The sequence below is a fragment of the Lycium barbarum genome, chromosome 2, assembly GCF_019175385.1.
Source record: "Lycium barbarum isolate Lr01 chromosome 2, ASM1917538v2, whole genome shotgun sequence".
NCBI lineage: Eukaryota > Viridiplantae > Streptophyta > Magnoliopsida > Solanales > Solanaceae > Lycium > Lycium barbarum.
In genome coordinates, this window is record NC_083338.1 from 121,996,420 (window position 1) to 122,140,598 (window position 144,179).

General features: G+C 37.1%; 6 protein-coding genes across 13 annotated transcripts; 1 reads left to right on the forward strand and 5 right to left on the reverse strand.

Moving 5' to 3' along the window:
- The first annotated feature begins 5,263 nt into the window (after positions 1-5,263).
- On the forward strand, positions 5,264-14,775 carry LOC132626985 (protein disulfide-isomerase 5-2-like). The gene is made up of 5 exons (XM_060342018.1): positions 5,264-5,517; positions 8,468-8,571; positions 11,433-11,803; positions 12,113-12,420; positions 14,182-14,775. Exons 1-5 carry the CDS (start codon positions 5,314-5,316, stop codon positions 14,488-14,490), a joined length of 1,296 nt encoding a protein of 431 aa, XP_060198001.1. The 5' UTR covers positions 5,264-5,313; the 3' UTR covers positions 14,491-14,775.
- A 629-nt stretch (positions 14,776-15,404) lies between these two features.
- On the reverse strand, positions 15,405-27,748 carry LOC132626983 (receptor homology region, transmembrane domain- and RING domain-containing protein 2-like). 2 transcript variants are annotated; one of them, XM_060342016.1, is made up of 4 exons: positions 27,258-27,747; positions 26,500-26,730; positions 19,603-20,007; positions 15,405-16,513 (listed from the first exon to the last, which is right to left on the reverse strand). In XM_060342016.1, exons 1-4 carry the CDS (start codon positions 27,382-27,384, stop codon positions 15,942-15,944), a joined length of 1,335 nt encoding a protein of 444 aa, XP_060197999.1. In that variant the 5' UTR covers positions 27,385-27,747; the 3' UTR covers positions 15,405-15,941. The 2 variants fall into 2 exon arrangements, with proteins under 2 accessions (XP_060197999.1, XP_060198000.1); XM_060342017.1 differs by lacking the exon at positions 26,500-26,730 and having other exon boundaries at positions 27,258-27,748.
- Positions 27,749-37,917: 10,169 nt separating this feature from the next.
- LOC132626986 (long chain base biosynthesis protein 1-like) lies at positions 37,918-45,628 on the reverse strand. 2 transcript variants are annotated; one of them, XM_060342019.1, is made up of 13 exons: positions 45,369-45,628; positions 43,523-43,640; positions 43,342-43,436; positions 42,227-42,318; positions 41,304-41,397; positions 41,138-41,210; positions 40,892-41,024; positions 39,801-39,978; positions 39,098-39,238; positions 38,923-39,018; positions 38,659-38,800; positions 38,426-38,553; positions 37,918-38,321 (listed from the first exon to the last, which is right to left on the reverse strand). In XM_060342019.1, the coding sequence occupies exons 2-13, from the start codon at positions 43,635-43,637 to the stop codon at positions 38,145-38,147; spliced, it is 1,464 nt and encodes a 487-aa protein (XP_060198002.1). In that variant the 5' UTR covers positions 43,638-43,640; positions 45,369-45,628; the 3' UTR covers positions 37,918-38,144. The 2 variants fall into 2 exon arrangements, with proteins under 2 accessions (XP_060198002.1, XP_060198003.1); XM_060342020.1 differs by lacking the exons at positions 43,523-43,640; positions 45,369-45,628 and having other exon boundaries at positions 42,227-42,370; positions 43,342-43,425.
- A 7,699-nt stretch (positions 45,629-53,327) lies between these two features.
- Positions 53,328-67,674, reverse strand: LOC132626987 (uncharacterized). 3 transcript variants are annotated; one of them, XM_060342024.1, is made up of 13 exons: positions 67,150-67,674; positions 63,879-63,956; positions 60,913-61,070; positions 60,126-60,201; positions 59,434-59,501; positions 58,003-58,258; positions 57,648-57,749; positions 57,423-57,529; positions 57,233-57,286; positions 57,044-57,127; positions 56,720-56,883; positions 55,434-55,583; positions 53,328-53,750 (listed from the first exon to the last, which is right to left on the reverse strand). In XM_060342024.1, exons 1-12 carry the CDS (start codon positions 67,451-67,453, stop codon positions 55,436-55,438), a joined length of 1,599 nt encoding a protein of 532 aa, XP_060198007.1. In that variant the 5' UTR covers positions 67,454-67,674; the 3' UTR covers positions 53,328-53,750; positions 55,434-55,435. The 3 variants fall into 3 exon arrangements, with proteins under 3 accessions (XP_060198007.1, XP_060198005.1, XP_060198006.1); XM_060342022.1 differs by having other exon boundaries at positions 57,648-57,752; XM_060342023.1 differs by lacking the exon at positions 53,328-53,750 and adding an exon at positions 53,792-54,954 and having other exon boundaries at positions 57,648-57,752.
- A 14,700-nt stretch (positions 67,675-82,374) lies between these two features.
- On the reverse strand, positions 82,375-87,626 carry LOC132626988 (protein WHAT'S THIS FACTOR 9, mitochondrial). Of its 4 annotated transcripts, none has more exons than XM_060342028.1 (4): positions 87,483-87,626; positions 84,187-86,065; positions 84,056-84,110; positions 82,375-82,670 (listed from the first exon to the last, which is right to left on the reverse strand). In XM_060342028.1, exon 2 carries the CDS (start codon positions 85,688-85,690, stop codon positions 84,521-84,523), a length of 1,170 nt encoding a protein of 389 aa, XP_060198011.1. In that variant the 5' UTR covers positions 85,691-86,065; positions 87,483-87,626; the 3' UTR covers positions 82,375-82,670; positions 84,056-84,110; positions 84,187-84,520. The 4 variants fall into 4 exon arrangements, with proteins under 4 accessions (XP_060198011.1, XP_060198010.1, XP_060198009.1 ...); XM_060342027.1 differs by adding an exon at positions 86,313-86,524 and having other exon boundaries at positions 84,056-86,065; positions 87,483-87,591; XM_060342026.1 differs by adding an exon at positions 86,309-86,524 and having other exon boundaries at positions 84,056-86,065; positions 87,483-87,591.
- Positions 87,627-89,892: 2,266 nt separating this feature from the next.
- LOC132626989 (ALBINO3-like protein 2, chloroplastic) lies at positions 89,893-114,783 on the reverse strand. The gene is made up of 14 exons (XM_060342029.1): positions 114,201-114,783; positions 109,906-110,012; positions 108,263-108,390; positions 105,603-105,674; positions 101,269-101,370; positions 97,600-97,659; positions 96,898-96,963; positions 93,539-93,586; positions 92,538-92,714; positions 92,391-92,446; positions 92,183-92,300; positions 91,799-91,888; positions 90,428-90,537; positions 89,893-90,295 (listed from the first exon to the last, which is right to left on the reverse strand). The coding sequence occupies exons 1-14, from the start codon at positions 114,581-114,583 to the stop codon at positions 90,139-90,141; spliced, it is 1,674 nt and encodes a 557-aa protein (XP_060198012.1). The 5' UTR covers positions 114,584-114,783; the 3' UTR covers positions 89,893-90,138.
- Positions 114,784-144,179: the final 29,396 nt, after the last annotated feature.

A 144,179-nucleotide genomic window follows, 5' to 3' on the forward strand; every position in this document is an offset into this window, starting at 1 on the left:
TTGCAAAGCTCTTTGACACTCCGGTGTCCAAACGAAGTCATTCTTCTTCCTTAGTAAGGAGAAAAAGCGGTGACTCTTATCCGATGACCTCGATATGAAACTACTCAGCACCGCTGTTCTTCCGGTGAGCCTCTGCACTCCTTTGACGTTATTTACCACCTCAATATCCTCAATGTCTTTGATCGTATCCGGGTTGATTTCAATCCCCCGGTTTGACACCATGAAACCTAAAAATTTACCAGAACGGACACCGAAGGCACATTTTTCTGGGTTAAGCTTCATGTTGTACTTACGTAGTACATTGAAGGTTTCCTGCAAATGCTTTAAATGGTCCTCTGTTTCTAGGGACTTGACCACCATGTCGTCAATATAAACTTCTATTGTTTTCCCTATTTGTTCTTCGAACATTCCATTAACTAGGCGTTGGTAAGTTACACCGGTATTTTTTAATCCGAAAGGCATGACATTGTAACAGTAAGTCCCATACCGGGTAATAAAGGATGTTTTCTCTAGATCCTCCGGGTGCATCCGGATTTGGTTATACCCGGAGTAAGCATCGAGAAAACTTAACATCTCATGCCCGGCCGTCGCATCGATCATTCTATCGATGTGAGGCAACGAAAATTAATCCTTCGGGCATGCTTTGTTTAGATCCTTATAATCAACGCACATTCAAAATTTATTACCTTTTTTCGGCACCACTACTACGTTAGCTAGCCAGTCCGGGTACTTTACCTCCCGGATAGAGCCTATTTTCAAAAGCTTTGTTACCTCATCCTTTACAAAGGCGTGTTTTGCCTCTGCTACGGGCCTTCGCTTCTGCTTCACCGAGGGCAACCTCCCATCTAGGCTGAGCTTGTGAGTTGTTACTTCCGGTGGCACACTTGTCATATCTATATGGGACCATGCGAAGCAATCGACATTAGCTTAAAGAAATTTAATTAACTTGTTCCTGAGCTCCGAGGTTAACCCCGTGCCCAGGTATACCTTTTTATCCGGTAGGTATTCGAACAAGATGATTTGCTCCAACTCCTCTACTGTTGACTTGGTTACATCCGAGTCATCCGGCAAGACGAATGATCTGGGTACACCGAAATCATCCTCTTCATACCCGGGTCCAACCCCTTCTGCTCCGTTGTCGAACCCGTGTACTTTAGTTGCTTTTTGGAGTTCTAGCCCCTGGTTGACTCATCTTCCTTTTGATCCGGTTTTTTGGGAAGAGGTGACGCTTCCTCGACCGCGAACATCTCACTTGCAGCGGGCTGTTCACCTCGGATGGTTTTTATCCCCTTCGAGGTCGGGAATTTCAGCAGCTGATGTAATGTCGATGGCACGACCCTTATGCTATGTATCCAAGGTCTACCCAGCAATGCATTATACTTCATATCTCATTCGATTACATAGAACACCGTTTGTTAGATAGTGCCATCAATGTTGACCGGCAAAAAGATCTCCCCCTTCGTAGTTTCGCTCGCTATGTTGAACCTGTTGAGCACTCGGGCTACCGGTACGATCTGATCGAGTAGCCTTAGCTGTTCAACCACTCTCCACCGGATGATATTGGCCGAGCTTCCTGGGTCAATCAAAATACGTTTAACTTGTGATTTAAAAATAAGAATAGAGATTACCAATGCATCATTGTGCGGTTGAATGATGCCTTCTGTATCCTCGTTGTTGAAAGAGATGGAACCCTCGGGTAAGTAATCCCGGCTGCGCTTCTCACGCACAATGGAAACCTTCGTCCGTTTCATCACGGGCCCTCGAGGGGTATCGGTACCCCCGATTATCATATTGATTATATGCTGAGGTTCTACTGGTTTGGCCCGTTTATGAGATTCCCTTTCCTTGTAGTGGCCTTTAGCTGGTTCACTGAGAAATTCTCGGAGATGACCATTCTTCAGTAACCGAGCCACCTCCTCTTTTAGCTGGAGACAGTCCTCAGTTCTGTGTCCATGGGTTCTATGATATTCACACATCACGCTCAGGTCCCGTTGGCCGGGGTCTGACCTTAGTGGTCTCGGCCATCTTGCTTCTGCGATACGGCCAATAGCCGAGACGAGGTCCGAAGTGTTGACGTTGACGTTGTACTCGATATCCTTGGCAAGTCTTTGTTGCTGGCCGAGCTTCCGGCATCGCTCCTAAATGAGAGACCTCGACTGTTCGACGGGCGCTCGACCCGTTTATCACCCCGATCGGAGAATTGACTCAAGCCAACCCTTAATTTTTCCAACCTGAAGCTTGGATTTTCCGAATGAGAGTATGGCCGATACCTTTCCCTCGATGGTCTGAACTCCGACTCGCAATTTTTTCGCGATCTCTTCGAGCTTTTGTTGATATTCACGGGCCCCAGGGGAAGCTCGAATTGGTCATCCTCTACCCGAATCTTTGATGCGTATCTGTTATGGACATCCGCCGAGGTCACAGCCTCGTATTCCAGCAAGTTTTCCTTTAGTTTGAATGAGGCCGTCGAGCTCCGAGGATTAAGCCCTTTGGTGAAAGCTTGTGCAGCCCATTCCTCCGGAATCGGAGGGAGCTCCATTCGTTCCCTTTGGAATCGGTTGACAAATTCACGCAATAACTCATCATCCCTTTAGGCTATACGAAAAATATCCGCCTTACGGGCCTGCACCTTTTTGGCACCGGCATGAGCTTTTATGAACGCATCAGGGAGCATTTCGAAAGAAGTGATTGAATGATCGGGCAGATGGTCGTACCAAGTCAAAACTCCCTTCGACAGAGTTTCCCCAAACTTTTTCAACAACACGGATTCAATTTCATCCTCTTCAACATCATTGCCTTTTATGGCACAGATGTATGAAGTCACATGTTCCTGAGGATCCGTTTTGCCGTCATATCTCTGGATATCCGGCATTTTGAACCTTTTCGGGATCAATTTCGGAGCCGCACTCGGAGGAAAAGGCCTTTGAATGTACCTCTTCGAATCTGGTCCTTTCAGAATAGGCGGAGCCCCCGGGATCTGGTCCACCCGAGAGTTATATGTTTCCACCCTCTTCTCAGTTGAGTCTACCCGCTTCGCTAATGTTTCGAGCATTCTCAGAACTTCGGTGGATGAACCAGCTCCAGACCCATTACTCTCGACCATCCGTGTCTCGTCCCTTCTGGGTTCGGCAGCACCTTTCGTCCTCTCCGGGGTCGTTTTATCATTTTTGCTTTGGAACTGGGCTATTGCGACTCCTTGTTTGGCAATAGCTGCCCTCTGTTCCTGCAATATTTCAAAAATTAAACGTAAGTCAATATTATCATCTGGGGTATCCGGCACTTTCCGGCCTTGTGTCCGGGACAAAGTAATTGAATTGTGAGTATTTCAAGGATCGCTGGCCGGCGGGGCGGTATTCTCCTGATTCACGGTGTTTTGTCGGTTGAGGCCCTCCCTCGAATTAACAGGGTTTAGGTCGATGGGATTTGCTGGTAATCCTCGCGGCCCACTGTCTTCATTTTCGGCCACAATCTCGTTGTTGTTGACGTGACCAGATTGTCCACTGTTTTCCATTTGATCCGTTTTCACAGAGACGAACAAAAGATTTTTTCGATCATAACGGGTAAGAGATAGAAACTAAGATCAAAGACCACTATTATCCTAGCCTCACAGTGGGCGCGAAACTATTTACCCCGAATTTAGGAAATCAATTGAATTTGTAAGTGAAGTATAGGATATGTGGATGAGCTTTAATCTATTTGGTTGGAAGAAAATGTATATGGATTTGTTGTGAGCAAGTGAATCGAAATAGGTGATTTACACAAAATATATGTATTAAATAATATTTGAGTATTGGATGAATAAATAAAGCTAAAGAAGAACACACAAATCCGGACTAATATGAGAGAGAGAAAGGGAGAGATTTTATATATTTTGCTATTACAATGTTCTAGATCTGAAAAAGCTAACCCTTGAAAGTAGGGAAATGCCTCCTATTTATAGTTTTGTCTTATGGGCCCTTTATAGAACATAAAACCCTTTTGAATAAAGAAAACCCTAAAAGGATAAGGTTGAGTCGTACGGTCTGACACCCGTACGATTGGCAGTACAATGTGGCAGAACGGTCTTGACGTGTGGCAATTATGTAACTGATCACCCGGACTAACGGCCACGATCACCCGGACCAACGGCCACGATCACCCGGACCAATGGCCACGATCAACCCGGCTATGGAGAAACCGGACCAAACGATTTCCTTCGCTTTCTTCTGATCAACCACTTCTAGTGCGATACCTCCGGTCCGAAAGAAAGTCTTCGTGCTCGTGCTTGTTTCTTTCTTCCCTCGATCCCTGATTTCACCGGTCCAACATAAATCCGATTTTTACCGTATACAATTCCTATGTAAAAAAAAAAAAAATGACTTCGAGAGATTATTACTCATAGTTGGCTAAGTATCTGTACTAGTACCTCTCTACCTTTCCTATACTCCATTGGTGGGATTACACTCAGGCACGATGTTGTCCTAATAAGTAAAAGGACATTTTTGACCTTCCAACTAGCACTGCGTAAAGTAGGGGTGGGCGTTCGGTTTTATCAAACTTCGATTTGGCTATTTTGGGGTTCGATTTTTTGAAGGTGGACACCGAACATCGAACCAAACTAGTTCAGTTCGGTTCTTTCGGTTTCGATTTTTTAAAGTTCGGTTCGGTTCGGTTTCAATTTTTTCAATTCGGTTTTTTTGATATAATATTAGAAGCGATTCCATTAACACTAATTCATATTCTAAAAAGCAATAAAACATAAAACTGATAAATTGAAATCAAAATCAAACAAACAGGATACAGAAGAACAGAAAACTATAATCATGATATAGGATTACTAGGTGTTATATACATACCGTAAGAATAATTAAGAAAACACATAAAGGACATACATTAATCCTAAAGACAGATCCTAGTTACCTTTCTTTGTTAAGGATATTTGATTTTCTCAATTGAAGTGGAAAACTAGGGATACAAATGCAAAAGAGGACTTATTACAATTGAGTTTTTTTGCTTTAAACTTAATGGGCCTGAACTATTTTAATTTTTTTTGGGTAATGTATTAAATTTCAGTGCGCGTTTGATTTTTCGGTTCGGTTTTATCAAACTTCGATTCGGCTATTTCGATTTTGGTTTTTTTACGGTGGACACCAAAGACCGAACCAAACTAGTTCGGTTCAGTTCGGTTCGGTTTGTTGAAATTTCGGTTCGGTTCGGTTCGATTTTTCAATTTTTTATATTTATGCCCAGCCCTAGTGTAAAGTATAAAAAGGAAAAAGAAAAAGCAGATCTTGGTTGTACAACTCCATACAAACTGCAGCCACTGAACACAAGATGCGCTCCATTTGGATCATCACCTTCCTCCTCTTCCTATCTCCGTTGTCATTGGCGGCGGAACAGAAGCCACAGTTCGACGTGGATGGGAAAGTATTGGAACTAGATGAGTCCAATATTGAAGCTGCTATTTCCACCTTCGATTATATATTGATCGATTTCTATGCTCCTTGGTGTGGTCACTGCAAACGTCTTTCTCCTCAGGTCTTCTCTTACCCCACTTCCTCTCTCTTTTTTTAATGCTTCGGATTTGCTTTTTACTTGATTATAGTATTTTTTTTTTGAGTAAACTAAAGGATCATATGCATCAAATTGAGGAAAAAATAAGAGATATACTACCCTCTGTTTGGATGGTTGTTTCCCGTGGTTCATTAATCTACAGTATGGTAGGGTACAGTATGGTGTTGTATTGTATTGTACTGTATTAATGAATACAATGTTTGGATAGACTGTATCGTTTGTTGTGGTTTAATAACATTTATATTGTTTGGTTTGACTGTATGTTACTGTATAATAACTTGTAAGTTTACTAAAATGCCCTTAACTCTTAATTAGAAATTAGTTTATATATATTAATAAAATAAAATTTGAAACTTTAAAAAATAAGTAGGTAGTGGGTGGGGATGGTGGAGGGGTGAGTGGTTGTAGGATGAGGGTGGGGGTGAGTGGTTTTGGGGTTGGGTGGTGGTGAGGGGTAGTGGGGGGAGGGGGGGTGAAGGGGTGGGTTGTGTGAGGTCGGTGGTAGGGTGGGGTTGGGCGGTGGTGAGGGATAATGGGTGGTGGTTGGGGTGGTGGGTGGCAGAGGAGTGGGGTAGTTAGGGGTGGGGGTGGGTGGGGAGGGGTGGGGTGAGTAGGTGGGGTGGGGTTGGGGTGGATGGTGGAGGGTGGGGTATAATGGGGAAATGAAATACGTAACCACGGAAAAATCATCAAATCTGTGGTTACAAAAATTGAGACTTTTCATGGTTATATAACCATGGGATGAACCACGGTTTTACAGCACCATACCACATAATTTTAAGAACAATGAAAACAAACATGGTTTCATGGAAAACCATATATTAATAACCACGGGAAACCACCATCCAAACGGGGGTAAGGGGTCCTTTGGTAGGATGTATTAGAGAAAATAAAATATATGTATTAGCTTTGATATTAGTATTCCTTGTTTCGTAGTGTTTTATATCCTATTCAATATCTTTTTTTTTTTTAACAACCGTGGTGTCCGGGCCAGCTTGCGCGCACCTCAGTTAATTCCACGGTATACATGCCACCTCCCACCAGCAACAGGCGTCAAGTAACTCTGTCCACCAAGACTAGAATAGGTGGGAAGAAATCACTTAGTGTTTTGTCTCTGCTGGGAATTGAACCTAAGACCTCATGGTGCTCAACCCACTTCACTGGCCACTAGGCCATACCCGTGGGTGCCTATTCAGTACTATAGCAAACCTATGTATCATTAATTCCAATATTATTCCTATTCTAATACACCCTATTCAGCACTGTTTCTATTTTAATCCACCCTATTGAGTACTATTCCTATTATAGTACACCCCATTCATTTAATACAATAAATCAAACAGTATAACTAATCCTAGCATATCTATCTCAGCATTACTAAGCCCGGTATTACTAATACACCCTATTCAGTACTATTCTTATACACCCTACCAAATGGCCTGTTACCGTGATAATATTGTAGTATTCACGAACTAATCTTCAACCAAAATTTTAAGATGTAATAATCTTGTCTTTTAGAATGGGAAAATATTCAACTTGCAGCAGTTTTTAAATTTATCATTTTTATTTAAAAAAGTAGATAGAGCAGTATGTAAAAGACTGAAAGTAGGTCACATTGACCTTCAGACAGTGGCTTTGGTAAAAAAAACTATAGGGCATAAAGTAATATCATCTTAAGGTTTATTTCCAAATTTTAATTATTAATTAATTGTATATGGCAATTTAATACCTACTAATGTAAAATGAAATTATGGCACATGAATCAAGTATGTAGCTGCTAGTGTGTATATATGTGCACTCTCTTATGGTAGCTAATAAGTTGTTGATAGTGTTAATTTGACTCTTGACAAATTCTTATTAAAAAAAAAAAAAATTGACACTTGAGACATAGATGCTTATGATCTAATCTAATTTGAAACCATAGAGGGAGGGAGGGCTTATCATGATCACGTAATTAAACTTATAGGAAAAATGAAGCTCTCCTTCATGCTACTAAAGAGCAAAGAGTTATTTCAGTTATAGTGAAAGAATATTTTGCATGCCGTCTTTTAACTTAATATGTTCGCATCCATGATACATGAACTGCTAGAAAAAATCTGTTTTCCATGAACAACATAGTTCAATAGGCTGACGAAAGCACACATGGGGGCTGATCTTAGTAACTGGATTAGCTTGTGTTATTTCACCAGTGAGAAATTACTCAGTTTATAACTTCTTGTAACTTTCTTTTCTCTTTTGGTACTGGTTAAATGCTTCCTCGGAAGAGTTTGTAAGGTTCATATGCAAAGTCAATTGCCCAATCAGGAGAGTAAAAAAGGTTCTAAGATACCTCGGAAAGAAAGTCATTCCCCCAGTTTAAAAAGAGTAGAAGAAGATGGGACAACAGAGGATAGTGGGATCAAAAAGGATATTTGATTAAATGTAAAGGCCTAAAGTAATCTTGCAAAGGAAGTTCATTAGTGTCAGACAAGATCATGATATGTCATGTAAGAAGTGATTGTTACCACCTGACAACTGTTCATAGACTGATAGGTATAGTTGTGCGTATTTCTATTCTATTCAGCGTTCCCTGTCCTCTAAGAGAAAATTTCTCCCTTTATAGAGTGACTCTATGTTGGGTGCTTAAGTGTGTTGTTGGTGATCACCGAAACTGCTAGGTTGAATGGTTTCTGTATAAAGATTGATGATAATGTTCGTGAATAGAAGAAGGTGTTGTCAAGCTCTTTACTTGAGTTCATTAAGCTTCGTACTCTGCGTTCTATGTTAGTATTCTTTTGCTATCAAAGGGACATTTATTTTGTTTCTTCCCTATACAAGTGTAGACATGTGAACAGCATTTCATTTGCTTGTCTTATTGGATAATTGATATTTTGAATGTGACATCATGAAGCATTCTGACAAAAGTTCCTTGCAGTTGGACAAAGCTGCTGCCGATCTTGCTGTTCTGAAGCAGCCCGTTGTAATTGCAAAAGTAAATGCTGACAAATACAGTAATCTTGTTTCTAAATATGAAATTGAGTATGTCTGCTTTATCCGTCTTAGTTCTTACTACAATTATTGTGTTAATACATTTTCACAATGTGCAAACTGCTTTCTGGTTAAATCAAGTTGCTCGAACCAAAAGAGAATAAGTTATTCTTTAGTTTGGTAAAACATTTCTATTAGCAATATTAGATTCACAGTTTGTGATCTTAAATCAATTTTTAGTCTTCTATAGATTGCCCAAGACTGTGGAATGTAGATGCAGATCCTACAAAAGAACTTCATATCCTGATCCAGCCTGCCTTCTGGGGATGGGTCTTCCCTTTCTCAATTATGACGTACTCGGTTATGTTGCCATCTAGGTCTTGGTTGGGGGCGACTTCCAAATAATAGTCTCATTCTTCCTTCCCTTGATTCAAGATCCTTGCAGCTGAATTAATCCCCCATGTGTCGGGACCTGAACTCTGGTGGTGCTCTTCTACTGTTCTTTTTAGAAATGTAAGTGTATTATAAAAGAAACTAGCACCAAGAAGGTACTGTTCAAAAGTATTTACAGAGAATCCTAAGATGAATTCCTTCTTATTCTTAAAGGATTCTGTAAGATTTATCATTGCTTCAGCTTCATTTACAAAGTTCTGTTTACACCAAAAGCAAAACAAAAGTAAGCAATTCTTCTTTATCCTCTGAATAGAGTTTCCTGTTGCTTCAAAGCATTTGTCGTTTCTTTCTCTCCAAATATTCCACCATATACATGCAGGAATAGTAGAACACCATTTCTTGTGGTTTGTACATCTTCCTTTAATGTTCTAGCACTTTAAAGTTCACATGTATCTCTACGCATAGTCCATTTAAGCCCAACCATGTTAAGGAACAACTGCCACAATTGATCAGTAGCATGACAATGCAGAAATTTGATGAATGACATTCTCAGATTCTTTTCCACATATGTAACACTTTGACCACAACATAATTCCTCCCTCTGTAGATTTTCGTGTGTCAAGCAAGCCTTTCTAGCCATCAACCAGGTGAAACATGCCACTTTATAAGGGACATTTCTTTCCCAGATTCTTCCTCAAGGCCAACATCCTCCTTACCATCCAACAGAGTTCAGAAGTCTATAACTAGAGTCTACTGTAAAGGCACCCTTGCTATGAGCTTTCCAGATTAGTTTATATTGTCCTTGAGTCAACCCTTTGAAAGATTCAAGTACTTTCAAGAAACCAGCCGTTCTGCCCAATTCCCAATCATTGAAATGTCTCCTGAAGTTGATATTTCATCCTTGTTGCCCCCTCATAATAGCCAAAGTAGCATCAGGTAAAACAGTTAGTCTGAATAGATCAGGGAACACATCTTTTAAGGGAGCATTCCCTATCCAGTTATCATCCCAAGAAGCAATCCTTCTTCCATCACGCACTACAAACCCAATATTACAAACATTCTTTTTGCCAGAGAGCTCTAATACTCTTCCACAAATTGACTCCATATGGTGTAGTCACTACTTTCTTAGTCCAAAAACCTTGAGACCCATATTACTTCCTTCAATTGTGCTCTTTTGAAGTGAATCTTCACAACTATTTCATCAGTAAGCTGCAGTTGTGTTGCCTCAAAATTCTGATTCCTAAATCCCTTTCCTTCTTGTTAAGTGTGAGTAAATTCCATCTAACTAAATGGAAAGTTCTCTCATCTCTATTGCCCTGCCAAAGAAAATCCCTTCTTCGTTTGTCTAACCTCTTCTCCACTTTGACTGGTAAAGGGAAATAAGGACATCAAATATGTGGGAAGGGTATCAAGGACACTATTTATCATCATCAATCTTCCCCGGTGATAAGTATTGACTTTGCGCCTTGCCAAGCTCTTTTCACATCTTTTTAGAACTCCCTGTCAATTGTCTAAAGCTTTGTTCCTAGATCCCAGTGGCAATCCCATTCCTGATCCAGTATTCATCCCTATATGAACCCATTTGGATTGCAACAGACAAAAAAATGAACAAGGACACTTGCTTAAATCACATGGGTTATCATACATACTCACACACGCACGCGCACACAAAAAAATGGAACCTAGCTTAAGGATCCTGCCCTAGCCTCTTTGCTGTCTCACTACACCTGACAGCTGCCACCACCATCCACTGCCCTGCACCTCTCCCTGAACCTCTCTGGCTCCTTAATATACCTTCCTATATCCCAATTCAGAACATGATCTTAATGTTCCTTCTCTATTCCAGACTCTCCCATATCTAAACAGTTCCAACATTTCTAGAATTTCCGTGCACGTCTAGTGCCGAGTTCTGATGTAGGATCCTCATTTTATTTGGCGAGTCCTGGTCAGAGTCAGATTAGCTTGGTCAGATAAGCATCAAGGGGCATCATTAGGAAAGTGCTGATGGGTAGAAGATAATGCAAGTGGGAATGGGAACGTAATGCTGAGTTGTGGACTCTGGTCCTGAGGAATTGGAATTGGGGTTTTATTTAATCTGTAGAGGATGTTCTCTATAGAGTTCCCATGAGGCTGAATCACCTAAAAGCTACCTTTCTCAGTCTCCTTTTCCGCTACAATATAACCATTGGCTGAAGTCCAAACATACTTCCCTTTTGGGAGAGGATGAAAACGAAGAGACTTTGGACTCAAGGTTTCCTAGATGCTCTTTTCTTTTGATACGACAAATAAAATCAAAATAGACAGACTATACCAATGTACATGTTTTATAAATTTTGGTAATTTATCACTAGTAAATGAATGCAATTGTTGCTTGAGATGAATTTAAATGGAGAAACATGATCAATGAGGATTCATATACTGGACCCCATTATGTTTTGAATTGAGGCGTAGTTATTGATGTGAATGTTTGCAGTTGTTGGGTAAAAAGGCAGTGAAATGTTTCTTTTGTTGGAATGCAGTGGCTATCCAACTTTAAAGATATTCATGCATGGAGTTCCAACAGATTATTATGGACCAAGAAAGGCAGATTTACTTGTGCGATCTTTGAAAAAGTTTGTCGCTTCTGACGTGGCCATACTCAATTCTGACTCAGCTATTAGTGAATTTATTGAAGAAGCAGGCAAAAGTTTTCCTATATTCATAGGCTTTGGCTTGAATGAGTCTACCATATCACATTTGGCAGTGAAATACAAGAAAAAAGCATGGTTTTCTGTGGCAAAAGATTTCTCGGATAAAACGATGGAATTCTATGATTTTGACAAAGTACCTGCATTGGTATCCCTTCATCTGAGTTACAACGAACAGAGCATATTCTATGGCCCGTTTGAAGGTCAGTAAGTTCTTCAAATTTTCGTGTAACTTGAACTTGCTATATTCCCTTTTCATATGGAAAACACAAATGACTAATACTCGGATATGTTTGTTCTTGAAAGGTTTCAGTTTATATACTTAGTAGCTGCCCTAGTTCCATATGCCTATGAGCTTTATATGGTGTTCCTATTTCATTTTAATTGCTCAGTTCTGCATTTGATCTATCTTCACCCTATTAAAGAACAACCAACTATTTTAGCTGAAACTGTGCCTTGCATATTATGTTACAAACAGTGACTGAATCTAAGTTTTTTTGCTATGGTTGCAGAAAAGTTCCTTGAGGATTATATCAAACAGAGCTTGCTCCCTCTGGCTTTGCCCATTAATCAAGATACTCTGACGTCGTTGAAAGACGACAAGAGGAAAATTGTTCTATCAATTGTGGAAGATGAGCATGATGAGAGGTCGAAAGGATTAGTAAAACTCTTGAAAGCTGCTGCATCTGCGAACCGTGACTTGGTGTTTGCTTTTGTTGGGTTCAAGCAGTGGCAAGACTTTGCTGGGTCATTTGAAGTATCTAAGAAAACTAAACTACCAATGATGATTGTGTGGGACGGAGACGAGGAGTACTTTTCAGTAAGCTTGAAACCTCTTATCCTCTCTCTCGTCAAGTATAGTTTTGCCTAGTAAAGTTTTACAGCTCTAAATAAAATTTGCTTGCGTGTTCCTTCACCATGTTAAGTGAGCGACAAGCATGAACTTACACATTCTATAATTTCTTAGAGAGGCATGAATCTATAGTTAGCGGACATTTCTGTTCAGACTTTCTCCTTTTTTGCCGATATCTTATCTATTAATTAACCAGCTGGTAAAGGAAGTACAACATTAATTATTCATGTTTTTATATCCATGTTTCAGTGGTTGAGATTTCCAGCAAGTGATCTTGAATGGCTGACCTGATGGCTTTAGTAGACATCACCTAGGTCATGTAAGTACTCAAAAAAAAAAAAAAAAGATAAACGAGGAACATAAAGCCCATGGAAATGGGGATGATGACATCACACACCTTATTGGTGCAGGGTGGATGAAATGGAGGCTTGCCTCCGGAGTGTTGTGTGACAAGAAGGTGCCACCAAAACTTAAAGGCAAGTTCTACAAAGTGGTGGTTAGACTAAATATGTTGTATGGGGCGGAGTGTTGGCTAGTCATGTTCAGAAGGTGAAAGTGGCGGAAATGAGAATGCTGCGATGGATGTGTGGGCACACTAGGAGCGATAGGATTAGGAATAAAGTCATCCGAGACAAGGTTGGAGTAGCCTCAGTGGAAGACAAGATGCGGGAAGTAAGGCTGAGATGGTTTGGGCATGTGATGCGGAGAGATGCAAATGCCCCAATGCGGAGGTGCGAGAGGCTGGCTAGCGACGGTTTCAGAAGAAGTAGAGGTAGGCCGAAGAAGTATTGGGGAGAGGTGATTAGACAGGACATGGCGCATTTCCTGCTTATCGAGGACATGACCTTAGATAGGAGGGTATGGAGGACTCATATTAGGGTAGAAGGCTAGTAGGTAATCGCTTTTAACCTTTCTTACGAGTAGTTTTATTGCTCTATAGTTTCTTGTCTCTTGATTTCTGCGAGTATCTGTTGGTGTATAATTGCTTTGATTTATTTGCCCGTATCTGACCTTTCATATGCCTTTTCTTGAGCCGAGGGTCTTCCGGAAACAGCCTCCCTACCTAAGGTAGGGATAAGATCTGCGTACACTCTACCCTCCCCAGACCCCACGTTGTGGGATTCACTGGGTATGTTGTTGTTGTTGAGGAACATAAAGCCCAAACACATGAAATAACGTCATAAATGCGCAGTTGGATTGTTATCTGCTCTCCAGGTAGTGGATACCACCAGAAGTTTCAGGGTGACAAATATTGCAGGATTATGGCAATTGGTTAAAACCATTGGACATGATCTTATTCTTGACTTTAATTCTACGTGAATTTGGAAATTTTAGTCTTTGTTTTTCTATGAGCATGATTTTGCTTTATGAGGAGTACGAGTCACTTTAACTTTTAGATTTTATGCCTGCTTAGGTTTAAATAAACTAAAGCATTGCATGAAAAGCTTAAGTTGAATTTATCTTGAATTCTTATTAGTTATTTTTGAGTGTTTTTATCTATTTGACTGGCATTTGAGATGACCTTGTAATGTATTGCATTGTGTTGGTAGACTGAGGAAACATACATTTGGTTGAAACACCTCTTTCATTTTTTAAGTTTCTGACTAACTCCATACTGTAAAGCACATTTTTACCTTCTCCAACTTTAGGACTAAGGTGAAACATTTAGCTGATAATTATTAGCAATTGACTTTATATACTGATGTTGAAAATTTACACAAACAATAGGTCATCGGCTCAGACAGTGTTGAAGGTGAAGATCAGGGGTCCCAAATTACGCGGTTTCTTCAAGGATATAGGGAAGGAAGCGTTGTACAGAAACGCATCACTTCGGATGCTTACAAGGCTTTCAGAAACTCAATGTATATGATCGGAGCACTTATCCTTGTTCTTGTTGTGATATTAGTGGTGACGATCATGCAGTCTCTTAAAGAGGAGCCCCCAAGAGACCAGTTAGATCATCCAGGGAGCTCCACATCTCCATTAGAAGCCAGAGAACCACTTCGTTCTGGCAATAAAGAAGACAAGATAGATTAAGTTCACTTTTTGGATATTAATTTCAATATAACCGAAATAAGTAGTTTGTAAAATCTTTGACAAGATGAGCAATTGACATGGCAGCCTCAGAGAGATGTTTTAAGTTTCAGATCCATAGTTATCATAAGCGAGTACATGAACAGCTATAAAAAAAACAAAAAAAAGTGAGTACACGAACAGCTATACTTGTAGGATTGTTTTTAGGATACTCTTCATCCACTGATGGGAAAGGAATGCTTAGTGCAAGGTTTGCTGATTTATTTATTGGTACGGTTCTAGTGAAAATGGGGACAATATTTTTTTGTGCTGTGTATAATATGAGTTCGAAACCGAAACCGAAACTGCAGCTTGTTGAAAGCTGTTATTCAGAAGTTTTTGGAAGTCCGGCTGGGATTGAAGATCTTAATGTAGCAGTAAGGTTGATACATCAAAATTTCGAAAAAATTACAATTTTTCCAAGATAATGATGGCATTATAGAGTGCAGTTTGACCAACACATGTTTTCAGCTCTAGAATTAAAAAATGTATTTACTAATGTGATGCTGGAAATGTGTTAGAGACATGATGAAATCGACACTACAAGCCAGACCAATTTGACACTACTAATTTTACATTTTCCTTGTAAATCAGTAATGGGTTTGGGTTGAAAATTGGCAGTCTTGGTGACGAACTTGTATCCAAATTGAGAAGAAAGATGAAAACCTTCAACCCGAGATTGATATGGGCCAAATAAACAGAAATCACTGGCCAAACGTCATGACAAATGAAAACATTTTGAACTTGGAATACCAAAAACCTACATCACATAATTATTTCTCTTCGTAAGACCATGTTCCTCCCTTTTACACAACACGCTTTATTGTTCTTGCTACGCTTTTATTTATGGGCACATCAATTTAAATAAGAAAACATGATCAAATGAAGATTGTATAACCAATTCTAATTGATTCGGGACTGAGCCATCGTCCTTATTGTGAAACATTAAATGTTCATGCTGTGGTTACAAATGACCCAATAGCCTGAATTAATGACCTAACAAAAGTATCCTGCTCAAACATTCAAAATACCAGCTCTAGTCATCTCTCTGTCATTTATCTATATGTACATACAAGCTCAACTATCTAAGCGAAAGGTTTCAACTAAAAGACCTAAACCATCAAGCAATGGAGACCTGCTAAGAACATCAATAGCACCCAAACAAAGCAAAACAAAAAACAAGAAGGATATGTAAAAGGGGGCTACTGCATACAGCATGAACACCCATCGCTTTGCGTGTGTACACTCTTAAAAAACCTCAAAAAAAGAAAAAAAGAAGGAAGTAAAAACCTCAAAAAACAGAAATCAAATCTATAACAGAATTGTCACACAGTAATGTACAAATCCAGGGCTTCCTGTCATATTCCTCCGTCTGCCCATGTGCCAGAGCTGTTGCACTGATCCTTGTTAACAGATCATGACTCACATCCCGGAAGAGACTGAGCTGAAGCAAATGGCGAAAAGCTAGTGGTCGACTCACTATGACGCAGTGGGTTGGGATGCCGACTTGAGGAGCCAATGTAACTCGATGAGGCATTTCCTGGACTAGGAATATATGGGGACATGTATCTTGAATTAAGAGGAGATAAACAAGGGTAGCCCAATGAGTGAGGGGATATCAAATAAGATGCATGAGATCTCTGGGAAGACGCATTTTGAAGGTCAAGTGAACTGCGGCTAATAGAAAGATCAGGGGACTGATGGTATGACTGAAGCGACTGGCGGTTATAAGGAGTACTAGAGATTGATTGAGGACGAGAAACTGAAGGGGATCGGGATGCTCTTGGACCTATTTGTATTGCTGATGATGGAGCTAATGACGATCTTAGGGATGACAACGACGATATAGAAGCTAGACTAGAAGAAAGCAATGGTGTAGATTCTGATGCTGGTGGATCACCATTGCTAGTTCTTGCATCACGTTTACAGACAGGGCAAAACGTTCTCCATGATGTAAGCCAAGCGTCAACGCACATAGCATGAAATTCTGCAAAAAAATTCCGAGGAGATACCTTAGAGAAGAAATCTGATGAGAACACACAGGATATGGCATTATCAACAAATTACTGCCCAGGTCGGGAAAAGTTTTCATATTGACTAAAAACTAAATCCCCTAGATATACCAAATTTTGCAAATTCACAGTGAGATATAGCAGCAGTGACAAGGGTAATATTCCGATCACACTTTAACTATAGCTTGAGAATTTACCACAGTTCGCTGTCTAGAACCTTGGAAATATAAATGATACCAAAGGGTTGGTAGCAACAGCATTGATATCAGGTTCTTCTAGCATCTTCACAATGATTATTGCAAAACTAATGTTCATAGATATGGATCCAGAATATAATTATTGAAACTTGCTCGATATTTTTAAAAGTGCAAAGTGCAATAGAGCAACAAGACTCCTAGAAGTTTTAGAGCGAAAAACATCATGCGTGTTTCTTCGATGCAAAATGCATTATTCACAAAACATACTCCTACATAATTATAAAATTTCAATCAACATTACCAACCTCAATATCAAATTTATAAAAATAATCTACATGTTCTGTTTTATATGACACAATTTCCTTATTAGTTCGTTCAAAAAAGAACTACACCTTTCTATATTTTAAACAATTTAACTTTAACTTTTCCATTTTACCCTTAATAACATGCTTTTACAGCCACATGCCAATGCAAGTATAAGACCGTAAGTTCCAAAAGTCTGTTTTCTTTAAGCTCAATATCGAATCAAACTATGTCACATAAATCAGAGTGGAGGGAGTAACAGTTAATTTCATCAAATGTAATTGAACTAAACGTAATTTTAACAAGCTAACTTAATACAATTTCAATTGCAACATTGATTTTCAATTTTCAACTAATCAGTCATAAAAATGATTTGAAAACCAATTTCACCATTGTTCCCGTAGCTGTTCTAATAATCAGCTTTAGTTGCAACTTGCAAATCTCATTCCTTTTATAATTTCCTAAAAAGCAGTAATCAACAACTGGAGAATAAAAAATGAAATAAAACAACAGAAAAGGGAGAAAAAGATTCATGGACAGCCTGAGAGACTAGCAGAGAGAGGCAGAACAGGAACCAAAAAGCAAGAGCATTGAAGAACAAAACTGAAAAGAAAAAAACCGAATCAAGAGAAGTAGAGAAATACAGGCAATAGCAGAAGAGTTACAGTAAACCAGACAATGAAGTGGACACCGAAGCGCAACTAAGAGAGTCAGATGTAAGAAGGGAAGGCTTGCTCGGATTGCTTTGCAACTCATATTTCTCAGGAATTGCATTACTTCACCCATCGGAAGTAATTACCCTCACTTCGAATCACTTCGGCATTTTAAGTGATGGAGCAATCACATCGCAATCAAACGATGCTTCAGAAAATGTAAAACAGCTGATAGGAAAATGCATGTTGTGATGGATGAAACTGCTTATATTGGAGTGCTACACCTAGTGATGTTTGGGTGACTAAATTTCAACACCATTTTTCCATCAAGTAATAAAAATTTATTAACAAAGCGCAGAAAACAAACTCGTATACAAGTATACCAAAAAAGTAGAAGACCTCACACTAAATTTCAACACCATAGCTAAGACAGAGCAACTCCAAAATAAATAATTGCACATCTGCAAATAAGTGTATATCCTTTGTTTTATTTTTTGGGTGCAACATGACTAGGGAAAAATTGTTAAAGCCGGATGCCATGTTGGACTTCCTCAGTTCACTTCATTCTCGGTAATGTCCCTACTCTAACGGATGTACCCTTAAACAACATTCTCTTTTATGTTGTTCATTTTTACATCAATACAACACCTACTTTACCACTCAAAAAACAATTATACATCTGCAATAAAACATGAAAGCCAAAACGCTTAGGGTTGACCAGAGACAGCTGACAGTAATCAACCGCAGCAAGTGTACCAAAACTCAGCAGCAATAGCCAAGATATGCCCTTGAAGTAAATTTCTCTTGGCTGTCTTAGCTACGGACTCTGAAATGGCCAGCTTAGGAACTTCTGGTCCCTCCTGAAGAAATTAACTCAGGTGACGACTTCTACAATATTTTCACTAAGGTATCAGAGCAGGATTTATGCAAGGGTTTTAGACTAAGGTTTCTATCTCTTTGACAACATTAATTCCAATTCACTCCTCAACAATGCTACAGATCTGAATATCTACTCCAAAAACAACATTCATCCAGATCCACATAGATTTCAAAAAGTCCAAAGTCAGAGTGGATATGCTGAAACATATACGATACCTTCAATACAAAAGTTATGGCAGGGCAGCCCGGTGCACAAAGCATCCCGCATTAGCAGGATCAGGGGAAGGGCCGCACCCCAAGGGGTGTGATGTACATAGACTACCCTGATGCAAGCATTAGTGACTGCTTCCACGGCTTGCACCCGTGACCTATAGGTCACACGGAAACAACTTTACCGTTGCTCAAGGCTCCCCTTCAAAAGTTCTGGTAGAATAATATTTACTTATTCTTTTAAGCAAATGTTATGATGTAAAGTTGTATATTTGCAAAGATGCATGCATGTTATAGGAATTACATCAGTGTTTTTCCCTGATAGAGGGGCATGGCAATTGGCAAGTAACAATAATGGTTATTGGCTAATAGAGCGTTTTTCGTCCAGAAAGTGTAAACATTCTTTAAGCAAATTTAGCCGTTGCCAAGACCTAGGAACACAACATCCATCATGCTGCCTGAGATGAGGTTGCCCTTGGCCATAAGTTGTAGATGAAGGGGAAATCAGAAGAACCACTTTTAAATTCCCTGAGAAAGTCCCAAAAAATGTAATAAACCTGAAAACTACTAATAGTGCACATCACCAACCCTGATATCAGCTATTTTAAGCAATTCTAGAAACCAATCAGAAGATAGAACTCAATCACCAGGATGTAACTCGAAAAACAAAGACAGGGAACCTTCCCAAGCGAAAATTAAAAAAGAATGAGCTTCTCCCAGAAGGAAACATGCATTCATTGCTTTTATCTAAGTGCCAAACAGAACCTGTATATATGAACACACTGGAAATCATAATAAGCTCAGGAAGAGAGAAAAACTTACTGTGCCGGCAAGGAAGAATTCTAAGCTTGTCTCCCACACTATAGTCTTCAAGACAGATAGCACATGTTACTGATGTACAATTATCCTCCAAAACTGATGTAAATATCAAGCTTGGCATAGCTTTCACCAAACGACTACTCATTCCATGAAATTCACGAACACGTGAGGCCCGAGGCCGTTCTCTTCGTATCCGATGTCTACGGACAAAGAAGCAGGTAGCAAGCACTGCTGACATAGCAAGTAACGAAATGAATGATATAGCCATGATGGACCAGGCAGAGTTTTCAAAACTTGGGATTATCCATACTTCAACATCAATAGCACCAGCATACTTTGTCAGTCTTTCTCCTGAAGCTCTAGACACAAACACTGCGGGTATCTTCACACCAGCAGAGTTTCCTGCCACTGTACCATGTGACTGGTTAAACACTTGGATGTTCAAAATTCACAGTTCTAAAAACTTACGCAAAATGAAGCAAGAGATGAAAGTTGTTTTTGCTTCTTTCAGACAGTCTGTTGGTTCTCTCTCTCTTTTTTTTTTTCCTCTCTCTCACAGGGCAAAGGAGCCGGGGGTCTATCGGAAACAACCTCTCTGCCCTCACAAGTCTGCATACACTCTACCCTCTCCAGACCCCACCTGGTGGGATTATACTGGGTATGTTGTTGTTGTTGTCTCCTAGTTCCTCAGTTCTCGAGCATGAAAATTTCTGATGCATTACATTGAGAAACTGGAGGATAAAACCAGGCCAAGAAGATGTATATGTAATGCTAACAAATCAAACACTTGCCAGCAAAATAAGACTAGTTTGTTTGAGATTGCTATAAAATGAGCAAGCTGACTTGAAAATTTTTTAAGCTACTTTTTTAACGAGAAGATGGTTTCCACTTATAACAAGAATAGGTGAAAAACCCTGCGAATAACACTTGAGTTTGAATCTCATTTTCAAGTCAGTTATATTCTAAGACAGGTTCGAGTCGTTTTCGTGTTTGGTGGATTTTCTTTATTGGCTACTGACAGCTGTCTCCACTCTCTCACCTTCCCCTCACAACGGTAAGATCAGCTACCCCACCCCCCCACTCCACCCCACCCCCACCAGGCCACCCCCACCAGCGACGACGACAACCACCACCGGTAGTACGTTTTTCCGGCCGGCCAGATCTCTCTCCTCTCTTCTCTTTTCTTTCTTTCTTCCCTCCCTTTTTTTTTTCCCTTTTCCTTCCTCCTCTACCCTGCGACCGGAAACCCTTCACCAGTAGGTTTCCGGCCAGTTTCTGCACAGGTACTCAAGTTTTCAGGCAGTTCCTGGCGGTGAACAGTGATTCCGGCAAGGGAACAGTACTTTCCGGCGGGGAACAGGTTCTACTTACTTGGAGTCGGTACCTCCAGTAGCCCATTCCCTGTCTTTTAGCCTTATAAATTTTGCCTGCTCCGCCTAATTGAATATCTATTTCACTGCCTATAGACTCTTGCTAACTTGTACTTTAGTATTGATCCTTTGCTTGTCTTAGATTAACCTTTGACTAGCGTATATTTGCTTTAGTGGCTTTGGTGAGGGATGGTAGACTGGGGTCATGTTCTCGGTTGGGGACGGGGGCTAGGGATGGGGGGCTAAGGGGTGGAGGGAGCTTCTAGGTTGAGAGTAGGGTCTTGGAATATTGGGACTTTATCGGGGAAGTCCATAGAGTTAGTTAAGATTCTTAAGAAGAGGAGGATTAATATTGCTTGTGTTCAAGAGACTAAATGGGTAAAACCTAAAGCTAAGGATGTGGACAGGTACAAGCTTTGGTTCTCGAGTAGGTCGAGGTATAGGAATGGGGTAGGGATCTTAGTAGATAGTGAGCTTAGAGATCAGGTGGTAGAGGTTAGGAGGATCAATGACAGGATGATGGCGATTAAGTTGGTCGTTGGAGGGTTCAACTTGAACATTATTAGTGCTTATGCGCCACAAGCGGGTTTGGACGAGGAAGAAAAAAGGCGCTTTTGGGAGGACTTAGACGAATTGGTGGTAAGTATACCGCCTACTGAGAAGTTATTCATAGGAGGAGATTTCAATGGGCACATTGGGTCTGTTTCGAGGGGTTATGACGATGTGCATGAAGGATTTGACTTCGAGGACAAGAACGGTGGAGGAGTCTCACTCCTGGATTTCGCAAAGGCTTTTGGATTGGTGGTAGCCAACTCGAGTTTTCCGAAGAAGGAGGAGCACTTGGTAACCTTCCGTAGCTCGGTAGCTGCAACGCAGATAGACTTTTTGCTCCTTAGAAAAGATGATAAAGGCCTCTGTAAGGACTGCAAGGTCATTCCGAGTGAGAATCTTACGACCAACATAAGCTATTGGTGATGGATTTGGAGATAAAGAGGAAGAAGAAGAAGAGGGTCATGGATGACCGACCGAGGATTAGGTGGAGGAGTTTGACTTTATCTAGTGCCCTAGAGATGGGGGAGAAGTTGGCTATGGGAGCGTGGGATAGTAGGGGGGATGCAAGCAGTATGTGGGATAGGACGGCTAGTTGTATTAAGGAAGCAGCTAGAGAGGTATTGCGGGTCTCAAGAGGCCGTCGTGGTGGGCACCGAGGGGATTGGTGGTGGAATGGAGAAGTCCAAAGGAAGGTGGAAGCAAAGAAGCAGGAGTATGTGAAGTTGGTAGGCAGCAAGGATGATGAAGAGAAGCGGATGAACCGGGAAAAGTATAAGATGGCGGGAAAAGGAGGCAAAGTTGGCAGTTTCGACGGCAAAAACGGCAGCCTTTGAACGCCTGTATGCAGAACTAGAGGGCAGAGGTGGGGATAAGAAGTTGTTCAGGCTTGCCAAGGCAAGAGAGAGGAAGGCACGCGATCTGGATCAAGTGAAGTACATCAAGGACGAGGATGGCAAAGTGTTGGTAGAGGAAACTCACATTAGACAGAGATGACAGTCATACTTTCACAAACTCTTGAACGAAAACGGGGACAGAGACATTGTGTTGGGAGATTTGGAGTCCTCTGATAGGCGTCGCGACTTTGGATATTGTAGGAGTATAAAGGTTAAGGAGGTTAAGAGAGTTGTTTGTAGGATGCGCAGGGGAAGAGTGACCGGACCTGACGAGATTCCTGGGGAATTTTGGAAAAGTGCAGGCAGGGTACGCTTGGAGTGGCTGACTGGGTTATTTAATGTCATTTTCAAGACAGCGAAGATGCCGAAGAATGGAGGTGGAGTACAATGATTCCCCTGTACAAGAACAAGGGCGACATTCAAAGTTGCAACAACTATAGAGGTATCAAGCTGCTAAATCACACTATGAAAGTGTGGGAAAGGGTGGTGGAGATGAGGGTGAGGAGAGGTGTGTCTATTTCAGAGAACCAATTTGGATTCATGCCAGGGCGCTCGACTACAGAAGTCATTCATATTGTAAGGAGATTAGTAGAGCAGTATAAGGAGCGAAAGAGGGACTTGCACATGGTATTCATTGACCTAGAAAAGCTTACGACAAAGTGCCAAGAGAGGTCCTATGGAGATGCTTAGAGGCTAAAGGTGTACCTGTGGTGTACATTAGAGCGATAAAGGACATGTATGATGGAGCCAAGACCAGGGTAAGGACGGTAGGAGAAGACTCGGAGCACTTCCCTGTTCTAATGGGGTTGCATCAGGGATCAGCTTTTAGCCCGTTTCTATTCACCCTGGTGATGGATGAATTGACGCGACAAATACAAGGTGAGGTGCCTTGGTGTATGTTGTTCGCGGATGACACAGTCTTGATTGACGAGACTCGTAGCGGAGTTAACGCTAAGCTGGAGGGCTGGAGAGAGATGTTGGAGTCTAAAGGATTTACATTGAGTAGGACCAAGACAGAATACTTGGAGTGCAAGTTCAGTGGCGTACCGCATGAGGTTGACGAGGAAGTGAGGCTTGGTACCCAGACCATCCAAAAGAAAGGAAGTTTCAAGTATCTTGGGTCTATTATACAGGGAGATGGGGATATCGACGATGATGTCTCACATCGTATTGGTGCAGGGTGGATGAAATAGAGGCTCGCTTCCGGAGTGCTGTGTGACAAGAAAGTGCCACCAAAACTTAAAGGCAAGTTCTACAAAGTGGTGGTTAGACCGACTTTATTGTACGGGGCGGAGTGTTGGCCAGTCAAGAACTCTCACGTTCAGAAGATGAAAGTCGCGGAAATGCGAATGCTGCGATGGATGTGTGGGCACACTAGGAGGGATAGAATTAGGAATGAAGATATCCGGGACAAGGTGGGAGTGTCATCGATGGAGAACAAGATGCGGGAAGCGAGGCTGAGATGGTTTGGACATGTGAAGAGGAGAGACACATATGCTCCAGTGCGGAAGTGTGAGAGGTTGACCTTGGACGGTTTCAGGAGAGGTAGAGGGAGGCCGAAGAAGTACTGGGGAGAGGTGATTAGACAGAACATGGCGCAATTTCAGCTTACCGAGGATATGACCTTAGATAGGAGGTTGTGGAGGACTCAGATTAGGATAAAAGGTTAGGTTGCTTATCCTTTCATCCTAGTAGTTGTAGTTTTGCTCATTCGTTTATTGCCATTTGATTTCTGCTTATATTTGTTGGGCCTTGTACTTCAATTATCTTATATATCTATGGTAGCTAATGCTCCTTTCTTTCCAGACTGTTCTATCATGACTTTCTCACTTTTGAGCCTATTTGGATTGCCTTATAAGTTGCTTATAAGTTGTTTTCAGCTTTTTTGAGTGTTTGGCTGGCCAGCTTAAAGTCATTTTGTGCTTAAAATAAGCTCAAAAAAATAATTTGGCCCATTTGACTTAGCTTATCTAAAGCAGCTTATAAGCTGAAAACAGCTTATAAGCCAAAAAAAATAAGTTACACTATCCCAACTTATTTTTTTTAGCTTATAAGCTGTTTGCAGCTTATAGGAATAAGCCCATCCAAACAGGCTCTTTGTTATTCCTCGTTTTCATATTGTTTTTGATAAGCTTGTCCCTATCTGACTTTTTGTCTTGTTTTCTTGTTTTCTCTCTTGAGCCGAGGGTCTTTCGGAAATAGCCTCCCTACCTTTCAAGGTGGGGGTAAGGTCTGCGTACACTCTACCCTCTCCAGACCCCACATTGTGGGATTCCACTGGGCATGTTGTTGTTGTTGTCATATTCTAAGACACCGTCTTCCCCATGAGAAAAAACTTCTAGAAAAGCTCTTTATATATCAACAAAGGATGCTACTTCGATGAATAGTCAGAAGTCCAAAACATATAGAACATTGTTGCGTTATGATGTCTTTTTGTCTTTCTGACTGAGTAGTGATTGTAGAGAACCACATTTTCATGTAGGTTATCTACTTCTGCACCATTAAATACCGGGACTTAAAATGTCAGTAGATCATTACATTATCTAAAAGATCAGGATAGCAAAAAGCACTAGACGGTGTTAGTGAAAGTGTGCTATTTCTTAACAATTCCCTCAAGCATCTTTCACCCAGTTATCAGTACCTAAACAGTTTTCAGCTGAAAACAGTCATGACGTATAAACATACTTTTACAACCGTCACTTATCAAGAGAAAATAAAAAGGAATTTATACAACTGTTATCCAGATAACATACAAAAACGACGATTCCACTCGTGCTTCAGGTGCTTTTTGTGAGGATCAAGTTCAGAGAGCATAGATCATTTGTTTTTACACTGCTACACAACTGATAAATTAAGGCAACTGTTCCTTAACATGGTGGGACTTAAATGGTGCATACCCAGAGACACAACTGCGTTGTTGAAGTGCTGAAACATCAAGGGCACGAACAAGTAGCAAAGGGAATGGTGATACACTATACCTTCTTGTATTTGGTGGTCCATTTGGAGGGACAGGAATATGAGGTGCTTTGAAGACAAAGAAATCTCAATCCTAAAGATCAAAGTGATCTGTCTACTTTTGTTTTATTTTGGTGTGAACAGAATTTTACTAGTGAAACGGAGGAACTGTTAAATCTAATAGGATCCCTCTAAGAAGAGAAGTGGCATATTTTTGCATTTGATCTGTAATTTGCTTGCACTTTATTCCTGCTCTTTATCAACAAAATTACTAATTTTCAAATACAAAAAAAAAAAAAAAAAAAAAAAAAAAATCCTGTCATCTTTTCTTGTTTCCAAACTTCGATACGATTGTTAGAAAGAGTTTCCAATCGACTTCAGCTAAAACTTCAATACTTCGATACCATTGTTAAAAACTTCAATACTTCAATTAATTGAACATATTCATGCCTTTGTTATGCAAGAAGAAAGTGCAGCAAATGAAAACGTTTATGCTCCATTTGCTTCAAACCGAAATCGACTTCAGCTAAACAATCATTAAGGCCTAGAAGTTCGGAATGATTTTTACTCATAAAACTCCATATCCATCTATATTCATAATAATGTTCTTAGACAACACTAGTTTCTACGGAGACAGTATGGATGCCATAGACCGACATAAAAGCCATACAAGAAACTTGATAAGGGTGTTCAAACTTCAAAATTTCTTCTTCATATATCAAATTCCTCCTTTGTGTTTAAACATTTTATAACAAAGCCAAGCAGTTTTGGTAATGAGATTGCCTAATTTGACATAGCTGGTTCTACCATGTTTGCGGAGTCAGCAGTGAGTCCTATGTAAATCTCAGTAGTAAAATCTTTGTGCCTTTTCAAAACACCACCTTACTTCTACCCCCAATAAATCAAGATTAGTGGAGTATTAGCTGACGGATACGTGACATCAACCAGTTTCAGTGATATTCCGCTAACAAAAATCCATCAGCCATTTTATGACCTCTTGCCACTTACATAACTAAGTATCAAGTAAGACCACTTCAACCTTCATTCTGAAACCCGGAACTAAAGAGTTTTAAAAAGTTGTAATCTCAGAATGCACTAAATCAATAATTTAAAGTGGAAGAGGTCATTACTTGCAACTAGTTCACCGTATTCATCGTTGTAGATAATGGCTGCCTTGAAACCTGCGGCCTGGGCTCGTCTGACTTTATCTTCGAAACTACATCCACCCCTTACTATCAGCAAGAATAGATCATGGGTGCTATTTTTAACTGGTTCAACCTTTTTAGTCAAGGTCGAGCAGGCATCTAAAGGCTCCGCCACATACAGTGTCCCGCATTTGCCTGATCCCCTTACTGAAGGAGCTAATATTACAAAGAGATTCATTTAGTACAATATACAACAACATCAAAGAAAGTAAACAACATTCCAAAAAGAAGTTTTTCAAAAAAAGACTTAAGTTTTCAATGGAAAAAGCAACAGTACCAGCATTAAATTATCAAGAACCAAATTATTCTCCACTCACAGTTTCTTACTTACCTACATATAACTTCCATAAAATAAAAATCAAACTGGAAGTAACTATTTATCATTACCCAAATTGTGAAACCAAACTACAATAAGGTATTGACAACTCCAAATTCCCAAATAGTAGACTGAAAATAAGATCCTACTTTACCATGAAACAGAAGGCAGGTGAACTTAAATTAAAAGAACAAAATTCATATGCTACTAAAAACACTAAAAATTTAAACAAACTTACCTTCCAATTTCCATTCAATATCACTCCCAAACCATTCCATTATACAACATAATACCAACAAGAACAACAATCAATATTAAACACAAAACAATAAGAGCAGAGTAAAGCAAAAGTAAGATTTAAACTCACCAAAATTAGCTTCAATGTCTTCAAACGATAAAGTTACATTCTTTCCTACCAAAACCACATTACCAAGTGCTCTACAACTCAAAACACAAACAACACTCAAGTAACAAAACACCCACAAATTCATCATCTCTAATAAACACCCTTTTTGTCAATTATCAAGATAAAAAGGAACCCAAAGCCCACCAAAAAAGAAAGTATCAATTCACCATCTCAAATCTCAAAAACCCCACACAACCCTGTTAGTTAATTTTCAAGAAAACCCCACACCACACTTTGAGCTAATCTTCAAGAAAACTCCACAAATGGAAACTGTTACTTTGTTGAAAGAATAGAAACATCAGCTTCCATTCTCTACCAAGTATAAACGAAACATTAAATTGTGAATAATTTTGGTTCCTTTTTTTTTTCTTTTTCCCTGTTTGGTGAGGAGAAAAAAAGAGAACTTTTTAGAAGGATTTGTGAATTTTTCGTGTCTAAATACATTTCAAGAAGGGAAGAACGCTAAAAAGTTGCTATTTATATAGATGTCTACATGGTGGGCTCACTGTTCTGTGATGATTATCTCATATCAAGCTAAAAAAAAACAAGAACAGAAATAAGTGAGGATATGACCAAAATGGTCCTTTAATTTGAGGGTGGTTTCAAAATAATCCCTCATTAAGTATGCATTGAACAATTTTGGTCCTTTAAATGTGAACATCCTCATCTCTGCTACTTTCATCTTCTGAACATGTGTGTTCTTGACTGGCGAGCACTCTGCTACATGCAACAATAGAGGTCTAATCACCGCTCGATAGAACTTACCTTTACGCTTTGGTGACACATTATTATCACAAACCTCCATTTCAACCACCCCACTTCAATACGATGTGCGACATCATCATCAATTTCCTTATTACTTTGAATTATAGACCCCAGATACTTGAAACTTTCTCTTCTTGGGTATGACTTGTGTAACGATCTTCACCTCCACCGCCGTTTCATGCGTACGTCACTGAACTTCCACTCATGAGTACTATTTTAGTCCTGCTTAACCTGAAACCTTTAGATTCTAGGATCTGTCTCCCAACTTTCAGACTATTATTAAATCCACCGTGCATCTCGTCGATCAGTACTATGTCTTATGTGAATAACATACACTACAATATCTTTCCTTGAACATGCTGTGTCAATGTATCCATCACTAAACAAATAGAAATGGGCTAAAGCTTGATCCATGGTGCAACCTCATCATGACCGAAAAGTGTTCTGAGTCACCTCCACTTTCCTTACACTCTACCCCTTCTTCGTTCTTAGACCTCGTTTCTTAACATTATTACTTTTCCATGTTGTGTCTCAGTAACCATTTCAATACGGTCAGGATTGCACCGGTCTTTAGAAGCTTCTAGAATGTTTAATTTGTATGGCCTCAATGATGAGAATATTTTTTGTGCCACTTCTGATGATTCATGCATTGCGGATAATGGGTTTTGGCTCGATATACTTGTCCTTAATTGCCTTGACGTAAGTCATAGGTACAACTGTAGACTCCAAACATCTCCGTAGAACCTCCCTAAGAACTTTATCGTATGTTTTTTCTAGGTCATTGAACACCATGTATAAGTCTCTCTTCCTATCCCTATACTATTCCAAACAATATACTTACAAGATGAATGACTTCTGTAGTTGAGCACCCCGACATGAATCTGAATTGGTTCTCGAAAATAGACACACCCCTAATGATCCTCATTTTTACCACCCTTTCCCAAACTTCCATAGTGTAGCTTAATAGTTCGATATCCCTATAGCTGTTACAATTTTGAGTGTCACCCTTATTCTAAAATTATTGTACTCAATCACCGCTCCTCATGCATTCTAGCCGTCCTAAACGTTAAATAACCTAGTTAGCCACTCCATACCTACTTCACATGCGTTCTTCCAAATTTCACCAGGATCTTGTCTGGCCCGAACGCTCTTTCTCTCCCCATCCTACGAATTACCCCCTTAACCTCCAGAGACGTTATGCAACTACAATATCTGAAATCCCTACGACCCTTGGAATGCTCTATCCCCCTAGCACAATATCCTTGTCCTCCTCTTCATTGAAGAGCTTATGAAAATACGTCTACCATCTCTGTTTAATGTGTGCCTTTTCTATCAATACTTATCTATTCTCGTCCTTGATGCACTTCGCTTGACCCAGGTCATGGGGCCCTCCTCTCTCTCGCCTTAACGAACCTATCCAACTCCTTATCTCCGTCTTTGCCCTCGAGCTCTTCATACAAGTTCTTGAAAATGCCATTTTAGTCGACATAGCTGCAAGCTTCACTTCCTACTTCGCCATCTTATATGTCTTCCTATTCTTCGGCTTGTCCTCCTCGTCTTAAAATAAAATACAGTCGAGATAGGTAAAATACATACAGGAAATCTCCAAAATGATTCAAATTCTTTTTTACTCATAAAAATTATAGGTATAGTTTTTTAATTAATATTAACGACTAGATTTGTTATTGCTTTTTGTGTGTCCTCAAAAATTACACAAAAAATTAGTATGGGTATATCAAAACTTTGGGGCATTCATTTTTTTTTTTATCAATAGAATGAACAATTTTGAATTATCTCAAATAAAAAATGCATAAACTAGTCATCAGGCAAGGTAAAAATTATTTAATTTGGACTTTTCAAGTAAAAAGGAAGATTAACTAAGTTATATCTTCAAGCCAAATTGAGCATGAATGAGGTTTCTCTATAAATGTCTAGAAGTATTTTGTTAAACGTATCGTTGGGATATTATGGATTAATATAAATGCGACAAGATTTGAATAAATAACTTATGTTTTACCATGATATTATAGTAATTTATCATCTCAATTGAAGCATTGAGCCTTCTCAAATGTAGTTTTACCAATCACCCGTGATGTACATTACAAATAATTTACCAACAAGGATGATTTAAGTAATCAATGTTGTTGCTTAGAAACGTCAAAACTTAAATATTTCTGTTGTTATAGAATTAACCTAGGATCTTTCACAACAAAATAATATGAAATTGATAATTTTTCAAATTGTACATAATATTTCCAGTTTAAACGGTAAATCAAACTTGGACACTTAAAAGTAGCTCAAGCGAAGCATCCCTTGTCAAAGTGAATATATTCTTCAACATTTAGTAAGGCTATTTTGGTCATTTTAAGATAGTATCCAATAAACATAGAGAACAAGTAGTATCTATAATGGATGAAACTGTGATTTAAAAAAAAACTTTTGGCTTAAAATAATGTTGAAATATCCATAATTATCTTTCACCTCCTAGAGGCTACTGGATTAATCTAATCAGAACTGTCCTTCTAGTTAATAAAATAACTTATTTGTACAACGCAGTTGTCATTCATTGTTTAACAAGTTGTTGTGAAGGGTGCGTGGGGGGTGGTAGGGAGAAGGGGTAACTTGGGGGTGGGTCACACTTCACACGGTTTGCTTTGATCATTCTGAGTTTATGATTAAGACGTAATGAGTCTTCAAGTAAAAGAACGACAAAATAAAGGATTTTTGGTGCAAGTTGATATATTGGGCCCATTTAAATGTACAAGTTAGAATTACATTTGATTTGACATTTGATTTGGATTGTATTAGTTTATTTAGGTTGTCCATCAATTTTTTTTTTATAACGGCAGTGTGTGGTGTCTCGAAACCGGCTTGCGCGTACAAAGAGAAAGAAATTATTTAGTATTTTTATCTTTATTAAGATATGAATCCGAGACTTAATGATTATCAACTCACTTCATTAATTATTAAGCCGTTCTCTTGAATGCTTTTATTTTCTTTTTCATTTGGGATTATGATTACAATGGGAAAGGAATGTCAAGCTGGGTTTTATGTAAGACCTGCATGTGGAAACAAGTAAGGCAAAACTAATCGATCATTTAGCAGATTATACTAGGACAGTGCTGCGCACGGGCCAACACTTTAGATTATAGTGCATTTATATATATGTAGTTATTTTTTAATATATATATATATATATATATATATATATATATATATATATATATATATATATATATATATTCAAAACGCGATTAATATAACATTGTAGTTTGTGATCCATATCTAAAATTTTATTATATTAATGTTTACTATGAACACAAAATCGGCAAATTTATTAATATTTTTTAAAAGAGAAGACTTGTTTAAAAGGAAACTATTTTCTTCTCTTTGAGATAAAACAATAGCAATAATTAAGCATCAGTTGATACTTTCAATTTTAATTCGATTAATTTAAAGGTGTAAAATACTTATTATTTTTTATCAAATTTTGATTTGAAAAATTCTAATTCAAATTATTAAATTAATTTTACATGTTTAAAACGAAAAAAAGAAGAAATTGATTTTTTATTTAAACGAAGAAATACTATTTTTTAATTCTTGATAAATATTCTCGGTTTAGCTCATTTTACTTGTCATGTTGTATTTTGCATGATTTTTTAAGAAAACGTCGATTAGAATTATAATTTGACTAATTTACCTTATTCATTATTTGATCTGCATTTGGTATATTTTTTTACGACATTAATTTCTTTTTACATTTATTAGAGTAAGAATAAAAAAGTAATTAAATTCTATCTTATTTTAAAATATAAATATTTTAAGTATATTTATTTTAGTAAACATAAAAAATAAATGACATGGCGGAATAGCAAATACAACAGTTTAATATCTAGAGTAGATCTCAGGCTAATATAAAAAAAAAAAAAAAAAAACTATATGGTTTGACTACTTAACCTTTTGAAGAAAAGCAATTTCATAGATTGACACGTACGTGGTAATGAATTCATCATTATTGACTTAATGAGATATATTGGAAATTACATGAATATTGTTTGATTTTTTAATAGGGGGTGCACTTTTTTTTTTAACATTATTAATTTGCACTATTTTTATGCATATATATATATATATACATATACTATGTTCAAACCACGATTAATATAATATTATAATTTGTACTTCGTATCTAAAACTTTATTATATTAGTGTTTACTATGAATACAAAGTCTGCACTTTTTTTTTACATTATTTTTTTTTTAATATGGGGTTCACTTTTTTTTTTTAATATTACTTGATTTTGTTAATATGGGGTCCACTTTTTTTTACCGTGAGTTTGGAGATGGTGGGATCCACTTTTTTTTTATATTGCTTGATGTCGTTTAGTATGGGGTCCATGCTTTATGGGGTGCACTTTTTTTTGGACATTATTAGTTTGTACTATTTTTATGCATATAATATATATACATATACTATGTTCAAAACACGATTAATATAACATTGTAGTTTGTGCTCCGTATCTAAAACTTTATTATATTAGTGTTTGCTACGAATATAAAGTTTGCACTTTTTTTTTAACATTATATTTTTTTTAATATGGGTTTCACTTTTTTTTTATATTGCTTGATTTTGATAATATGGGGTTCACTTTTTTTTTCTCATGAGTTTGGAGATGGTGAGTTCAATTTTTTTTTATTGCTCGGTGTTATTTAGTATGGGGCCCACCCCCTTTTTTTTAAAGGGACAACGGACGACGAAGCATGGGTCTAAACCCATGTTTTATATAGTTTTTTTTTTAATTTTTTTTATATTGCTTGGTGTTGTTTAGTATAGGGCCCATCCTTTTGGACATTATTAGTTTGCACTATTTTTATGCATATAATATATATATATATATATATATATATATATATATATATATATATACACACACTATGTTTAAAACACGATTAATATAACATTATAGTTCGTGTTCCGTATCTAAAACTTTATTATATTAGTGTTTGTTATGAATACAAAGTGTGCACTTTTTTTTTTACGCTGTTTTTGTTTTTTTAATATGGTATTCACTTTTTTTTTTATATTGCTTGATTTTGTCAATATGGATACTATGTTCAAAACACAATTAATATAACATTGTAGTTTGTGCTCCGAATCTAAAACTTTATTATATTAGTGTTTGCTACGAATACAAAGTCTGCACTTTTTTTTTTTTTTGACATTGTTTGTTTTTTTAATATGTGATTCACTTTTATATATATATATATATATATATATATATATATATATATATATATATATATATATATATATATTGCTTGATTTTGTTAATATGGAGTCCACCTTTTTTTTTCCCCGTGAGTTTGGAGATGGTGGGTTCCACTTTGTTTACTTTTTTTTTTTTTAAATATTGGTTGGTGTTTTTTTTTATTTTTTAATATTGGTTGGTGTTTAATATGGGGACCACACTTTTTTTCAAATGCTTAATTGGTTGGTGTTTTTTTTTAATTTTTTAGTATTGGTTGGTGTTTAATATGGGGACCACACTTTTTTTTAAAAGTATTTTAATTATGTTGTACAATAATTTCATTTGCTCCAACTAATGGGTTGATACACGTGTGGCAATAAATCCATCATTATCGAATTAATTGTTTGATTTTCTAAGCACTTTTATATTTTAAGTATGTTGCTGTACAATAATTCCATTTGCTCCCTCTAATGGGTTAATAAGCATGTGACAATGAATCCATCCGGCTATATGGGCCCACAATTTTTTTTTTCAAAAATTGGAAAAGGGATTTAATATATAAGTATTTTAAGTATGTTGCTGTACAATAATTTCATTTTCTCCCACTAATGGGTTGATACACATGTGACAATAAATCCATCATTATTGATTTAATTGTTTGATTTTCTAAGCATTTTTGTATTTTAAGTATGTTGTTGTACAATAATTTCATTTGCTCCCTCTAATGGGTTGATACGCATGTGGCAATGAATCCATCATTATTGATTTAATTGTTTGATTTTCTAAGCACTTTTTTTTTTAATATTGTTTGTTTTTTTTAATATGGGATTCACTTTTTTTTTTTAATATTGCTTGATTTTGTTAATATGGGATCCATTTTTTTTTTCCGTCAGTTTGGATGTGGTGGGTTCCACTTTTTTTTCTTCTTTTTTTTTTTTTTTTATTACGGTTGGTGTTTAATAGGGGCCCACAATTTTTTAAAAAAATATTTGTAGTTGTTTAAAATATGTGAGCCCACAATTTTGTTTTTGGCCCACAAACGGATGACGAAAAAGTGCCCCAAACCTACCTTTCTATATAGTAGTAAAGTAAATAGGGATAACTACATGATATAACAAACATATAATGGGTATTGATATTTCGTAGCTATAGTTTAACTTAATTACTTCTTATAGCAAACATTTGTGTATTAATATCATTTAGTAACTATATATATATATATATATATATATATATATATATATATATATATATATATACACACACACACAAAATAGAATACTCATCCCACTATTCACTTCCAACCCATCCCTCCCATTTCTCTCCCCCATCTTCTCCCCATTGCTCCGCCGTTGGCCACCACCGCCGCTAGAGCTCTGGCCAAAATGTCGTGCCCTTTTTTCCACTGCTCCGGCGAAAATGCCATGCATCTTTTCCGGCGAAAATGCCAAAATGTCGTGCCCTTTTTTCCATTGCTCTGGCGAAAATGCCGTGCATCTTCTCCGGCGAAAATGCCATCCTCTTCTCCCCACTGCTCAGGCGAAAAATGCTGTTGCTATTCTCCGGCGAAAACGCCGGCTGCTTCCACTGAATCCACCAGATCTGAAGCAAAGAGCCTCAAATTCAAGATGGAAGCCAAAAAAGAGATCTGCTCACCGGATTTGAAATGATTATTAGATCTCGTCAAATCTGCTCACCGGATCTGAATCCACCCTAAGATTTTTTTGTTAATATTTTAGATTGTATTCATTTTTTAGGGTGTATTTGTTAAATTTTGGAGTATCTATGTTGTCATGTATTTCAGTTTTACTCCCCATATTCATGAATACAATGAGCCCGCTTATGAATACAGATAATCATTTCATGAATACAGTGAAAAAAGAAAAAAAATTAGCTGTATTCATGAATACAGCGGAAAAAAAAATGAATACAGCGAAAAAAAAACGAATACAGCAATTATTGGTGTATATGTATTCAATTTTTACTCGTTGTATTCATGAATTCAGTCAATTTATGAATACAGTTGGAAAAAAATTATTGTATTCATGAATAAAGCAAAAATAAAAATAAAAATTGAATACACATGTGAGAGCTGGGCTGATTTGCTACAGAACGTAAATATTGAAACATTAGCTATGCAGCTTGATTACCCCCAAATGTTTTCTATTTATGTAAAATGCCCTAAAATATAAGTGTGTGCGAGCCCACACACATGTGTATGCTACGGAACCTCTACCATGTTGGATGAGGGGACCAAGTGTTTAATTTAGTCTAACGTTTAGTTATTACATCAACCAATTCAATTTGTTTCAACAAGGTCAAAGGATCTCAACTATATTATCCTTTGATAATGAGAATAAAGAGAAATAATTGAATTAAAGAAATGAATAATCAATTAGTTAATAATAAGAAAAATAACAAAAGAGAGATTCTTATTGATTTTCCTGGATCAAATGATGAACGTCGCTGAAGAGCATTGACGAATAATCGTATTAACAGATAATTAATGTAAAGTTTTTGGTAATCAAGTGGAAAATCATACACAAACATGGGGAAAGGGATTTTTATAGGGTGGCTATAGCAGTAACCATTTTCCAATTGACTTTTCAATTAAAACAAATGTTGTTGATGTACAGAGGCATGGACATATAGCAAGAGTAAAAAAAAGATTCCAGACAAGAATAACATATCATGTTGTATTTGCCAACATGCATAATATCCACTATCAAATTCATAAACCACTTTGAAAATTTAAAAAAAATATAAATGTACTTAATAAAATTCATTATTTCAAAGCATTCTCAGCACTATCTACTCCCTCTGTCCCATATTAGTTGTCCTGTTTCTCTTTTCGAGAGTCGAGTTGACTAAACTTCAAAGCTAAATTTGATTAGATTAATTCAATATCTTAAAATTATAAATTTAAATATTCAAAAACTACACGAAAAGTACTACAAGTTTCAATTCTTCTCATATTAATATGGTGAAAAAAAAATATCTCAAAATGTTGAACAAAATTTATATAGTTTGACTTTTAAAAAAAGAAAGTGGATAAGTAATATGAGACGGAGGGAGTAACATATTATACCTGTCAAGTTCTTTATAAAGTTCCCTGAAAGAACATGGAACATTGCAGTAACTCTTTATCAATCGTCTATCTTCACAAAATTAAGCTGTTGAATTTAAAATTGTGTATACATTCAAATCAATGCAAGAACGGCTTTTGAGAACAGTTTAGTTGATAAGTTTTATACCTCATTACAAAAGTGTAATATCACCAATAATCATGTTTTAAGTATTTTTTTTTTCTTAATATATGAAAATATATAACACTTGTCAAGTTCTTCAAACCGCCACACCAGTTCTTCTTTCTCAAAACTTTGACTACTATGATGGAGACCGATAGCACTATCCTCAACCCCTAGAAGTAATCCTTCGACTTCCAGTTGACTCCATTTTACGTTGGATGTGTGCATGTGAGATTTCAAGAATCGTATTGGCACATTCGAGTTTGCGAACATTCAACTCAAGCATTTTCTAACTGGTTTTTTCAACTTAAAAGACTTCGTTAACAACTGGTCTAATGATATGCGCTTTGCATTATTCTAGCCTGCCTTGGCTGGGGGTTGATTTTTAGCCTGCCTTGTTATTCGTTCTCTCGGGTTCTTAAGATAAGATTCATACTTTTTACAAGATTCAAAAGTGTGACAGGAAGTCCAATGCAGTTTTTCATTAAGATATACACCTCTTCCCGTGGGTTTAAAAACAAGACTTTCAATTGCTCTCTAGCTGTTATTCAAAGAATTTCTTAGCTATTCACAGAAAATTTTGATCTAATAAAGACAAGTAGATTTATGTCTTTTGGTCAAACTCTACTCTTTAGTCTTTTATCAGGGAAAATTAACAATGCTGCAACATTCTTGTTACATTTCTATAAGGCTAAATGGAAGTCATAACTCATAATGCCTGGTTTAGATTATGAAGCTGATTAAATTCAAATCATTTAATTAGGATGCATCTAATTTCTTAATCTAATTTCTATAAGGCTAAATGGAAGTCATAACTCATAATGCCTGGCGTAGATATTATTTGAAAATCTGAAGTACTCCACTGGATTTCAATATACGGAATTATCGTGGCGTTTCCATGTGTTTGGAATGGTAGAAAATACTTTTCCAAATATAATAAGCTCTAGTATTTGGTTGCTAACAATTCTTTTTGAGGAAAACATATTCCAGCCAAAAGGAAAGTGCACTCTAATAAAGGAACGCGCACTCTTATAGGGTCTGTATGGTCCGGAAAATGTTTTCCTATAATATTTTTTTTTTTTGGAAAATAAGTAATTTTGTTACTGATTTTCAGTGTTTGGTAAGTAAGCAAAAAATATTATCCCAAAAACATTTATATGTGATCTAGGAAAAAACACTATGGGGTTGTGCTTTGTCACTTTCACACTAAAAAGGTACTGTAAATCTTAACAACATAATAAGAAATAACATGTCTATACAGTCAAACTACTAGATCCCACCATTCTATCCTCTTCTATTTTCTTTATAATAATCAATAAGAAGAAGGGGGAAAAAAAAAGGGAAAGAAGATTAACACAGCTACATAAAGCGCAACATTAATCAAGAGAACTGATTTATCTGGCCTTGTGGCCTTTGCAGCATGGCAACCTCAAGAAGTAAATCTTGATCTATCTAATATAAGTTGACATGCAAACAATAATGAACAACAAAAGTAAAAAAGAATCTTCGATATTTCACCATGAACCTATTTGAACTCCCAGAATGTTTCTGCCCTATTCTCACTTTAAAGATGATGCCGTCCTTCTGCTAGCTCTGATCTGTCAATAATAAAGCCGCGACTCTCTTCAATGATTCACTAGCTTTCTCCATATCGGATTCTGAGTGCCCTGCCGAGACAAACAATCGAAGCCCAATTGGCAAGTTACATTTATCAAGTGTTGATCTCTTTGAAGTGACAACAAAAACAGAATCTTCCTTCAAAACCTGCAACGACAATAGTTTGTGGAGTCGAAGATTATTAATTAGGATGTGTATGAGAGAACAGAATAATCAGAAGAAACTACAGATACACTCAGATGACTACTTACATGATCCGCGATATCTTCGAGCAGTTTTAGGTCACTCTTTGAAGAACCTGTGGACTTCTTTAGTCTAAGAAAAACTATGGGAGAGAGTGGATCACTCACTATTTCCATCCCTTGAACATCTTGTAGACCTGCAACCATACCAAGTAATAAAGTTGATATCTTTTTACAGCCATTGACATGGCGTGGGGTGGGGGGGTGGGGTGTGGAAGAAAGTGCTGGCATAAGGTAAATACCATTAAACAGTATATTAATGTTTTCCCTCAATTTTGTGATAAGATCAGGATTTTCTTCCAGGATATCAAAAGCTTTGATTGCGGCACTTGCCAGATATGGAGGCAAAGACGCAGAAAACACATAACCAGAGCTACTGAGACGCTGCCAAACAAAAAACACCATCAAGAAGGCTTAACTGGGAAACAGTAAACAGGAGATAGCCACAAGATTATTAAGATTAAACATGGCATTTTTTGGAGAGAAGGAAAGTGACATTTTAATACCTGGTGTTCAATGACTCTTGTACTCCCGGTACAAAATCCTCCTTCTGTGGCCAATGCGTGCCCCATGGCGGCAGTAATGATATCTATCTTGTCGACCTGTAACATGATAACCTCATTAAGGCTATACACCACAAGTACAATCCATAATAATAGAAGATGGCTATCAATGACATACCGGAACATTGTAATATTCTGTTAGACCTTTACCAGAACTGCCAAGCACACCCAAGGAATTGCTTTCATCCAACAATACCCGGAATCTGTATTCTTCCTTCAGTTTAATGATTTCATCCAATGGAGCGATTTGACCAGAATTCTAGAAGTTGTAGAAACAAATGAAGACAGAGAATAATCCTCTCAGAGAAACTGGGTAATTGTGTATTGACAAGTAAAACAACAAATACAAACCTGCACATTTTCTTGTCTTTTTTCTTTCCTTTTCATTTTCTCATTAACAAGATAAATCCAACCTAATCGCAATTTAAAAAACAGCCAAGACAACTCTGCCACTTCCCCCGCTAAGAAGGGGCCTAAATATGGGGGATAGGGAGTTTTACATGAAATGGAAGAATTATATTTTAGCCCATGCTCTTTTAGAATAATCTCTTGAAATGGCAAATAAAACCAAAACCCAGTCACAGGTTTCAGAACTTTCTGAATCATAATAAGTCACCAAGTAAAAAGTTTAAGTGCCATATACAGTGAATCAACCTTGCTTATATCTTTTAATCCCAGTGAAATATTGAGTCTCCTCTGCAAGCCTAAATGGGATGCAACTTATTTTTTGCAGGCCTAGAACTTAGTAACTGCCACTCGGCAGTGCTACGACATACAGCTTTGACAATTAAATAAAATCCTGTTAATAAAACAGAAAGTACCTGATACACAGCTTCAACAACAATATATCGCCTAAGTTTTTTAGCTCGCTTGTTTTTTTGAGTCATAACTTTCTCCAATGTATTTCTCAAGGACTCCATATCATTGTGCTTGAAGTATATGATTGTGCTTCTAGAGAGCTGAAGTCCATTTTGTATTCCCCAATGGACACCTTCATCCCTATGCAGGCAAAAACACATGGTTGAAAATGGGAACTGATTCATGAAACTCTAATATGTATATAGAAGCCTCGTACAAGTAAAAAACCTTGCGGACGCAATACCTATTTGTGGGTGTAATTTTGTTTGTTACAGTTGACATAAAAATTATCAGGATATGTACCGGACTACTGGTGAGTAGCTTATTAAATTTAATCCAACTTTTGATGTTTAAAATAGTACAGCAAAATCTGATTACAAAAGCGGAGGAAGATTCTTCTCCGTATACGAATATCAGCTTAAGTTTTTTTCCCCTTTTACTAAGGATAAAACAGCCGCGTTGAATTTTATTCTATCGCATGGTTTCTTCATAACCCTTTATTCCCACCCCTAGAAATGATACATCGAAACCCTTTATTCCCATCCCTATAAAAGATACATCATCCTGTATAAGGATCCGTTCAGAAAATAACTTTTCTACGGCCTGGTTGTTAGACCTGCTGTTAGGAAACTCTATAATCGCAGGAAGAAGGGTGAAAATAAGGCCTAAATATTATTGTTTTATTTAATTATTATTTTGTGTCTGTATTAATAGCAGTTACCTAGCAGTTACTTAGAAGTTAGGATGGTTATTAAGGGAAGATAGGCAGTTTATTCTGGAGTTTTTCAGAAGGTTTTCTCTGTAGTTAGTCTGGAGGATAATATTCCTCGAAATACCTAGGTTGTTGGGTGAATTATCATTCTCAGATGTTGCTTGTTTATTTGTAATCTTGCTCTGTTTGTTGCTGGAAACAAATAGCAGTGAAGTGTGTTATTATTTTTGTGTTGTTTTGGGAAATTTACAGCTTAACGTTTGGAGAAGTTTTCTGGGTTCCTAACACTGGTTCATTGGAAAAATATAATATCAATGATCGTGCAAGAATAAATTAACTTACGCAACAATGACATCTCCCTTCTTGGCAAATGCTGGAATTGCACTGAACATGGTAGAAAGTCCATAAGAGTAGAGTATAGAATCAGGAGTTCCAAGAAACTTAGCTATCCTGGCCTCACAATCAAGGTGAACATCTGCATGAAATAAACAATGATAAGGTTGGGCCTGTCAAAAGAGAAAGAGGAAGGTAGGCAAGTACAGCAGAAGAAAATTAACTAACTCCCTATTGATGAATATCATATTATACCAATTGTTCCATAGAACCCACGAGGACCGCAAGAACCTACACCATATTTCTCCAATGCCCTGGTACATGTCTCCTGATATACGACATTAGGTAATGATAAACTTACAAAATTAAGCACCAAAATAAAGGTTGACAAGTTAAAATATTCGAGAGAAGGGTTTCTTACAAGCAACTTTTCGTTTCCTAATAATCCAAGGTAATTAGCTGAAGTAAAATTTATTACTTCTTTGCCATTAACAGTTGTATGAGGACCTGCAGCGCTGTATTATTAAAACTTGTAAGAAATTAAACAAATGAGAGAACTCAAATAAATAGGAAACAACAATAGAAATATAAGGGGGTTTCTTTGAAGCAAGCTATACTGTTGGTACAATTTACTTAAGTAGCTCATAGTGGGGAAGTAGAAGGATTGGGGGTCATGAGCTTCACAAACTTGTCTTACAACTTTATACCCTGACTAAGTTCGAGTAGAAGAGGTAACTAAGCTAATCTTGCTGATTGTTGGGGTTAAAAAACCAAACTTGCATATATATATTTTTTTTAATTCTTAAACTCTAAAAAGGCAAAAAAAGGTAGATGGGTAACGCAATTGTTGCTTATCTAGATTTTTCTCCTGTTGTGAGCTGCAGGTTCAGATGCTCTTTCTTATTGTCAACAGCTTTGTAAAATCCCAATCAACTCATTGCATCCCGAGTCACCCCATTGGCCCATTGGCTCTCATCCTCTTTGACCTAAAAAGTTTGAGCCCAAATCCTTAATAGGAGGAACCAAAGCCTTAAATCAAATTCTAATTACCCCCTGGAATTGAACTTGTTAGGCCCAGTTCAGGATCATCAGAACATAAGAAAAAGAGATTCAAGAGGTAGTCCCTAGTGGCTCTAGAGGTGGCTCCCACATTACACAGCGGCATGGCATTTTAATTAGTTCCTATACCTTTTGGCTGGTATCTTCCGCTTAAGCTAGAATAAAATGTTACAGTGTTAAAAGACATTATTAGACAAATGGGGGAAAATGCAGAATAATGACTTGTCTGAATAGAATCTAACAAGTCTAAGCTTTCGCTTTTCAAATGAAGAAAGAGTATTTCACCTTTCAAGTACTGGAGGCTCTGATTTCATCTCATCTGTAATGGTTGGAATAAGAGGTTCAGGGACCCATTCATCACATAGTTCATCTATTTCCTAAAAACCAGAGCACACACATTCATCAGCTTGAATGTATTCAAGCAGCATGCTGCATAGAAGATAGACAACATTGCAACCACTTACAAACAAATGCTGACAAGGTACAAACAACAACATTTTTTCATTTTAACAATCAACGAAGCGAATAAATATCCATCTCCTCCATTTATCAAATACATAAAGTACAAGGATCCAGCATTAATAATAATGTACATGATGCCAAGGAAAGACTTCTATACTTGTAAATAAGAAGCCTACCTCCTAGCTATGAACATCAAAATGTGGAATTATATTAGCACCAGGTGAGACTAATCACTATATAATGGTCAAGATAAAGATTTGTATAAACAAATAGAACATTGGAGCTCTTTAATTTAGACGTTCAGGTGCATTTTTCGAAGCACCTTGCAGTTTAGAGAATAGGATATGGAGGAATCTACAACATCCTAGAAAAAGATGAGTTGGACATATTTTAAGTTTTAGTGCAGCAGCTTTTATAAAGATTATGCTATTCTTCTAAGAGTGTCATTTTTTAAAGTTACTTCTTTTATTATCTTCTGTGGCCTAAAGCATAGGACTTTTGCAACTTTAAAGAGAAGATCCAGTTAAGACGTCGTGTCTTCTGAATATTAGTCAGAAAGTCTCGGTCTTCAAATTTGGATTCTTGCCTTGATCACTTTCCGATAAGATAGCATTTAATTACACAAATCAGAAACCAGAAGATGGGAGTGATTATAATACAATGATTTCTCTCGTACTCATTTTTCCCTTTTAGCACATCATCTTGGAAATGAGGAAGAGCAATTGAGTAGGATGAAACATCTTTTGGACCTTAAACATGGAGGCGACTCTGTTCATATGAATGAGAAAATCAAACAAACAACAACGCCTCATCCCAAGCAAGTACGAGAAAATTAAAGAGAACGAGAAAGAACAATAGATGGACTAACAAAATAAAGCAAGAAACAAAAATACAACCCGTGGATAATACAGATGTGACAAGGGAAGATTCTGACAAACCTTCTTTGTCAATGGTCTTTTAGGCGGTTTATAACTTTTCTGCGATAGTAGGAAAAGGATGACCACCAGGAGAAGACCCTCCACAAACAGATGCCCTGCAGGATCAAGAGGCAAAAGAGTATCTCTTCTCAGAGGTAATCTAGTTTAACAGCAATAGCTGTTTTATGGATAGGGAAGATACCTCCAATGTTAACTCCAAACACCACAGCTCTTGCAAATGGAGCCTCGGATATCCATGTCACCCATTCAGATGCATCTCTCAACTTATTTGCAAGAAGTGATATTGTTGTATCCATTATCTATATGGAAAAGAAGTTTGTTACACTCAGTTCTATCAGATAAGTATTTGTTATTGAACCTGAAATGCTCACAAGCTAGAAAATGATGCACCGAAACAACTTAAACTTCATGATTGATTCAGGAGAAAAAATAAATAAAACCAGAAGTATCTTTCTAGCTGAGACTGGTACTGTATTGTATATACTAATAAAAGAAATTCGGTACTAAGTTGGTACCAGAGAATTACAATGATCGGAACCTTTCTGCAAGAAATAAAACCAGAAATATCTTTGACTATCACCAACAAGTCTCCCTCCCTCTCTCTCTCTCTCTCTCTCAAACACACACACACACACTATCAATAGACACATACTCACAGTTTTTTATTTTTTTATTAGATAACCGTGGTGTCCAGCCAGCTTGCGCGCACCTCGACCACGTATTCAAAATATTAGCTCCCGATTTTAGACTTCCTCCCACGGTTTATTACTTCTGAGGACTAAGCTATATCATCGAAACGAGCAGATTAACCCTTGTTCTCCAAGCTACTTCTCCTGTCTAAAACTCCTTTCATCCCATAATTTTTATACCTTTTTTCTTTTGGATGGTAATATTGACTAATTTTAGACTTAAACTGACACAGATTAACTCACTTTTTTTCAAAATAAAAATTTTAACTCTAGAAACTACACCAAAAATTAATCTAAATCCCAGCATTTGCACTGTCAAAATAAGATAAAATACATTTAAAAATCTTAACTAAAGATCATTAGCTGATTCTTGGAAATTATTAAAAAAAAAAGGACAGAAACTATGGGACATAATGACTAGTTGTTCTCATGTCTGTGGTAGGGAAAATAAAGAGCTCCTAATTTCTGCAATGGGAAAAGGGTCAAAAATACCCCTCTACTTTGGAAAAAGGGCTAAAAATATCCTGGGTAAAAAATACCCCTCCCATCCTTAAAGTTTTCAAATATACCCCTGTCTTGACGGTAATTATCCCCCAAAAATAACCCGAAATCATTTTTTAAACCCGACCCAACTAAATAATAACCCATAAGATCCCCTTATTCCCCTAATATGTAAGTTTGAAGTTTGAGGGAATTGGGGGATCTTATAGGTTACTATTTAGTTGGGTCGGGTTTAAATAATGGAGCGGATTTAAAAAATGATTTCGGGTTATTTTGGGGGATAATTTCCTTCAAGACAGAGGTATATTTGAAAACTTTAAGGATGAGAGGGGTATTTTTGACCAAAATAAGTTCGGAGTATATTTTTAGCCCTTTTTCCAAAGTAGAGGGGGGTATTTTTAACCCTTTTCCCTTCTGCAATAGTTGAACTAAACTCTCTAAAATCCCACTTCATCATTTCAATAAAACTACAAAATGGAAATCTGAACGTAAAATATGAGTTTACACCTATAAATCCAAGCACAATATTCCTACTTAGTCCCTTCTAACAAACCATAATTCAGATCACATCACCAATCTCTCAAACAATTAGAAAAGATCACAAATTTGATCCAAACACACCCAAGATTTGTACATAAAAATCCCCACAGACCAATGAAGACAAAAACTAGAAATTATTTCAACAGTATTGATTAAGAACTACATCAAAGCTGCATTTTTTGCACATAATTAATCTTTCAAACACAAAAGAATCACCAAAAAAAATTGCATAAATATATAAAACTCCGATTTAAAGAATACCCTAATGAAATTTTATATCTTTAAACAGAAACTGACCTGAAAGAGTGATTCTTGAAGCTTCAATTTGTGTCCTCAAAAAAAAGCTTTATTATTTGTAGTGTTTTTTTTGCCGAATTTGTAATGGAGATATGGTGAACAGTGATCTGATTGTTGGTTTTAAAATGAGGATTGAATTGATTTGAATAAAAAAATATAGTAATATTATAATGAGGGATTGATTGCAGAAAGGAAAAATACAGATTGGCTTTTACATGGATGAAGTGAGATTGCTGTCAAAGGCAAATGTATTAACAGGTCAGCAGTTCTACTGGTCAATAAAAAAATTGACTTTTTAGCTTTGGTCCAAATTTTTTTTTTTTTTTTTTTTTGTAATAGGCGCACTCTGCTTGCTGGTTCAATATAATGGGCCGTATTTGTAATAACTCGTCTTGAATTCAATTAGGTGCGGAGAAAAAAAAAACATACTCCTTCTTTCCCGGTTTATACGAGGGTTAATTTTTTTGGGGAGTCAAATAACTCATTGTTTGACTTAATTTTAAATATAGATTCTTCGAGTATTTTATAATAAATTTACATATTTCGAGACTAAATAAAAGTACTTTAACTCTGCATAATTAATAATTTATAATATATGAAAAGAATAGAAGAAAACTGTAGTCAAAGAAAAAACCGTTTGATTTCTCAAATAGATCAACACTCATATAAATTGAGACGGAAGGAGAAATTATATGACCCTATTTCCTCTACATTAACCCAAAAATAGCATATTCAAATGATAAAGAAAGTTTATAAACGCGGAACCAATTTATTTACGTAGACTTACTAAGCTCTCACTAATATAACTATATTTGAAGTTCCTTTTGTTTTTTCTTCTTTTAATCGGATATTTTATGATATTAAGAATATGCATTTTGTTAGTTGTGGCCGGAACTAAGTTATAAACTTCATCGACAAATGAATTCATATAAACATTTATAAAAGTTTGTACTCCCTACGGATAAAAAAGAGTGTCCACTTGGTATTTTACACAAGTCTTAAGAAAATACTAATTCTTATATAAAAATAAGTGATTTGACTAAAATGCCTCTAATTAAATAAATATTGAGATTTGGTCCCTTAACAAGGATAAATCTGAAAAAATAAGGTTAGATCTTTCTTGAATTGATAAGTAAATACTCTTTTTTAACCAAACAATAAAGATTAAGTGGATACCTTTTTTATCCGGCGGATTACTGCTTAATTTTAATTCTCGCTTGAATTGTACATGAGGGTTGTGGCTTGTGAGATGTGAGTTGTGACTTGTTTGATTTGTTTACCAGTAAAGAGCTGGTCCTTTACACATTCAATACACCAAATGTCAACTTTTGATCTTTAATGAAGGCAAAATACATGGTTTCCAGAACTATATCTGAAAAGTTGAGTTCACACTCTAATTAATCGGACGATCTATTACCCCTTATTCTTATTTAAAGTGAAACTTATACCACCCAAAAGCTAAAGTGACAAAAAACTTAAATATATATATAAAAAAAAAAAAGGCGCGTCCAAATCTAAATTAACGCCCCTCCCCCCCCCCCCAAAAAAAGAAAAAAGAATAGGTTTTTTTTAATTTTTCCACGCCCCCTTCAGTTTCTTCATTATCATACCCACCATCCTCTCTTCTTCTCTGCGCAAAACGCAGCTAAAAGAAAACCAGTTCCAGCACCAGTGAACGTCCAGGTTGCTAGGTTATTCGAGGGGTATCATTTGTGGTTCCTATTTTTGGTTTCTGTCGCCTCTGAGTTTCCCCGGTCAATAGCTCTGGTTGTCGACTAAATTTTTGCTGTAGAAACCACTATTTGAAGCTCTTCTCGTTCACCCAAATTCACGAAAAAATTGCAGCTGTTTGATGTCCATGTTCCCCCGTTCTTCCAATTTTTTCCGATTTTTGTTTCATAAAGCTTGCCTCTATCTCTTTGTGTAGATTACTGGTTATTTGGGTGAATATTTAAACATATGAGCAGTTGGATGCAAGAGAGCATTTTGAATCCAATTTGTGTAGCTTGAATTTTCTGGTGATTGAAATGATATTAGTGGTGGGTTTGAAGGTGGGTGATTAAATATATGATCCGTGCTTTGATTTTGTATGGAGTTCCACAGAGAAATTGATAGAAAACTTACTCCCTCAGTTCATGGGCATGAAACAGAGCATTGGAGAGGAGGGGTGAGTGGGGGCGGCGGGACTGTGGGATAAAATAGGTGGGGTGCGTGGGGTTATTTAGTGATGAAGGAGAAGCAATTGGAAGTAATAAAAAATGTAGTAGTGGACGTTGTGAAGCTACTCGGAAAAAATGGAAGCTCACCAGAAAATTATTGAAGCTTATTGGAAATAATGGTGGTAATACAATAAGAAAGGGAGTAGTGATGGAGAAGAAAGGGAGGGTGAAGGAGGAGGGGAATGGAAAAAATATAAAATTAAAAATTAGAGGTTTTTTTGACGGGGCACTGACGTGGCATTGACGTGGGGAGAGAGTGTGCACACTCTCCCCTAATGCAACTGGTCATATTGTATCAGGGAGCAAAAAATATCAATTTTAAATATATTAGGTGTGTAATAGATCGCTCGTATAGTTTAGATGTGATATCAACATTTTGAATATAGTTTACGGGTGTTTTGATGTATTTTGCCCTTTAATGAATGCCACAAACAATAATACGTTCTATTTTCTAAAAGAAAATGAAAAATGTCAGTTCTGATTTATGCTTGAATTGAATGAATGCCACAAACAATAATACGTTCTATTTTCTAAAAGAAAATGAAAAATGTCAGTTCTGATTTATGCTTGAATCAATTCACTAAGGGATGTACATGATTTCAGCGAGGTCTAAGTCAACGACTAAGGCGATTAAAAAAAAAGGACGTGAAAGGAAAAATCTTCTATCCAAGAGGACTCCTCTTTCCTTATGTAATCCAAGAAACGAGAGATATCCTCGACTCCCTGTGTTAGACAGAAAATTAGTGTTAGTGCTTAGTCAGAATGTGAAAAGATAAACAATTGCGTGCCTTAAATCCCATCTTTTTTAACTATGAATAAAGTATTATCATCTAGAAGTTGTTTTGTTTTATTAATTCTACAGTTTTGTTTTATTTTTGTGTTAGGAATACTTTCAAGATATGATAAACCAACAGCGTTTGGACCAAGAAGAAAATAATACATAATTATTCTGTGGGTAACTGGGATAAACCATGAGCGGAAATTGTAGGCAAACCCTGGAATTGAAGTGATTTTGACCTTTGATAGTTATGGTTTGACAAGGTTGAGTGTCATTTGAAGTGATGAGCAAATTTTGTTCTTGTATTCCCTTTGCTTGTATGTCATAGAAGACGTGTAGTTTCACCACTTGTAGAGTTGTAGGGTTACAACATTGATGGACATTACTTTCTTTAAAGCAAGTTGTAGCATATACCACAAAAGGTTGTGATACGATGGTAAGTATCCATCATCCTCAATTAGAAGTCTCACGTTTGAATTCAGGAATATAATCAGCTTTACTAAGAAGCGATTTAACTCCAAATGGAAATTCTTAACGGGAATCCAAATTAATCGGATCCAAAGTAGGTATGGAACACTAGGCTAAAAAGAAAAAAAATCGCATCTCAGGAAGTTCTTGTGAAATATTAAAGTTAATTTTTTGGAAGAATAAATATCATAGATATTTAGAAGATAATCTAGAAGGTTATATTGGACTATCTTAGATGTTTAGTTTACTTAAGAAAAATCTAGATGCTATAGAATCTTAGATATTTAGTTTACTTAAGAAAAATCTAGATGCTCTAGAATCTTAGATATTTATAGAAGATGATAGAATTGTTTGGATCTTTTTAAATAGGATCATGTCTAGAATCATTCATACACAACTATAAATAGAGTGACCTTAGTCATTTGTAACCAACCTAATTGTAAGTACTTCAAGTAATTCAAGAAAACCTTTCTTCCATAACCAAGTTCTCCTATCTAAAATTCTCTTTCTCCTTTCCAAAGCTTTCTCTTCTTTAGTTGAATCTTCCGATGTTAGTTAACGATCTTGGGCTAGTAGAAGGTCTCCTCGATTTACTTTTTCTTCTGTTATATTTCTCTACATGGTATTAGAGCCATTGCCGTAGTTGGCTTCTGGATTTTATTTCAAGATCGGGTTAGTGGTAGATTCAACTGGTTTCTCTATATGGATTTAAGCGGTCGTGTTAATGGACTGGGGATGGAGTTGTTGAATCAGTCCAATTACAAGGTATGGAAGACATGTATAGAGTCATACCTTGTGGGAGAGGATTTGTGGGATGTTGTTAATGGTAGTTACACAAGTCCTCCTATTGACGAACCGAAAAATAGTGACGTATGCAAGAAGTGGAAGCAAATTAATGCGAAGGCGGAGTTCATCCTGAAGAGGTCCATTTCTCACAACTTGTTTGATTATATTATTAGGTGCAAATCAGCTCATGAGATATGGAGGATCCTCGATCGGCTGTTCAACAAGACGGATGAAGCGCGGCTACAGATCTTGGAGAATGAATTGGCTAACACCATTCAAGGTAATCTTTCTATTGCCGAATATTTTTTGAAGATTAAGAAATTATGTTTAGAGATCTCATTATTAAATCCGGATGAGACTATCTCTGAAGCACGAATGAGAAGAATTATCATTCGTGGTTTGAAGAAAGAATATATTCCTTTTGTTACATCAATTCAAGGATGGGCTCAACAACCATCCTTGGAGGAGTTTGAGAATTTGTTGTCATCACAGGAGCTACTAGCCAAACAGATGGCTAGTGTGTCTATCAAAAAAGGGGAAGGAAATGCTCTCGCGGTTGACAAGAGGAATTTTAAAGGAAGACAAAAACGAAGTGGCTCAAGAGAAATGACACACTCTCAATTCCATGAGAGGTCAAGCTCGCCAAGACAGAAGGAAGAGTCTTCTAATAATGGTAAGAAGGCTATTAAATGTTATCGACGTGGTGAAGTAGGACATATAAAAAGATTTTGCCGAGCCAAGGAAAGCTACATGGCTCAACCTGAGAGAGCTCCTGAAGAATAAGATTGGGGAAGGTACTTTGTAGCTGAGACTCGAGTAGTAGATGCCTTGGCTTCTCTCAATTTCGAAAGAGGCTGGATCGTGGATTCAGGATGTGGGCACCATCTCATTGAAGATGAATCTAAATTTTTCAACTTCCAAGAAAACAATGGTTGTGATGTCATTGTGACAGCAGATAATACGGTCCATCACGTGGAGAAGGAAGACACTGGTGTCATCAAAAAGCAAGAAGATTCCAAAGACGTTCAGACTAGTGACGTGGTAGCTGCTACTGAGGAAATCAACGAAGCAGATCCTGAAACTGGTAATAAAAGTCTGGACGTGGAGGATGTTGAAGTAGATCCTGAGCATGAAGTTTCTGAAACTATATATAACAATAGTGACCATTCTGGAGAAAGCATTGAGGGAGTTGTAGTGGAAGTTGAAGTCTCTGGTCAATCTTCTGCCATATCAGAGTCAATCACTAGCTCAGATCAAATGCTGGAAGCAGATGGAGAAGCTGACGGTCAAATAAACGAAGAGGTTGACCTTGAAGGCTCAATTTCATATGGAGAGACAGATAATATGGTTCTCGGATGCTCTGAAGCTGACAAACAGTTAATTGAGGAGCTGAAAAGGGAATCTGGTGGTGGATCCTACGGTAGTGCTGAGTCTTCGCAGGAAATTGATGGTCAGATCGTCACCGACTCAGGTGCTTCTCCAAATAACACAATTGTCAAGGAGCTAAGAGAAAGGGGGAGTCTGGAAACTCAAGAATATAAAATTCAGCATGAAGATGATTCACGTGGTTCGCAAAGGCCAAAAAGAAATAGTGGCAAGACTGCCCGCTACAGAAATGAAAATTTTATCAAGACGTATTCATGTTTCTTTGGAGGCTCAATTATCAGCGGAAAACCATCATCATTTGAAGAAGGAAGAAGTGTCGGGAAAACATTGCTGAGATCTTCACCAAGGCACGTCCAAAAGATTCATCTAAGTTCTTCCACGACAAGTTCAGGATAGCTTCCAAAAAATTAATTTAAGGGGGAGTGTGAAATATTAAAGTTAATTTTTTGGAAGAATAAATATCATAGATATTTAGAAGATAATCTACAAGGTTATATTGGACTATCTTAGATATTTAGTTTACTTAAGAAAAATCTAGATGCTCTAGAATCTTAGATATTTAGTTTACTTAAGAAAAATCTAGATGCTCTAGAATCTTAGATATTTAGTAAATGCTCTAGAATCTTAGATATTTATAGAAGAGGATAGAATTGTCTAGATCTTTTTAAATAGGATCATGTCTAGAATCATCTATACACAACTATAAATAGGGGGACCTTAGTCATTTGTAATCAACCCAATTGTAAGTACTTCAAGTAATTCAAGAAAACCTTTCTTCCATAACTAAGTTCTCCTATCTAAAATTTTCTTTCTCCTTTCCAAAGCTTTCTCTTCTTTAGTTGAATCTTCCAATCTTAGTTAACGATCTTGGGCTAGCAGAAGGTCTCCTCGATTTACTTTTTCTTCTGTTATATTTCTCTACAGTTCTTACCTCTCTAGATATGAGAAGGAATTAGAAGGCAATTATAATGTTTTTTGCTGTCCATAAAGAAAATTATGAAGTCTTGGAAAATATAAAATCGTTTTAATAGAAGTTCGTCGAATCATTCGAAATTATTGTGTTGAAGTGGATCTAATCTCATCCAAATTTCATTTCAAATAAATCAAGTTATGAGTGTCATCGCGATTTCAACTGTTATTAGCTGCAATATTATAGTTTCTAAAAGAGTCGCTGCTCTATTAATATTTATATACAGGCTCGACAATAAAGATTTTCTATATATTACTATTATATATAAGAGCAAATGTGTGGACTTTTATAGTCCTCACAATAATTTCCCAGTTTTTTTTAAAACTTTTTAATTAATTACTTTAGGTCCTAATTTTATTTATTTAAGTCAATTTTTTTGTTTTTTATTTTTAAGATCTAATTTTCAAAAGCTATCGAACCTGAAGACTTTTGTAGTCCTCACAATAATTTCCAAATTTTTTTAAAACTTTTTAATTATTTACTTTTAGGTCCTAATCTCATTTATTTAAGTCATTTTTTTTGTTTTTTGTTTTTAAGGTCTACTTTTGAAAAGCTATCGAACCTCCTACCTCATTTTTCATGTTCTTTGGTTTTCTGGTTGGTGCTCGATACCTGCATTTGAGTCCAATTAATCCAGATAATTCGCACTGTATCGCGCCTATTCGGGGGGAGCGCTTCCTCCAAAGATTTTTTTCATATCCATGTTCGAACCCCTAATCCCTAATTAAGAGAGGAGTAGCTCCATCAGCTGTACAAGTTAAATTATGTATTTGTCTTAAAAGTTCATTAACTATGTATAGATTATTATATTTCTTTAATTAAAATATCTACTTTTATATCTTGAGTTTGAGCCCGGACTTAGCACGGGCCTCAGATAACTAGTATATATATATATATATATATATATATATATATATATATATATATATACTTCTATTAAAACGACTCTTCGTGAGATGTTTGTTCTAGCTGTTCGTTCCAATAAAGTTGATTCAATTTAATAAAAATGTTCCTGCAAAATTGTGATATTCACAATCTGATTTGCGCAGTTTGGTATCTTCAATTCAACCAAACCATTTTGCTCCATTTGCATGTAGGAAACAAGAAAGCAAAATGAATTAGTCGTTTCCATGGAAACTCCTTATCAATTAAAAAAACACACACACAGACACACACATAAGAGTTTCTGTGTAACTCGAGTTCTCTCAAGATTTGAGTTTCCTAGAAGGAAAAAGAACTTAGTGATAACTTCTAGCTAGAAGCCAACTAGCCAAGGAAATTTTGAAAGAAGTTATCTTCCTATCCCAAGTATAGAATTCTTGGTTAGAACAATAGAGTGGCTACACAAGAGAGATTTTGAAACATCACATGCTAATCCATGAATGAAAAATTTAATTGTACTGTTTGCCATAACAATTTGTTATCGTAGTTCTAATATTATCATACCTCACTCACTAGACGTTTCTAATCATATACATAATGAAAATTCAACGTAATGATCCCCGAAACAAAATGTTCTCTATAACAAAAGGCAAAATATATTTCTAATCATATAAAAAATGATATAAAGGATAACATGACCAAACGCCAAAGATTGGAACGGCGAAAAATATCGACTGATGGCTAAAATACAATAATATTGAAACACAGTTACTACTCATCCTTTCTGAAATCAGAACCTGGCAGGCCAGCTCCAAGTTGATTTCTAGCTCAGTACAGTGAGATATCTCAACAGTAAGGGAGCCGTGCATTTTAACTTCTCGCAATGTGTATACCTACAAGACTCGAAGGGAAAAGCGTTTTAACATTATTTGTTTTTAGAAGATATGACCCAAAATATGGCTAAAGTTAATCAAGTGAATCCCACATCTCCAGATATAATATAACGTCCCTTTCTCTAATGAGATCAGCCAAAACAATGCATTCTTCATTAGTTCAACTGTAGTCTAACATTAGCCCCCTCTAACCTAGTATGAGATATGTTAAATTGTTAATATTGGAGGAGAGACGGGAGAAAATGGAGAGAACTTATTCATATCGTGTATTTCTCACTTGATTCAAATGCACTGGCCTATATACAACAACAACAAGCCCAGTATAATCCCACCATGTGGGGTCTGGAGAGGGTAGAGTGTACGCAGACCTAACCCCCACCTTGAAAGGTAGGGCGGCTGTTTCCGAAAGACCCTCGGCTCAAGAGAGGAGAACAAGAAAGGAAAAACAAGACAAAAGGTTAGATAGGATCAAGCATATCGAAAACCAATATGAAATCAAGGAATAACAAAAGAGAGAAAGTCATGTTAGAACAGTCCGAAAGAAAGGAGCATTACTACTATAGATAACTAAGGCCACCAAAGTACAACGGCCCAACAAATATAAGCAGCAATCAAATGCAAAAATCAAATGAGCAAAACTACAACTAGTAAGGTGAAAGGATTGGCCACCTAGCCTTCTATCCTAATCTGAGTTCTCCACAACCTCCTATCTAAGGTCATGTCCTCGGTGAGCTGAAACTGTGCCATATCCTGTCTAATCACCTCTCCCTAATACTTCTTTGGCCTCCCTTTGCCTCTCCTGAAACCGTCCATAGCCAACCTCTCACACGTCCGCACTGGGGCATCTGTGTCTCTCCTCTTCACATGCCCAAACCATCTCAGTCTCGCTTCCCGCATCTTGTCTTCCACCGATGCCACTCCCACCTTGTCTCGGATATCTTCATTCCTAATTCTATCCCTCCTAGTGTGCCCACACATCCACCGCAGCATTCGCATTTCCGCGACTTTCATCTTCTGGACGTGAAATTTTTTGACTGGCCAACACTCCGCCCCGTACAATAGGGTCGGTCTAACCACCACTTTGTAGAACTTGCCTTTAAGTTTTGGTGGCACTTTCTTATCACACAACACTCCGCAGGCGAGCCTCCATTTCATCCCCCGCACCAATACGATGTGAAACATCGTCGTCGATATCCCCATCTCCCTGTATAATAGACCCAATGCACTAAGCTCCCTGGCCTATATATAAGTGTAAAATGCACAAAGAAATTTCATCACCCATTGCACTAAGCTCCCGCTATGCATGGGGTCCGGGGAGAGGCCGGACCACTAAGGTCTATTGTACGCAACCTTACCTTGCATTTTTGCAAGAGGCTGTTTCTACGGCTTGAACCCGTGACCTCGAGGTAAAATGCACAAAGAAAGTGTGAACACAATAATAAAAGATAATGGTGCATTCATCGCACCATCGGAACAGTTATAATGTTGGCACCAAAGACCTTGACTATGTCTAGATCATATCTTAAAGTTGTAAAACAACTAGAACTTTTTCTTTACAGGTGAATATGAGTCAATGCATACATCAGAGAATGGAAAAGAGAAACCTAGAACAAACATCTCACAAAGTACATACATCAATCGGAAGTTAAAACAGCTAGATTAAAAGATGAAAGCTCCATTTACCTTTATGTATGGACCCATAGGGGTTCCAAAGAGAATGACCTGTCATTTCTTGTCTGAGCTGCAGCAGCTCCTCCTGGAGGTGCATGCACAGTTATTGGAAGTACCCACTCACATTTCTCTCTACCCTCTACCAAAAGAGGATGCTCATATCTGATACATCATGCATGAAGTACTTTCAGAAACAAAGAGGGAATAAATTTTGTGAATCTAGTCAATTCGAGGAACAAATACCAAAAGGCAAATCTACAAACAGAATCAGATAGGCATTGCACGTATGCATCAGGACATGCCAAACGATTAAGGGGAGAAGAGAGCATCAAGATTACAACTATGGTGAAATTTGATCAGAACATAAAGTTCCTTTCATTACCATATTTTCTTTACAATTGAATCAATTATATCCACGTGAAGCAAACCAAGGGCATGCTTCAACCTTTGACGATTCACTAGAAATAACTGTGTCAAGAGAGTTCCCACACTGAAATACAGATTGGAAGTTTAATCATGACGAATCTCAAGGTGTTTTTTGATTATCCACTTTGATGGAAGTGGTACTAACAGGAAAAATTAGATACTGATAACGAGAGAGTATTTCTAGTTAAAGGTTTCTATCTTAAGACTCATCATAGCAATGCAGAGTATCCTACGACAATTGTGATTAGATGGAGAGCATCATAATTCATCATGATCATCTTTCTATTAGGGTAGTCATTCATGAAGCATTACCCCAAATGATATTAAGAACAGAGGTAAAAGATTGGCCGGTCAGTGCCACTTAAGTTGGAACAAAGAAGTGATAGAATCATCTTCTCCATGTAAGTGTCCTAGTGAATTTGGCATATGTTTATTCCGAAGGGTTATGCCATGTACAGTTGAGCCCTTAGCTTCTTGATGATATGCCTGGACAAAAATGGAGATCACTAGTACGTAATTAATTGTCTGCAGTTCTCTTCAACAGCTTATGTATTGTTTGTGGATTCTTAGGCGTGAGAAATAAAAGGTTGAACCGAAAGCACAAAATCACTGTCAAAATTTCTTAAATCCCTCGTGTTTGGTGGAAATAAAGAAGCCATTGTAGTAGCTGATGTACTTCTAGACCAGTTTGATTGCGGGAGATCTTTCCCAGCTTTTTAGTTAGTCTGCAAGCCTCTTTTGTATGATACTTTCCCTGTAATGTGCTTTACTCTTTTTTTGCACTCTCTTAAAGAAAACTCCTCCAAAGTCTTTGATCAATGAATTAAGCAATCACCCAGAAAAACATTCTTGTGACATGAGCAAAGACATACCTTGACCAGTCAACATTCTTGGGAGTGGTAAAGAATTCAAATCGAAGAGCCCATTGTACGGAGACATAATGGGTGGAAAAAGACATAGGTCCGTCCATCGGAATAGAAAAAAGGAAGCTTGTCTGAATTAAATCAGCAACCACCTCGTGATGATCACTGTGAACCTGAATAATTCAAAACACCTTGGTGACTAATCACCAAATAAAGAGGCTCAAGTGTTTTTCCTCTTATAAGAAAATCCTTCAAAACACTTTTGCTTTGTCAAATTCAAAGAGTTGTGAAGAATCATCAACAGGTATAATACTGGTATCACTTAAAGAATACCTTAGTAATAGAAGGAGCATGTCTCCTTGAAGGATGTACAAAGCGTCGGCTTATAGTCTCGGTCATCTCCAGTGTTATTGAAAGCTAGAAGGCAACAAAAGGACCAGTAAACTCCAGAAAGCATAAATTAATAAATAAACCACATGTCTAAGGCTTATTACAAACATGAATTTTGATATATAGGACTACCTCAAGGCATCTTCTAGAACCCTCTTCATGAAAAAAGGTCAGGGTTCCACCTATCTGTCACCAAAATATAAATTGAAGGTTGTCATCCAAAAAAAAATAAAAAATTGAAGGTATAAGTTCAGTCAGGTGAAAATAGGCATTGGTAATAACACTAATATGGAAGGGTCAATACACTGAATAATACAATTACCATATCACTGAAGTAATACGTCGACTCGGAATTTTTCGGAGAAAATCTTAGAAGCACTTGGTCATCCAGTCTGATATTGTAAGATCTCCCTCGAATAAACCCTTCTGCTGCAGAAAATGTTGGCGACCGATTATCATGAAGGATCTTTTGTTAACAAATCATCAGTTGGAATATATGGAGGGAACAAATACTAATTAGATATATAGAAGTGCAAGCTTGATTTACATGCTCCAGATTCACCCATGCCTGAGACAGAAGGTGCTGTCGAATCATCATATTTGGAAGAGGACTTCGTACTTTTCAGCTGTTGACTTGGGGACAAACCATCTGCTGGAAGGATAAAATAAACCCTCAGCTCTTGTTTGGTTAGTATAAAATAAAAGTGGCTTGATTAAGAGGCACTGTAACATTTTCACTGGAGAAGAGAGAGCAGAGAAGCAACGAAAGCCTGTCTAGTCGAAACGTTAATCCATTGAACCATGAAAACAGATAAGTTTTCTGAGACTAGTATTATTCTCTGAAACTATTTCAATGATAATGCCGCATCATATGTATGTAGACACGTTTGTGTTCGTCTTACCCCCATTAGAATCATACAAGATATCAGCTACAGCTATCTGTGGAAGTGCCATTTGTGAAGATATGCTTGACCGTCCTTCAAGATATGGAAGATCTTTGCTTGAAGACCTTGCCAAGGAAGACCGCAAGGATAATGAACTTCCAAATGTTCGGTGTAAATTATCTTTCATGGGATTATAGGAGGAAACCGATGAAACTTCATCCCTTGAACTCTCATATCCTTCCTCCACACCATCAAAAGTTTCATTTATTTTAGCCTGCATAACACAAAAAATCGTGTCAACAACTAAACATGTTCTCTCCAGGTAAGCTCACTGTTGTCATCATCGTTTTCATTATTCTACAATAACTAATAGTTACTGCATTGGCATAACCAATCCTACCAGGGAAAAAGAAACAGATAACAAGAAGTCGCAGAAGAAAAATAAAGGGAGGGAATAGACAAAGTTGAAGAAATTAAAGAGGGATCTGCTAGTCTAGAATCTTGACATTGTTTCTCTTGGCAAGTACAAAGTTGAAGAAGATAGATTCTCCTATCTGTTCTTCCTAGTATAAATCCATGTCATACAAGGATATCAAGATCCCGAACTCTCCAGGAAATTGAAAGTCCACAAACATGATGGGTACAATCTTTCATCTCTCTTCTTACATTTCTTGCTGTCAGATCAGACCTTGCTCCATTCCTAAATGATGATGGCTAACAAAAGGTAAGTAGTTCTACTTCTAGAGATTTGTTGACTACTATTTTGGGACATTTATGATGAAAAAATCAAGTCTTTGTTTGAATTCTCATGGTCACAAACATTTTGATATCATTTCTAGAGGGCCCATGGCATCGAGGGGATCTAGTCCAGACAATTTGGTTGACGTTTAGACAGTGCAGGAAAATTTGATAAAAGCTCACAGTCAAATAACAATACTGGACAGCTCCATACAGTAATTTATTTATTCTAGCGTGACGCGGTCCTCTGCTCTGTATTATTAATCAATTTTAATAAGAATCATATTTTATTATTTATAGATAAAGAAAAGGAGAAGAATTGAAAAATCCTCTTCTTCACTCACAAGCCTCATTGCCTTAGGAAAATAGAAGGGTATTTTGGTCTTCAACATTTGGAGTTGGAAAGTTACACTGAAAGTAAACATTCGCCTTAGGTTGGCAAGCAATGGTGTGGGAAGGGACATTAGGCTTTTCAAGTTTAGTTGTCAAGGATTAAAAAGATTCAGGTCTAGTATTCCTTGGAAACAGTTTGGGATGGAGTTGTTGCTGTCGTTGTAATATTCACTAGAATATTATCTTCTATTAGTTTGGGATGGAGTCGTCGCTTTTATTCTTTCAGATTCTAGTGAATCTTAATACAGTCGATGATTCTTTCTTTTATCACAAGAAGCATACTGAATAATAAGTAAAACTGGCAACGGCGTGGTTTACCCAGTCAGAATCTGCATCCATCTCTTTCCAGTAAACATCCAAAGGCAGAGTTGAAGCAGGAACAATCCCTGTTAAATCGAAAAGCACAATGTGATCATGCCACTGATTAAAGTAAAAATAAGTATTTCGGAAAAACATAATTAGGGTGGAATTTTCAGAACTGAGAAGCCAAGAAAGAACAGAACAAAAAACATATACATAGCCATTTAAAAGTGATTAGTTCAGCATATCATATTAGGTAATGCAAAGTAAGCCATTTAAAAGTGATTAGTTCAGCATATCATATTAGGTAATGCAAAGTAATCGTAGTTGTACATCATTTGACTTGTCACCACCGTAGAACTCTGACTGGTCAGGGGAAAAGAAAGTTCCGCCAGATCAAAAGATTTCTAAAAAGTATCATATAATACAACAAGTATAATAGGATTTTAAAACTTCAATATAATGTGGTAACCATGTGTGCAAGAATATATTGGTATATTGAGGTTCCTCAAAGAACCAAATTTTCCAACTTTGTTTTCATGTAACTATCTTGGCCACCACCTCCAGTATTCCCATGTTACAGAACATATCTTGCGAAGAAACAACGACCACATCATGATTTTAAACTTGAATTCATGCAAAATTCAACAGCTAAATCATGAACCAGAGAATTGGAATGAGTTTAAGGGTTTAAAACAAGAAAATAGTACCACTACTGCGACCTTCTTCACTTTGCAGGCCATTACTCTTCTGAGTTACCCATAATTGAAGTGGTACTCTCGTTTCCTGCATGGATAGTGATACAGGAAATATTAGAATCCAAAAGCAGGAAAAAAAAAACCCTTATGCCCATTTGTACTAATACTAAAACCTCAAGCCTTAGCATCTTTCGCAAGAGGGATATAGATTTATCGAATCCCTCTTTTTTCTCCGAAAAAGAATAATTAGAGAAAAAGGTGGGAGCCGTAGTGTTTTTCTCTTTATAGTTTTGGCAAGGGATACATAGTAAGGAATCAATTTAAATGATTATATGTATTATTTGTAATTCAGTTGGGCAGTGGTCTTCCTTTCTTTTTTCGCAATGGAATAGGAATTTTCTAGTCATTGATTTGCATACCAATGAAAGAGAAACTCAAAGGTATGAACACCTTCTCTTAATTCCATTCTTAATTACCGAAGGTAAAAGAGACTGAATAAAATGCACAATGACCATCAAACACACAGTAACATAGTTGCATTCTTAATAAATCCAAGATTGACAAGTTGCTGATTAGTAGAATAGTATGGCTATCGGAAATGTCAGAAATGGTAAAACAATTTAGCACATGACCAAATAGCACTCTGGATGTTGAGAACGATGCAGAAAAGTCAGACATGCAATTACAAGAGCATGTCGCAAAAGAAGCAGGGTAAGTTTTGAAGCTGCCAAAATATGAATCAAATCAAATGAAGATGATAAGGATAAATGAATGATGAGGAGAATAGCATGGAACTAACCAGCTCCGCAAGATCTCGTATAGACTCTTCGCGGAAGTGACCATTTTCCATTATCAAGTATTGTCCAGATAAAATACTTCTAACATAGTAAAGGTAACGAATAGTTGCACCCCTGTATGATGGTGGTATGGTGCTTGGTAGAATTGTTCGCACCATAACTGCAAAATAACAATAGATCCTTCCTTTATTCATGTCAAAACAAATTGAATACCTTTAAAGCAGTACTGTCCAGAGCATTTGTAATGCTGAACACTTTGCTTGGGGTCTGCCGTCTCAATGAACATAAATCTCAGATCACTAAATATTTTCTTTTACAAATAAAAATAATATGGGCTGTGCATACATACAAGCTGCAAGCATATTAATTATCAACTATAAAACAGCTACGTTTAGCCCCAGCAAATGAGGCATGGACTAGGGGTGGGCATGGTACGGTATATACCGAATACCATACCGAAACCGAAACCGCGATTTCGATATTACGGTATTTGGTATGGTATTTGGTATGCATTTTAAAATTATTTGATATTCGGTACGGTATTCGGTATTTATAAAAAGAATACCGAGATACCGTATACCGTACCGAAGTTTGTACCACATATACAATCCATATATATTATATTTAATAGTTGTAAAATTTAATATATTATATTATATTTTGGATGTCACTGAATGAAATTTTTGGTGTAAAATTGTACAGGACTAAGGATTATGCTTAATTTTGGCTAATGTTGTTTAGAATTTGTAACTTCGACTACTCTATCGTTATTCAAATGTCATTTTTGTGTAATTGAATAACGAAGAAAATTGCTTGTACTTTCTTTTGAATATATCTACATGTGTAAGGTGTTAGTTTAATATAATTGAGATGTTCCTTGAAAGTCGAAGTCATAATTCTTTATTAAATGAGTATATATGTGAGTTGAAGTCAAACAAACTATGGTTACCGAATTACCGTACCGAAAAATACTGAAACCGAACTTAGAAATACCGAATTATTTTGGTATGGTAATGGTATAGTATTTTTAGAAACCGAAAACCGAAATTACCGAACCGAAGTTTCAAATACCGTACCATGCCCACCCCTAGCATGAACCATCCTCCGTCAATCCACTTCTTTTTGCAGAACAGGTTTAACCTGTGAATCTAAGTAACCTAACCCCCAAGTAGTCGGCATCAGGACAACATCATTTTGCATACTAAAAGTGCAAGTAAAAACATGTATTTAATGCCATGAAAATTCTAAGTTAATTAACCAAGTTTTGTACAAATGGCACAAAACTTCAAGGAATAATTTTGGTATATCCTCAACTCCCATTCCGTATTTTTGAATATGGTAACATTTTTTATACAAATATAAGATTGACTCCACTTAAAAACTGGGAGCCACCCATAATAAGTGCCTAACAGCACTCCTGATCCTTCTCTTCTTACAAGGAATCTGAAACATCAAAAATCGAGACATGATCCACAAGGTACATCCCTTTACACCAAAAGTAAAAAAGAGCTAAAACTTCATTTTCAGCTTCTGTAAGCTACTGGATTGGTCTGCAAAACACCTCTGGTGTCCGAACTACTTGCAGGCACCTCGTCTAATTCACTAAGTACCTGATACCTCTTGTTAAAATTGTGTAACCGCCTCATCATAAAGCTTAAGCGGTTAGAGATAACACAAACTTAATTATGTCAACAACACGTCCCCACACATCTACGTTGCTCGGACTCACCAAAAATGTTGCCGCACCCGTGTCGGATTCTCCAAAAATGCAGTACTTTTGGAGAACCTCACACGCGCCCATCGACATTTCTAAGAGTCCGAGCAACATAGCCACACATATGGGCCTGTTTATTTTTCATGGGACAACTACTTGGAAATTCTTTATGATAATAGGTGGTGAGATTCCACTTGAAGACCTTCCACTTGAAGACCCCGCCTGACTACCCGCATCTTCTCCTCCAGTTCCAACCTGAGCCCCACTTGCATCTCAGTGGTCGCATCTATGGTCATTTACTTTTCAGTTATCCATGCTGCGTCCAAAGGATTTTCATGATGTATTTGATACTCTTAGAGGCTCCCACGTTATTTCTGAATCTTTTCGTCCTACTGAGTTATACGTTATGTCGTGATGACTTATAGATTAAACTTTTTTCTTTGGCTGTAGATATCCATCTCATTGAGACTCATGGCATTTTATTTCATAAATCAGCATATTACAAGCAAATAGAGTACAAAGATAGTCTCTTCTTTTTGATGATGGTGGCGATGAGACTCGAACACAGGACCTCAGCCCGCTCTGAGACCGTGTTAAAGCGTGTGACCGTCTCATCTAAGAGCTTAAGTTCTTAGAGAAAGCACACTTTTATTTACTAAACTATAGTCTCAACACTTTTCATGTTCTTTTCAAGAATTTCCAGTTTTGCTAAAATATGTCTCTTCCTACACATTTCCCTTGATTTCCCTACTACATTGTAGGGCTTCGGACACGATTCCAAGTAAAGTCCTTCTAACCACAACTGGCTTCATCACTCAAATCAAACTACAAAACTCAATGAAATTATCATCATCTTCGACCAAAGGCTTAAAGCTTTACTGAATTTTAAATTTTCCTGTGTGGTTTGCAAGCTATTGCACAGAAGCTGGGTTTACCCTGTGCGCACCCAAGGGTAGCGGCTGCGGGTTCCCATGTCATCAAAACAAAAAAAAAAAATCCCGGTTCAGGAATCAAACATTGACTATCAATACAAAGTATAACATTCCTTTTTATTGCTATCATTTAACCAAGTAACCTAAATTTTATTATCTAGTATAGTACCGTGTTGACACCCTTTGCTGCCTATGTTTAGGCAAAAACTCTTTGCATGTTTATCCATCAAAAGAAACAACAAGGAGCTAGGTGAATATCATTATATATGATTAGAATGAGTAAGAAACATGAGGATAATGCACAGCTAAAGGTCAAACTTACATGTTCTGGAGCTACCGGCGGAGACAATCTGATTTGATATTAACGCAGGAGTCAAGTTATCCATAAAAACATACTCACCTGGAAGAAAAAAAACATAAAAGCTCAAAGAATCACGTAAAGCATAACAAGATATAAAAACATATATCTTTAGTAACAACAAATGCAGAGCAAAAGTAGACTCTTTTTTCCTTAAAAGATCTATGGTGTCAGCCTATTGTCCATTAGAAGCTTTGTGATAATTAGGAAAACTAAAATCCGTCTATCCTATGTAGCATATTATTTTAGGCCTTCATAAATTTGGATTGTGCCCTATCTGCTGGTGAAGATCTTAAAGATCTCATACATTCTATGAATAGTAGTTGTAACATAATGGATGACACATGAGCGCAACAATTTGGACTTGTTGATAGATGAAACAGCTAGTTGTTTCCATGGCCAATTGGTAGAGTTATCCCCCACACTAAAGAGTATCTTGTAGCATGAATTAACAGAGAAGTGTCCATCCTACTGCCTTGTCCAAACAATGCAGTCCTCAGCATCCTCATTACGTGAAATTTGTTCTAGGTCATTCAAAAGCAGAGTTACCCTGGGAATTTCCCCGTCAAAGCAGTTATTTCGAAAAGCAATGCAGCAATTGCTACCATTCCAGCACTGTGAGACAACAGATCCCGTGGAGTTGTTCAAACTAAAACGATCATGATACAAAATCATTAGAGGTGTATGACCCGTTCAAGCATCCTGCTAGAACCTTGTATTCCTGCCATTAACAATTTTAATCTTTGTGTTAACTACAAAAGTGGGCCAGAGGCAGCAAATATGTTTTCATAAACCTAAACCATGAGGGATTTCACAGGGCTGGACTACTGAGGGTTATGATCCCCATATTCCCCTTCTCCATAAGCTTCTTTCTTCTTTGCTATATCTCCATAACCACTTCATAAGTAAACTACTATTATGAATTTCAGATTTCTGATCCCAAGCCCACCCCTTCTTTTATCAAACATCTCATCCCACCTTTACAAGATGAACGATCCTCCTATGATTGCTACCATCCCGAAGAAAGTCTCTTCTAATCTTGTCCAACTTCTTCTTTACACTGACAGGTTTGGGAACAAAGACATTAGATAAGTTGGTAAAGGTTCGAGGACACTTTTAACAAGGACAACTATGCCACCAAATGAAAGATATTGTGTTTCCAAGTAGCTAGTCTCCTTTCACACCTCTCTCTATCCGCTAACCATTAGGTTTGTTTGTAGAGCATATCAGGAAAATTTGGAGGTTCCTCTAATTCCAATCCTGAAGGTTCTTTCTGAATTGAAGAACCAAAATGATATTTCAAAATCTGTTGGATTGTCATCTCTTTTTGGCTTTAAGCTTAGTAGATGTTTGGAAATATGAGTCTCAATATGTTTTCCGCACTATCTTTGAACCCAAAAACTAACACTACTCTTGTCTCTTACCCCCCAAAACTAACATTACTCTTGTCCATCTTCTACCCTGCATAAAGTTATACATAATTTGACTTATAACTTACATATTTTAGTTATGTGAGATTGTAAAATGATAACCAAACATCATACTTGTTGTGCTGAATTTTATATCATGCACGAAAATTGTACCAAACATAATATTAACTATGCTAGTTTTAATACATGAATATTCCCTTCCTAACAGGCAACCAAACGACACCTAAAAGTTATATTCACCACCAAAATCCTCCAACCCCTTCATAATGTTTCTCCAAAGCACACACCCAAAAAGAATATTGATGTTTCTAGTTCTCCGACCCGTTTTCCAAGGTTCTATACTTTTCCACTATTACATCTCTCCATAGTGAGTGGCTGACTGCACCTCTATTCCAAATCTCCAAAGCAACTTCCCTTGCAATTCTTTATTAAAGACCAAAAGTCCTCTTACCCCAATCCCCCCTCCCCACTTCTTTGGAGACGTAACAGTTATCCAACTAACTAGGTGATGTCTCCTTGCTCCATCAACTTTATCCTAGAGGAAATTTCTTAATCCTTATTTTATAACCGCGGAGTCCGGGTCAGCTTGCGCGCACCTCGACTGATACCACGGGTACCTGCCACCTTCCACCAGCAACAGGTACCAGGTAACTCTGTATATTTCTTAGTCTTTCTATCTTGCCTATCACGCTAGCCGAAGCTTTTAATAAGGACGTGAAGTAGGTGGGAATGCTACTCCACTCTTGATTAGTACTTCCTTTTTACCTTTTAACAAGTACTCACCTACCGACCTACAAGCCTTTTATCGACCCTTTCTACCACCTGATTCCATGTTGAACTATCCTTTTAGAAAGGAAGAACTCCAACCTGGCAATTGAGTAACATTATCAACTCTTCTCTTAATGAGTATGTCAACTTTGGTCAAACTGAAGACACAGCTAAATGTGCATTGAAAACAAGAAAATTCTGTATAAATACCAAAAGAAAACATATAAGTTAAATCTATTATTAGAAACAACTTAACTACAAAATTCCCCTTTTAACCTTATGAAATGATTTATAACCACACAAATATCTACGGTTTGTTTTAAAACACATATTTCAAAAGTCTTCCTTTCTTTCTTAAACTTCGTGCCAAGTCAAACAGTGCCACATAAATTGGGATGGAGAGCAATGGCGGACCCAGGATTTTGAGTTCGGGGGTGCTGGACCCAGGAATTTTGAGTTCGGGGGTGCTGGACCCAGGAATTTTGAGTTCGGGGGTGCTCTATTAACTATTTATATCTGGTTCCTTTATATTTTCTATACAGCCATACACTCCCTGACTGAATTTAATGGGTGCTGGAGCACCCAAAAATTGTACATGGGTCCGCCACTGATGGAGAGAGTATGTCAACTTTGGCCAAACTAAGACAATAAAAATCAGATTAAAAAAAAAAAGGGAAATTTTCAAACACATACAGCCCAACATAAAATATTACGCCACGCAGCCATATTTTCAGTTAATACCAACATTCTACCTGGGGGAAAGCCTTATACATAATGTATCAACCTTGTATAAAAGGTGTTTATACACAAATATGGGCTAAACAAGGAAACAAACTCAAAATATGGGCTAAAGCATGTAAATATTTTCTCCCAGTAGACATTTCTTTATTTCTCTTTGTGGCAAGTCGAACGGTGCCACATAAATTGGGACTGTCAACTTTGGTCAAACTAAGACAATAAAATACAGAAAGACACATCTAAATGTGCATTGAAAATAAACAAAAGAAAACATATAATTAAATTAAAGAAAGACAAACCTCTTCGTTGCTTAGAATCAGGTGAAGGTTTAGGAGTAGAGAACCATTGAGTATCCAATTTCTCAATCCCTTTTATCTCAAAACTAAGTTTTTCAATGAGCAAAGAACAAGATTTAGTTGGGTTCTTGATTTCAACAGTAATGGTTACCGGATCACCCGGTCTATACACTTGTTTATCTGGTTCAAGCTTCACTTGGGGTTGTTCTAGATCCGTTACATTGGATCTTTTAACACTGGCTGTACCGGTGATGTTAAAGAATGAGAAACCACGTGAAGGTTGTTTATTAGGGACTAATGATGACATTTTTTGGAAGACAAAAATGGGAATTTGTTGAAAAGATTAAAAGGGTTGAGATGTTTTGGGAATTCAAGAATGGATTCTCGAATTTTGTGATGATGGAAAATGAGATTTGTGCAAGTTTAGTGATGGTTTTTGGTGATGGAGAGTGAGAATTTGAGATCTTTGGAACCCAGTGACAGTTTCATCCCCAGTTTCACCATGTTTCTGATGGAGAAAAAATTGTTTTTGTATAAATTTGGAGAAAATGACAAAAATGGTCCTTTATGTTTGGGTAGGTTCAAAATAGTCCCTAAAATATGCTCTGAGCAGTTTTGGTCCTTTAAGTTTGCCAAAAGTGAGTGCTTTTGGTCTTCGTCAAATATTTAACAAATTCGGTCTATTAGATTTAACGGGAATCTTGGCAAAGAAGGATTCAAGGGGAACTCATATTTTGAGGTATATCTTTTGCAGTCTATTGTTTTTGCTTTATTTCTAGAATTTGATATAACTTTTTTATGTGTAATTTCTTGTGTTTATGATTTAATCTTTTTCGCCCCAGTTTTCATAAAATCTAACAGACAAAAAATGTTTAACATTTGTCGGAGACCAAAAGTGCTCACTTTTGACAAACTTAAAGGCCTTTAGGGACTATTTTGAACCTACCCCAAATATAAGGGACTAATTTATCATTTTCTCTATAAATTTGCACCACTGTACTTTGTGTTTTACGTAAGGTCTCTTTTGGGAGTCCAGAACCAAAATGCCCCAAAAAAATCATTTTGAACCAAAATATCCCAATAAAAAAAAAGTTATCAAAGTACCTTTAGCGCAGTAAAATACTGCACTATAGCACTTCACGGAGACGGAGCCGTTAAGTGCTATAACGCAGTATTTTACTGCGCTATACAAAAGTTTCTCTCACCTATAACGCAGTAAAATACTGCGCTATAGGATTCCGTCATTTTCAATAACATCACATTTTCACTCCTCTTTACGTAGTTTATCTTTTTTACATAGTTTAGCCGTATATTAATCATGCTTTGAGATTCCGGAACTTCATATTTTATATAGAACTCTAGTTATATTTGTACAATTAATAAAATAGGCTCAACACATCAAGAATATGCAATACTTTGGATTGTCGTTTTAGTGGTTGAAAAGTGCTCGAAGTCCTTTTTTATTTGAAGACTTGTAGTCACTAGCTTTAAGTTATTTATCTTTTAGGGTTTCGTCTTAGTTTTAAATTAATGCTTAACTTTATTTCGAATGTGTCACGTTTTTTTTTATTATCAATTTAGGATGTGAAACTATAAACAATAATAAAGACTAAGATAATATTTATAAATATGCAAAAAATAAATAATATTTACGATAAATTATACAACACTAATGTATATACACTATCGAGGATGGGTCCCACATGTAGTATGTCGGAGACTATCCCTAGGCCTACGGCTCATACCATCCCCACCGCCCTCGCCATCGTCTCCATCACCCTTTTTTCCCTTAATAACCGGGCGCTCCAAGTCATGATCATCTCCTCTTCCCCTAGCCCTTGCGCCCTTAACTAGAACGTGCTTCTTCTTGGGATCTAGTCCTGCTGGCACGCTCAGAACCTCAGGCTGAGCTAGGTCTGGAAACTCGACCTCTTCCTCGTCGGGAGTCGCCACCGCAGGCGCCGAAGGATGAACCTGAAAAGTATATAAATATTAGTATCATTTCTTATTTATATTGAATACATTAACGTTATTTATTTAATCAAACATATGTGTCAACGGGCGCCTGAGTAGGCTCCTAAGATGGGTCTGTAGGCTCCTGAGATGGGTGTGGAGGTGAATATGAGGTAGTCTCCTGGACGAGATGCTGTTCGAAGTCCAAGTAAGGTTATAAAAATTAAATAAATATTTACCTTATATTGAATAAAATTAGTTTTAAGTAAAAAACTTACATGCGCCTCGGTAGTCTCATGAGAAGACACCTCTACCTCAGCAGGCATCGAGAATGCTCCGAAATGGGCAGCTCCTGTGGACCCACTGGCGTCGAATCCTAAAATATGAAAAAAATGAAATAATAAGTAACATACATATTTAAAATAAGTACTTTAAATGATCAAATATGTATATTAAATATTGACCTTATATTGAATAAAACTAATTTTAATTAAAAGCTTACATGTGGCTCGACAGTCACATGGGAAGACATCGCTAGCTCGGCAGGCCCATGAGAAAATGCCTGAGTGGGTGGCTCTGGTGGACCCGCTGGCGCCGAATCCTAAAATATAAAATAATACTAAATAATGAGTAACATATATATATTTAAAATAAATAATTTAAATTAACAAATAAGTATTTTAAATACTAACCGGGATCAAAAGCTCATCGAAGTCAAGAATCCGGGCTCCCTCTAAATTCCTCACAAGCCGCTCATCAGCTAATGAAACGCGTAACGCCGCCCAATCAACGTTATCACGCTCCTCCATGTATGCATTCTGGCTCGGCTGTGATGAAGACCCGGGTATCTCAGCAAGTAAGAGCGCCGGCGTAAACGTAGGTGAGTCCCCAGGTGAGCTGCCACCGGCCTGGAACGGCTGCGGATGGACTAGACCGTGAAAGCCCTCTGGAATGGGATCGGCCTCATCTACCAGATGGTGTCCTCCACCACCAGGTCCTCTAGCAGCAGCGCCGCGTCCTCTATGCGCACGGCGTCCTCCGACAGCACGGCGTCCTCTGCCAGTACGACCTCTTCCTCTGGGAGCACCCGGTGCTGCCTGATACTCAGCCTCCGGAACAGGTTCCGCCATGCACCTAATCTCGCCTGCCTGCCGGATACCATCCTCGGATATCCTAACCATCTCCGCGGCAAGCCCCGCAAGCCCAGGGTAAGGCATATGCTCTAACCCTACGATACGTAAACGCTGTATGGCCACCAGCTGCATTTGTGTTTAACAGAAACAAAAAAGTTTATTTTTAAAACGTAACAATTAATGCAATTAAATAAATCTAAATACGATAAACTTACCAATGCCTCGTACTGCCCCGCGAGTGCTGAGTATCCTGTATCCCTAGGGGGACGCAAAGCTGGGTTGCCGATCAATCGGCGTGTGATCTGATGATACTAGCGCATGTAATGTTCAATGGAAGTCAAATGGCCGACCACCGCTAAAGTGCCCAACCTATTCTCTCAACGGTGGAGCTGGACATCCATGAAAGCCAAAAAATCATCATCAACGGCAGCCCGATCGTCCCGCTGGTAGTGTCGGAGCTCATGACGGACATCAGGGGGTATACTCTGTGTATGCCCAAACTGTCGTAAGACACGTGTTACGTCCCGTATTTTTATACATTGGGACAACCCGGATTAACTATGATAATTTAAGGCCAAGACTAATTCGGGATGCGAAGTCGGGACTGTTGACCTTTGATTTTATTTTGAGACATAAGTTATATATGAAATTGTTGGCATTGGACACTTAGGAAAATTTGGGACCAAAAGTGATATAATTGGAATTGAAAATCTTGCCAAATGAGGCATTGTGGCCGTGTGGATGGGAGTGGTCCCACACATTGTTGTGGCCAATTTTAATTGGTCCCACACATTGTTTTGGCCAATTTTAATTGGCCCAACACATGTGTGGGCCCAAGGACACATGGAGCAATTTTTGTGGAACTTAAAAAAAGATGACTTTCAAGTCATCTTCCTTCACTTTACACTTAGCAAAATATCAAGAATATTGAGGAGCCCCATCACCACCATTCTCGGCCAAGAAACCAAGAAAACCAAATCAAATTCAAGCCACCCAAAAATTATTTCTTTGGTACAAACCCACTATATTGAGGTCGCTAAGTAGCGTGGAAGTATTGTTTGGGTCATCCAACTACTCATTTTGCCCATTTTCAAACCCTAGCCTATTGGTGGATTAAAGAAGAAAGGTGAGTTCTAATCTTGTTTTTGAGTTATAAATGTTGTATGCATATTGTAGTATGCTAAAATGGATAAAAATCATGAAATATGGAATGATTGGAAGTGGGGTGTGTGATAGGTGTGTTAGCCGTGTAGTGTGGGTGTGATTGTGTAAATGGGTGTTGTGATTGAATTGATGAATTAATTCTTGTATCATGATTAATTGTTGTAGAGTGGAGGAGAGAATACGAATCATCAATATATGCATATATGTGTGTAATGTAGCCGTGTATAGCCCCCAAATGTTTAGCAAAGAATGAATTAATATCGCTTAGCGTCGTAATGGTTATTGTGATGACTTTTGTGTTGGAAATGAGAGTTATATGTCCCAAAATTGATATGGTAAATGTGCGGACTGATTTGGAGAACTTTGTGCATTTAATGCAATCTTTATATATGAGGACCATTAACATATGTATATGTGTAGTGTGGACGAATGTGAGTCCTATAATATGCCGAAGATCGCATTAATATCGCTTAGCGTTTTAATTGTCGTTGTTATGAATTCTAGTTTGGAAATGAGCAATTAATAACTCAAGATTGATGTTGAGATTTTGTGGGCTGATTTGAGTATTATTGTGCGGTTGATGTAATTCGTATATTTTATGAGAATGATATCGTTATATTGTGGATTGTGATACAAAACATAACTTCAAAATAAGGAATGTGAAAAAGGGGGGGGGGGGGGGACTGCTCACGGTTTAGGGGGCTGTTTTCGGCCACTTTTGGAGCAAATTGTTGGATGGTTGGAAACATTATATGAATTGTTTAGAATGTTCTTGAATGTTGTTGGTATGGGTTTGGGTTAATAATCGAATGTACGAACGATATTGTGGCTTGAAAGTAAGCCATTGAATTGAATGATTGGAAAGTTGTCGAATGGTGTAAAAGAGAGCTACTATTATTATTTTGCCTTTAGAATTGATTATCGATGTTACTAGGTTGGTTATTGTGGTTGTTGTTGTTGATTTTGAGCGAGTTAAATTCTCGGGTTGGCCTATTTACAGGGGAAATGCTGCCGAATTTTCTGTAGAATTTAATGAATAGTTGGAATGAATGGCTTAAGTGCCCTTAGCTAATGTTTGGTGTTCGTTGGCGTATTTGTAGACCTTGGGGAGCCCGAGGCGTAGATTGGGATTTACTTTAGATTGGCTATCTTGGAGTGCGTACGAGGTATGTAAAGCAACCTTCTTTCTTTTGGCATGCCTTAGTTTTACATAGGCTAGATTAGAGCCTTAAGGAAATTCCAAATCCGAAATCCGAGCATGATATGATCTATATATATTCCTTGGCACCCTTACGTATGATTTGATGAAATATGAACCATTATGTTTTTAAAAGAAATGATTTCCAAACTTGTACAAAAAGGTTTCACTTTAATGAATTTCGTAATTTTTGAATGCCATATCTTTCGCATAAGGGCTCGGATTGTTCCAACTTTTTCATAAGAGTTTGCATGATGGATAATGAGTATGTTTTCCATAAGCGGGCCTGATTCGGGTCGATACCCGTCCGTGGGTTCCGCGACCTTCCTTTATGTAATTCGGAGAATCTTTGAAAGAATTTGGTATGACCATTATTCCGATTTCAAATATGATCATTTTACTTATGTTTGAAGTTATGATAATGATTTTTTGCATATGACTACTCACGACTCTATTCGTGCATTCTGTTATTCCTTTCGCCGAGTCCCGGGCCGGTTCTGTTGTCTTGCGCATTTTGATATACTCCGGAGTTATGCTGTGTTTATGGTTCACCGAGCTACTCGCAAAAGAGGGTCGGGCTCCACCTATATTTAGTGTTATGCTGTGTATGGTGTTATGTTGTGATGTGATATGTGACGGGGATACGGAGATTTGAGACTTTCTGGTGTTATGCTGTGTTATGGCGCCATCGACGGGTGGGCGACCATATTCTTCTGTACCCGATGCATGACTTACATGTTTTTGAAAGTAAACAAATTTTGATATGTGGATTTGCACTTATGTTTGATACTTCCATTTCGTTATATCTCAGATTTGCTTTCTGTACATTCTGTTTTGCACTCAGTACATATTTCGTACTGACCCCCTTTCTTCGGGGGCTGCGTTTCATGCCCGCAGGTACAGACGCACAGTTTGGTGATCCACCAGTTTAGGACACCCACTTCTGCTGTTGGAGTGCTCTTCTCATTTCAGAGCATACACTTTTGGTATATATATTTTGTTCACTGTGTATGTGTATATTCGATCAGGGGTACGGCGGGGCCCTGTCCCGCCCTATGTTTCTGTTGGTCTGTTTAGAGGTCTGTAGACGTATTTGTGGGTGTGTGTGCCTACTTCTGTACAGTTGTGTTTATATGATTCTACTCGTTATGGCAGCCTCGTCGGCGTGCATTTTGTATATGCGTTTTGGGCCGTTGTGCCATTTGATAGCCTTGTCGGCTTTTGATACATTTGACAGCCTTGCCGGCTTTTTGATATATATATATATATATATGTATATGTTCGCACATGGTTGCGTTGAAATGTGTCTGATACAGTTTGATATGGTTTGAAACGACATATAGTATTTATGGCCGCATATGCTATTTGGATGTGATCAGATATGGATAGGTATGTCAGGGTGCCCAAGTAGGGCACTAGTCACGGCCTACGGGGTTGGGTCGTGACAACACGCTTGAGCATGTGATCCTCTACGATGTCCAGGTGTATCAATGGACACCGCGACCTCCAAACCCCCTGACCTGCCCTACAGAAGGGGGGGGGGGGGAACCATCTAATATAGCAGCGTACGACGTCTATATAAATAGCTGCATAACTGTTACACCTCGGAAATTTCCAATCTTGTACAGTGAATAGACTAACGAAGAATACGAGTATACGATGTTTTAATCAGAGGGGAATGACGTTTGACGACCCTAAGTAAGATTTCAAAAGAAATAGGAATAAGAGATAGGTTATGCTCCACAATGAATAATTATAGGTTCTGAAGATGTGAAAGTTGCAGATTTGCACTTCGGCCCACTCGATCGTAAAATGAAATACAGACCGTAAAGTGATATACGGCCCGTAAACTACCATGCTGTATTTCAACTTACAAAACTTCAACTTTCTGCCAGAGACTTAAATGGTTAAATACGACTTGAAATACGGACCGTAAACTGAAATATAGCCCGTAAACTGAGTCGTAAACCACCATGTCCTCAGCCTGACTTTCTGGTTCTGTTATGCTTAAATACGCCCACAGAATACGGGTCGTAAACCGAAATACGGACTGTAAACTAGGTTTACGACCACTGTGCACTTCAACTACTATTCATTTCGGATCAGATTTAAAGTCATTAAAAAGGAGACCCAAGCTCATTAATTCATTTCATTTCCACGATACTCCTCTCTAGAAACCTCTAGAACATTCTCCACTCTTCATCTACAAGGAAATCAAAGATCAATATCAAGAATCCAAGTGAATCAAGTGTATGAAACTCATTAAAGTTCATCCAAGTTAAGAAATTTCAAGAGAAGCAAACTAGGGTTTTGGTGCAAGAAGGGTAATACCACTCAAGGCTTGTTCCTACAACATCTAAGGTAAGTTCTATGGCATTTACATGTTATTTAGGGTATGGAAGAGCTGAAACACTTGGATTATAGAAGGATGTAAGAAATTGGTCATGAAAGTGTGAATAGTATCAATGTTGAGTAAAGGTTTGAATTTAGCCGTGATCATTGATAATTTGTGATTATAAAAATGTTATGAATGACATTTAGAACATGGAATAAGTATCCTATGTGAGAAAAATGCAACGATGAACCATGACCATGATTATGGAGAAATTGAAGACAAATTGTGAAATACGGATATTGTAAAGGAAAGATGAGTGTTGTCTATCATATTGAGAATGTTGTTATGAACGTTTGAGAGTTGATATAGAATATGGGAAGAGTTGCATAAACGAAAGGAAATGTTGTCCAATTTTCTCTAGCGTTAGTAAGCTGTCTTTATAATCGCTAGCTAATGTCGATACAAATTCTCTTGAAGGTAGAACGTACGCACTAAAGGAGAACAAGCAAGCGATAGATTAGTAAACGACAAAGGTATGTGAGGCTAATCCTTTCTTTGTAATGGCATGAATCCTATAGCATGACTCTTTTTCCTCTTCATGAGTTCCTATATCCCAGAAAGCGAAAAGCCTATGTCTATGAATAGCTATATAAGATAAGAGACATGTTATGAGCCCTATAATGATGGTGACGAGTTAAAGCATAAAGATTCTAAAATGTATGATATGATGATCCTATAATGATAATGATGTTATTTATTGCTCACACTCACCTTATACGTTAGTTCTTTCAAGGTGAGGCAGAATGTCAAAGAATGTTCCATAATGAAATCGGGGATCACGACCTTACGTCACCCCGATAAAGTGTAGTTGTTCTTGAGCCCTATACATGTACTATGACAAACATATTATGATAAGTATATTATGATAAGCATACTATGATGAGCATGTATGATGATGATATAACACCGCGCCTAGATGGCCCGGCAGTCACCGCTAAGGCGGGCAGCGTATACACCATGGCTAGATGGCATGGGAAGACACCACTAGTGGGCGGCATGAGATGGTACCCCGGACGCGGGAGGCCTGGACGCAGGCTAATGTTATGATTATCACACCGTACCTATATGGACGGGCAACTTATACATTTATGCATACACGACATGATGATGATTATGAGTAAGCCAGCATGCATTACTTCCTTTGTACTTGACAGTCAGATATAGATGTTCCATATTGATATTTTTTTTATATCATTGTCTTATTTCGTTGTTTATGCCTCTCATACTCAGTACAATGTTCGTACTGACGTCCGTTTTCTTTGGACGCTGTGTTCATGCCCACAGGTAGACAGGGAGGTGAGCTTGATTCTGATTCGTAGAAGCTAGTAGCTGATTGAGAGCACTCCATTGTTCGGAGGTGCTTATGATGATTCTTTTGTGTATATTCGTGTATATGTATTTTGGGCATGACGGGGTCTTGTCCCGTCCTTATGTTTAGCATTCCAGTAGAGGCTCGTAGATACGCAATGTGGGTTAGATGGTCTCACGAGAGATTATTATGTATATTTATTATTTTGATGACCGAGAGGCATATGTATGTAAAAGTATTTATGTTTCCATATGAAATATGATTTTCCTACAATTTGAGTATAAATGTGATAAAAGAGCTAAATGAGCATGATGAGAAATAGAACGAGCGATGCTCGGTGGTTAGCCCCGGGTACCCGTCGCGGCCCCTGGCTCGGTCGTGACAATAACATATAAATACAAATCAGTGATCACCAAGTAGAAAAGACGTTTCATTAAATTATTACTGTAAATTTAAATAGTTTTACCGCATCGTCCGTCATGTGATCAAGCTAGTCCCGCAATGGAAGAATACTGTGGTGTGTATCCACGTCCCGGTCAAAACCCGATGTCCACCTCCTTGCATAAGGCATGTCAATCTTGAGGTGATGCCTAGGTACGGGCTGAAAAGGCAGCATCCTCTCCCAAACCCATAACTGTAAGCGGTATTAGAAAATACGATTTTTTAGTCGTCCTTACAAGAGGTTTGTTGACATTAAAGGAACGCACACTTAAAATATTACCTGGAGAAGAGCAAAAAATCCACATACATCTCTGACAGCACCAATAGACGCTCGGCACAGACATCTGTAAAGATACGCCAAAACAGCACCGCCCCAGCTGTAGTCTCCCAAGCGGTTCAGATGCTCCAAGAAAACCAAGTAACGTAAACTGAAAAAGGCACCCGATGAATTCGGGAACAAGATGCCCCCGAATATACTAAGCAGGTACAAACGGGCATGACGATCAACATCATCCTGCGGGGTGCGGTCCACAACCGGATCCAGATCCTCCAAATAAGTGCAGAGTTCACTAATCTGAACCGGACTCTGTCCCGATATCTGGGCCGCGGCATCAGGCACGAAGTGGGTGAGCCTAGTCAACTCTGTCACCCACGTCTGACCATGAGGAGGCTCATACCGAGTGTACAGTGGCTCTCTATCTACCCGCAATCCAAAGAGGACCTCCACATCCTGAAATGTAATCGTGGCCTCACCAGTACAAAGATGGAAGGTATGTGTCTCTGGCCTCCACCGCTTAACCATGGCCGTGATGAGCGCCCAATCATACTGTACCCGACCAACGGACACGCAATGGTAGATGCCGCCCCGAAACAATATCTCCAACACGCGAGGGTGTGGGGGGTGCTCGCGTAAAAGAGCCCACGCTCTCTGCAGCCTACGGGGACGGAGCCTAGTAGATATTCCTATAGTACCGGCCCATAATAACTCTGACCTATGATTGTCTTGCAAAGACAATACTGATCTATCAGCGGGCCCCGGGTGAACAGCAGCCCTGGGTGATCATCAGGCCCCGGGTGAGCATCGGGCGCCGGGGGAACATCGGGCCCAGGGGGAACATTCAGATCCATGAAAGAGTCCGGTCTGTACAAACTAAATTAGTCATTATTCTTGAAATGAAAGATAAATTATATTAAATAATTAATAATTTGTAGGGAATATGTGAATTATGTAGTATTATATCTTGTGAATAATTAACATGGGATATGCAGTAAATTTAATATGTGATAGTAAGGACACATATGTGATGGCAAAGATTTTTAAGTTAATTACTTTTGAATTATGTGATGGCAAAGACTTGTTAAGTTAATTAGTTTGGGAATCGAAATTCAGCAGTATTATTTGTTTGGAACTCTATTTTGAATACGTGATATATTTTTAGTTGACCAAATAGCCAACACAACTACGATAAAATTAAACTAAAAGAGTATATTTGTCGACCACATATTTTCCTACAAACTTTACATTTTTTTCGTTAGCTTATGTATTTATGAAAAGAAGAACTTTAAATATTCTTTTTAAGATAATCTTTTTTTTTATTTAACATATATATTCACGCTTTTAAAATTATGTAGATTAACATTTCATAATCATTTACAACTTGTTTGGATGGTTGTTACCTATTGTATTATATTATGTTGTTAGTTTAAATAAAATGTTTGCTTTGATTGTTACTTTAATTTTATTATTATGTAACGACGAAAGGTCCTATTTTATGTAACCACTGATTTGGTCCTATACAACACAACTCAATACGATAAATGTCAAAACAATACATAACAATCATCCAAACAAAGTGTTAACAACATAATAATTCATTACCAATCAACTTCTTTCAATTCATAAAGAATATTTAACAAATAATCAATTAACAAAATAATAATTCATTAACAATTCATAAATAATTAAAAAATTAACAACTCATAAACATATAACAAATTAACAATTCATAAACATTTAACAAATTAACAATTCATAAACATTTAACAAATAATGAATTAAACAAAAAAAAAAAAAAAGGGAACAGTGTCAAAAGCCACTGCCCAGCCCGATCAAACAAAAAAAAAACAATTTTTTTTTTTTTTTTTTGGAAATTAACGACGATTAAATGTTAAACATGCATGCAATATAATGTATATAACAAAATAATAACAAAAGTTCATAGTAAAAAACCTTAATCGAAGATTTTTTGTAGAGTTATTTTAATCGAGTTGTACGCCGCTTTTTCTCAAAATTCGAACTTAGAATCTTGCTCCTTGACTTGAATATACCGAGAATCTAAACTTTCCGGTCGAAATTTAATAGAAAACGACGTTTTTTGGATGTGGGGACCACCTTGGCTCGCCTCCAATGGCGTTTTCAAATTTTGTTTTGCCACTGGAGGGACCAGTGGTGGAACCCGATGGGGTTTTAGTGGGGTGATATAGTGCAGTATTTTACTGCGCTATAGGTGAGAGAAAAAGTCCTATAGCTCTGTATTTTACTGCGTTATAGGTGAGAGAGACTTTTGTATAACGCAGTAAAATACTGCGCTATAGCACTTAACGGCTCCGTCTCCGTGAAGTGTTATAGCACGGTATTTTACTGCGCTAAAAATACTCTGATAACTTTTTTTTTGTTGGGATATTTTGGTTCAAAATGATTTTTTTTGGGGCATTTTGGTTCCGGACTCTCTTTTGGCCTCGTCATTTGTAAATATTTCTTATATTAAAGAATAAGAAACTACGGGGGAGATTTATTAGGGAAGGAAAAAAATTGTCGAATTTGTTGAAAAGATTAAAAGGGTTGAAACATTTTGGGAGTTCAAGAAAGTGTTTGTTGGATTTTGATGAGGAAAAGAATCTGTGGAAGTTCAGTGATGATTGTTGTTGGTAATGGAGAGTGAGAATGAGAGATCTTTGGTACCTAGTGACAGTTTCATGTTTCTGTTTTGTGTTTAAATTTGCATTATTGGTACTTTGTGTTTTTGGAAGGTCTCTTTTGGCCTCGTAATTTGGAATTATTTCTCATATTCTTTGGTTTCTCTTCCTTTTTTCCCACTTTTTGTAATTGTGCCGTGTGATTTTTACCAACTCAAATAATGAAACAAAGTTCGGAATGACCACCCTGTCTCAATTTATGTGATATTCTTTCATTTTTCGTTAGTACCAAATAAAGGACAAATTTTTATATTTAGTAATCATTAAACTTTAAATATCAATTTTACGCTTTAATGAGATGATTTATAGCCACACAAATATGTATGACTCATTTTATATCACAAATTTCAAAATTGTTATTTTATTCTAAACTCCATGCCGATCAAACACCTTACACAAATTGGGATGGAGGGAGTAATGGGAGAAAAAAGGCTCTTTCTGTTTTCCCCTTTATGTTAAGCGATATATGCTCTCCAATTGGAGTCAAATATAAATCGTAGCCTACCTCAAAGTCGAGCGGGCGCAACGAACTCTCAAGCCAAATGTTTTACCCTTCCAAAGTGCTTCCGAATGATCGAAGTCTAAGAAACATAATTTTTATGTCAAAATACGAACCTAGGAATACTCAATAAACCGTAAAAGGATTCGGGTCAAAAAGTCAACCCAGAAACCCAAACACCGAAAGTCAAAAAGGATAAAAAGGTAAATTATCGTGAAATTGAACTTCCTGTGACTTTTACTAACTCGAGTAGTAAATCAATGTCCACAAAAATAATAATGGGAAAAAGGTTTATAGCATCAATTCATGGTAAGTGGTATCATATGATTTATTTTCAAATTTTGAACATAATTTCATATAAACTTAAAACTCAAAATCTTAATACCACCTTATTATACGCTTATTAGCGACTACGTTGACACGTATACCATTATACTTTATCACCTTGTTATACGCTTATTAGCGACTACGTTGACACGTATACCATTATACTTTGCCCTTCTACTTTTGTAAATACTGAAAGTGAAAAAAGTTAGATTGTTCCATCTCTTTTGACTACCTATGTTTTGTCTGGTGGACTAAATGAATGAGATAAGCAAAACGAAAATGTTTGGTTCAATTGTTTTTGGCTTAATACCTAGATGGACCCTTAAACTTGACATGTTTTGTAAGATAGGCATATAAACTTACAAGGTGACCAGATAGACACTTAAACTTACTCAAAGTGTATTTTTCAAGTTTTCCAGTTGTTTTGAAAATAAAAACTATATTTTTCAAACACTCACAATTTTCATGGCCAAACAAGCCCTAAATATATCACAAAATATTTTTTTTAAAATGCAAAAATAAGGCAAACGCATATACATGAGACTATAAATGTGCACTTAAACCAATAAATACTCGCTAATCGCAATTTTGCAGCTTTCAATTAACTCGGATTTTTTTTTACACTTGAATAATTAAAAAACAATAACTTTAACCAATAAAAATCCTTAAAAAAAGAAATTTCAAATTAAGAAATTTATTTTTTTTAAGGATTTTCTTCTCGGCTTTACAGTTTTCTTAATTTGAAATTTCTTTTTTTAAGGATTTTTATTGGTTAAAGTTATTGTTTTTTAATTATTCAAGTGTAAAAAAAAAAACCGAGTTAATTGAAAGCTGCAAAATTGCGATTAGCGAGTATTTATTGGTTTAAGTGCACATTTATAGTCTCATGTATATGCGTTTGCCTTATTTTTGCATTTTAAAAAAAATTATTTTGTGATATATTTAGGGCTTGTTTGGCCATGAAAATTGTGAGTGTTTGAAAAATATAGTTTTTGTTTTCAAAACAACTGGAAAACTTGAAAAATACACTTTGAGTAAGTTTAAGTGTCTATCTGGTCACCTTGTAAGTTTATATGCCTATCTTACAAAACATGCCAAGTTTAAGGGTCCATCTAGGTATTAAGCCATTGTTTTTCTATTTCTTTTCCTCATAAATAGAAAAAATTGCAAGATTAGTTCTTTCGAATACTTGAAAATCTTTCCCAAAATTAAGGATGCTTTTTTTTTTTTTTTTTTCACTCACCTATTCTAAAGAAGGGGTGCCAGGATGGATTGGTGTGATTCCTCTACCCTAAGACACCATATCGGAAGGGTAGGATATACTAAGACCTTACCTCTACCTTTGTGGGGTAGGGAGGCTGTTTACGAATAGACCCTCGGCTCAAAAGAAACGTAGTCAATGCAGGATTGCAAGAAAAATAAGACAACAAAATATCAAGACACAGAACAAATGAAGTAACACATAATAATACACACATAAAGATAATGATCTACGCGACACCAAAATAATACTACTAAGAAGAGCAGATGGAAAGGCTTTTTGATGGATACAAATTTGCATATTTGCTTTGTAAATACCAAAGTTGAAAAGTACTTTGATATTGCTGGAGAAGAATTAATTTGTTTTTTCTGTACAGACAAATTTTAGCATTTTAAGAATGCTAATTTCAGTTTAAGTTCTTGAAAGGTAATTAGGCTAATTATCTCCCTCATTCCATCATGGAAACAAAGCAAACCAAACTGCAAAGTAGACACTTTTTGCAAATGAACATTTCAAGTTATAGCCTTTAGAAAATAGACCCATAACTGCGCAGATAAAAACTGGTCTGACAATTCTAGGCTGAATACATTAACAGCTCCTTAAACTTGTCAGCAAATTTTATTTTGTTTATAATTACAGATGGCAATCCAAAAATGATCATATCATCTAAACGATCTAGTCCTTAAGCATCTCGAAAAGCTAGCCCAGATATAAAAACCAAATAACTCTATACAGATAACTGAAACCAAAGATGGTGTTTCTATTCATCAAAACTGACTCCACGCTCTCAAGTTACTCGAGAAATAAGTACCAAAAAGAAATGGTGTCTCTTGAAATGTGCTCATCTTCTTCTTGCTCCTCTACTCCCCTGAGGTAACCAGAAATGATACAACCAAAATCACAACTTGTTAAAATAAGAAGCACACATTAGGGAGCTTACATATGGAATTTCATCATCAACTTAGTTGTACAAACGTTTTTGGTTCATTGAGATTCCTATTACTCTGTAAAAAGTAAAAACACGGCTAAGAGCCCGTTTGGATTGGCTTATAAGTTGGCTTATAAGCTGTTTTCAGCTTTTTTGAGTGTTTGGCTGGCCAGCTTAAAGTCATTTTATGCTTAAAATAAGCTCAAAAAAATAATTGAACCCATTTGACTTAGTTTATCTAAAGCAGCTTATAAGCTGAAAACAGCTTATAAGCCAAAAAAAATAAGTTGGACTACCCCAACTTATTTTTTTCAGCTTATAAGCTGCAAACAGCTTTAAGCTGTAAGCCAATCCAAACGGGCTCTAAGAATGTAGTGGAGCATACTGAATGAAAGCTAATATATGAGATTAATCAAGAAGAAGCGGTTGTATGCGTTGAAGTTAGGGAAGACCATGATATCAGAGGAACACTTGTCCAGTTATTCATGACTCTGAAATCAACCAAATCACTGAAAGTTCATACATCAGTTTTAAGGCCCTGTTTGGGAGTGCAGTAACTTTTAGATTAGTAATTTTTCTAACACTGGTATGACACTTTGATAAATGTATAACACTTCAACTTTAATATGCAAAATTCACCTCAAATGTAACTTAAACACACTAATGTGATAGTGAGCAAACTGTGTTGTGAAATGTGCTCAATTTTAGGCCCAAAAGCATTTTCAAAAGCTACAAAGCTGAGATTCCACAAACTAAAATAAATGTTGGCAAAAAACTTAAAAAGTCTTCTTAGTACTGAAAGAATTTATATCTCAAATGCATCGTATTGTCAAATAGCCTAATTTAAGACATTCTTTGTTTGATATTGAAGTTAAATATTCTTTGTCGATAGTAAGATTCAAAGTTAAAATCATTTCAAATCTCTTGAAATGTGTGTGGGGCTGGGAAGAGAAAGGTATAAAATATATTTCATTTTGGTTTCCAAATGATTTAGCATTCTAAACTTTATTGTGTCCATTTCAGGGACATCTTAAAAGTTAGTATATTTTTCCACATTGCTCAGATTCATTCGTGGGACCTGAAAATCTAAATTAATGAAAAAGAATGAATGATGCGCCACGGAGATAACTTGTCGACAACAGAGAAAGGAATAAATGATGTATCATGGAGATAACTTGGTGACAACACTGACATAAACTATCACATACAATATCTCATAGCATTCTCAAAGAACAACATGAGCACAGTATCTAACAGAATCTCCAAGCCTTTAGAAACTAAAATTAGATAAATGAACTAACTCGCTAAAGGTAAACAACCCTTACCATCACATTTAGGTGACACCACCGAGTCAGTTGCTGCAACAGTTCCAGCTGAATACTTCTTAGAGAACAGAAGACCATCAAATAATAATCATTGAGAGTAATTCATGAAGGGAGTAAATTCACACGCTCACCTCATCTTTCAATTGCATTTGTTAATTCCCTCTTTTCTTGATCTAAAATGGCTGTCTTCTTTGATTTGTTCTGAATAACTAAGATAAGGACCCGATCACAAGCAAAGATTGGGGAGAACTTCCTCAACATATGAGAAATGAGAATCTCAAAGGTACAGCCAATCACCTCTCAGCTTCTAACTTTAATAGTACCTCTTAAAGGACCTCTATCTAATCTTATTCGTATATTATAAGCATATCCAATCTACTTCCACATGCCTCTAAGAACCATGATACATCCAATCACCTCTCAGCTTGTAACTTTAACATTAAATTCTTGAAGGACGACCTTTATCTAATTTGCTTCATGTTCTAAAAGCATACCAGAATCTGAGTCTATACCAGAGTACTCCTCTTCTGGACCTTGGTTAGTGTCTTTATATAACCCTCTACTACGATCTAGAAAACCTTGTTTCATCATGTTTGCAAATTTCTCCCTTATATGAACAACAGGATGCTTCTCAATCAGTTTATTGCGATCATAAGCCTCTCTAAGGACGATAGTCTGTGTGTCACCCTTCATAGAAAGGTAAAAAATCCCCGGATGCCGCTCAAAGACCTTTGTGAACTTCTGAGGAAATTGCAATGGCTTACGAAGATTGCTAACATTTTGCCTCTCTGTTTTCTTTTGTAAGGTGAGATGCAAAAGCTCATGAAACACTCCAACTATCCTCTTCTCTGACACATCTGTCCTTGGGTCCAAATGAGAGGCATCTACATAAGGAGAAGTATAAGGCAGCTTTTGCCATTCCTCCAACCATTCCATGCATTTTCTCTTTAACCCGAAACCCCGGGTGAATCCAATAGGAAACATCAAGGTTCCGTTTTCCTTTGCAGAATTTGCCTCCAAATGGGAAACAGCTAATTTGTTATCCCATGCTAAAAGCTTCAGACCGGCACGACCATCAGGAAGGTCCACCAACTTAAACAGCTCAGGATATTTTATTATCAATGAACTGCCACAATCATGTGGTAAGCCTAAATCCCATTTTAGCTGATCAACTGTCTGAAGAGGAAGCATCGTCTTGTTGGTCATCATCAAAAGCTTTCTCAACCTATTAACAATATCCGTGCTGCACTGGCGGAGAATATTAACTTCTTCATGATTAAACTCTAAGGCCTCGGGAGTTAATTTGAACCACGGAACAGGAGTGCCAGCACTATCAGGACAAGAAAATTCCTCAAAAATATTTGGGTATCGCCTAAGGAAAGTGGAGACTTTCAGGTCATGAGGGAGCCCAAGCTGGCCACGCCTGGTTTGGAGATGGTAAATAGGAAGACCAGAACTGGAATTTTTTGCAATGATCGAAACTAGTGTAGATCCCGCCTTTAGTTCTCTACTTCCAGCTACTACACCGTCCAAGACTCTATCTTTAACCCATTTTAGCTTTACATTCACAAGAGTACGCTTCTGATGGTAATTCAATATCGAAACAGTGCAACCTTCTTTTACCCTCCTCAGCATTTCAGTACAAGGCTATCTTCCTCTTATCCACCCAAGTTATGCTAAAATCCTCTATATATAGAAGATTCTACCATCTGGAGAATAGATTAAAAATTCTTATCCAAATTAGAATCAATCGATCAAAGGGCCCTTAAAGATTACCGATTTGGCTTTCACCAATCTGGAAATCATCAAAGGCTTCTTTTCAAGTCCAAGTGCTCCTCCACACTTTTCTTTGGATTGCTTAGACAATTTCGGGGTACAGAGTTGCCAGACGCTGGAAATAGTACAATCAGATGACTGATCACTCAACCACAAAATGTCCTGGAAGCCTGGAACTTCCCAAGTGAAAGAAAATATTTACTCTATGTCCTCTTTTTCCCTCCAAAAGTCAATCTGAAGTGAACAAAAAATAAGAAACACTTAGTCAAATGTTAATTATGCTTAATAATTCTGAACTTGAAAAAGAAGAATAGTAGGAGCAGACCAAACTAATAGAATTCCACCAAATTAAAAGAAACCACCCAAATGTCATTTTCTTATTAACATCAATGCTAATTAATGACACTAACAACTTTTCAAGCATCGTGGTGCTAATGAGAACTATATTGTGCTAAGATTATGCAAACTGGATATGACCTACTAGGAGAACCAGATAGTTGTCTGCTTTCATCTCCTCCGCTCCCCCTTGTCTACAACCCAACACATCAAAGTTTGTTCGTGCATATGGTTGTCCCCGCAACAGTCAGTTTTATGTTACAAATGCTTGTGACAAGCAAAACAAAGCAAACTTTCAAAGTTCATTTTGGCTCCACTTGAGAATCCCTAAGGCAGCTTTCATAGTGAGGCTAGCACCTAGCAGTTCAAGAAAAAACTTCAGTCTTGACAGATTCAAATATTGACACATAATTCACTTTGTTGTTTGTGTACTACATGCTTCGCCCAAAATTTCTCTTTTTTTTTATGATGGTGGTGTTGGGGGCCGCGCACCTAGACTAAACCTAACTTGCGCGGACTCTCCACTTTCGTTGCCGCACCCGTGTCGGATTCTCCAAAAATGCACTACTTTTGGAGTATCCAACACGCACCCGACGATATTTTTGAAGAGTCCGTGCAACATAGGACTAAACAGTGTTGTCTTTGTTTGATATCTAGGAGAAATGCCTTTTTCTACCTTTCCAGTACTAATTTTTGTATCATGGAATAAATAGACTACTCCCTCTCCCAAAATAAGTGTGCTACTCTCTATTTTAACTTGTGTCAACTTTCCTTGATGTAAAGTTTCTTCAGCTACAACATTCAATAGTTCTACAGAAAGAATACCCCATTGACAAACTATTATTACATTAGAGAAGGTTCAAATTTTCGAAATGTTAATTTTTTTTTTTTTACACTTTTAACCTCTTCGATTAATACAATAAAAAATCACCTTTACCTATCTTTAAGCGTTTGGACACATAAATTTGGGGAAAAGAGGTGCAGTGTGCCTGCAATCATGTAAAACATAGCAATTGTATAGTTCTTCTCACATATCTGTTTTTCTAATAATCAAAAGTTACTGTGTTGGAGTGAGGTGCAGATTTCTATCTCCTAAGAACGTTGCAGATACACATAACTTGCCGGAAAAATTATAATTAAATACAGCCAATTCCTACAGAAGCCTTAGTTACACCTAACAGTTTCAGTCCAATGAGGGCTCGAAGCCTCAAGAAAGGTACAACCCAAAGTCCATAGATGACATATATATATATATATATATATATATATATATATATATATATACACACAAGGGAAGAAGAGCAAGTGGACTGACCTCGATTACCATTGAACCCAACACAGCAACATCTGAGAAGAATGACACCTGAGTGGCAATAGTCTCGTTTTCTTTTAGGCCAAATCAACTAGTGTGTTAGAGACGGGTAAAGCCTATATATATCAAAACATATTACTTTCCTTTTTAGCTGTGATTTTTTTTTTTTTTAATGGAATAATTTATAATCACACAAGTATATATGATTTGTTTTAGAATGTAATTTTGAAAAATATTTTTTTCTTAAATTTCGTGTCTAATTAAAATTATATCACATAAATTGAGACAGATGGAGTATTAATCCCTTATTTCACTTTTAGTTGTTCACTATATTAAAATAAATTTTTAATTTTACTTGTTCATTTTAAGATATCAAGAGAGTTTTTTTTTTTATATATTTTATCCTTAACATTAATTACTCATTCCTCAAATATACAATTAATATGAATGATACGATAAAATGCATTTATTATTTTTTAAGAAGAGTACAAAGATAATTTTAGATAAGTAAAAGTAAACTGAGGAAGTCGTTGGATGAGTGGATACTGGATGGTAGATGATTATAAGAAAAATATAGAAAACCAAAACATAATGATAGTGGGGAAGTTCACAAATAGCCAATTTCGGGACTCCGGTTTAAGGCATAGTCGAGGTTTATAAATTTTTCAAATTTAGCCATTTCAAAAGTAACTTCAAACTACAAGTCTGAAGTTCTAAAAACTTTAGTACATGTCTGAAGTTTGGTTTACCAAAATCTAATTTCAAATATGTCTGCAGTTTGGCATGGCTATCGCAAACTTCAAACACGTATTCTGAAGTTTGAACTACGAAACCTAATTTCAAACTCAAAGACATTAATACTATGCGACTAAAAGTTGTTTATATAACCGATCTTCATCCCTACCACTGTTTTCAATTTTTCCAACAACAACCTGATTTACACTCGCTTTCATATTCGACATTCAAGACCCACTAGTTTGTAACAATGGTAATTTTCAGATGATGCTTTCATTTAATTCTCCAAGCTTGTACATAGGAGCTGCTAGAACAATTTCTTTTATAATTTTGATAGGCTTAATTTCATGAAATGTTTTTCATTTATTTACGACCATGTTAAGAGGCCTATTAGCTGCATGAAGAGGTGTATATATATAAAGCTTCTCCCTGATTTCTCAGTTTCCTCTCTTTCTTCCACCGCCTCATTATTATATGTTATATTTTCTCAAGCTCCATCTACATTCAAGAGGATACATTCACTCATTAAATGATTATTTTTTGTTTACAAGGGGTTCTGCGATCATCTTGTTATATTGACAGTCTATGTAGTACTGATCTGGATGAAATATCTGCTCTCAATTTTTTTCTTTGCATCAGCATTTTAAAATCAAAGATTTGGATTCACTCAACTACTTTCTTGGGATAGAAGCTTTGTATACGTCTTGTGGTATATTACTTCACCAAAAAAAGTTGTACAAGATTTGTTGAACGAATATCTTTATGATATTTGCACTCATGTCTGCTGTCATTTTGAATTAATGTAACGTTAAAAAATATAAAGGTGATTCCTTGCCCAAATGGGGTAAGTTAATAATTACAAATCGTGTATTAGCTTGACGTTCATAGTATAGTCGGGTGAGTTATGTTTGGTTCAGATGGTTGAGTCTTCAGGTCTCATAAATAGGTGAGATCATAATTTTTTTGTACATATCTTTTCATTTATTCATTTAGCTCCTCAATAATATCTCTATGTTCTCTCTTGCGTCGACTTATACAGAAAGCCTCCCAGTAAATTTTTAATTGCTTTTTGCCTTATCTTAGAAATATTTGGTTACGCTTTGTTTCCTTACCAAATTAGTCTCTAGTTTTGGAATTTGGATTTCAATCTCAAAAGTATGCATGACGAGATCAACTTGTACTTCCATTTTTTATTTTTAATTCTTTCTCCTAATTTTCTCTTTGTTTCTCTCCTAGAATATTTTCTTCCACCCTTTTCACGGCAACCTCTGCCTTTTCTCTTTTCTTTTCCTTTTTCATTTTCGTTCTTTCCTTCTTCCACACATAAGTTCAACCATGTTTAGATGAAATTGAAGTAAGTCAAGTTGATGATTCTTAGTCAAGTTGATGATTCTTGCTTCTTGTACTTCATCATTTTCGACACTACATACCTCTGCATTAGGCACCACTTAAGTCTTAACCAACTTTTTCAAAACACAACATGGAAGGAAAGGAACTCGTCATAGTTTTTAAACTTGAAGAAGGTAGTTCAAAGATGTTCTTGATAAACACTTGAATAATTACTTTCTTACGGTAAAAAGAGTGATTCACCAACTTGTCCAACCACACAATTTGAAATGAACATACACGAATTTTTCTTTTACCAGATCCTAAAAGAAAAAAAATCCTCCATGGTATCTCAAGAAAAAGAATTGATATCTATCAAAAAGATTTTGTACAGATTCTGTTTACGCGATCAATTTAAGATCTAGACTCTTACAAAACCTTATTACATCATTGGCCTATCAAAATTTCTTAGCAGAAAGAATGGTGCCTACAAAATTTTAGAGACACGATTATTTTCACTATGATACAATTAAATAACAAACTGCAAGACAACAGGAAACAGAAAGGGTTAAAAAAGCACAAAATGCGTTCAGAAAAGTCAGTAATCTCCTCTTCTACTAGTGACAAGGTCACTAGTGATATCATCCTCTTCATTTTCGCACTGTTGCAGAAATTCTCTGTAAGACTCATCATAAGCCGTAGCCTTTTGCAGATAATTAATCGCATCGCTCTTGCGACCAACATTCATTAACGCACTGGGAAAAAAACATGTACTAGTTTAATCAATTGTAGAATTGGAATAAACATGAGGTCTTTTAGAACTTGCCTATCTAGGTGGAACTTCAAGAAGATAAACCATGTATCAAGAATCAAAATAAAAACTTTACCTTGACAGTAGTACTAATCCATCATAGTAATGGGCCTTGCTCTTTGGATCCTCTGGCTCTTTCAAAGTGCCTATTCGTTCCAGGTGTACAAGTCCATCTTCCATCTTACCCTGTAAGAGAAAATGAAAGGTGCAATATCACTATCCAGTATATAACTTAGACATGAGTCTTCACAAACAAGCAGTACTGAGTCGAACTGTCCAAGGTTTCAGGCTTGGTTCAAGAAAGGAGCGGCCTTGAGATTTCTGACACTGACCAAGCCCAAAAATATGGCAAAGTCAAGCTTAAAACACCGGAATAAAGGAAGAAGCTGGGTCCAACTTAGCTCTGCTGAGAGAGCAACTTAGACAGTCATCATATTTAGAGGGAATAAACTTGTCTACAATCATTAATATGAAGATTCCAGAATCAGAAAAGGAAAAAGAAGAGGAATTGAATACTATATTGAGCACTATTCTAGAGGTGTCAGCATACTTTCAGCTTCGTCTACCATCCATCCAAACTCCAGGCTCTGAGAAATCAGCCTACAACCAATCCACCTTCATATAACTTGTTTGGTTCAATCTCAGTTCAAGTCCAATATATGGAATGAGAAAAGAAAGAGAGTGAGGCTATAGCTAATTAGGAATGGTGAAAAACGGTAAAGAGAGAAAATATGCAATGGCTAGGATTTCTTTCAATAAATGGACAAGGCAGTAATACAGAGAGGAGGCGTAATCAGTTTGTCCACAACATGGAGAGGAGATGGGGAAGAGCAGCTAGGAATTGGGGGAAGTCTGGTTGCTTCTTCACTGTCATTATATAGAAGAGCAGCAATCAGCGGGTCATTAGGGGCATGTGGGGTCCTAAGAATAAAACATATCTAAGAACGGAAGATGAGTGATCGAATCATCAGTGTTATTCAGATTTATATGGACATTAAAGCAAAGAGAATTGATAAAAACAACAAGCTAAATGTACTTCAAACATGCTGTAGATGACTGAGGAATTTCACAAAAACGTTTTAATAAAAAAGAGAACTAAGATGAAATTTCTAGCATCTACAACTCCAGAGAAAAAGGAAGAGTGAGATATTGTACAGAAGCCTTTTCTCGTCTGAAAATCCATTAAATTTTTTACCACAATACAATTTCAATAGTTCAACCCACTACAAGTACCCAAAATAAATCCCCTACATACATGGTTTCTCTATCTCCGTCACTCTGCCATGTCACATGGAATCATGTAAATGGTGCAAGGTATGCAGTAGACTACAATTCTTATTGATTTATGTCAAGTAGATATGGGTCTAAGATGAGCTTCAATGGAGCGGTTGAGGAGTAGTTGTATTATTAAGTCAATCATCAAGCCAAGTTCTCAAATCACCATTACCTGTCGTATACAGGCAACACCTGCCCATTGAGATGATAGAATCAGCAGATCTACATCCTCAATTTCCATTTGGTTCTCCTTTAGCAGAAGCTGAACTTGCAGAAATTGACTTTAATCAGTAACAAATCAAGTCTGCAGGATTCTAGCAGCCAGATTAAGTTCACTTAGAATTATGAAGTTTTCTGCAGAGTAAACTGCATACTACATAAACTTTAAAAGGTCACAAAATATAGAAATGTAGATTTGGGCCTTCCCAAATTCAGTCACCCTTTCTATGAACTGAAAACATTTTCAGGAAATTCTTAATCCACAAAAGCAAACTGATATTTCTTCACTCAAGAGATCAGTAAACTGAAACTGAAATGTGAGACTTCAGGCTCAAACCTTAGCAATAGCACGTTCCAGGTATTCAGTAGCTTCTGGTAAGGAACCATCTTGCAACAGTGTCTGGCCAATAATAAGCAAAGCTTGAACATTCTCGGGATCCTTGGTAAGAGCCAGTCTGTAAACATACATTAAAATGTGGATGCTACAGTGAAGAAAGAAAAGAAATGAACCGTTGAGGATTGCTTTTATTTATGGAGAGACCTACCGTAGAGAGGACATAGCTTCAGCTTTACGTCCTCCTGCTAAGAGTTTGATTGAAAGCTGATGAATTTTCAATAAACTAAGATTTAGACAGCAGCAAGAACGATTCAATATTTCAAGTCAACATTAGGAAAAGAAAATAGTTACTCACATTAACCAATTCACGAGGTGATAGGTTCTGGACAGATATTTTGCGCTGACTTTTTGATGGATCTATTTTGATTTCTCCAGGATTACCTAACTCTTTCTGGTGTGCAGCTGCTAATTGAGGATCCTTCTGAGGTAGCCCCAGTTTTTTGCGAACATCTGGATGGTTTAGAGATAGTTGCTGTATATAAAGAAGTAATGAGCTCTAAAAGGGGAGGAAAGAGAAAAGAGGGGGAGAGGGATTCATCAACCAATATTTGATTGGATCTCTAATCTAGTTCATTCCTTCCCGTGACAATAACTAGAATGGAAAAAAGGGGAATGTCAACTCATCCGTAAAAAAAGCTTAATTTTTCCATTACTCACCACTCTCATTGATTTCATGAAGACGTGCAAAGTGCAACCTTAAGAAGCAACATTTTTCAGTGACAGCTAGTGGACCAGGAAAAATTTACAAACTTAGAATACACCTGCTATGTACGATCTGCTAGACCAACTAAGTTTAGAGGGAGCGAAAGCGAGAAAAAGAGATCATAGACATTTTCCAAGGGACGTTTGAAGAAATTTCCATCTTCATTATCTAGTAGTTGATCTATCACTCTCTCTTTCCACTTTAGAAGCGCCAAGCAGACTGTCTAGAGGGAGTGAAAGCGAGAAAAAGAGGAGATCATAGGCATTTTCCAAGGAAAGAGAAGAAAATTTCCAGCTTCATTATCTAGTAGTTCATCTACCATGCTCTCTTTCAAAGTTAGGAGGAGGCAAAAGCTCCAGACATTTTGCATGGATCATGCAAATTTGAAACTTGATGCCTTTTTGTGCAATAAAACCTCCTGGCTTCCAATGCATAATATAAGAGGCGACTACAATTCTTTTTTTTGATAAGGTAAGAGGTTACTACAACTTCCTAACAATAACAGATTATTTTAGCATTTATCTGCACCCCAGTCAAGCAAGAAAATAAAGTTGGGACGAGGAGTCTCAGGAAGAATACTTCAAAAGAGATACCTGAACAACAGTCATTGAACTATTGGTAAGCCAATAGACTAAGCTCCCCTGAAAAGTAGACAAATGAATAAAAACTTCATGTCATGCACACAACTCTTTGTCAGGCATATCAAGATAAAAGGGCAAGCGAATGAGTCAGAAAGATAATGAAATTTGTTTTACGTTGCAACCCCCTCTCCAACCCAACACCGAAATTTATTTATAAAAAACAAAAGTAAAAGCTAGTGACCCATTAATGTTAGCATCTATTTCACTACTAGTTACTTGAGGCCTGGGCTTAACTCAAGATATAAAGGTAGTCATCTTTCAATTAGAAAAGTATAATTTATTACTCCCTCTGTCCCAAAAAGATTGTCCTCTTTTGACTTGGCACAAAGTTTAAGAAATAAACGAAGACTTTTGAAATGTGTGATCCAAAACAAGCCACATCGCATAAAGTTAAAGGGTTTCTAAATATAGAAAGGAGACAATCTTTTTGGGACAGACTAAAAAGGAAAGAAGGACAATCTTTTTGGGACAGAGGGAGTACATGTTTTCTTACTGCATAATTAACAATTCAGTGGCACATTAAATATGTATTGTTGATAAGTCTGCATTATTATTAATGTTCTTTAGTCAACTAATTAGATAATTTTTAAACAAAAAATTAATTATGAGGAAGGAAGTTTAGCAGAAAAATCATCAAATACTAAGGGGGCACAAGCAACTCGGCATTCTGTAAAGTAACATAATTTAAATTATGTAAAATAATACAACTCGGTGAAAATCATAAATTGAAATATATTGACATTTTTATGAATTTGTGAGCATATAAATTTTGTATAGATAGATAGAAAGAAATAGATTTTTTTAGTACTATTAAGTTTTAATTTCACTCATACTATTTCATGTAACAAGAGTTTATGCTAGCTAAATGTGGTGATTTAAGCTTAGTTTTTGACGAAATTAAGGGAAAAAATTAAATTCATTAAATGACCATCAAGAATCAATTTAGTTCTTCATATATAGATTATGCTTAAAACTGTTTCTTCTAAGTTAATATTGCAATTTATAGTACTTTTTGTATTTTTAATATCTAAATTTAATTTAAAATATTAAGTTGATCTAATTCAATTTAGCTTCATAATTTAGTCAAATACTCTGGCGAAATAAAAGATGTCCCATAAATTAAAACCACGGCAAGAGTAATTAGTAAGATCTAATAAATGCTCCGGTTGAAACTGATAATATGGCTCCATAATTGCCTAAATTTTACTACATAATATGTATGACAACAAATAATGTAAAGGGTAATTTAGTATCCTTTATATCCATATTATATGGTGTTTTTAGCTTGTGCTAGAAAGTAAGAAGCATTTTACTAAATTACCTTAGTTAAATAGTACCAACTTAATATTATTTTTTGGTTATGTATAAATTCACTTATCTAAATAATAGGAAATTTAGTAAAAAAAAAAAACTATTAATACCTACTCAATTATATATATAAAAAATTATGCGAATTAAATATAAAAGCTAAAATACAATATAATATGAACCGAAGGAAGTAAAGAACAAGAAAAAATTCACAAAAAGTTATTACAATTCAATATACACCAATTACATAAGCCCACATAAAAATTTACTTAAAGAATGAGTCCAAAAAATGAGATCAGGCAAAAGACAAAACAAAGCCACATGTAACAACACCATAGGAGTAAAATTTCTATGAGGACTACAAAAGCACCCTGTTATATATAGTAGTAATATATATAGTAGTAATACTATGAGGACTACAAAAGCACCCTCTTATATATATAGTAGTAATACGCCAATTTCATAAGCCCACATAAAATTTTACTTAAGATAAAGAATGAGTCCAAAAAACGAGATTAGGCAAAAGACAAAACAAAGCCACATGTAACAACACTATAGGAGTAAATGTTTTGTGAGGACTACAAAAGCACCTCATTCCCTCTTGTATATAGTACGTAGTAAAGTAATATATAGTAATAATACACCAATTACATAAGCCCACATAAAATTTAACATAAGATAAAGAATGAGTCCAAAAAACGAGATTAGGCAAAAGACAAAATAAAGCCACATGTAACAACACCATAGGAGTAAAATTTTTGTGAGGACTACAAAAGCACCTCACTCCCTCTTATATATAATAGTAATTTGTATGTGATCAGTCCATCGCAGCCGCCAATTTTTTCACATAAGCCTCCAATACCACAGAAACTAAATCTAGTTCCTCCATCAATCATCAACTTCAAAAGCCACAGGGGCATTTTTTTTTTTAAGAAGGTAACATATTTGTATATACTATATAAAGCCTAATTACAGATTACAAAAGTGTACGCATCTGATCCTGTGTCATCTCAAAAAGATTCTATAATACATCAGAGATTAGTTCATTATCTTCTAAACCTATTCCTTTACACCAAAAGTAGAACAACCCTAAACACTTCATTTTAATCTTCTGGAAATGGTGGGCTTTCCCTTCTGTCAAATTTTATATTGTACATTGAGGGAGTCGTCGGGTCATATTTCACATGGCAACTCATTACCTCCCAAAGCATCAGCTTTCACCAATTTCAAACAACCATTAGAATGTGCTACTTGTTCACCACTATATCAATTACATCAATTACATCTCTTATACCTAGTACAGTCCATCTCTGAGGCTATAAAAGAGAAAGATTTGCAAGAGAAGCTAACCCTATCAAACAAAAACATTCAATCATGAAATACTACTTACAATCCATCCAAAGCATCCATAAAGCTGCAAATTACAATGATAAAAATCTCCAACAGTGACTGTCCAGAAAGCCTAAGGACACATATTCAAGCTAGACATGATGCAGACTACCTAGAAAAGAAAGAACATCCCTACTATCCCAATTCATAGCTCTAACATGACGAGTTGCTCCTTACCGTCTAATAGTTGTTATAACACGGGTAATGAGATACTCGGATCAAAAGCAGAAAAACCAGTATATTTACAATACCAAAAGATTTTTTCTTTATATGGAGGAAATATTTGTAAGATAAGAGGGGGTCATAAAGAACGGAGGTGAAAGTTAAAGTGTGCCTCCATTTACAACCTTCAAGAAAACAATGATTCCAGCTATTGTGGAGACCAATAAATTGACAGGACTAAAACAAAAGGTTTCCAGGGATACCAAACCAAACAGTTCAAAGATGACAAAAAGAATCAATTTCCTTCTTCCAGTTAACTTAGAATTGGGCCACAAAGCTCAAAGTAATAAGGAAAATATGGGATGCCAGGTTCATATTTTATTGCAAAAGAATGACATAAAAATGGACAAATCTTACAGCACATAAAATTTTGTAATCACATGGTTGATTACCTGTGGCATATTGAATGTAATAAACAAAAGGGGTAATGTCAGGACCTCCAAGTACATCTTGTAGTACTGTAACAAAAAAGGCAATTGTTAGACTTACATCTCAAAGTTATCATCAATAACGCAGAAAATGCATCACGACGCCGGGAGCTAAAGTTTCAAAAGTTTAACTTTGCGTATTTTTCTGCAGCTCCAAGATGCTAAAGCTGCGGTAAAATAGCTGAAATCTATCAAAAGCTGCAGTGATACTTGTCACAGAAAAAAAATCCAAACCCAAGAAATTTGTTTGCCTAATAAACTCTTAGACAAAATCAATAATCTTAACATCTAGTCTACAAGTCTAACCAATAATCTTAACATCTAGTCAACAAGTCTAATCAATAATCTTAACATCTAGTCAACAAGTCTAATCCAAAAAAAAAAAAAAAAAAAAAAAAAAACTTCGAAATTCTATACTTTGATCCTCATGCTCCGAAACTGGGTATATTTTTATTCTTATTGGAAAGGAGGATAGAATCTTTTAGATTTTTTAAAATTTGTAGGAATGACTATGGTAATAAGATAATCCATAAATATAAGATGTACCTCTACAATGTTGTTTGAATAGAGATTCGGCCAGTTGCTTTATTACGCAGCACAATGACGAAAATCACTTCTAGATTAAAGTATGCCGATATGTCAAATAAATTTCTGCAGATTACTGACCTTGGCCATTATTCCCAGGAATCCACTCATTTTTCCAACTGAAGATTTCTGAAAGGATACCTGAAGTAATAGGAAGAGAAGATATCAACTCTATCAAAAAGCTCAGAGACAAAACACCTCGAATATCACTTGCATAAAAACTAGACCAAGCTCACTGTATATTCAAATACACTTGACATTCTCAAAATAATCAATTTTGAGAAAGTGTTGCTGCGAAACTTGTTTTCCCCCCTTTCATTTCCTTTTTATTTCCAAGAAAAAAGTTTGTAAAAGTCGTTTGGTGCGTAAGGGCAGGAGAAATTTTAGGAAAACCTTCTTTTAAGTGTAACCCCTAGATAAGCCAAATGATGTTTTTCTTTCTTGTTTATTTATATTTTTTATTAGGAGTAGATAACACTATCTGGTGTAGCTAACACCAATCCATGTTTTTCAAATTTCAAGAACACATGAGTTACTTCCCATTAAGTGAAGTCTCCTATTGGATTCTCTAACATTCTGCATCACATTTGGAAATACCGAGCTTTACGAAGCAGGTCTTATAAGTTAACTGAATATAGATGGCAGGACCATCCACCAATAGATTTTTTTTTTTTTTTGATTAAGCACCGGGTGTCCGGGTCTCTTTGAGCCCCGACTAATCCCGGGGGTGCACAGGCCCTCGGCAAGGAGTTTCCCGCAAGTGCACCACGGGTAATTCAGGGTTTTACCCCAGTCCGATGGCCCTCAGAAATTGTTTGCACCCAGTGGGTTTCGAACTTCACCAATAGATTATTTTTCCTTCCAAATAATCTATGAAGGGGCAAGGAAGAAGCAGCAGCAATGACATACGGTGGGCGTCTGGGAGGGTAGAGTGTACGCAGACCTTACCCCTACCTTGTGACGGGTAGAGAGGATGTATCCGATAGACCCACGGCTCAAAGAAAGATGAAAAAGCATCAATAATAATAAACAGTAATAATAAGCCGTAATAGCAGCAATTTAATAAGATAACAGAGTGAAAGAAACAATCAGATACCAATATTCCTAGTACGGAAAAGCATCGTGCGCAACCCACTAACCCTCTATATTGACATACGGTGGGCGTCTGGGAGGGTAGAGTGTACGCAGACCTTACCCCTACCTTGTGACGGGTAGAGAGGCTGTATCCGATAGACCCACGACTCAAAGAAAGATGAAAAAGCATTAATAATAATAAACAGTAATAATAAGCCGTAATAGCAGCAATTTAATAAGATAACAGAGTGAAAGAAACAATCAGATACCAATATTCCTAGTACGGAAAAGCATCGTGCGCAACCCACTAACCCTCTATATTGATACTCGATCTCCAAACCCTCCTATCAAGGGTCATGTCCTCGGTAAGCTGAAGCTGCGCCATATCCTGCCTAATACCTCTCCCCAAGACTTCTTAGGCCTACCTCTCCCTTTTCTCAGCCCAACCACAACCAACCTGTCGCACCTCCTCACCGAAGTATCTGCGGATCTCCTCTGCACATGTCCGAACCATCTCAACATCCCCTCCCGCATCTTGTCCACCACGGGGGGCACTCCTACCTTGTCCCGATCACTTCATTTCTATCTTATCTCTCTTGGCATGCCCACACATCTATCTCAACATCCTCATTTCTGCTACCTTCATCTTCTGGACATGAGCTTTCTTAACAGGCCAACACTCCGCTCCATACAACATAATCGGTTTAACCACCACTCTATAGAACATGCCTCTAAGTCTTGACAGCACCTTATCACACAAAATTGCAGAAGCGTGCCTCCATTTCATCCATCCCGCTCCAATACGGTGTGTGACATCCTCGTCAATGTCCCCGTTGCCTTGGATAACTGACCCTAGGTACTTGAAACTTCCTCTTATGGGGATCAAGCCTCACGTCCTCGTCCGCTTCCTGAGTCACGCCATTGAACTTGCACTCCAAGTATTCTGTCTTAGTCCTACTCAACTTGAAACCTTTAGACTCACGGGATTGTCTCCACACCTCCAGCTTCACGTTAACACCGGTTCGCGTCTCATCAATCAGAACTATGTCATCTGCGAATAGCATGCAACATGGCACCTCCCCTTGAATGTAACGCGTTAGGGCGTCCATCGCCAAGGCAAATAGAAACGGGCTAAGCGCAGATCCATAGTGCAGACTCATCATGACTGAAAAAGGTTCCAAGTCACCTCTCAACTGTCCTTACCCAGGTCTTGGCTCCATCATACATGTCCTTAATCACTCTAATGTATGCTATAGGGACACCTCTAGCTTCCAAGCATCTCCATAGAATCTCCCTCGGGACTTTGTCGTATGCCTTTTCTAGGTCAACAAATATCATATATAGGTCCCTTTTCCTCTCCCTATACTGCTCCACCAACCTCTTCACATGGTTAATGGCTTATGTGGTCGATGACCCTGGCATGAATCCAAACTGGTTCTCCAAAATAGACACTTTCCTCCTCATCCGCATTTCCACCACTCTCCACACTTTCATCGTATGGCTCAACAGCTGGATACCCCTATAGTTGTTGCAATTTTGGATATCTCCCTTGTTATTGTACAATGGAATCATCGTACTCCACCACCATTCTTCGGGAATTTTCGACGTCCTAAAAATGACTTTAAACAACTGAGTAAGCCACTCCAAGCCTACCCCGCGTCCCTGCCCGCCTTCTTCCAAAACGCCCCCGGGATTTCGTCCGGCCCGGTCGCTCTTCCCCTGCTGCTCATCTTATGCATAACCCCCTCTACCTCCTCAACCTTAACACCTACAATACCCAAAATCACAGCAACTCTTGGAGTGCTCCAATTAACCCAGGATGATGTTCCTATCCCCTTCTTCGTTCAAGAATTTATGGAAGTACGTCTGCCATCTTCGTCTAATATGAGCATCTTCCACCAATACCTTGCCTTCCTCGTCTTTGATACACTTCACTTGATCCAGGTCACGGGCCTTCCTCTCCCTCACCTTAGCTAGCCTGTATATCTTTTTGTCCCCGCCTTTTTCCCCAAGTTCTTCATACAAACGTCCAAATGTTGTAGTCTTAGCCGTCGTAACCGCTAACTTTGCCTCCTTCCTCGCCATCTTATATAACTCCCTATTCATCCTCTTCTCCTCCTCGTCTATGCTCCCCACTAGCTTCAAATACGCCGCTTTCTTGGCTTTCACTATACCTTGGACCTCTCCGTTCCACAACCAATTCCCTTTGTGACTGCCATGTAACCCTTCGAAACCCGTGCAAGGAAGAAGTATCGACCATAATGCTAGGAGCAAAAACAAAAATGATGCCGGCACGCAGGTTTCTCATACCTATAGAACTGTAAAAAAAAATTTCCTTTTCCTACTTGCTTCAGGCCTGCCTCAAACATGAAACAGTATCCAAGACCACCACCATCGCAGGGAGGGTAGCAAAAGAACATGTCTGAACATAAAGTGATGGTTAACCACACGAAATTAATCATGTTGACAATCAAATACCTAAACATAAGTAAATTGGATAGCAGCCCACCCTCCAAATAGAAAAAGAAAAAGAAATTATATGTCAAAATGTATCTAGTACCAAGGACAAGAATAAGGTACAGGTCTCTTGATCCCATAGTGAAACTCGGGTACCACGAGTTAAGACAACAATGAAACAGAAAGGTAGTAAATCTCAGGTTGATAAAAGCAAGATACCTGTACGTTGACATAATGCAATCCTGCAATCAGTAAAGGAAAGACTGGCCCAAAAACGCCACTAGGGAACTCAGTTAAGTTCTGGAACCAAAGAGTGCCCCCCTGCAATGAAATAAAATGGAAATAAGTATCATCAAGTGGACAGAATATTTAAACCCAAACGAATTTCAAAGCTTTAAAATATAGTATATAGAGGCAGGAATTAGAGTACTAACTAAAGCAATTTTGAAACAAATAACTATATACTTCGGCTAGAGATTAGAAGAAAAAGTGAAGACAGCGGTTAGGAGCTTGTAGAGAGAGGTGGATGAGAAGCTAAATGGTTCCTGCTAGAGGAAGATATGGAGAATTTATGGTATAACTGAGTGGAGTTTTGTGCAAGTTCATGGTCTGGAAGGTGAGGAGTCCAAAATAGGGAGTTGGGACAACATTAGGCTAGTCTCAGGATAGGAGGTAACATGGATTAGAAAAGGAATTTCAATAAGATAAGGTCGTCTGACGAAAGCGTGGGATGTGAGACATATTCTAAGGCAAGGGAGGGATCTTAAATTTTATTAGTTATCACCAACAAGTTGACTACCCTCAGACAGGTACCAGATTTACTAGGTCCAAAGCTGAGGAGTCAAGACCAAATCAACACTTGAAATTTCTTATTTTAACAGGGTTAATCCAAGTTCCACTTCTCCAACTAGCATCGACTAGCACGAGACTATTTATCCATCATGCAAGATTGGATCATACACAATTTTAATGGAATGCTGAAGTGTCTGACGCCTTTCATATTTGAAAGTATGTAGTTGTATAATTTCTTGATGTAGGCCTTATTAGGTCTACAGGGCACTGTTATCTTTTTATCTTGCCAAGAAACTGAAGTTTCTCCGGCAGAAAAGAAGATCCTCTCCTCCATCGTGGAGGAGAAGGGCCCCCCGGAAGGGAAACTCTAAACGGAAAAGTGATATTTTGAAAAGTGGCTCATCTCCCGAGAGAGAGAAAATCTGGATGTCCTTGGCGGCTTGGCCGCATCAGTTGTTTTCCTGTTCTTAATGATTCTGATGCCCTGCTACAAACTTCCCAAATACCTTTTTTTTAAGTCTCTCAACCAGTAATTTGGCAGCAATCTTGTAAGCACTTCCAATAAGACTGATAGTTTGCAAACCTTTAACTATATAGCGCCTTTCTTTTAGTGATCAATGCTATAAAAGAGACATTACATGTCCTTACCATCTAACAATTAGTGAAAGTGTTCGGATGATACGCTTGTATTCTGTAACATCGAGGAGGATTAGCTTTACTTGCGAATGATACACTTGTGCATCTAACGGCGAGAAGGATCAGAGCTATAACCTCAAGTGCACACTATCATGGTTTCAAGCGGTGTCAGTGGAGGATAATATGAAAAAGTGTAAAATTAACTTGTGGTTGAGAACATCGGGTTGGCCAGGTCTTAAATTGTAAGGTTGCTTCCTTCCCGCGGTTTATGTGGGAGACTACCGTTGGCGTTGGATGCATCTCACGAGGATGTACGGAATGAAACTCATTGTGAGAGTTGAAAAAAAGCTAGTCGGTCCAAAACGAAGTACCTGCCGAATGGATGGAATAGACACAAAATCAGAAGTACACCTCCAACATTCTGACTTTTTTTTTTTTTTTTGAGAAACAAACATTCTGACTTGTTACATGTCCTTATTGTCCACTCTTATGACCATGGCACAGAAGTTTGAAGAACTACTGAAAAATGTTGTACTAGATGTGAGTTGGAAGGTAATAAGGAACACACAATCAATTTCGAAACAATTAAACTCCTATAAAGGTAGCGGATTCCGGAATGGGAGACTTGACGTTTGGGCCAGAGGACCTCACTTATAATGTAAGACGGTCAGCTTTGATAAATCAGACACACTAAATCAGAAACCGGTGCCATATGGAGTAGCATTGTAAATAAGTACTATGAACAGTTGCAAAGAGTTTTACACGAATGTTACACTAAATCATGCAATGGAACTAGAATTAGTTTCTAGAAGTAGAGATTCTGCATCGAATCCCTTTTCTGTGAAGCTTTGACGAATAATTTTAGTATCACAAGCAACAGATAATAGTAATTTCCCAGATATGCAAACAGCGAAGAGCAGAAATTTTAAGGGACCTGAGTTCAAGAGATATTTAAAAAAACTGAAACATCAGAGAGCTCAACAGTTTGCTTCGATATAAACAAGCAAAAGGTCATGCAGATGGAGACGGAGAGAAACGGGAAGGGCAGTGGGATAACATGTTTACAGTTAAAACTTTTTATAGCAGGCTACTAAAAAGGGAGAACAAGGATTTTTTTTTTTTTTTTTGATAAAGTAATCAAATGTCATTAGTAAAGCATCAAGAAGGTGCAAGGTTACAGGTGGGCAAAGAAGCCACTTCAAACAAAACAGGAAGCAAACTTAGGCTAAAAACCTGTAAAACAGCCAAAAGGAATCCTGCCTATTGTACTAAGCTAAGCCTTTTTTTTTTTTTTGATGACAAGGGAACCCACAGCCACTACCCTTCTGGTGCGCACAGGGTAAACCCAGCTCCTGTGCAATAGCTCGCAAACCACACAGCAGAAATAACCCGTACTAGGCAAGCCCCGTGCGACGAGCTCGACTCAGAAGGCAAATCCCCTGCTTTTGTGGATTTTGTTACTTCCCTGTCTTTAGCTTAGCTTAACCCGCAAGGGTGGCTCAGTTGGTTGAGCATGGGGCTTTCATAATGGAGGTCTCAGGTTCATTGTGGAAAGACAGGGAAGTAACAAAATCCACCAAAGTATCCACACTGTTTACAGGGGTAAGAAAATGCCAACTAAATAAGCACTCTAAACATCTAGCCTTGAGAGTACTAATAGGAGTTGAGATTCCATCAAAGCATCTGCTATTTCTCTCCTTCCAGAGACACCAAAAAATAACTGTAGGGATCATTCTCCAGATTCTTTTGATGGTTTTTCCAACTCTCCACAGTGACCAGCTTGCATAGGCATCTTTGATGGATAAGGGCATTACCCAGTGAAGCCCAGTTAAGGAGTAGAACAAATGCCAAAGGTCAGCTGCTGCAGGACAGTGTAAAAATAGATGGTTTACTGTTTCATTGTCCTGCCCACACATGAAACATCTATTGATAAGAATTATTCCTTTCTTCTTGAGATTGTCTTGTGTTAGGCAGGATTCTCTAAGAGCAGTCCAAGTGAAGCAGGAGACTTTGAGAGGCTGCCTAGTTCTCCAGACATTGTTTCATGGGGAGCTATTCTGATTGAGGAGAACTTGAGTGAGAAGACAAACCATATTAGCTCGTACTCTATTTTCACGAAAAGGGGGAGAATGTCAATCACTTGCAGCTTCATCGACCAATTTCATATAAACTACAGAACTTAAAGTGGAATAGCTTGGAGTTAAATGGGTAATGTGAAGGAGTTGTCAGAGGTGAAGGAGAGCATGGAACATAATCCCATTGGCGATTACGTGGAACTGACGATCACTTTGTCCAGATTAGTGGGACATTTGTTGTTTTATATGCACTTCTAGACCATAAATTATATTCCAGTCATGTTTTTTTTTGTGAAAGAGCTTGTATGAGGGTTTTCCCCTTTACATCAATATAGTTTACTTCATCCGAAAAAGCTATGTCAGGTGTCTTTAAAAGATCCTCGTGCAAACCATAACTCAAGTAAAATCCAGATAAAAAGAGGATGGTCGCGGTTGGTTGACAATCAATGTAATAATCTCATTATAATGAATCTCCTAATATTGAATTGTCTGAATAAACTGGAATGAATATAGTGATTATAGCCAGACAAACTAATAGTTTGGGTTAGGGCATAGTTTGATTGATTGAATGGTAATAAGGGACAAAGAAGGCTGTCCAAATGATAAAAATATGGTTCATGATATGATAAAAAATAAATAAGAGAGGCTTCTTTAATTTGAAAACCATTTGGGATACCTCTAAAATAATGGAATACAGAATAGTGTCTAAAATGCCCTCTTTGTTTGCAGGAGACAGGAGAAGCAACAAGAAGAGGAAAAAGAACAAGGCAGACGAAATACATTACTTATGTTGCATATATTATGTGCCTCACTTATTTGAGAACTACCGTGTTAGTTTCACTGCTATGTTATTGGATTGCATGTTATATGCAGTAACATGAACAATCCTTATACAGTGAGCTTTTCACTAGGTGTATTAATTGAGCCTTGTAAAGATGATGATTCAAAACCAAACTAAACAATTAAGGGGAAAAAAGAAAGAGAGTTACAATAGCAAAAAGAAAATCAACCCTACAAAAGAATTGCATAAATGAATAAGGGTGGTCTTACACAATCAAAGCCTTCATGATGATCCAGCGACATTCTTCTAATAGTCGTAATCCAAAGAAGAAAGCAGGGCACCTTGAAAATGCATAAAGATCAAAACCAAGATGGCAAGATTACTCTACCACATCCTACTTTCATAAATAAATACAAAATTCCATGCGTAGATTTCAAAAGCTTCGACAATACTCTGCATGTAAATTAATGCATCTAGTTTTTGGGTGAATTGTCCATAGAAGACTAAAAATAAAGCAAACAGACAAGGAAAAAGAAATATAACTTATTGTAGTCTAACTCCTACTTATACTAAACAGGCAAATAATGAATTCTAAACATGATGACTTTCAGAACATTAACCGAACTGGGTCGAAGACCAGAAAAGATTTTCTCAAGCAGATGACAACTACAGCTACTACTACACCTAATCTGCGATCGCAGCCAATGATGAAGCTAAGCAGGAAGAGGAGACTTGCGATCACACCACCCCGACTTGCGATCACACCACCCCGACTTGCGATCACAGCCCAACCGTTGGGGTGAGGCAGAATGTTGAACTAACAATCACGCGATAGAAATGATACTTTTTCAGGCGAAGAATTGCTCCCTTCGGTTTTTTATTGGTTCTGTACATATTTTGAGGCCAAATCAATAGGAGGTTGATTATAATGGGCTTAAGGTAGTTATGTTTTTTTTATTATTTTTTTTTTTTTTTTGGAAACTGAAAATGTCTTTCGCGGATTCGTAAGGTAGTTATGTTACTATAAAGAGCTTGTCTTTGTATTTATAAGCTAGACTTTGGTAGAATTAAGCTTGAAGCTTGTTGAGAAGACCTTAAAAGACTGCTTGAATTAAGCTTGAAGCTTGTTGAGAAGACCTTAAAAGACTTCTTGTAGGGGTAATTCCCTTGTTTCTTTTGAACCATCAGCTTGAATGCTTTTAGTAAGGAAATCCCTGTTTAAATATGTTTCCTCCCTCCTTTCTTTTCCCTTAGAGTAATTACATTGCTTGTTTTTCTCTTGGGTTAAACCCTATTCTCCCCTTGATTGAACTTTAAGTCCTTCCCATTTCCTTTTTTTCTTTGAACTGGAAAGTAGTAATTTACTGATATTAAAAGCAAAGCATGATGATGGTGCTTGCAGACACATAATCTGGGAACCCCCTATACTAAAAACAAAAAGAAGAGCTCCTATCTGCAAATATCAATAAACCTGAAAAGAACTAATGAATTCTAACATGTTGTCTTCATCATTTACATCTTGTTAATTGTAGCTTAGCTGCTGTCCAAGGACACATTTCCCTTCGATGCAGCTGGAGCTCCAGCTACCTCATTGGACCCCCATCAGATGCAAGCTAGCACTTTGTTCCACAAAATTTTCAATGGCTTTCTAATCCCACTTCTGCCCCAACATGTCAGCAGGTTTATCCCTTTGAGTGCTTCCTATTCATCTATCCCTTTGGATAAACAATTTTCACCCCCGTGAATCTAATATCAATTGGCGCCTAAATAGTTTTCGAACTTATTAGACAATCAGTCAGCATTTCTCACCTTTTCTGCTTTAGTAGTTTGGACCCTAGTTTTTTAATCTACCAACAGGATCTTTTGCCCTTCAAAAAATAAATTATACAAAAAAAATTTTAATAGAAAATATGTTAAGTTAGTTTTAATCTATATTCACCCATATGAAAAGACTCAAATTTGTCTAAAGCAATTGTGTTGATTTTCCAAATGCCAAACAAAACCAAATCTTTTAAACAAGCACAAAATCAATTCTCAAAATGAATATTGTCATCAAGGAACAAAACAAAAAGCAATCTCTTAGATCCAGATCAAAAGCTAAACCACTTTAAAACCCAGAGCAACCCATATACCAGTAACAAAACCCTTTTAGGAACCAAGAGGGGAATTAAGGATGAATAAACACTCCTAGCAAAAATATAATGTCCATTTAAAACCACTCTAAAGCTCTCATGAGGTCATCCTAGAAGATCCTATAAAAAGATCCTTTTTAGAAGATTCACTAGAGGAACAACATCTTCACAATCCCAACAACACCTATTCTTCTTCTTCTTCTTCTTTTTTTTATTTGTTTTTGGAGAAAACAGCTATTCTAAACCTTTTTTGTTTACATATATCACCACTCAAATGAGACAACCATGATTCAAGATTCAACTGTTTTGTTTGGGCTCACTGCCACCTTATATGTAGATCGTTCATTCAGCGGAACAACATGAAGCTCATAATTTGCTATCTAAACTAGAAGGCACTTCGCTTGAGGAAGGTTTTCTAGATCATATATTAATAACTTTGACTTGATATGCAAAATAATACCTTCTTATGTTGGAAAGAGCTTGAAAGCCTAAAATAGTAAGACTACTTGAAATACCAATTGGAATCATTTTAGTTTAGGAGGATCTACGGACAAAACTCTTGTAAATCATATAAAGTATAATGATCGGGGAATCTCATAGGAAATTGGAATGGCCAATTTCAGATTCACTCAGATCTTATTGAATTGTGGTAACTTTTTAGTTTTGCTACTCAAGGTTCCCCAAATAAAGGTAACAATTTCCTAGTGTTCTACAATGTATAATGAAAAAATAGTATTTATATAGAAGATCTTCTAGGGCATAAAAACTTCATATAACAAAATAGAAAGGATTATCACCTGAACTGTCAGAGAGGCGAAGTACCAAAAAAATGAAGGACAGCCTGCTGCTCGTTTCTCCTTGAAAAAGATTTTAAGTTGGTCCTTGAGACTCCTTCCTGACATAGGCGGAGGCAATGGAGGAGGCACTTAAAAATGCATAAAAAGATCAGTTGAAAATTAATAGCCTATGGTGTGCATACATCTTTATTAAGAGGTAAATACTATGTCCACTGTCTCAACAACTCATTGAGGCTAGCCTCTTCACTATTTCTTTTCCACCTATATTTTGGAGGGTGGACGTGTTGTTATAAGATAGACTCTTTAGGAAAAAGGAAATAGCAGCTGAACAGAGTTATCCTGGTTCTTTTTTTTTTTTTTTTTGGGTCTTTTAAATCAGTATTGTGTGGGCTAGCTTGAGAGCACCTCCTCAACTGATCTACTGGGCAACTTGGTCGGACCACAAGCATAGATTTCCCAAGTTATGTCATCAAGGCAGAAGCAGATGGGACAAACCAAGTATTGTAGCTAGGATTCGAACCTCATGGGGACATTGCGTAAATTTCATTTTTAAGGAAAAACACCTCAAGAAACATGAAATGACGAAATGAAGCTATAATCTACTCTACTCTAGGGTGAATATATACTAAAGCACTTGGAGGGAAAGAAGTAGAAATGCAGATAAAATTAAATTTTATATTTTTTTTGTGAATCTTGGGCAGGAATTATAGGCAACAGAAATTGAGAAAGGAACATAATCTTATTTGTTATATTCTAGTGACAAAATCACTCAGCATCTTACCAAATTAATTTTGCAAATAGGAAGACAAAAAAGTTTGTCTAATCCAAATATGAGAGCATCTCCTTTTAAGATTTTTTTTTCTTTTTTTTTTGATAACTGTGGTGTCCGGGCCAGCTTGCGTACCTGCCACCTCCCACCAAGGCTAGAACAAATAGGAACAAATCACCTAGTGTTTTGTCTCGGAATTGAACCTGAGACCTCATGGTGCTCAACCCACTTCATTGACCACTAGGCCACACCCTTGGGTGAATCTCCTTTGAAGAGTTTAATACTCTAAGTGAGCGTGTGGACAATATTTGGCTGAAGTTGAAAAATGAGAGTACTTTAAAGTTGAAGTTGAAAAACAGTATTCTAAAGTTAGTTGTGTTTGGACATAATTTCACTTGGGAACAAAGTTGAAGTTTTGTGAGTAACAACCATACCCTATTTCAAGTTGAGGTTGAAACAATGGACCAAATTAAACAAACATTGATTTGCAAATAACATCTCAATTTGAAGTTGAGATAATGAGCTATTTTGCAAGGACAACATGCCCTAAATATCTTTGGTTTGGAACTCCAACCAAAGGGAAAAGGTCCACCTAGGCATTACCCTCTTTCACTCCATCCTATTTCTGAGTTCCAAAATTAGCATATGATAAAGGAAAATGAATGTCTCAAGTTCAAGTCCCAACGGAAGCAAAATCACTGTGATTTCTTCTTATCTGTCCAAGCCTTGGTGGATAGAGTCACCCGGTACCAGTGTTGGTGGGAGATAGCAAGTACCCCGTGGAATTACTCGAGGTGCGCACAAGCTGGCCCGGACACCACGATTAGCAAGAAAAAGAAAAAGAAAATGAAAGGTGTTGAGAACAAAGCCTCACATTTAGGAAATAACTCTCCAATCCTCTTCAACTTGTGGAGTTGCAATATTACAAATGGGAATAATGTGAGCCTCATAGCCACTGTTGACGAAGCTATTATGATCCACCTGCATACCAAGTACATACACCTTATGATTTCAAAATCAAGGGCCCACATACTAGCATTGGATAAAAGATAGAAAAAGAAAATACTAAGACATTATGGATTGTTCTATGTGCTTTTGGAAGGAATTTCGTCAATAACAACGTTCCTCTTTGGTTAAAAAATTGTGCGGTCCCAGTGGGACATTTAGTGAAGTGAGAGTGGATTGAAACTGGAATGTTTTCCTGATTGGTACCAGTGAAGTACAGAATTGATCTGCTTAGCCATTTCTTTTAAACACAGAAAACATGATAATTCCAGCAAATGGCATAGTAGCTTCTGTAGAGAGTACAAGCCTGGTATATCCTAAGGCACAAAGTTCACATTGAATTACAGAAAATGGCATTTAGCACAAAACTGGTAAAACCTGAGGCATAAAATTCACCAGGAAAGATGCATGCTCTCTAAAATATCTAACCATTTTGATTTTGAACAAACCAGTTCCTCCCACCAAAAAATAGACACTACCGCATTTGGCTAAATTGAGGATCGTATGAGATAAGTAGGCATCCATTGTCATAAGTTAACAATGAATTCAACTACTTGTACTAGTTTTCCCTTACTTTCATCTATTCGCTATTCTGTTCTTGTTTGTCATCTTTCTCTTTCTCTTATTTGATAATTTACCCTCGATCTAGTCATTCTTGTGTCACTTGTTAACTTTACTTCATACACTAAGAAAATTAAGCCTATTTTGCGGCGACGAGATAGGTGGATGTTGTAAGTTAATAAGATTCCATGGGTAGTTCGCTTATTCTCTTCGGGCAACAAATCCTTTGTTCTAGAGTTAAATGACAACTGCTATGAAGTGGTAGAAAGACCACAAAAATCTTATGACCAGAGTTACGTTTGATACGCTTAATATTCTGGGCCTATGCAAACGCATAGAACTGGGAACAGAAGGGCAAGGTGATTTATGCAAAAGTTGGAACTATTAGAGCTAGGTTTACTCGTATTGCATTTTCCAGAATCAGTATGGGCAGATTCATCAGAGTGGTGGTAGTGAAAGGCAGCATAAAGCTACGATCATCATCCCCGAGATTAGTGACAATGTTGGACGGACTTGACGATAAAAAATCAAAGAAATTTGTAACAGAAGGGAAGAAACAGAGGCCAGAACCAAGCAAGATCAATAGAAAAGTGAGCTATGTCCAAGTAGCTCATTTAGAAGAATGGCCAAAACGGTAGTCATGTGCAGGATGTTAAGATATTTTTATTTCACTTTTGGTGTAAAGAATGCTTTTTAGAGGAGGAGGTTTCTTTAATAGATTTAATAGGGCAATTGTAACTGCTTTGTCTAGGTTTTTGGTGGTTGTGGGGGTTTTCTCCTTTGTAAATATGGCTTCAGCACTATCCGCAACGGTGGCTCAGTTGGTTGAGCATGGGACTTCCATAATTGAGGTCTCAGGTTCGAAACCCTTGCCTACGACAGCAAGGGATTTGCCTTCTGGGTCGAGCTCGTCGCACGGGGCTTGCCTAGTGCGGCTTATCTCTCCCGTGTGGTTGTGGTCTATTTACATTGTGCGCACCCGAAGTGTCGCAGCTGCGGGTTCCCTTGTCGTCAAAAATATTAAGGCTTCAGCACCGCCTTAGTGCTTTTAACACCGATTTTACCAATTTAAAAAAAAAATGGAAAAGACGAAATTAAACTGGTGAATGATGATTTATCAGATCCTATGTTACCATACTCAAAAAAATGATGATTTATCAGACCTTAACCAGTTTTGGATTGGAACAATTTCTCTTAGAAGCAGGGTGGATTTTCATTGCAGAGGTCTGTTGGCTGCTTAAGGAATAATAAGCTAAAGCCACCATGCTACGATAAATACAGCAATGGGCTAACAAAATATGGAAACTCCAGCAGGTGTAAAAGTTAAGGAACAGAATGACGAATACTTATTGTTCGATCGCCCTCGAAGATGGAAGCCTAGAGAATTAAAATGCAAAGTGGAAGTTTAATGAAAATGAAATGTTTCTGAAATGGCGGTCCCCTGTCTCTACTTGTAATTGAAAAAACTGCAAATCCAAGCCAGTGTGGGTCAAATTAATGGGTTAACAGTGTTTATCTTTTGGGGGTAGACTCACCCTCATTAACCGTGTCTTAAGATAGAATGCCAACTTATCTAATGTTCCGGTTCCCAATGCCAGCCGCAATGGAGAAAAAATTGAACTTCATGAGGAATCAGTTTGAGGAGAATACACTTAGGGAAATGGCAGGTGGTTCTAGGAGATAAGAAGAGTGGAGAATTGGGGGTCAAGAACTTAAAAAAAAAAAAAAAAAAAAAATTAGTGGTCAGGAACTTATATTACACAATAAGAACTTGTTGTTCAAACGGCTTTAGAGATATAACATGGATGGTCATGATATCTGCAAGAAGCTCATTAATGCTATATATGGTAAGAAGGATGGGTGGAACTCTCCTCCACTACAGATGAAACCTAATGGAGGAGTCTAGGAGGGAATCTTGTAGGCTCTGGGGAGAGTTCATGAAATATACTACATTGGAGGTTGGAAACGGGTGCAAAATCATTTTTTGGCCAGATGTATGGGTGGGGGGAAGAAAGTCCGAAGACTAAATTTTCTATTTTATTTAATTGTTTTGCTGTTGCTGAATTTCATTCAAATTCAGTGTGGATGATAAACTTTAGAAGGAATTTGAATGATTGGGAACTAGAAGACTTTTGTCAGATACTTCAGCAATTGAACTCAGTCCAGCTTGATCAGAGTCGGGTGGATTCTTTGATTTAGACAGCCAGTAAAGATAAATTTTTCTCGGTTAAAAGCTGCTATAGCATATTGCTAAAGGAGGTAGGTCATTGGAATAATACTTGGCATGAGAGATAATTTAGAAAACAAGAGTTCCAGTTAAGGTAGCTTCGTTTGGGATGGACTGCAACCTGGGGAGCATGTCTAACTCAAAACAATTTACAGAAGAGGGATTTTTCTTTATGCAATATATGTTACTTATGTGAAGAAGACCAGGAAACAGTTGATCATCTATTCCTTTACTGTAGATTTTCTAAACAATGTTGGAAACTATTTAAAATCTGTGGCATTTTTAATGCCTAGATGTAAGGAGCTTATTAGAAAGCTGGAAATTTCAAAGGGTACTCGAGGCTGAAACAGATAGGAAAGACCTTTTCACTTTGCATCTTCTGGACCTTATGGCTGGAGAGGAATAAAGCTTGTTTTAAATGGCATGGAATTCACACTTCTAAAGTTAAAAAATGAATGTCTGCATAATCGTTTTTCTGGTGTAAAAGCAATCTGTTAGACTGAACAATACATGGATTTTCTAGAGTTGTTAGGAAGGAAAGAGTATCATCTTGTCGTTTGGCCTTGGTATGAGTTCTGTTTCCTTTTGTACCGGCTTGGTACCTTTTCAACAAAATTTTACCTTACAAAAGAAAAACAACTTGTACCAGTCCTGAAAGCCTAATGTTGGCTCTTATCAGATAAATATTTCTAATAAGACAACAACAATTTACACGAGAAATCATATTCGATGGTAGTAAGCACTAAGCAGAGCACAAGCTAAAAGCCAACGAAAACGTTGAGTCAAATTTAACTCTTGACACGCACCTATCTACCACTGAAAGCCCAACGCAGGCAAGCCATTCCAAATTATGCAGGCCCTTACTATCATAGACATGCTTCCAGCAATATTAACACATTTTCCACCATACATTACAATTCACAAACTAAAGCTCTCTTCAATCAGTGTCTTAATATATATTTTCTGCATTGTTTGCCTGACTTCTCTATACACATTTTCCGCATAGCTCTTTTCACCTTACTGTATCAATATCAAAACACATTTTCTAGAACTAAATTTCATAATTTTTTTATTCTACAACGAAACTCTTAAGTATTTTTAAACTATCAGAAAAAAACTTAGACTTTTGAAATTCACACAAACACATATAAAGGTGCTTAACAATAATTTTGGAACGAATTTTCTGTATTGTTAACTCAACTTCTGTATATGCATTTTACGACAATCTTTACAGCTAAACTTGATAAATTTTTATTCTACAACGAAACTAGGAATTTTTAGACTATGAGGAAAAACCTCAGAGCTTCTGGAATTCACACAATCATACATAAAGAAGGTGCTTAAGAATAATTTAAGAAGGAATGTAGAATGTTTACCAAGGGAGTCCAGTAAGGTCATGACAAGCATCCAACAAGGACATCAAGGCACGTACTGGAAAAATTGACTGGTCAACAACACTAGCAGTAACATTTTCGGTGATCAACAACTCCGTGTTCTCAACCACCGAGTCACTGATGAAGTCGCGAGTGGAGAAGGAACGGCAAAAGCGAACACTGTGCGGAATAATAGCAAACTGCGGCTGTGATGGTAATAACGAGTTGAGAAAGTGGCTGTGGCGGCGGTTGTAGTGATTGGAAGGGTTTGAGGAGGGTTTAGTACTGTGAGAATGTTGTGAAGAAGAAGTGAAATTGTGGAGAAAGTAGATTTGCGGTGAATTGCGACAGTAACGCCGGAGCTGAGACAATCTCTGAACCGACATGATCGGCGGCGGACGGCGGGCCAAGAGAACCACCAGATGCCAATTGTTAGTACCTATACGAAAAAATTGGTACTACCTTTAATTAAATACGATTTAATTCATATAATTTATTAATTACATGAGTTTAATATAATTTGTTAATTAACGTGAAAATTCACTTATCGAAAGGGTGATAAATGTCAAAGAAAGCAATTAACTTCTTTTCAATTATACGTAATTGAACTCTCTTTTGAGACAAAATAAAAACGCTAAGTGAGCATTTATTATGAATTCGAAGGGAGTAATATATAATTCGTAACTACAATTTTTTGGCAGCAAATTAAGATTATTGTTATGAAATATAACAACAAAAGTACAATAAAATAAGAGATATAGCCACAGAAGGTGGGGAGAGAGATATTTTATTGTTCTTCAAACTGATGTACAAATTAACTTAATTGACTTTTCCATTTATAGAAGAAAAGAAATTGCCCCAAGGCTTTTCAAAAACTGTTGGCAAGCTGCCTGTTTGAGCTACTTGCAAGTCGTCTGTTTGATTGTAAGCTTATCCAGAAAATTATAGGAGTACTTAAATGTGCATCCACAATAAGGTGTATTTAATACTTCCCCTTAGATGTTCATTAATAAATAATGTGTCTCGTTAAAATCATACTATGAAAAAATCAGTGAAGAAATCCTAGAAGGAAAAAGAGTACACATATCTAGTGATACACATTACTAATTGTCTCAATAAAAACCTTTACCAGGAAAATTAAATGGATGATTATAAGTTGCCTGTTTGAGCTACTTGCAAGTTGCCTGTTTGAGCTACTTGCAAGTCGTCTGTTTGATTGTAAGCTTATCCGGAAAATTATAGGAGTACTTAAATGTGCATCCGCAATAAGGTGTATTTAATACTCCCCCTTAGATGTTCATTAATAAATAATGTGTCTCGTTAAAATCATACTATGAAAAAATCAGTGAAGAAATCCTAGAAGGAAAAAGAGTACGCATATCTAGTGATACGCATTACTAATTGTCTCAATAAAAACCTTTACCAGGAAAATTAAATGGAACAAAATTTTGGTTAAGGGAAAATGAATACAACACGTGTCTTACCACCCTAATCAAACCATCACATAATTGTAGAAAATGATTTACTCTGATCTTTTATACCAAGTTATCATATATTGAGATTGGCAGTGCCTTTGCGATCAGATCTGTCAAATAATCATTTAGCGAACTAGTTGGTCATCTGCATCTTCATTCCTTTGATGGAGTTCTATCATCGTCATGTGATATTGTTGGAATCGTCATATGATATTGTTGGAATCACACCAAGTACATTCTTGATTTGCTTTATAAATTGTTATTATCTTTGTATGATTTGATTGTTGTGTAAAATAACAAGATATGACAGTCCTTCATGGAAATAGATAACATGTCTGGATCGATTCTTATCGAATCGATAAGGAAGCGAAGTTGGCAGTTTCGGCAGCAAAAACGACAGCTTTCGAACGTCTATATGCAGAATTAGAGGACAAAGGCAGGGATAAGAAGTTGTTCAGGCTAGCCAAGGTGAGGGAGAGAAAGGCACGGGATCTGGATCGAGTAAAATGCATGAAGGACGAGGATGGCAAAGCATTGGTGAAGGCAGCTCTCATTAGACGAAGATGGCAATCATACTTCCATAAACTCTTGAACGAGGAAGGTGATAGAGACATTGTGTTGGGAGATTTGGAGTACTCTGAGAGGCGTTGCGATTTTGGGTATTGTAGGAGTGTAAAGGTGGAGGAGGTTAAGGGTGTTGTTCGCAGGATGCGCAGGGGAAGAGTTACCGATCCTGACGAGATCCCTGGGGAGTTTTGGAAGAGTGCGGGCAGGGCACGTTTGGAGTGGTTGACTGGATTGTTTAATGTTATTTTTAAGACGACGAAGATGCCTGAGGAATGGAGGTGGAGTATGATGGTCCCTTTGTATAAGAACAAGGGTGATATTCAAAGTTGCAACAAGCCAACAACTATACAGGGATCAAGCTGCTAAGCCACACTATGAAAGTGTGGTGGAGATGAGGGTGAGAAGAGGCGTGTCCATTTTAGAGAACTAGTTCGGATTCATGTCGGGGAGCTCGACTACAGAATCCATCCATCTTGTGAGGAGACTGGTGGAGCAGTATAGGGAGAGGAAGAAGGACCTGCACATGATTTTCATCGACCTAGAAAAGGCTTATGACAAAGTGCCAAGAGAGGTTTTATGGAGATGCTTGGAGGCCAGAGGTGTACCTGTAGCGTGCATTAGGGCGATCAAGGACATGTATGAGGGAGCCAAGACCAGGGTAAGGACAGTATGAAGAGCCTCAGAACACTTCCCAGTGAAGATGGGGTTGCACCGGGGATCAACTCTTAGCCTATTTTTATTTGTCTTAGTGATGGACTGTCTGACGTAGTGAATTCAAGGTGAGGTGCCATGGTGTATGTTATTTGCGGATGACATAGTCTTGATTGACGAGACACGCAGCGGAGTGAACGCTAAGCTGGAGGTTTGGAGGCAAACTCTGGAGTCTAAAGGGTTCAAGTTGAGTAGGACCAAGACAGAGTACATGGAGTGCAAGTTCAGTGATGCGACACATGAGTCTGGCGTGGAAGTGAGGCTTGGTACCCAGGCCATCCCAAAGAAAGGAAGTTTCAAATATCTTGGGTCTATTATACAAAAAAATAGGGATATTGATGATGATGTCTCACATCGTATTGGTGCAAGGTGGATGAAATGGAGGCTTGCTTCAGGAGTGCTGTGTGATAAGAAGGTGCCACCAAAACTTAAAGGCAGGTTCTACAAAGTGGTTGTGAGACCGACTTTGTTGTACGGGGAAGAGTGCTGGGCAGTCAAGAGCTCTCACGTCCAAAAGATGAAAGTTGCGGAAATAAGAATGTTGCAATGGATGTGTGGGCACACCAGGCGATATAGGATTAGGAATGATGATATCTGGGATAAGGTTGGAGTAGCATTAGTGGAAGATAAGATGAGGGAAGCGAGGCTGAGATGGTTTGGGCATGTGAGGAGGAGAGACACATATGCCACAGTGCAGAGGTGTGTGAGATTATCTATGGATGGTTTCTGAAGAGGTAGGGGTAGGCCGAAAAAGTATTGGGGAGAGGTGCTGAGACAGGACATGCCGCAGGTTCAGCTTACCGAGGACATGACCTTAGATAGGAGGTTTTGGAGAACTCAGATTAGGGTAGAAGGCTAGGAGGCAGTCACGGTTTCGATCTATAGTCTATTGTCCTTTGTTTCTTGCTACTATATGTTGTTTCTTGTACTTCGATTATCTTATTTATATGTGGTAGCTACTGCTCCCTTTTTTAGACTGCTCTATTTTGACTTATTCGCTTTCTTTAGTTTCATTTGCATTTTGCTTTGAACTGCTTGCACTTATCTAACCTTTCTCGTTGTGTTTTCTCTTGAGCCGAGGGTCTTTCGGATACAGCCTCCCTATCTTCCGAGATAGGGGTAAGGTCTGCGTACACTTTACCCTCCCCAGACCCCATATTGTGGGATTTCACTGGGTATGTTGTTGTTGTTGTTGTTGTCTGGATCGATTCTTATGTCAATCAGATAAACGTTGTATACCACAAAAACTTGACAATATTTGTTAGGATAAACATATTCATGTTATGGCTTTCATTTGCTATATGCAATTGATCTTACTTCACTATCACCATGTTAGAGTGAAACTATATCATGTCCATAGTTATAGCAAGTAATTTAAATTCATCAATAGTACAAAGATATAGTACTTCAGGAGTAATTCAACTTTCTTACTTCAACTTCTTTCAGTAGATAATCTTCAGCTCCTGAAAACTCTTCAAGAGTTCCAATAATATTCAAGTCATCAACTTATACAACAATGAACAAATTCTGATTATGATAAACAGACAGGGTATGGAGAGTCATTTTTATACCCTTCATCAATGAATATTCACTAAGGGAATCCAGTACATCGAACTTGATTCATTTAATCCATTTAAGAATTATAAGCAGGTTTCCAGGAACTCGTATATGCTTCAAGCATTTTGAATCCTTTAGAAATTTTCATCTAATCTAAATTTTGTCAAGTAAGCCATATAGGCCGTGACAACTTCCATTTAGTATTTATATAATGTGACATCTTCTTATGTTTGGATTGCCCACAAAGCTCCACGCTTATCAAGATACATCATTTTACTTGGTTATTATTTCAACATCAGCATACTCTAGGAGACGTAGAATTCACATCCTCACATTCTTAAACAATATTGTGCGCTACATAGTATCAAAGATATTGTCGACAAGATATCATTTTTTATTGATTTGCTATTCGACGTAACTTACTGAGATCTCATCACTTCATTATTTTCCAGGTACCTAAAACAGCCATGATATTTCATGAAGTGTTATGTCCTAGGCTCTTCAAGAGCACATTACCTCATTATTATGATCATTTTTTTATCATTTACTCCTCTCATTTTTTCAAGGATTATTGCATTTGGTCTCGATTGGTAGACCATGCTTGTGCATGATGTAGACTTTGTCCCCTTCATGGATATTAATTTTAATAGGAGCATTTTACAGCTGAAATATGAAATTAGTTGGGTTAGCAAATGCTTCCAGAATTTGACTTGAATTATCTTTTGAATAAGGATCATACTGATGATTTTCTTAGCTGCTTATTCTCTCCCCCTCATGTTAGTGAAACTATTCCCCGAATCTTCTTTGGGGAATCAATCTATATGCATCGTGGCAATTAATCATATACTGCACATAAAAACTTATGAGATGGAAAATTATCTAGTTCCAGACCTTGAACCAATTGAAAGAGGAAATTAATAATAATCTATTAATCCGATGCATATAGTTGTTATTAATGCAATATATCATATCTCAGATCAGTACATGAAGATTGGTTTTCACAAGCAATGGTTTAGTTATATATCGAGTGCATTCAACATCAAACCAACCTGGATATAAACCAATTATCAAGATGAATTATCTTGATTGCATAATTTGAAAATTTTACTCTTAACTCTACGTATATTGACCAAGCAACATTTCAAATGTCAAACTGGGGATTTACAATAAATGCACATGTGATCATGCCATAGATGCATCTATTTAAGACATCACATGCCAGTGAACGGGCCCATAATCACCTTTGATATGTTCCAGAATTTAGAGAATTCAGTCTCAAATTAGCTGGTATAATCATGAGAACAAACAACACAAAAAAATTCTTGAAGAATCTTCTAGTTCTTCAATAAATTTTGTATACTCAATTTATCATGGGTAGTATAAATGAGACATGAGAATGAAGCATGCATCAAGATAAAATTCTTTTCATGTAAGCAGTAATTCATGTTTGAACTTTAAACAACCAACATGCACTTATCTTGAGAGAAATTTCTAGTATGCAACTGACATAGCAATAGTGCATCATTCATAGAATCATGACAGATAGTCTTCCCCCATTATCAGGCCATAATAGTGCACCATGGATCGTAACATGGCGGGTAATCTTCCCCGTTATTAAAAATAATATATTAGCTTAAGTCCAGTATAGTGCATCATGAATAGTATCATGGCGCGTAGTCTCGCACACTACCAAACAAGAGTATATCATAACTTAGAACTAGTAATAATGCACCACAAACAACATCGATGACAAGTACTCTCCCCCATTACTAGGCAATAATATATCATAACTTAGAACTCAAGAATATAATATGAGAAGTATCTATACATATTTATGAAAATTCATTTAACCATAAAGGCCCATAATTCAATAGTTTTAGATTAGACTTCGTGGCTACAATTAATTCTTACATATTTTCATGGTCATCAATTGTTGTCGTTCCGAAACCATGAATTCACTTTCAACTTCCTTCGGAAAACATAATACCTTAGTTATAATTGTCCTTAGCAGACACTTTAACGTCTAATTTTTTTTTTTCATTTGAAGGGCTTGAAACATTTATGACATATGAAACATAGCATGTGAATTCTAACATTTAAAGAAGAGATATGAATGGTGTTTCGATACTTCTCACTCACAATCATGAATTTAAGATAATTTCTATTACATTTGTCTATTTATGAATTTTAAATCATGACATATTTCTAGCACATCAGATACATTATGTGGAACATAGCACGAGGACATAAATCACTTAAAGAAATGAACATGTGAAGTATTAACTCTTATTCATTAATCATGTATTCAAGATTTAGAAACCAACACAAACACCTAGATATATTTAGGTGTCATAAAATTGAATAAGAAGACACAATCTTATGGGGAAGGGTTGGACTTAACATATCTTAGTTCCGCCCTTTACTAGTACGACAAGGTTCAAAAGACTTCAATCTCAAGGAAGACTCCCTAGCCAAAATCCTCACTTAAACCTTTGAGAGAATCCATCAATTTTCTAGAGATTTCACGGGTGGAAAATGTTAGCATATGTGTTAAAATGCTGGGGTTCAACCTCAAAATATGGGGAATTCTTACCTTGGATGTGGGATGAAAACTTTACTTCGTGATATTCAAATCTTGAATTTCAAATTCAAGAGTGTTCTTAAACAAAGATGAAGATTCAAGCAAGATTCTATAATCCCAAGGTGAGATTCATGAAATAATCATAGATTCAAGTTAGAATTACTTATCCCAAACTTGTAGATGAAATTCTAGCTTCAAGCCGCCTAAAACCGAGCTCCAAAAGTTGGGAAATCAAGTGAAAATCACAAAATCTGACTTTAAATAATTCCCAGAAGTGTTTGTCCAAAATATGCCCAGAGGTCCACAAGCTAGGTTTGCGGTCTGCAGATCAAGTCGCGGAATGTTTGAGACAGTAAGTCTGCACTTCCACCATCCAGTAAAACAACCATAACTTTCTTTACATATGTCGGAATGACAAACGATTTAAACTACTAGAAACTAGCCTCAAAGGCCATTAATTTGCTAGGTAATGCACAAATACATCTTTATATCCTTAGAGATGCGCTTGTTTTAAGTTGGACCTTGTGTGAGCATATTCAAAACTTTAGTCTATAGCTTAGCTTTAGTCTTTGGGAGTCCCCACGCTCCTAGTTTGATCCAATTTTCAAGCTTCGAATTTACAGGGTCTTACAGACCTGAGGTCAATGGTTGCAACGGGTAAACAACCATTGCCACAAATGGCCATCGATTGATGGTTTTCAACTTTCGTTTTTGGGCCATAGTTGTGAAATCATTGCCACGGTTGACCCTTAACATTCATGCCTCCCTCCCTACCTCTTTTTTGTAAAATGACAAGGTACAATTGTGCCCACATGTGAACCTACTATTACTTATATCTTAAGCCCTTATGAAAGCGTGGCCATGAATGGACGGTTAGCCAACGCACCCGAAGCATCAATTATCCTTCACTCTTGAATTTACCGCGCTTCACTGGTGCCCACGGTAGAAGCCACGGTCCTATACTCCTATAGATTGTTTTAAGCTTCAATCTTAGCATTTCACTCATGGTACATATACTTTTTTTTTCTTGGGTAAAGGTATAAATATACCCCTCAACTTTGCGATTTAGAGCAGATATACCTCTCGTTAAAAAAGTGGTGTATATATATCCCTGCCGTTACAAAATGATGCAAATATACCCCTGCCGTTACACAAATTGTACAAATATACCCTTTTCGCTATGGAATTTTAAAAAAAAATCATATAGCTTATTTTTTATTAAAAAAATGTCATGTGGCTTTAAAAAAAAGTCTACCCATTTTTTTAGTAAACATGTTTTTCTAAAGCCACATGGTAATTTTTATTTTACTGGTGTGTCGGGTCTAGTTTGTTTGAAAAAATATCCCCGTGACTTTAAAGAAATAAGTTTACCTATTTTTTTAAAGGAATCAGACCTGCCCCACCAGGGAAAAAAATTACTATGTGACTTTAGAAAAATATGTGTGCTAAAAAAAATAGGTAGACTTTTTTCTAAAGCCACGTGACATTTTTTTTAATTAGACAATAAGCCAAATGATTTTTACAAAAAATTTCGTCAGCTAAAAGGGTATATTTGCACCATTTTGTAACAGCAGGGTATATACCACCATTTTTAGCGAGGGATATATCTGCTCTAAATCGCTAAGTTTAGAGGTATATTTGCACCTTTTCCCTTTTTTCTTTTGTATTTCACCTACGATACTCATTCCCTTTTTTTTGTATTTCATCTAAATAAAGTACCCCATTTCCTTCTTTTGTCTTCCACCATGGTACTAAACCTGTCAACCGGGTCCGACCGGTCGGAACCAGTAACCGGTTTGAAAACCGGCCGGTTTTCGGTCAAAAACCCGGAACCGGCTGCCGGTCACCGGTTAACCGGGTGGAAATTTGAAATCGTACCCGGCCGATTAAAAATGTATTTTTTTTTTCTTAAGTATATGTATATTATAGTATTTCTTAGTATATTGTAGATATATTTATATATGTTATATAAGTTTATAACTGAAGTTTATATATTTACTAACTAACAGCATATGTATATATGTTACACCTCATACTTTTATACGTAAAGTTTCGTCGTGAGTTAGTTGACGAAGACTTAAAAGGCGAGGTTGTCGTCAAGGTCATAAGGAATTATACATGCTCATTCTTCATACATGAGATCTTGGTATCATGCTTAGTAAGTATCGGAAGGTTGGATGTTAAGCGAATCGAAGAAATTAAGTTTGTTGAAACTTTGGGAAATTTGGCAGAATTCCGGACAGAAATTTTGGGTCAACTTTAGAGAGGCATATCTCCTAGAATAGGAGGAGTTACGGAACCCAAAACCTATGCATTCATAAGTTCAGTGAGTCTACTTTCCAATACAATTGGCAGAACTGCATTTACACATCGACGGTGGGAGGTATGAACCGTCGAAGATCGATAGTCCGTCAACAGTGAGGCGGTGGAGAATTTTCTAAAATGTTATATATTGATCCATTTCGTTTTATCCTTCATTATTTCACACACCAACAGACCCTAAATGTCCTAATACTCCCCTCAACCTTTTTCCTAATTCCCTCCACCATCCAAGTGAGATTTGAGCCCGTAAAACCCGAGACTAGTTAGAACATCATAAGTGGTTTGTGTTTCTATTCTGTTGGTGGTCTTGTGACCTTAGAGCAAAGTGTTGTGGTTGAGTTTTTGGACTATATAAGGTATGTTTTCCATCTAAGCTTTTGATATCAAATGGTTCTTGAAGGATTTTAATAGTTTTAAGTTAAGGAAATTGTGATATAAAGGTTACATGTTGGCATGTCGATGTGGTTGGCTTAGGATCTGATTTGAAGAAAGTTTTGGGATGGATTTACTTATGCTTTGACTTGTATTTCTTGATTATGTTGTTGTTGATGTTGGTATTGATGTTTGGGCTTGATTTGGAGTTGGTTTGGAATGGAAATTACAGGAAAAATGATGCCCGAATTTCGTTAACTTAAGAACTAGTTTAAACTTGGATTATGAGTTTGCCCTTAACCTAATTATGTGGTAAATGGTCTTGAATGTAGATTTGTGAACTCAGAAAGATAGGCATTAAGTGAGTAAGGAGACGCAAAGATATGTTAAGGCTATCCTTTCTTTCATTTTGGCATGATTTTATGATATGAACGAACAAACGAGCTTCCATATTACTCTACTCTTAGAAGCACTAGGAGTATCTCAGTCTTTGATGATCCTATACCCCTTGTTATGATTGTTCCTTCTATTCATAGGTCTTTAGATTACGTATATTTGATGATGATAGCTCAAAAGATGTCTATCGGAGGTAGTACGACCTTATGTCACTCCGAGAGTTCTACTTTCTCATTTTACTTATGCATTGCATTCATTTATATATATGCACATTGACCAGTGACCAGAAGGCGTTATATACGCGTATATTATATGTATATGGGGTATGAGGGAAAGGGATAGGCATTATATACGCATTACCACCTGATCAGCTGGTGCACAGTGATAATGATATTGATGATGGTCGTAGAGAGGCCAAGGGGATATGTGGTATGGATCGGGCTGAACGTTCCTCAGCACCATGACCTACATATATACATGATTTTCATAGAGAGCATGCATATCATACGCCCTCAGAGACACTTTCAGTTATACAGAGTTATACAGATAGTTTCAGATATACAGTCATACAGATGCATTCAGATATACAGATTGACTCCCATGTCACAAACTTCTTTCATGATTCTTGTGTATATGCTATTTCATGCCTTACATACTCGGTACATTATTCGTACTGACTCTCCTATTGCTCAGGAGGCTGCGTTTCATACCCGCAGGTCTGCAGATAAAGGTTGGTGATCCATCTATTAGGATGTCAGCTCAGCGGATGAAGTTGAGACACTCCATTTGTTTCGGAGATGCCAAGAGTCAGCGTGGTCTTATGTATATATAGTGTTAGGATCGGGAGTTTGGGATAGTGCGGAATTAGACAAAGCAGTCAATATAAAGACAATAACAAAAGAAATGGAGACAAATGCTTTCCTTTAATAGGGGCCAAACTTGGCCTCCAAGTTGTGGAAAAAGAAAATGAAAAATAATCAAAAAATTTCTCATCCGTACAAGCAAACTTTGGCTCCAAGCATAATATTTTATTTCAAAATAAGGCCACATTACAAATCTCCACCTTGGCCTAATTTTGAGTGATACAGTAATTTTGCTCCACCCTCTCCGTAAAAGCCCATATGGGTTAAATCATTCTTCATGAATGCCAATCAAGTTCAAGCAAAGCTTGAACTTGCCAATTGGAAGAGCTTTTGTGAACATGTCGGCAGGATTGTCTCTGGTGTTGATTTTCTTAACAGAGACCTTTCCTTCAGCAATGGTTTCCCGAATGAAGTGATGCTTGATATCTATATGCTTCGTCCTCTCATGATACATTTGATCTTTAGTCAAGTGAATGACACTTTGACTATCACAGAAAATGGTAATACCACCTTGGTGTAAGCTAAGTTCAGCAAATCGACCCTTCAACCATAAGGCTTCTTTGATCGCCTCAGTTACGGCCATATATTCTGCTTTGGTAATAGATAAAGCTACTACATGTTGTAATGTAGCTTTCCAACTAATAGCACAACCACCAATGCAAAAACACGTAGCTTGTCAGTGATCTTCTTTTGTCAAAATCATCTGCATAATCAGAGTCTACAAAACCAACCAAAGAGTCAGTATTTCTCCCAAACTCCAAACATGCGTTTGAAGTACCTTTTAAGTATATGAGAATCCATTTCATAGCCTGCCAATGTGCTTTACCAGGGCAAGCTATATACCGGTTTACCACACTTACTTCTTGTGAAATATCTGGACGTGTACACACCATCGCATACATAATACTGCCAACTGCACTAGAATATGGTACATGTGCCATATACCTCTCTTCTTCCTCTGACTGCAATGATTGAGCAGCTAATAACTTAAAATGAGCAGCAAGAGGAGTACTCACCGGTTTAGCATCTTTCATGCCAAACCTCTCCAAGACTTTCTCCAAGTACTTCTTCTGGGTCAGGAATAGCCTGTTGGTTCCTCAATCTCTTTTGATCTCCATGCCAAGGATTTTCTTAGCTGCTCCCAAATCTTTCATTTCAACTTCACTTTTCAGCTGACTCATACCGAAGTTTGCACTTCGGTCAAATTTCTCAACATAAATCTTCGTTATTGTCATAATGACTACTAGAACAAAACCCGGATTAACTAGGCTCTGATACCAATTTGTTAGGATCGGGAGTCTGGGATAGTGCGAAATTAGACAAAACAGTCAATATAAAGACAATAACAAAAGATAATAGGAGACAAAGATTTAACGTGGTTCGGTCAACTTAACCTACATCCACAACTAAAAGAGGAGCAAATTTACTAACACCAACGGATACAAAAGAGAGTACAAAATTAGAGTAATTAAATACTCTAATATCCCAAAAAAACCCAAGAGAATAACCTCATAAGAACACTCCAAAGAAGGGTTCACAAGAGTTTCCCAACACAACTCTCTTACAAATACTCTCTATAGAAGAACACAAACTCACTAAGATGTTACATCCGGTATTTTTGTATATTCGAAAAATTTGAGATAACTTGACTTGTAATGAATAAGGCCATGTTTGGACCTTACTTGGTATGAATGTGTCGGTCGTGAACACAATGGTGTGGGATTACGAAAGGAGGCCAAGGGCAAAATTGGAATTTTGGAAACTTGCTCCATGAATTACAAAAATCTAGCCTATTGGACTCAAAAAAATAAGAGAAAATGAGGCCCAATTGGGAGAGGCCCAACCGGCCAAGCATTGACCCAAGTCCATGGAATTATTTTTCCATGTGACAATTATCTATTAAGTCATCTATATCTTGTAGAAGCTTCAAGAGAAAGCAAGAAAAAAAAAAGCAAAGCAAGAACAAAAAGAAGAGGAGGTTTCGGGTGAGGGAGAGAAAGAAAGGAAAGAAAAAGAAAAAAATTCTAGCCCTTTAATCTTGAACCCAAAAATTGTAATTTTGGTGTAATACTACTAAGTGCAAGGTCCTCTATAAGGTGGTATAAGTATCTTGGCAAGAAAGTGATTTTTGTAGCAAGTGAAGAACTTGAAGGAAAGGTAAGAATTTTATGCTTTTGTTATGTTATGGGAGATGTATGTATGATGTAGTGTGTGTAAATGAATGCAAAGCATAAAAATTTTGTGTGTTGGGGTTGTATGCATGTTGGCCGTATATATGCTTGCATTCCATGTTAATGGTGACTTGAATTTATGTTGAAATCTAGTTGTTGTCAATGTGGGAATTGTATTAGAAATGAAAGTTGAATGAATTAATGGAAGTTGGAGAATATAGTATGTGGCCGTGTGGTGTGTGTTGATGTTGGAAGGTGAACTAAATTTTGTTAGCATGTTAATTGTGTTAATTGTGAAGTGAATGAAAGAATAATCGTTTTTGTTGTTATGGAAGAATGGTTATTAAGTTGTTGAAGGAAATTATTTAACTTTATTATGGTTTATGTAAATGTGGAAATGAAAGTAGTAAGAGGCAAATTATGATTGTCATTGATGAAGTTGGAAGGTATGAACGTGTCATGAACATGTTTGCAAAAAAATTGGAAGTTGTAGGTGAATTATGGTTTTGGTAGGAAACTTGTATATCGTGTATACCTTATGTGTATTTGGTGAAAACGATATGATATGCCTCCGAATCATGTTGTAGTGGTCTTGATAAGTGATGAATATGAAAATAATAAGATTGGTTTGGAAGTGTAAGGTCGGAATGAAAGATATTGTGTTATGTCGGAAAGATGGCTAGTTATGCCATATTATGTGTTTTAATGCTTGTTGTTGTCATTGATGTTGTTTCTGGGTTGCTGTGTTGATAAACTAAGCCGAGCTAAGTCTTGGGGATGATATATATATAGGGGAAATGCTGCCGAAATTTCGGTAGGCAAGGATGTAATAAGTTTGGATTATTGAGAAGCTTAAATTTGACAATTGGTAAACTTGACCATTTCTAGATTCTGGACGAAATTGGAATCGAAGCCAAGCGAGCGTAAGGCGCAATCGAGGTATGTAAAGCCTTCCCCTTTATTCTTAGGCATGTTCTGAACATGATAGGCTCGACCGCGAGCCTTAAATACGACTCCGTTCCTCGGAATTCGAGATGGAAATCCGCTCCAATTCCTTCAGTAAGATTGAAACCATTTCCTTATAAAATGTCTTTAAAGTGAACTTTTGTATGAAACTTTCCTTAAACGGAGTCGGAATACTTTTAAATGATTATGGATGACCTCATAAGGTCTTTTATCAGTCATTTACGTATGTCGCCTCGAGTTGGTCTGAGGTGGGCCCACGGAGTCCCGATACCTCTTGTATGGCCTAAATTGCCTTCTTTCTGTCCGTTTTTCACAGGCAACATCTGAACTATCATTTTGACCATGATATGACTGTTTTTTTTATATAAATCTTGCAAAATGGTTTTGACATCTGAAAATATGATTCTGGTGATAATCTGTCGTGCCTTCCCAAGTAGGATATAGGCGCGTATTATGAATACCATCCGAATACTCTGATTTGACTCGCCGCTTGGCATACTTCAGTTTGATTGAGTCTGTATGTGTGTGGTTTCTCATTAATCTGTTCGTGGATGTCTCAATGCTTCCTTCACTGCGTCCCGGGCCAGGTTCTGTTATCGTGCATATTCCTCTGCATTGTTCACCGCGTCCCTCGGTGTGCGGGCCGGGATCTGTTTATATCAGTATGATATTATGATCTGTGTATGGGGATGGCGGCCAGGATGGCACATTATCTGATTCTGTCTGTCCACCGCGTCCTGTACTAAGAGGGCCGGGTTCTGTTTACCGCACCCCCGTGACAGGGCCGGGATCTGTATGTATGTATGTATGTGCTATCAGCATTTATATAAGCACATGACTCTGTATGATTCTGTATGACTCTGCATGCATAATTCTGTCCGGCACACGTCTGTCTGTCCGTATGTATTGTGATTCTGTCTGTCCGTATGTATTATGATTCTGTCTGTCAGTCTGGACCATGATTCTGTCTGTCCGTCTGGATTATGACTCTGTCCGGTATACTTCCGTCTGTCTGTTCGGCTTATGATTCTGTCTATTATATTTCTGTGTTTCTGGTCCAGATTATGATTATGTTTGATACATTTCCGCTTTACATACTCGGTACATTTTTCGTACTGACCCCCGGTTCTTCGGGGGCTGCGTTACATGCCCGCAGGTACAGACGCACCTGGAGATACACCGCCAGTCTAGGACTCAGATTCTGCTATTTTGAAGAGCTCCTTTGATCCGGAGCGAATACTTTTGGTATATATCTTCTGACATCTGTATATTCTGTATGTATGACAATTCTGGGTACGGCGGGGCCCTGTCCCGTCATCTGATTCTGTATGTCTGTTAGAGGCTTGTAGATATGTATGTGGGTTACGGGTTACATCTGTTCAGGTAGGTGCGTACGATTTTGTGACTCCGTCTGCTTTGTTAGCCTCATCGGCTTATGCAAAAGTTTCAGTATGCATATATATATATATATATTTTCGCGCGCGCCGTATCTGTATTGACTTGAATCTGTAAACACCTATTTGAAATATTCTGTCTGGTACGCCGATTCTGTCAGGTAGGTACGTATGGGTATCCAGTTAGGATACCAGTCGCGGCCCACGGGGTTGGGTCGTGACAGTTCTTCTCAAATTGGTGTATTCTCAAATGGAGAGAAATGTCTTCCTTTTATAGGGGCCAAACTTGGCCTCCAAGTTGTGGAAAAATAAAATGAAAAATAATCAAAAACTTTCTCATCCATACATGCAAACTTTGGCTCCAAGCATAATATTTTATTTCAAAATAAGGCCACATTACATATAGATATGTACACGCATATGTTTATGGGTATGGGGGGGCCCTGTCCGACCACGTTATGTTACGTTTCCAGTAGAGGCTTGTAGATAGTTATGTACAGTCAGATGGTGTCCATACTTGAAATTGCATTTGTCATCACAGTTGGTTATGATAGCCTTTCCAACTCATATAGCATGTTCAGTATTTTCATACAGATGAGTCTTTCAGAGCACTTGATATATGCATGTTCCCTATGAGTTATTGTGAGTCACATGATGGCCCTATCGACCCACCTATGTTCATATTCATGTCAGGTGGTACTTGACTAGTACGGTTAAGTGCCCGTCATGGCCCTCTAGTTTGGGTAGTGACAATATATATATAATTAAGTTTATATATTTACTAACTAAAAACTTATGAATATATATATATATATATATATATATATATATATATATATATATATATTAAACTATACGTATCATAAATTGAGTTTATATATTTACTAACTAAAAACTTATGAATATTATAAAATTCTAGATTGTTTTTTTTTCCTAAGGTTATAACTTTCTATTTTATAACTCAAGATCAAGTATATGTATATTATATAACATAAGTAGCTAAGCATATTGTAGGTATACTTAAGTAAATTTATATATGTTATGTATATTATGTATATTATATAACATAAGTAACAACAACAACAACATACCCAGTAAATCCCACAACGTGGGGTTTGGGGAGGGTAGAGTGTACGTAGACCTTACCCCTACCTTAGGTAGGGAGGCTGTTTTCGGAAGACCCTAGGCTCAAGAAAAAGCATAGGAAAGGTTAGATAAGGGCAAACAATTCAAAACAATTATGAAAATGAAAACAATGAAAGTAAATAAGCCATGATAAACCAACAGATACTCGCAGAAATCAAGCGACAAGAAACTATAGAGCAATACAACTACTCATAAGAAAGGATAAACGCGACTACCTACTAGCCTTCTACCCTAATATGAGTCCTCCATACTCTCCTATCTAAGGTCATGTCCTCGGTAAGCAGGAAATGCGTCATGTCCTGTCTAATCACCTCTCCCCAATACTTTTTCGGCCTACCTCTACCTCTTCTGAAACCGTCGCTAGCCAGCCTCTCTCACGTCCGCACTGGGGCAGTTGCATCTATCCGCATCACATGCCCAGACCATCTCAGCCTCACTTCCTGCATCTTGTCTTCCACCGAGGCTATTCCAACCTTGTCTCGGATGACTTCATTCCCAATCCTATCGCTTCTAGTGTGCCCACACATCCATCGCAGCATTCTTATTTCCGCCATTTTTATCTTCTGAACATGAGATTTCTTGACTGGACAATACTCCGCCCCATACAACATAGTTGGTCTAACCACCACTTTGTATAACTTGCCTTTAAGTTTTGGTGGCACCTTCTTGTCACACAACACTCCGGAGGCAAGCCTCCATTTCATCCACCCTGCACCAATATGGTGTATGACGTCATCATCAATCTCCCCATTTCCTTGTATAATAGACCCAAGATACTTGAAACTATCTTTCTTCTGTATGACTTGGATGCCAAGCTTCACTTTCACGTTAGCCTCATGCACTATATCACTGAACTTGCACTCTAAGTACTCTATCTTGGTCCTACTCAACTTGAACCTTTTAGACTCCAGAGTTTATCTCCAAACCTCCAGCTTAGTGTTAACTCCGCTGCAAGACTCGTCAATCAGGACTATGTCATCTGCAAATAACATACATCATGGCACCTCACCTTGAATTTACCACGTCAATCCATCCATCACCAAGGCAAATAAAAATGGGCTAAGAGCTGATCCCTGATGCAAGCCCATCACCATTGAAAAGTGCTCTGAGTCTTCTCCCATAGTCCTTAACTTGGTCTTGGCCCCATAATACATGTCCTTGATCGCCGTAATGTACGCCACAAGTACACCTTTAGCCTCCAAGTATCTCCATAGAACCTCTCTCGCACTTTGTCGTATGCCTTTTCTAGGTCGATGAATACCATGTGCAAGTCCCTCTTCCTCTCCCTAGACTGCTCCACCAGTCTCCGTACAAGATGAATAGCTTCTGTATTTGAGTGCCCCAGCATGAATCCGAACTGATTCCTTGAGATCGACACGCCTCTCCTCACCCTCATCTTCACCACCCTTTCCTACACTTTCATAGTGTGGCTTAGCAGCTTGATCTCTCTGTAGTTGTTGCAACTTTTAATGTCACCCTTGTTCGTGTACAATGAAATCATTGTACAGCATCGCCATTCTTCGGGCATCTTAGACGTCTTAGAGATGACATTAAATAACCGAGTCAACCACTCTAAACCTGCCCTGCCTGCAGTCTTCCAAAATTCTCCAGGAATTTCATCGGGCCTGGTCGCTCTTCCCCTACTCATCCTACGAACAACACCCTTAACTTCCTCAACCTTTATACTCCTACAATATCCAAAATCACAACATCTCTCAGAGTACTCCAAATCTCCCAACACAACGTCTCTGTCCACTTCGTCGTTCAAGAGTTTGTGGAAGTATGACTGTCATTCCCGTCTAATGAGAGCGTCCTCCACTAGTACCTTGCCATCCTTGTCCTTGATGCACTTCACCTGATCCAAGTCACGCGCCCTCCTCTCCCTCGCCTTGGCTAGTCAGTACAACTTTTTATCCTTACATTTGTCCTCTAGTTCTGCATACAGGTGTTCAAAAGCTGCTATCTTTGCTGCCGTAACCGCTAACTTTGCCTTATTCCTCGCCATCTTATACAATTCCCTATTCGTTCGCTTCTCCTCATCATCTTTGTTGTCTACCAACTTCGCATACGCCACCATCTTTTCTTCCACCTTCTCTTAAACTTCTCCATTCCACCACCAGTCCCCTCGGTGCTGACCATGACTAACCTTCGAGACCCGTAGCACCTCCCTAGCTGCTTCCTTAATGCAATTGGACGTCCTATCCCACATGTCGGTCGCCTCCCCACTACTCTCCCAGGCTCTCATAGCCCTCAACTTCTCCCCCATCTCTAGGGCACCCGTCATGGTCAAACTCCCCTATTTGATCCTACGCCTGTCATCCACGACCCTCTTTCTCTTCCTCATCTTGATTTCCAAATCCATCACCAAGAACCTATGCTGGGTCGTTAGGTTCTCACTCGGAATCACCTTGCAGTCTTTACAAAGACCTTTATCGTCCTTCCTAAGGAGTAAAAAGTCTATCTGCGTCTTAGCCACCGAACTACGAAAGGTTACCAAGTGCTCATCCTTCTTCGGGAAACTTGAATTGGCTACCACCAGCCCAAAGGATTTTGCGAAATCCAACAGTGCAACTCTTCCTCCATTCCTGTCCCTGAAACCACAACCTCCACACACATCGTCATATCCCCCAAAAATTGACCCAACGTGCCCATTGAAATCTCCTCCGATGAATAGCTTCTTAGTGGGTAGTATACCTCCCATCATCTCATCCAAATCCTCCCAAAAACGTCTTTTCTCCTCCTCGCCCAAGCTCGCTTGCGGTGCGTAAGCACTAATAATGTGCAAAATAAACCCTCCAACGACCAGCTTAATCATCATCATCATCCTATCACTGACCCTCATAACCCCTACCACATGGTCTCTTAAGTCATTATCTACTAAAATGTCTGCCCCATTCCTATCCCTCGACCTACCTGAGAATCATAACTTATACTCGTCCACATCTTTAGCCCTAGATCCTACCCGTTTAGTCTACTGGACACAAGCTATATTAATCCTCCTCTTCTTAAGAATCTTAACTAGTTCGATGGACTTTCCCGTTAGAGTCCCAATATTCCAAGACCCCTACTCGTAGACTAGAGACTCCCTTAACCCACCTACCCCTCCAACCCTCACCCCCGTCCGATAACATGACCCTAGTCTACCATCGTCTACCAAAGCCAGTAAGGCAAATATAAACTACTCAAACAGGCAGGAAGCAATACTAAAACCCAAGTTAACAATAATCTAGATGAAAGTGTAACTACTACGACAAGAACTATATAAGTAATGCAAGAATGTAAATTAACTGCAAGGATAAAAGACAGAGAATTAAAAAAAAAAAAAAAAAAAAGGCAGTCGGATGTACCAACTCCAGTTAGACAGAATCCGCTCACGTGGCTTCACTGTTCACGCTGGAAAACTCAAATCTGTCAGACCCAGATTCGCGAGCCCCAAGGGGGGGAAAAGGAGCGGGGAACACCAGAGAGAAGGAAGGAGAGAAAAGAAAGAATATAGGAGAAGGAGAGGCGTGGGGGTGGTATAGGGCTGCCACAAACCCTAGGAGAGATACAACTTACCTGGAGAGGCCTCCGAGAGGTTGCTGGCCGGAGTTGGGGGGTGGGGGTGAGGGTGAGCTGGGGGTGGGGGATGGGAAGAAGACCGTTGGGTTATCTTCTTAGGAAGAGAGAGAGAGAGAGAGAGAGAGAGAGAGAGCAAAAAATTGAATCTTGAACCAAAACTTGCAGTATAACAATATATGTATTATATAACATAAGTAGCTAAGCATATTGTAGGTATACTTAAGTATATTTATATATGTTATGTATATTATTTATATATAAATATACTTATATATATACACTATGTTTAAGTTATTAAATAATATAAATATACTTATATATATACACTATGTTTAAGTTATTAAATAATATAAATATACTTATATATATACACTATGTTTAAGTTATTTCTAAGTTTATAAGTTAAGTTACTATATAACTTAAGTTTTTTTTCTAAGTTTATAAATTTCTATTTTATAACTCAAGTATGTGTATATTTATAAGTAGCTAAGCATATAAGTTAAGTTTTTTCTAAGTTTTTTTTCTAAGTTTATAACTTTCTATTTATAACTTAAGTATATTTATACTAGATATACCTAAAATATACTAAGAATATACTTATAATATAAATATACTTAAGTTATAAAATAAAAATTTATAAACTTAGAAAAAACTTAACTTATGTTTAAGTTATATGTATTATAACTTAAGTTATTTTTCCAAGTATATAACTTTCTATTTTTTAATTTAAGTACATGTATATTTTAAGTATATTCTTAGTATAATTAGGTGTATTCCTAACTTAATATAAGTAAGAATATGAACACAAGTAAATAGAAGAAAGCTCAATAAGTCATATATTTTATTCATTAATGGATAACATTTATTTGCAAGTTGTAGTTTTTTTTAACCTGCAAATAATACATGATTTTCAAAAAAGTAGTACAAGAATAAAATCAAAAAGTTTGAATCGTTTCGCTAATCTCCGCAATATTAAATTCGGTCATTGAGATATCTTCAAAGTCTTCCATTTGGTCTCCTCCACTTGCTATCAAATCTTCAATCTCTTCCTCTTCGCCTTCCACCGCTCCTAAGTTTTGGTTGCGTCGCTCCGATCTAATCCAATCGCGAATGCAAACTAGTACTTGCAAGCTAAATCCAGATAATGAGTGTCTATGGTCTCCAATTTGTTGTCTTCCTTGGCTAAATGCACTTTCTAAAGCCACAGTTTATATTTGAACCGTAAGGATATCTCGAGCCATTCTTGAAAGTATCAGATGACTCGCCTTGTATTTCTTTCACCATGCTAAGATGTCCAAATCATCTAGTTGGGAGATATCCACTTTGGCTGCATCAAATAAAGGTGAAATTCATCAAAGTTTGCATTATGAGAAGGAGTTGGATGTGAATGTAAAACTTTTAAATTCGACAAACCCGACAAGCCCTTTTTGCTACTTTGAGAAGTACTAGGGCGTAGAGCAACGGGTATAGCACTTTCATCCAAAGTAGAATAATGAGTAAAAACTTTTCTAAATTCGGCATCAACCGCGAGCTCGACGTTAATTAAAGATGGTTTAACTCCCTCGGAAATTTCTAAAAATTTCTAAATTTGTCTAACCAATCCTATAGTATAAGACATTTTAAAACAAGGATTTAAAAGAGAACCCAATATAAATAAAGTTGGGATGGAAAAAAATACTTCTTAAATTTTGTTGTTATAGAAAAAATAGCCGCTTGATAACCGGATTTATCTTTATACTCATGTAAAACTATAGTTATTTCCGTTAAGTATGCTAAAATTTCAATTACCGTGGGATAAAATTGTCTAGAAAAAGCAAGAGTTGCATTATAAAAAAATTGTAAAAGTTTAATACATTCCTTAGCATCTACCCAATTGTTATTATTTATCCACTCATCACTTTCCGTATTGTGAAAGTTGTGAACTTGTTGTATGAGAATCCTATAATCATATGCTTGTTGTAATGTAGTTCCACCTAATGTCAACTTGTACTTGAATTTTCTTAGGTCTAAGGTTATTTTGCAAACAAGAATTCTTAAAATCTCTCATTTTTTCCTTATTAGCATTACAAAAAAGAAAAACAATCGCATTTCTAACCCTTTGAATATAATCTTCAAAATAGTCAAGACCAACTTTAACAATCAAGTTTAAAATGTGATAACTACATCTCACATGAAAAATATTTTCTAGCGGAGGGTTTAATTCCCTTTTTAAAAGATCAATCTCCCTTGTATTATTAGAAGCATTATCTAAAGCAATACAAAGTGTTTTTCTATAAATGTTAAAAAAATTCATAATAGTTGACATTGAATCCGCTAAAATTTTTCCGTCATGACGACCTCTCCCTTCATCATATAAATAATCTATAATTCTTTTTTGCATCACCCAATTATCATCAACCCAATGACATGTAATAGCAAAAAATTCTAACTTGTTAAGACTAAGACCAATATCGGCGGTAAGAAAAACACTACAATTTAAAGAATTAAATACATGGTGCAAATAAAATCTATATTTTTTTTATATAAATCAAGAATATCCGATCTACAAGTACTTCTAGGAATACCCTCAAACAACGGATTATAACAACGTTGAATATAAGTAACAAAACCCAAACCCGAAGGAAAGGAAAATGGTAGAGCATTAAAAGCAACCATTTTAGCTATTTCTATACGATCTTTTTTCTTGTCATAGCTAAAACTTTTACCGGTTTGTGGGTCTATTGTTTGTTGAATACCCCCCACATTTGAACTCGTTCGCTCTCCCCAAACATCCTTATGTTTAGTTCTCATATGATTCGTTAGTGAACCCGTTCCACCATCCTTACTAGTTTGTTGCTTGAAAGTAAATTCTTTTCCACATATATTACATATAGCTAATTGTCTCTCCTTATCTTTAGTCATAAATTTCCAAATTCTAGAGGTTGGCTTACGAGATTTTGACTGTTTGTCTTGTGTATATGATGGTGAAGGATGTGTATCTCCTATGGGATTTTAGGGGGCTTGTGTTTCACCATCATCATCATCAATTTCATTAAAAGTGCCGATATGGTGTTCCATTACATCATGATCTAAAAGTGGATTATTTTCACCAATATTAATACCTAAATTAGGTGTTTCGTTCACAAATGTTTTCTCCATAAACCCATCCCTACCACTACTACTGCAACCATGTCTCACTCTCTTTGACATTATTAAATAGCAATAATTTAAATCACACGCAAATAAATCACAAGAAAATAAATTGCAACAAATTAAATTGCGTAAATTAAATAGCGGAAAATAAAAATTGAGTTGGAACGAAGGTACCAAATTACCGGACTAATTTCCACCAAAGTGAAGGCGGCTAGAATTGCAAATCCAAACCAAAGCTTTGGAGCTACTTCGGATTGTTGCAAAATTAGAAACTCCACCAACAATTTTTTTTTTATAATTGCAAAATATAAAATTGAAACTAGAATAAAGCTTTATAGTATTTAATTGAGAGAAATTTAAAGTGGCTAATTGTTGCAAAGTAGCTATAATTGAGAGAAAGAGAAGAGTGAATTGGTGTGGATGAAAATAAAATTGAGAGGGATTTATATAGGGGTGGGGGATGAGTTAAAGTGTATAAAAAAAGTTTGGGGGGGTTAGGGAACAAAGGGAGGCCAAAATGGCCGTTTTTAGCCGTTGCCAACGGCCCTTTTTGCAAAATGGACCATTGGCCAACGGTCCAGAGAAGGTCCATTTTATTATTTTTTTTATACCGGTTAACCGGGTTTAACCGGCCAGGTCCGGTTAACCGGTTAAACGGTGCAATATTCTGAAACTCGGCTCGGTAAAGAACACCTGTAGACCGGCGACTCGTAAACTAGTCCATCGGGTCCGGTTACCGGTTTTGACCAGTTCAACCGGCCCGGTTGACAGTTTTACATGGTACATCATTTTAAACGTTTCAGCCGTAGTACCTAGTTTCACCAACGATACCCCATTTAATTCCATTACTAGTGAATTTAACCGTGCTTCGCGCGATTGTTTCGTAAAAATATATTAATGCATTTATGAAATTAATTGCATTCTCATCTACAAAAATGAAAATTGATTCGTCTATTGATATTATATCAATAATAATTTTCGCAAGTACAACACTGAATGTTGCCTATATTCTTTTGTGTATGAACATATTTTTAAAAATCGAATAAAAAATTGATTGTGTTGTAAATAATATTTAATAGTGAATGTCCATGTATAATTACTTTAGTGATCACCAAAGTAAGTTATCTTTTAGTTAGAAATCACCAAAGTAAGTTATCTTTTAGTTGGTGATCACCAAATGTAAGTTATCTTTTAGTTGGTGATCACCAAATGCATTACTAAATTAGTTTTCCTATAAATAAGACTACTCATGTCCTATGGAAGACACACAGAAGTGAAAGAAATCATATCAATCTTCAAGTCTCTTTCATATATATGTTGTCTTGCATTTTAATTTTATTATTTTTTAACAGATTGCAGTATTAGCCATCCATATTTCTAAAATTCTATCGAATGTGTTTCAGAGAAACTTAGGCCTCATTTGTTTGCACTTATTGGAGGTCTGAATCTGAATGGTTCAGACCTTAAGTCATTAAGTGCATTTGTTTGCATTAAGATCTTAGCACTTATTAGGTCTGAATAGGTCTTAATCATTAAGATCTTGAACCAAGTCTTAATATCATTAAGAAGTATTTTTGTATGAAACTTTTTTATCACTAGCTCCAACCCCAACCCTCCACCTCAACTCCACCCCCACCCACTCTCCACTCCAACCCCACCCCACCGCCCACCCACCATTCACTCCAACCCCTCACTCTCCACGACCCCTAACCCATCACCAACCCCTTACCCCACCCCACTATCAACCCCTACCCCACACCACCCACCCTCACTCCCCACTACCCCCACCTCCCACCACCAACCCCACCCTCACTACCTCCCACCCCTCACCCCAACCATCCACTCACCCCTCCACCCCCACTCACCACCCACCACTGTAACACCTCGTATCTTAGAACTCATGTTAGGCTCGTAACGTTAGAGTTTTAGAGAAAAATTTGAAAGTTTGTACGTATTACCAAAGTGGTTGACCAGCCTACTTCGGGCACCCGTAACTTGTTGATTAGTTGATAATATGAGAAAACTTATAACATGAAAGTTATATCCTTTTGGAATATCTTTCCAACGGTATCATATGGAGCTCAAACGGAGCTCTGTGCTAAGAGTTATGCCTATTTTACTATCACTGATCGGAGTAGAATTTTCAGATTTTGGGTTACGTTTTTAGCCTTTTCCTACTCGAATTAGGACTCCTTATTTTATTATTGTATGAAGTAAAAACGTCCCTAACACTATTCTAAACCCTAAGAGACTATTCTCTTCTCTCTACCTCCATCCCTAAAGAACCTAGACACTTCAATCTTGCAAGAAACTCATTCTTGCAATCAAGAAAAATCAAGAAACCTTCAAGAATTTGGTTTGGCAATCTAGTTTCCTAAGGTTTCCTCCAAGGTAAATATTTTAATCAAGAACCTTTGTATTCTACAAGATTTATCATTTATAAAGACTAGAATAAATCCATCCATCCCGTTACCCTATAAAAATCAAGAGTTGTAAAAAGCTGGAGAAAGCTCTAGTATTTTTCTGTTGAATTTCATTCCGACCAGCCATATTAATTTGGTATTTCCCGATAATCTAACCGTTGGATCAAGGCCAAATTTTAACTGAATGTGCATAACACATAATTATAAAATATGAACGGTGAAGATTGGATTTGGATGTCCGGAGCAGTGTCCTTTGAGCCACAAACAGTAGCTACGAAAATCAGTGAAAATCCTCTAAAGGTTTCCAAATTCAAAGCTTTTGGAATTCTTCTTCAAAGATTCTGACCTTTCTTCAAGTTTTGGAGTGATTAAGTTATGTAGAGTTACTATCTACGTGTGGGAACATCATTGTTCTTCCCCACGCCTCATAATCCATAAATTATGATTCTCTGCGAAAACTAGGGTTTTTATACCATGTTCATGATAACCTTAGGTCTATGTCCATGATTATATTATGTATGAATTGTTATAGTTCCATCATTGAGTTCTTAATATTTCTTTATGATCATTAAGAATCTGTCCGTAATCTATGAAAAACCCATATATCTCATTCTATGGGTTCATGCAGGCTAGCTTATGATATATTATGCTATTTTCAAGAAAATACTATACATGTTTTACAAGTTCGTGCAAGCAAGCTATAATTCATGATATTCATGTACAAGCGAGTTATATTCATGAAAATCATGGGCAGCAAGTGCCACTTATTTTACATGTTCATGTTTTTTTAGGATTTGCTTAGTTAACCGAGAAGGCTCAGATAGCCTGAAACTACGTAGCCACCGTAGGATAAGGGTTGTCAGCAAGGAGGCAACACCTTTATTATGCAATTTGGATCCTTACATGCTTATTATTACTTAAATCTCATATTCCTGGCAAGATATGAGTGTTATGCTGGTAGGACGCAAGTACCAGATCATGTTGTCGGTTATACTATAGCACTCCCCATGTTATAAGCAGTTATATATGCATGTATTTCCATTGATTTACTGTTTTCAGACTTTATTTATATGTATTCATGCTCATGCTCATGTTCATGTCCAGGTTTTCAGTTTCAGTTCTTATCATGTTATTTCTTTCAGTTGCTTTACATACCAGTACATTCAATGTGCTGACGTCCCCTTTCTATTACCCGGGGGTCTGCATTTCATGACGCAGGTATTGATTGACAGGACAACAGATTTGCTCGTTAGGACATTGTTCGTATCAGCTTTTGGTGAGCCCCATCTCATTCGGGGTTATGTCTTTACTTCTATTTATGTCAGTTATGCATTTAAGGTATGCCGAAGGCCTTGTCCCGGTGAACAGTTTAGCAGACAGATTCGTGTCAGAGGTTTCATAGACTAGTCTGTTGTCATGTTCAGTTGAGTTGGCCTTAATGGCTACATTACCATAATTCCGCATTCATAATATAATAATAATAATAATAATATTTTCAGACTTATGATTATTGAATTCCATGTTTTCACAATTCATGCATGTTTACTTTATATTCCGCATCAGTTTATGTCCCATGTAGACTCAGCAAGTCATGTGGTCCGCTCGGTCACATGCAGCAAGGCACCGAGTGACGTGTTACGCCCAGGCCATGGTTCGGGGCGTGACAACCACGACTACAAAACATCTCCACTATTACTAGTGAATATAAATGTTTCATTTTTTTTAATCAAATAATATTTTATTTTATTAAATTTGTATTTACTTTCTACTATTTAGTTACTTTTTAATTTGAATTGTATATTTATTATGTTTAAATAAATACATTATGCACATTCAGATATTAAAAAACAAACGGTCTTAATCATTCGGATGTGCATTCAGATTCAGAAACAAATGAGTCCTAACACATATTTCACTGAATAATAGGGAAAAATATTGAAACTGAAGAAACAAAATGTAGCGGAAGTAAAAGTTAAAACCTCTAGTCCTAACTCCTCATAAGTCTTTACCTATTTACTGTAAATACTTAATTTTCCTTCTTTCATTTAATAGTATACTCTAACTAAATATTCTTCACTGGATTGAGACGAATTAGATTTCAATTTTACTTTTCTATTAGTATTGCAGGATGGTTGGATACTCTTTTTTCCTTATCACATGTATGTGCATGAAATTAAATTCTAAATTGAAGCATAAAGTATAATTTAAGACTTCCAGTGAAAGCGTCCATAAATGTAGATGCATGAGCGCTGTCACCGAACTCCCTTCACATGCTGGAAAAAAAACTCCCTTTCACATCCTCTTTTCTCGAAAAGAGTATGAAAGCAGGATCAGGTGACAATTTTTGCTTTGGGTTTAAAATCTAACATCACACAGATACGCCACAATAAAGTATTCTTACACCCATCTCGTTGTAAATATAAAAATAATTTCAGTAAAATTTTAGTTGTATTATGGGCTTGGCCTATTTTTTCCTCATAAACTATGAAAGATCAGGCTTTCTGATGGTTTTGCAAGGAAGAAAAGGAGATCAGGGTGATTGTTTTTTTTAAAAAAAAAAAAAAAAGAACAGTGTGAAAGTCACAAAAGAGTACTTCAGGCACAAAATGTAAAAAATTCTAACTTTACATAGCATAAGTATAGGAGGTAAGAAAATACAATCACAAAATATTTTAGTTATAGGTTCAACACGAAATCATAAATAAGATATATCAAACATTGTCAAGCATAATAACAACAACAACATCATACTCAGTCTAATTCCACAAGTGGGATTTGAAGAGGGTAAGATGTACACGACAAAAATAATGTTAGATAAGTATACAAATAGTAAATTTCCAAAAAAACTGTTACTTTTAATAACAAAAAAAGTATAAAGAACTTCTCTACGAGGCACAACGAAATCAGAATCAATAGGAAGGTATCATTCAAAAGTTCTTTTTTCCTAAACTACACTTTACTCAAATTTTTATTTTATAGGGATAGAAACCTCACCCACCCTTTGAAAAAATGAAAAAAAAAAAAAAGATTTGGTACTTGAATTTTTGGATATGATTTAGGTGTAAGGAAAATAAATAAAAATAACCTATAGAATATAAAACTATTTAACCTTAATTTTCTTTGCACGTGAAATTAAATCTGTAGCCGCAAGCATTTTTATGTTTTGGTTGAAACAGAGATAATCTGTAGGCACAAATAAAAAATTTTGATCAACAAAAACCCCATTAAAGAGAGACTGATAAATCAAATTACCAATTCTCATAACTTTAAGCGTCCTTTAGATCCCAATTGCTCCAGAAATGCTAATTAAAAATCAAATTAACAATATCCCTAAAAAATAAAAATCAAAATCAAATGCTGCAATAACACACACCAATCAACCTGCAAAAAAATTACATAATCAAAACCAAAGGAACCAGAAAAGAAGAGGAGAAAGAAAACATCAAAAACTAACACGCTAAACACAATTAATATTTTTGTCCAATTAAAACGGAAAAAGGCTTCAAACATAGTTTTAAAAAAAAAAAATACTATTTCCGCTTAAGATCAACAAGAAAAATCACAATTTGATATTACATCTTTCATGTTTCCACTGGAAAGGTCTCAAGCACAGTCAAAAACTCAAAAATCATTTATAATAAAGAAAGTTAGAGATCTTAATCAAAATATCACCACGCTATATTCATGCAACTGTCACAACGGAACTTAAAGCATCATTATCTTTTTTCCTTTCTTTTAGGAAATATATATATATATATATAACCCTAAGCATCATTATCACTTGATCTCATTTTCCTTTTTCCAGACACTTCCTGAACTGCTATCTTTTACATAATAAAAGATATATCATGTTCATAGACCAAGTCTTCTCTTGCTTATCTACAGCTTGGTCAATTAGAGACGCTAACAGGAAGTTCACGACTTCAAAGAACTTCACTCAACAGCCTGAACTCTAAAATCTTAAAAGAAAATCCATTTACAACTTAAAAGTTCAAAATATAGAGAATGAATTATGAATTGGATGACGAAACAAATTAGAGAGAGGAGAATTGCCTGGTTCAGCGTTCATGGTTCGAGCAAAGTCAGAGAAGCCTCGGGTGATGGGCTCATGGACAGAGTGTTACTCGTCGGATGAGCATGCAATATTAAGAAGGAAGCTAGAGAAATTTTAGGAGAATAATTAATTGATAATAATGAGGAAATAAATAAATTAGGTAATTATGTAAGTTAAGAGGGTGTTTGGATTGGCTTTCTAAAAGTAGTTTATAAACTAACCCTCTGTTTGGATGGTTGTTTCCCGTGGTTCATTAATGTACAGTATGGTGTTGTATTGTATTATACTGTA

Excerpts from the sequence above, each read along its gene's own strand:
- LOC132626989 (XM_060342029.1), bottom strand. The coding sequence starts at position 114,583 with ATGTCGGTTCAGAGATTGTCTCAGCTCCGGCGTTACTGTCGCAATTCA. Across the intron at positions 92,715-93,538 it reads GTTCAATGACTGTTGTTCAG|CAACTATCTCTAAACCATCC; the intron begins GTATCTCTTTTG and ends CTTTATATACAG. Across the intron at positions 90,296-90,427 it reads GGATTAGTACTACTGTCAAG|TGCGTTAATGAATGTTGGTC; the intron begins GTAAAGTTTTTA and ends TTTTTTTCCCAG.
- LOC132626988 (XM_060342028.1), bottom strand. The coding sequence starts at position 85,690 with ATGCTGAGGAGGGTAAAAGAAGGTTGCACTGTTTCGATATTGAATTAC.
- LOC132626986 (XM_060342019.1), bottom strand. The coding sequence starts at position 43,637 with ATGGATACAACAATATCACTTCTTGCAAATAAGTTGAGAGATGCATCT. Across the intron at positions 41,211-41,303 it reads TAGGAAACGAAAAGTTGCTT|GAGACATGTACCAGGGCATT; the intron begins GTAAGAAACCCT and ends GTCGTATATCAG. Across the intron at positions 38,322-38,425 it reads TCGAAGATATCGCGGATCAT|GTTTTGAAGGAAGATTCTGT; the intron begins GTAAGTAGTCAT and ends TTGTCGTTGCAG.
- LOC132626985 (XM_060342018.1), top strand. The coding sequence starts at position 5,314 with ATGCGCTCCATTTGGATCATCACCTTCCTCCTCTTCCTATCTCCGTTG. Across the intron at positions 8,572-11,432 it reads GTTTCTAAATATGAAATTGA|TGGCTATCCAACTTTAAAGA; the intron begins GTATGTCTGCTT and ends GTTGGAATGCAG. Across the intron at positions 12,421-14,181 it reads GAGACGAGGAGTACTTTTCA|GTCATCGGCTCAGACAGTGT; the intron begins GTAAGCTTGAAA and ends CACAAACAATAG.
- LOC132626983 (XM_060342016.1), bottom strand. The coding sequence starts at position 27,384 with ATGATGAATTTGTGGGTGTTTTGTTACTTGAGTGTTGTTTGTGTTTTG. Across the intron at positions 20,008-26,499 it reads ATACGGTGAACTAGTTGCAA|TGGCAGGAAACTCTGCTGGT; the intron begins GTAATGACCTCT and ends CACATGGTACAG. Across the intron at positions 16,514-19,602 it reads AATTCTTCCTTGCCGGCACA|AATTTCATGCTATGTGCGTT; the intron begins GTAAGTTTTTCT and ends ATTTTTTTGCAG.
- LOC132626987 (XM_060342022.1), bottom strand. The coding sequence starts at position 67,453 with ATGTCATCATTAGTCCCTAATAAACAACCTTCACGTGGTTTCTCATTC. Across the intron at positions 61,071-63,878 it reads CGCCGGTAGCTCCAGAACAT|TTATGGTGCGAACAATTCTA; the intron begins GTAAGTTTGACC and ends GTTATTTTGCAG. Across the intron at positions 56,884-57,043 it reads ATGCTCCTTCTATTACTAAG|GTTCACAGTGATCATCACGA; the intron begins GTATTCTTTAAG and ends TGAATTATTCAG.